General features: G+C 43.1%; 4 protein-coding genes across 4 annotated transcripts in view; 2 read left to right on the forward strand and 2 right to left on the reverse strand.

Moving 5' to 3' along the window:
* Nucleotides 1–36,218: 36,218 nt before the first annotated feature.
* LOC133422660 (globoside alpha-1,3-N-acetylgalactosaminyltransferase 1-like) lies at nt 36,219–61,841 on the forward strand. Its single transcript, XM_061712681.1, has 12 exons — nt 36,219–36,278; nt 39,808–40,573; nt 42,681–42,713; nt 43,388–43,432; nt 43,516–43,560; nt 44,478–44,534; nt 44,673–44,705; nt 45,539–45,673; nt 45,746–45,878; nt 48,259–48,454; nt 50,243–50,462; nt 61,603–61,841. The coding sequence occupies exons 2-12, from the start codon at nt 40,518–40,520 to the stop codon at nt 61,739–61,741; spliced, it is 1,092 nt and encodes a 363-aa protein (XP_061568665.1). The 5' UTR covers nt 36,219–36,278; nt 39,808–40,517; the 3' UTR covers nt 61,742–61,841.
* Nucleotides 61,842–69,286: 7,445 nt separating this feature from the next.
* LOC133422634 (uncharacterized) lies at nt 69,287–94,506 on the reverse strand. The gene is made up of 5 exons (XM_061712660.1): nt 94,382–94,506; nt 83,269–83,862; nt 83,070–83,180; nt 69,745–70,668; nt 69,287–69,593 (listed from the first exon to the last, which is right to left on the reverse strand). The coding sequence occupies exons 1-5, from the start codon at nt 94,393–94,395 to the stop codon at nt 69,410–69,412; spliced, it is 1,827 nt and encodes a 608-aa protein (XP_061568644.1). The 5' UTR covers nt 94,396–94,506; the 3' UTR covers nt 69,287–69,409.
* Nucleotides 94,507–102,951: 8,445 nt separating this feature from the next.
* On the reverse strand, nt 102,952–113,093 carry LOC133422636 (uncharacterized). Its single transcript, XM_061712661.1, has 5 exons — nt 112,984–113,093; nt 106,741–107,334; nt 106,533–106,652; nt 104,251–105,219; nt 102,952–103,828 (listed from the first exon to the last, which is right to left on the reverse strand). The coding sequence occupies exons 1-5, from the start codon at nt 112,995–112,997 to the stop codon at nt 103,759–103,761; spliced, it is 1,767 nt and encodes a 588-aa protein (XP_061568645.1). The 5' UTR covers nt 112,998–113,093; the 3' UTR covers nt 102,952–103,758.
* Nucleotides 113,094–129,001: 15,908 nt separating this feature from the next.
* The window catches only part of cacng2a (calcium channel, voltage-dependent, gamma subunit 2a), a 92,020-nt gene continuing 76,842 nt past the window's right edge, over nt 129,002–144,179 (forward strand). The window contains exon 1 of the mRNA XM_061712688.1: nt 129,002–130,541. Within this exon, the coding sequence (XP_061568672.1) occupies nt 130,316–130,541 (226 nt within the window). The 5' untranslated portion in view covers nt 129,002–130,315. The remainder of the gene's footprint in view (nt 130,542–144,179) is intronic.

The following is a 144,179-nucleotide window of genomic DNA, read 5'->3' on the forward strand; positions in this document are numbered from 1 at the left end:
GTTTTGGTCACACTAAATCAGTCGTATACAAGTATTGTTCGGCATATATATGCTGCTATAGTGTAATTTACATTTTTCATGTGGTATATGCGAACTACAAACTTGTTTACCTACTTTGTAACTGGAACGCTGATAACTCGGCTGTGACGTCATTCCCAGTTCCGAGTTCTGAGGTAAATGGAACGCAGCATCGCCCCCGGGTCTCGCACTCAGCAGGCACGCCGATTTTTCCCAGTGGCCAGCCGCGGTACTGCAACAACAAATCCCATGGGGCCCAGAAAGCTTTTTTCCCATAGACCGCAATAGTAAAAGAGAAGCCTCTAAAACTGTTCACAAGAACCTCCAGCTGTAATCACCGGTAATTACTAATCTTTGTATTCTATATTTTTAAGTCATGGACTTTATATCTGTCAAAAATGTTTTATAACGGCCAGAAAAGTCAAAGAAAAGTCTCTTTCTGGGCGTGACGTCACGGCTGACGTCACAGCCGTGTCCGTGCATTCCACGGATTATATTAATATATATTATGTAATTATATTATATTAATACATTAATAATATATGTAATACTATACATGTAATAATATACATTAATTAATATATTATATTAATATATATTATATTAATATCCGCGTCATTGCCCCGGGGCATGATGGGAGGCCCCAGAGCATCATGGGAGGTGACTCAACTGCGCATGCTCTATGGGCCGCATAACGCGGAAGTAAACCCGGAAGTCAGAGATTTTTTCGGCGTATGCGCTGGCTGAGCAGAATGCATTGAAATGAATGGGCGGCCAAGGCTAGTTCCGGCTGATGGCGGAGGGAACAGATGCACGGTAAACTGCTCCGAGTAGCGAAGCCCTAAAAAGCGGAAAACTCATTCAAAAAAAATCTCTGTTCAAAGTAAACATTACCGAAGACAAATTACAGCCACTCACCGTCCTGTAAGTAATCCCATATTCCTAACAACACGCAAGAATATGGCTAAAAAGAATACTAACACTAATGCACGTGCACGTGCACTCCTACAACACGACTACTGCGGACCAGAGAACATGGAGACAAACGCCAAAGGCACTAAAAACTCTTTGACATCACCTTCTAAACCACCAGCTTCACAGAAAAAACAAAGAGGAGTCGAAAACACGACTACAGAAGGCAAGGCTGGAGATGACTCAAATGCTGCGATTCTAGCAGCAATTGGGACACTTCAAAGCATGATGGAGGACTTAAAAAAAGAACAAAAAGAAAACACACTCACCATGGCCAGCATTGCTAAAGCGGTCGAGTTTAACTCAGCTGAAATCAAAGAATGCAAGGGAAAAACCAAAGAGCTGGGAATGGAAAAGAGACTGCTCAAGGAGAAAAACACAGAGCTGGAAAAGAGAGCTGCAGAGTTGGAAAGGTATAAAAGGAGATGGAATCTAAGAGTAAATGGGCTGAAGGAACAAAAAGAAGAAAACACGCGTCAGGTGATGGTGGATATCGTCGGAAAAATCGCCCCACATTGGAAGGAGAAAATGGATTTCATAATAGACTCTGTGCATCGTCTAGGGCCAAACAACGCAGACCGTCCTCGCCAGATCATCATGCAGTTCACTGGAAGGCACTTCAGGGATGAACTCTGGCGTACCACCAAACATCACACCGTCTGCAAGGAGCTCAACATCCGCTTTGCAGAAGATCTCACCAAAGAAGACAGAGAGGCACGTAAAGCTGTATGGCCAAAAATTGAGCAAGCAAGGCAGGCAGGTCTTAAGACGATGTTCCGAGGCCCCCATGCCTTCATCAATGGACAGAGAGTCACACCATAATCCAGTAACAGGTGGGATTTCTAATCCTACAAACAAGTGAGTTTGGATAAGCACTTAACATGCTCAGGGTTTTGCTACTATTCAGGTTCAGGTTAACTTGCGTCTACTCTTGTTAAATCCGTTCAGTTCCGTTAATTCATCTCAGTTCTTATTTGTATGTTGTTTGTTATATGTTTTTGTTAAAAAATTACATTTCTCTGATGTCTGTTAATGCAAGGGGTCTAAGAGACATAACCAAAAGGAAAAGCTCTTTTTTGTTTTGTAAAGGGAAAAATTTTAATTTTATTTTTCTACAAGAGACTCATTCCAAGGTTGAAGATATCACTTTCTGGTCGAAACAATGGGGAGATGAAATGTATTTCAGCCATGGCACTTCAAGATCAGCAGGGGTCGCCATTCTACTGAAAAACTTTAAGGGTCAGATTATCTCTCATGTGGCAGATGTTAATGGTCATTGGCTGATACTTATGGTAACGATTGATGATTTCAAATTCATCTTGGTAAACATTTATGGCTACAACGGGATCACTGAAAATAAAAACCTATTAGAACAAATAGGCTTACGATTAGATAATATTAAATCAACATATTCAACTGAGAACATCATTATAGGTGGTGATTTGAATTTAGTCCATGATGAATTCCTTGATAAATGTCCGACTAGATTTTCTTCAAGTCATCCAAACAGTACTTTCACTAACTTCTGTAATGGCCATGGATTAACTGATGCTTGGAGACATTTAAATCCAGGAATACTTAAAGGAGCTGTATGTAAGAGCAATAATAAAACGAATCATAAAATGACCCCGATATGTCAACAGACATTTAAAAATCATGTTCATTTCAAATACTTATGTCACTGACAACAGCACTCAAGCCAGGATATTCCAGTTTAAAAAGAGGAGTTGCAGCCCTCAACTGATGTTTATGTTGTCATTTTTTGTTTTGGCCTGAAGCTCCATCCTCCACCTATCTCCCAATCACCAAGTCAGTATTGTTTCGGCATCGGGGTTGCCAGCTCGGCTCTAATTATCGCAGCCATGGCAGCCTACGTTCCTGCTGCATTCTGCAGCCTACCTGGCAACCTCTGGTCGGGGGGAGGAGGGGGAGGGTACACGCTGATCAACAATATTTTTAAAGTGACTGCAGTACCAGTTTTGGCCATTTCTTACAGACGGCTCCTTTAAATTATCATGGTTTAACTCCAATTATAAATCCAGAATTGACAATTGGTTAATTGCAAACAACCTCCTAAATTATAATCTCAGCTCTGATATCTCTGCCGCTCCACTCACTGATCACAGTGTTATCCTTTTATATGTAAAGCCTAACAACAGGAGAACCTGTTCCAACAAATATTGGAAGTTTAACTCTAGTCTAATTAAGAATGATGTTTACTGTCAAAATATTAAATCACTAATTACAGAAATTATAAATTCAGAAGAACTAACAACACCTGTCAGAAAATGGGAATTTCTGAAATATAAAATACGCCAATTTACCATCTTATTCAGTAAAAAAAGTAAAAAAGATTTTGAGAAAAAGGAACTAAACATTATCAAACAATTAAATGTTTACTGCAATAAACTTAACCCTACGGAAGAGGATAAACAGAAAATACTAAATCTTCAACCTGAATTGGATGAAATGTATATTCAAAGAGCACAGGGAGCCTTTATTAGATCTAGAGCTAAATGGATAGAGGAGGGGGAAAAAAACTCTGCATACTTTTGCGGCCTTGAAAAAAGAAGACAAAAGAAAAATAACATTAATACCTTATTAGTAAATGATATAGAAATCACAGAACCAAATTCAATCTCCTTAGAAATACTCAAATTCTATAAACAGCTTTACAGTTCTAAATTCTCTGAGGAAGACTGCCATACATTTTTAAAGGATATAGAAGAATATATTCCCAAAGTTGGGGATAATTTCAAACAAACATGTGATAATCAAATAACAATGGCTGAACTGGATGGAGTGATTGGCCGCCTCTCTCTTAATAAGGCACCTGGCTCGGACGGCCTCACAGGAGACTTTTATAGACATTTCTGGGAAGACATAAAAAAATTACTTCATCAAGCTTTTGTGGAAATATTTGAAACTTGTATAATTCCACCCACAATGAGACACAGGCTTATTATTTCAATTCCTAAACCTGGGGCCTGTACTACGAAGCAAGTTCAACATACCCAGGATATCTTTTCCTTATCCAGATTCACTAACCCGGACAATTGCAATCACGCTAAGCGGTCACACGACGGTGGTTATCAACTCGGTATATCAACCCAGGTTTCTCCAATCTGGATATGAGCGCGTGCACATAAAAGGGTGGTGTTTTCAGCACATGACCAATCGCAAGCATGGAGAAGTCTGCTATCAGAGCCGCTTATTTCAGTAGCGAAGAGCAAACAATAATTTTACGGAAATATGATGAGTATAGGCATATAATACAGGCAAAAAGCAACACAGTTGCAGCTGCAAAATGCAGGAAAGACAGCTGGCAAAAGATCGCTGACTGTATAAATGCGTAAGTTCATAGGGATATAAACATCACTGCCCCATCATTAGGGCATAAGTAGATCTGACTATAATTACAGTTGTCTATTCTGTTAAATGCATGTGTTGCTTAGATGTATTCGTATGGCGTGTATGACAATTGTAGCCTCATTCCTTCAGCTGCAACCCCAGCGGAGTGAAACGCACATGGGAGCAAATAAAAAATAAATATAAAAACATAATTCAAAGCGGTAAGTAGGCTCACTTTCATATCTTAGAAATACAACAAGTTCTGGCCACATACGGGTCGAGCAGCTGACACAAATATGCCATGCCCTCCGCCGAGAATCTGGATCGTTCATACAGGTACTCATCAGGGAAAGCAAAGGGGTTTTGGCGGTCCCTGAATACGCGTTCTCTTCGGAGGGATCCTCTCACGATCCGCGCACCGAGCTCCACTGGATTCTCTTCGAAAGGGCATGCCATTTTCCAAGAGAGCTGATTGGTCAGTGGGCGGTGCTTTTATACCCGGCGATCTGTATCTCGAACATAACCTGCTCCGGAGCAGGTTAGCTGTTCAGCATAAGTTACCATGGCGATGTACCCTGGTAAGAAGTGAACCACCGTCGTAGTCCTGAAAACCCAGGGTTAAACCGGAAGTTACCTCGCTAACCCCAAATCCCGCTTCGTAGTACAGGCCCCTGGCAAGGACCCCAGATTAATAGAAAACAGAAGACCTATTACTCTTAGAAATTCTGATTATAAACTACTCACCTATATTTTCTCCACCCGTCTTCAAACAGAAATTTCACATCTCATTGCAGAAACACAATCTGTTTTTTTAAAAGGGAGATCAATCCACAATAACATAAGGTTGGTAATGGACATTATTGAATATAGAAATCAAATTGAAAATGATGGTTTTCTTTTGTTTTTAGACTTCTATAAAGCATTTGATTCAGTAGAGCACCCATTTATCTTCCAGGTTCTTGAACATTTAGGTTTTGGAATCAAATTTAGGAATTTAGTTGGTGGATTGTATCAGAATATCAACAGTTGCGTCGTACTCCCTCATGGCACCACCCCCAGCTTTAATGTTAGTGTAGGGATTCCACAGGGTTGCCCCATTTCACCATATTTATTCATATTGGTCACAGAAATGTTAGCAATTTACATTCAAAATTGTAATGAAATTAAACACCTACATGTCTTAGGAACCGACATTGTTATCAGCCAACTGGCGGATGACACAACAATTTTTGTACAAGACAGACATCAAATTCCAATAACCATTGACAAAATAAAAAATTTCTCTAAAGCCTCAGGGTTAACCTTAAACTTAAATAAATGTGAACTTTTTGCAATTCACGATACAACACTTAAAGACATTTGTAATATCCCTATCAAATCAGAAATCAAATACTTAGGAGTGTACCTTACTAAAGACCAAAAACAAAGTCAATACTTGAATGTAGAACAAAAAATAAAAACGACTAAAGCCATACTGAACTCATGGCTCCAAAGAGACCTCTCAATACTCGGCCGGTGTCGGTGCTTTTTTTTCCCACCTGCTTTTTTTTCCCGGCTCCCCGTACGTGATGACGTTCCGTCTTGTGATTGGCTTATGACCGTACGTGATGACGTTCCGTCTTGTGAAAACTGATGATTATTAAATGTAATAAAGCAAATCGATAATTTAAAATGTCTATTAAGATCAAAATATTTAACTGCTTACTGCTATGCAGCAAGCAAAACATTGTTTACCCTATACTGTATATAGTAGGCTATTATTGTTCTCAGCTCACTGATGAATCTCCTAATGAAGAGAGGAAATAGTGAAAATAGTCCCTAATAAATATTTTAACTCTAATACTTTTTTTAGCCTATGTCAGTAAGATCACTGATAATTCCTTGTATATGTTTCTTCTCCCTTTTACCTCCACTATGATCTGCTGCTTCTGACTAAAATACCATCGCGGGGAAAAAAATGCACACTTCCGGGGAAAATATTGCAGCCCGATACAATCTGGTACCCACACCGGATTTATCTAACCAAGATGGAGTGTTTATCAAGATGTATTTACCCAGCCTAGTGCTATCCCAAATAAACTGATCAAATCTATTAACCAAATCAATCTAAATTTTATTTGGAGAAACAAGCCACACTATATGAAAAAAAGTGATATGATTAAGGAAATCAAAGATGGTGGCCTGAAAGTTATTGATTTTGATTGCCTTAATGGAACTTTAAAAATTAATTGGCTGAAATTTTGGATCAAACATAGCAACTCATTTTGGTACTGTATCCCAAATGCCCTATTCAAGAAGATTGGAGGTTTGAATTGTCTTCTTACGACTGATTTCAATGTTAATAAATTACCAGTATCATTATCAGAGTTCCACAAACAAATCCTATTATATTGGAAAATGTTATATGTGCATAATTTTTCACCCCACACCACTATGATTTTGAATAATAGATATATATTATACCGGAATAAATCATTATTTTATCAAGATTGGTATGAGAGGAATATATGGTCTATAGTTGATTTAATGGATGCCAATGGTAATCTCTTGGATTATGAACAATTTTGCACTAAACATAAATTCAACCCCTCAAAATTAGATTTCACTAAATTACAAAAAGCACTTCCCCATGGATTTGTTTTTCTAACAAAAAACATATTGGCACACCAACCTATAATGCCACAACTGGCCCCATTGTCACTACAGGGGATCTCAGTCCTGGACAAGAAATGCAACAATAAATTCATTAGAAACTGCCTAAGTGGAACTTTGTTCCCCAACAAACAAAACAAAAATGATATACTACATAAATTTGATAAAAAATCAATTGATAAATTAAGCACAATGTACCTAACATTTCCTATACCCCCCAAAACGAAAGAAACGCACTTTAAAATTATGAACAACATTTATCCTTCTAAAGAATTACTTAGATTACGCTTTAATATCGTGACAATATGTGCACATTTTGTGAAAATGAAATTGAAACTACGGACCATATTTTCTTCTCTTGTGATTGTTGGGCGTCGCCCATGTGAACTCTGAACTTATAAAATGTATGAACATTTTGTGTTTATGAAGTCCAGTAAGGCCAGACTCGGCCCTCCTTCCTGAAGTCAGTTTTATGACCCCCTGCTGCTAACTTCTGGTTATCTCGGCCTGGCCCGAGATAGTAAGTTTATGACCCCTAGAGGGGGGGGTCAAAACAGATCAAAGCAAGCAAGGAAAGTTTCTGCAAGGGAACAGACTTCCTTGGGGATTTACGACACCTGGGCCGGACGCAGCGGAGCCCAAAAAGCCAGGCCTCCATGAACTACAATCCCCCAGCGTGCCTTGCGTGGGGGGGGGGGGCGGCGCCTACAAGCGGCGCGCATCCAATCACAAACGAGGCACAGATGACGTCACCGCAGGGCGCGTAGGATCAAAACTCTGCAGCTGCTCCCTTTTCCCTCTCTCTCCACTTCATCTCATCGGCACTGGATCTTTGGCTCCAGGCCAAGATCCCATCTTTCTCCCCCCCGGGCTGGGGGGAGGCAGGAGGCCCGCATCGGACCGGGCCCGCGGGGTCCGGCCGTTGAAGCGGCGGCCTCCGGGAGGCTCCGGCCTTTCACTAAACTCTCTCTTCCGATCACCCTCTCATCCTGAGCAGCTAGACCTTTGGCTGCGTGCCAAAGATCCCATCTCCTCCTCCCCCCCCTGGGAGGGGGGAGAGAAGATCCAGCGGATCGTTGCTCCACGGCCGGCCCATGCTCTGCATGCCCTCGCTCCAGCTTGGCCTGGAGATCCGCTGCGGTCACGGAGCGAGGCAGCGCCCCGGCCCTCCTGCTCCTCTTAACCTTTTCTCTGCTTGAGTTCCCTTAGCCCGGAAGCCAGATTCTTCAAGATCCGTGAGCCCGCGCCTTGGTGAAAGACGGCGACGGCCCTGATTCCAGTGGACTGTCCTCGCACGCCTGGAGGCGCGTCAAGCGGCTCCGTGATCGGAGAGACCCTTCCCGGCTGTGAGACGCAGAAAGACTGCATCTCTTTTCAAAGGAGGAACGTGGAGAGCAAGCTGAGCGGCTGCCCGCCCCGGGGAACCCCTGCAGGATCGTCCTGCCCGTGGGGTCTCCACAGGACTGAGCCGAGCCGAGCCGCATGGTGGAGCCGAGAGAAACGAGGCCGCATCGGACTGGAACCTCGACAGAACCCGCAGCTTCCCGATCCCGACCGGAAGGCGTGAGGTTTTGAGTCTGAGTGTATTAGTTTAACTGGGAGTGTTTCAGAGCTAAATCTGTGTTCAGAGCTGAGATTACATCAGCATCATTATCATGACTGTTGTCATTAATTTGTAGTCACCACTTTCTGCTAGTCATTCATGTTTTAAAGCGCCGTTTCGTCAGTTGATCACGGTTTAAACAGCGGGATCACCATCCGTTCTAAGTGCACGTGGCGTGGTTACAGTCCCGCCCTCTTTAAATAGGCAGCCTTCTTTCACCCACGTTGTTGAACCGTACATGTTCGTTGATATCATGTTTAATATTACATTTGATTCTTTTCTTTTCATTCCATGCATTTAACTTTCATTTTTATTGATTGTTGTTTTTCTAGTTAATTAATTGTTTTATAATAAGTAGTGTGCCGTCAGGATTTATTGGGTATCTATTCACATCTTCTTTGATACCCGTATGTAAATAAATTCTGATTGATTTTTAACGAGTGGTTGTTGTTATTTCATGCAAGATTTGGTCACAAACTGATTGCTTAAGCAGAGCCTAGTGTTCGGATATCACTCCTTCAATTGTTATTCTGTAAGATATAGTAAGATTTGCTGTTCTGCAGGATAATTCAAATCATATGAGACTGATTTTCTGCTGTTTAGTTATCACAATTCCTCCGGAGTAAGGCCCGGCGGTGGTGCCCCGACGAGAATTATTATCATTTTGATAATTCAATTTGATAAATAGTCAACTTTATTAATTATTAATAATTATTAATAATATTCATTAATAGCCTTCGATAACTGGACAGCCAAGCTACCCGAGTTGCACAACATGATGCAATACAAACATTCTGGAATAATATTCACAGATTTATTAAACGGAAAATTGCATCGTTCCCATCCTCTATTTCTAAAGATAACGTAACTTTTGGTATGATCTTGAAAAACAAAAATGATGAACTCTGTTGCAATGTAATCCTCTGCTTGGCCAAATTTTTTATCCACAAGAATAGGATACTAAAATCATCCCCAAAATTTTGTGTATTTATGAACGAATTTGAAATGTATTTGAAATCTCTAAAACGTATAACAACAATTAAGGCACGAAATTTATATGATCTCTTAAAGAATTTTCCCTACTGAATTGAATAAAATCAGTCTGAATTCCCCCTTATAAAAGCTGCTTTTTTCCTTACTAGTTTTATTACTTTACTAATTGAATTACTTATTTATATAAGTTCCTTTTATTTCATTATGTCTGTTTATTATTTATTTTATTCAGTCTGTTGCACTTTATGTTAAAGCATTTTAAAATATGTCACATTAGGGTCAGTTTTATGTTCCCTTGTTACTCTTTCTGGATTTCTGTTTTAATTCGTCATGCTCAATTCACTCAGCTGTTTTAGTCTTTTCTATTAATAACGTCATGTCATTATATGTACTACATTTGTTTAATTGTTGTTTATTATTACTGTTGTAATTGGACATGTACATTACTACCTGCCTTGGGAACACCTGAATGTGTTTTCACTAATTGTAACATCTGACCTTTCAATAAAGTTTCTAAAAATAAATAAATAAATAAATAAATAAATAAATAAAAGAAAAAAAAAATGAATGGGCGGCCATTTTTGATGTCCCATCCAGTTTTATAATAGATCCATGCTGCCAATGCAGAGCGACGTCGTCACACGGCGGCCATCTTGCCACAGGAGAGCTCGCTCACTCATAACATTGTGTTTAATGGTGCATGTACTGCTTAAAGGGGACCTATTATGAAAAACACGTTTTTTCTTGTTTTAACATATATAAAGTGGTCTCCCCTCACCCTGCCAGCACAGGGGAGACAAAATACCATGAAATTCTGCATGGTCTCTGACCCCCGCTTTACAGAGTCCCCCAGTGTCCCGTGACCTTTTTTTGAGCCATTCTGAATCTGCGCCTATGGTGACGTCACCATAGGCGCTCATTTCCAGAGGTTCAGCCTCCGCTGCTGAAACCACGCCCACAACCAGCTCTCTCCGCTGCTGGAGCGGTCCTTCCTTCAGCCAGTCGGACGCGGCGCCGCGGCGGAGCGGATCCGGGTTAAATCATCCAGGTTCCCGGGTGGTTTGGGAGCTGGGTCCTCGGGAGTCCGTCCCAGGTCGGACCAGCTTCACCCTCCGAGATTATCAGGCAAATCTGTCGGTTTGATCTCCGGTAACGGGCGATGCGCTCCGAAGCCGATCTGTGCGCCCGCCGTGGGGTTGCGGCGCCCGTCGCGCAGCATCCGCCGGGCAGATCCGGCTGAAATTCCGCTGGTCGGTCCCCGGGAGTCCCTGCTACCAGTCCAGGCGAGTTCCTGCGGTCCCGGCCGGTCGGAACCGGTCAGATTTCCCGGTTAAAGCCGCGGTGATGCGCGCTGCTCCAGCAGCGCTGCTCCTGGGCGCCCGGCGTGGCTCCGGGACCAGCGTTCAGCATCCGCCGAGCAGATCCGGCTGAAATAGTGCATAAATGTTATTTATATAAAACTCATATTTTATTTTTTTAACAATAAAGTTGCCATTTGTATTCTCCTCCCCTGCTACACGTCATTCAGGGAGCCAATCAGCACAGAGCCTCATTATCATACCCCCCCCTTCCCTAAAAATGAGGCGCAGAAAAAGGGGTTAGAAGCGGTAAAACTAGTGACTGGGCCCACAGGCTGGATTTCTGATTTATGTAGAAAAAACAAGCTTTAGATTGTTTTTAAGACATTCAAGGCCTGTTTAAAATATACATTAAATGCCATAATAGGTCTCCTTTAAACAACCTTAACTTGCTCAATTCTCAACAGATTTTCAAACAGTTTGGTTTGTTATGAACGTCAGAGATGTAGTTATGACACTGCATACTTGTGAATAATTATAAACATTGAAAAACGTACTTTTGTATGAAAATAACAACAGATAGCTATGACATGGTATTTATATTACATGAATATTTCTATAGTATTCTTAGTAATATTTATATTTACATTATAACATATATACATATATTATTACCTTATAACATGTATATATATTATTACATTATGAAGTATTTATATTATGATATTATAACATGTATATATATATATATATATATATATATGTATATGTATATATATATATATATATATATATATATATATATATATATATATATATATATATATATATATATAATATATATATATATATGTTATATAAATACCATGTCATAGCTATCTGTTTCTTGTTATTTTCATACAAAAGTACGTTTTTCAATGTTTATAATTATTCACAAGTATGCAGTGTCATAACTACATCTCTGACGTTCATAACAAACCAAACTGTTTGAAAATCTGTTGAGAATTTAGCAAATTAAGGTTGTTTAAGCAGTACATGCACCATTAAACACAATGTTATGAGTGAGCGAGCTCTCCTGTGGCCAGATGGCCGCCGGTGAACGACGCTGGAGACTCCGCCTCGAGTCATCTAGCCTTTATATATGTCTATGGTTCTGACAAATGAATGTCGCTACCAAGAGGTGAGTTTGTGTTGGACTCTATTACCCCTTTTACACCAAGCTGGTTCCAGGGCTGCTGCTAGTGCTGGTGTTGCAGCCGGTTCGCGGTTGGTTCTAAGTAAGAACCTGTTGAGAACCGTTTGCTTTTACACAAGCTGATGCTGGCCAGCAGCTGGCCAGAGAGCCACGTCATCACGTTACTGTATACGTCTGTGTACGTCACCATTTCCCGGTACAACTAGTGCCAAATTCAGTCACCACAACAAAGATGGAGGACTTCGCTATGCTGCAAGTGTTGCTGCTGGCTTCTCAAGCCTTTCTTGGACAGCAAAAGTTTGTGATCCCGCAAGTTGATCTTGCTCGTCGAGAATGCTACGAACAGCGATTACGCTTGAGACGGGTAAGTGTCTAACATGTGTTACTTTTATAAACGCTGAACGTGAGATGCCTTTGTTGTTCTGAACGTTAGTGAAGAGCTCGTCCTCACAGCGCGTGTGTCTAAATTCAACAAACAGTCAAATGTTCTGGGGTAGAAAAAAGAAAACATTATAGGACACTTCTGTTTAGTTTATTTGGGACTTTGGAAGCAGTAATTATAGATATGAAGATACTTTGCTCTCTGTAATGGTGTCATGTAGTCGCTCGGCTGTGCCGTGTTTTCATTGTCTGCATTTAGTACACGTGGTTATTTGTTAAAAGCTGATAAGAAACCTGCTAACGTATACATGGCAGGTAAATAGTAATTTCTCTGCCATGAATTACTTTCTTCAGGGAGTAAAATCTAACGTTACCTGTGGAAACCTTTTTTCTAATCCCATACTCTTGTCTCAGAAAGCAGTTTTTTACATTGTAATTGCTATCATATATGTATATATATATATATATATATATATATATATATATATATATATATATATATATATGTGTGTATACCGTATAGATACATACACAGTATATTTATACTATGTACTGTATAAACATACTGTGTATTTTTATTTTGTATTTGTTTCTCAGTTGTATTGCATTTAAAAGCCAATACTAATCAGTCATTATATTCAGGGCTGCACATAATTATTTTGGTCTGGTGCTCAGAGGAGCCCCTGGATATGTGACTTGGGCCTCCAAAAACGCGGTGACCCGTCTCGCCGGATCGATAAAAGAGGGATGCAGGAATAAGTTATAGGCAAAACGATATTTATTCACTTATAAAGATGAATTAACAAATTATGGTGCGTGTTAGTCTGTAGAGTCAGTATAAAAGCATATTTTGCCGGTTCTGGAGTGGTAGAAGATGCTGTGATGTTTAAGATTAAGATTCCCAGAATATTCTAATTTTTTGAGATAGGATATTTGATATGTCTTAAGCTGTAAACCATGATCAGCAATATTATAATAAAAGGCTTGCAATATTTCAGTTGATTTGTAATGAATCCAGAATGTATGACATTTTTGTTTTTTTTAATTGCATTAGAGAAAATCACAACATTCTAATTTTCTGAGACAGTCCTGCACTTCATCTTCCTCTGACCAGCATTTCTTTCAGACCCAGCTGTTCTGTCAGTCAGTGCAGGCAAGCCCGGTTTTCCCGTCTCACAGCATTTTCTACCTAGAGAGATATAGTAAAAAAAAAAAAAAAAGCCAAGTATACTATGATGTAGTTTGGATACCAAAAATAAAGACATGTCAAATAATCTTGTTACCTTCCATAAGATCGCAGCTGACTGGGGACACGATCTCCAGGTCTAGCAACACAAACTGATCCCGCAGGTCTGACTTCTCCAGCTTCAGTTACAGCACCCGAGCTTTATGCCCCGTATTGTTCAAACACTGGCAAGGCTCGACATTTGCTTTCAAATAAACAAAACGATCATGTTTGTATGACATGACACACCCGACTTTATCTCTGTGCAGATATTGATAAACCTCAGAAACTTTCAGATTGTCCATTGCGGATTGCAGGAAGTAGGAGCAGATCCTGCTGTCAGTTCTGCTGCTGTCATCACGTTCTCCTCCCAGTTCTGCACTGAATTCTGTGGGGAGAGTAACGCCATCTCCAGTCAGAGTAGTAGAACCGTGTTCCCATGACAAAGACATAGTTGTCGACATTAAAAACTCACGAGCAGCGAGTCTTTGCTTTAGGTTTGTGTCCACGCCGCTGTGTTTACACCGGTAAACGCTGCGCAAACCCCTCCCGCCGGAAATTACATGCATTAATGCAGTGATTCTTAACCATAGGGCCGCGAGCGCCATCTAGTGGGCCGCCAAAAAAAAATCAGTTTTGTACGTGTGGGCCGCGAGGGCCGCGGGACTGCATAGCAACTCCCAACCAAATGAGGAGAAGAAGACACTCAGCTAGCTGTACGTGTAATAGTAAGAGAAATGGTGTGTCTTTACAGAGAAAATCCTTCATTTTGCACAGAGTAGGTTTAGATCCGCCAGGATTAGGGATCGATTAATTGGGTCTGCGCCCAGAGCGAGCGAGCGCGGCGTGCTCATTTATCCCGGCGCGTGCCCGCGGCCGGGGAGGTCGGCTGAGGCTGCCGCTCGGGCGGTGGGCTCCGTCGTTACTGGTGAAAGATGGTAGATGTAGATGCGTGGGCTGTCGTGTCTGCTGGACTGGACTGTTCGGGTTTTCGAAAAAGCATCAGAAAGTAACTGCTGCAGCGCGACCAGAGAGCTGCGGTGCGGGCTGTGCCCGTCGCAGCTGATCAGGCTCGGATGAACCCGACACACTGAGTCCTGACAACTTATTAATGTAAATAACTTAAAGTAAAATCAAACTAAGTTTTGTCCTCGCTGTATTTTTAAATATGCAACCCGGAATGGACAAATTCATCCTGTTCAGTCTTCCCACTGGGACAAAACCAGTGTCTCATACGTTCAGAGACCGTGGCGTTCAAAGTGCGAAAGTGAAACGCCACTGAAACAAAACACAAAGTTTTTCATCAAACATATCCACTCAAGTCTGAACTGAAGTCACAGAAAAATAAGCTGAGCATCTTAAAACACCCATGTTTGGGTCCAGATACAGCTGTGAAGCAGCTTTCTCCACAGTGAACATAATTTAAACTAAATATCGTTTCAGGCTCATCAATGAGCACCTCCACATGCATATGAGAACCTGAACCTGAACCTTAAATTGTTAAGATGTGTTTATATTAATTTAGTATAAAAATGTGTTGAGACAATTAACAAAGAAAAGGGGACATTCAAACTGCTGGTAGAGAAATAAAATAAGATAGCATTTGAAAAATAAAATAAAATCTACTTTATTTTTAAGAGAAAAAAATATGTTTAATTCAAGTTAAACATGTTAATTGGCAAATATGTACTTTTTTAATATAACAGTCAGATGCAGATGTTGATACAACTATGAGGCTACTTGAATATATATACACACACACACACACACACATATATATATATATATATATATATATATATATATATATATATATATATATATATATATATATATATATATATATATATTATGATGTTCTGGACCTTCGCTTGAGTAAATTTTCTCTAAATGGACCTCTTAAAGTTGAATACCCCTGCTATACAGTGTTTATATTTAATGGGCCCTGGGCCACTCTGTACTGAAAAAATTGGGCCCCAAGGTCAGAAAGGTTAAGAACCCCTGCATTAATGCAGAGGAATGGCAGCGCCCGTGTTTTGGCGCGTAAACTTGTCTATATAAGACAGATGATTTGATGCAAAGTTTTAGAGTCGGTACTTGGACCATGCCGGCTCTCCTGTGTATGGGTGCTGATTGTAATTCTTGCAATAAAGACCTGCACAGTATTTGGACGGAACACCAACTGAAACTTTGACTCCAGTGTTTTTTCTTCAAGTCCATGGATGAAGGAAAAACATAGACCATGTGGGGTAGGAAAAACTTTGATTTATTGTGGAGGTCCCGAAAAGGATTTTCACTACACGTGGAGAAGACTGATGATTTTCCATTTGCAGATATTCTGATGTGATTGCTGCAGTTTGATTACTCATGCTACTTTTAAATCATGCATACATACTCATATCTGCATACATCATTCACGTATCTTCATATCTACATGTTATGTACATGTCAGATGTACACCACATTAATCTATATGCAACCCATATAGTGTAGTAATCTGATATTTTTAGATATTTGTTTTTAATTTTATATGGATCCCCATTAGCTGATGTAGTTTGCATCAACTACTCTTCCTGGGGTCTGATCAACAAAACAATAAAAATAATATGATAAAAATACAGTTCAGAAATACACTAACAAACATCACAAAAAGATTTATATAGACAACATACAGCTATAAAAGTAACATTTAACAAATCAGCAAATTTAGCAAACATCACAAAAAGATTTACATAGACAACATACAGTCTATAAAAGAACCAGCTTTTTTTAAATCTTTCTTCAAAGTCAAAGCATCTCAAAACATATAGGGCTTCATCGGAAGCTCTGATTACATTTACCATTAAGTTTACCGTTAGCATAGCAACTTAAAACGTACTGTATGCCAAAAACGAGTTTTTATTAATTTGGTCCCATTTCAGAATGTGACATGGTAGTCACTGAAATTGAATGCTTAAGTGTCTGCTCAGTTGCTTTTGACTCAATATTAAAATGCAGTGTTAAATATAGGAAATTGTTCAACAGAATGAGGGCAGTACAACACAGAGTTCACTTATCTAGTGTGAATCAGCTGAACGAAATACAGATGTCATGGTTTCATTTTAGAATTATTGCAGGTCCAAAGGTAATTTAAATCCAGCACGAATAGTACATATGGTGATAAAAAACACATGAAAAACGCACTACTGTGTGACTCTTTTCTAATATTCTGACACTGATGTCTTGTTGTGAGTTTGAGTGAGCAGGAAACTGAAATCCAGCAGGCAAATAAAGAACTTTTTTATTTAAATGATGGAACAATGGAACATAAACTGGTGAAAAATCAAATTTAAGATAAACACATTTTTCAGTTGAAACTGAAAACAAAACTCTCAGAGTAAAAGCTGCCCCACACTGATCACAGTTATTCAGTGTGAATATGCTGATGACGCCTTAGACTGCTTTGTTGGGTAAAACCTGCCCCACACTGACCACATCTGTACGGCTTAAATCCAGTGTGAATACGCTGATGACTCCTTAGATTACATTGTTTGGTAAAAGCTGCCCCACACTGATCACATCTGTAAGGCTTCTCTCCAGTGTGAATACACTGATGACTCCTTAGACTACCTTGTTGGGTAAAAGCTGCCTCACACTGATCACATCTGTAAGGCTTCTCTCCAGTGTGAATACGCTGATGACGCCTTAGACTACCTTGTTGGGTAAAAGCTGCCCCACACTGACCACATCTGTACGGCTTAAATCCAGTGTGAATACGCTGATGACTCCTTAGATTACATTGTTTGGTAAAATGTGCCCCACACATTTCACACCTGTAAGGCTTCTCTCCAGTGTGAATACGCTGATGACTCCTTAGACTACCTTGTTGGGTAAAAGCTGCCTCACACTGATCACATCTGTAAGGCTTCTCTCCAGTGTGAATACGCTGATGACTCCTTAGAGCACCTTGTTGGATAAAAGCAGCCCCACACTGATCACATCTGTACGGCTTAAATCCAGTGTGAATACGCTGATGACTCATCAGATTACATTGTTTGGTAAAAGGTGCCCCACAGTGATCACATCTGTAAGGCTTATCTCCAGTATGAATATGCTGATGACGCCTTAGACTACATTGATAGGTAAAAGCTGCCCCACACTGATAACATCTGTAAGGCTTCTCTCCAGTGTGAATACACTGATGACTCCTTAGACTACCTTGTATGGTAAAAGCTGCCCCACACTGATCACATCTGTAAGGCTTTTCTCCGGTGTGAATACGCTGATGACTCCTTAAAGCACCTTGTTGGGTAAAAGTTGCCCCACACTGATCACATCTGAAAGGCTTCTCCCCAGTGTGAATAAGCTGATGACGCCTTAGATTACCTTGTTCGGTAAAAGCTGCTCCACACTGATTACATCTGTAAGGCTTTTCTCCAGTGTGAATACGCTGATGACTCCTTAGACGCCCTGACATGGTAAAAGCTGCCCCACATTGATCACATCTGTAAGGCTTATCCCCAGTGTGAATACGCTGATGACTCCTTAGATGGCCTGACATGGTAAAAGCTGCCCCACACTGATCACATCTGTAAGGCTTATCCCCAGTGTGAATACGCTGATGATGCCTTAGATCACCTCGTTGGGTAAAAGCTGCCCCACACTGATCACATTTGTACGGCTTTTCTCCAGTATGGATACGCTGATGACGCCTTAGATGATCTTGTTGGGTAAAAGCTGCCCCACACTGATCACATTTGTATGGCTTCTCTTCAGTGTGGATACGCTGATGACGCCTTAGATGATCTTGGCGGGTAAAAGCTGCCCCACACTGATCACATTTGTATGGCTTCTCTTCAGTATGAATCCTCTTTCGGACCTTCGGACCTGGTGGAGTTGTGAGGAATTTATCCCTCCTATTTTTTCTCTCTTTGGCTTTATGTTTCTGTAAGGAAAGAGAAAAATACTTAGATCCTGTTGGCTGACCTGGCAAATCTTTTTTCAGTTCAAGTCAAGTGCTGTCTGTCATTTTCGCAGTGAAAAAAGTGAAGAGGTTTATGTCGGAGTGCTATGTTAAAGGTATTGTGACATGAAAAACACATTTTTCTTGATTTTTTGTGTTTAGTTGGGTGTCTTGACATCAATTACACCCAAAAAAACTGAACTTTTAACATTCAGGGTATTGTGTGCTTTCTGGGAATTTCCGCATAATTATACAAAAACGGCGCATCTGGTTTGGTGGAGGGGCCGTTACGTAACGGCCCGCTAAATCACCGCCCCCTCCACCCAGCTCCCTGCCCATCAGCGCTGAGCCGCGGGCTGGAGGGAGAGAGACGGCCACCGCCTCTCTCCTCTCCACCCGCGCTCTCCTTTTTTTTCGCCTACGACCTCAGATCAGACGAGACAACCCACTGATTTAAGCATATTACTAAGCGGAGGAAAATAAACTAACAAGGCAGTAGCGGCGAGCGAAGAGGGAGGAGCTCAGCGCCGAATCCCCGTCCGAGCGGCAGGCTTGGGAAATGTGGCGTACTGAAGACCGCTTGCGGTCGGGTGCCTGACCCAGGTGCCTGATCGAGGCTCAGCCCGTGGACGGTGTGCAAGACAAAATCACATACCATTGAACCACTGTCTGCTGTGTGCGGGGAGTTTGGGGGAGAGGAGGAGTGGAGGATGGGGGGGGGGTGTTGGGAGGAGGAGCGGGGCAATGATTGACAGGAAAGGGGGAAAAGGAAGCGTTTTTCACTGCGCACTGCACACCGTCATAAAAAAAGCCAGGCATGGAGTACTGGAGTGAAGCTTTTCTTGTTACACCCTTTTAGACACATTTGAGGGATATTGGCCAAGACTTTTAATAGTGTTAAAAGCATGTTAAAAATTATGTCACAATACCTTTAAGCATGTTCTGTTATCAATGGCTCTTGACAGCCAGAAACATTCACATAAAACATCTCAATATGTGAAAACAAAAGTGTGAAGGGCTAAAGCTACCCACCCTCAGAACAAAATCATAAATTGTTTATAGAAATTCCTTGAGATGACTGATGGTGTGTTTAATGCATTCAGTACGAACTCAAAATGTCATCGGTCAGCACTTCTTCTGCCATGACCTAGTGTGTGCGGTACACAGTGTAGACAGCGAGCTAAACGCACTCCAATAAAGACCCTGACGCAATAAGGATAATTTAGGTATCTATAGTTGAAGTACTTTAGTGAAACTGCAACAGAAACAGCAACACAGAAACAATAAATGTCAGCCAAAGTAGTTACATTAGATAGATTAAAATCAATTGTAGTATGACCATCTTTTTCGGTCAGGCGGGGGAGAGATTTGTCCGTCAAGACTCCTCTCCCTGACCCTGCCCCTGCCCCTTCTCAACCTTTCCCTGACCCTGCACCTAACCTGGAGCTTGCTGATTGGGCCGGAGCTTCGGGAGCTGCGTGCTGGCCTGCGTTCCCCACCCCCGGTCATCCCGTTGCTGCTTCCACCTGCCTGCTGTGTGCTGTTGACATCCCCGACCTCCAGTCTGGCCCTCGGGAGGAGGGTCCCCCCTTATGAGCCTGGTCCTTCTCAAGGTTTCTTCCCTCCTAAAGGGGACTTTTTCCTTGCCACTGTTTGGCTTAAGGCTTTTCTCCCACTATTGGAGTTTTTACCTGCCATTGTTTATGTACATAATAGTTGCTCGGGGGTTATGTTCTGGGTCTCTGGAAAGCGTCTAGAGACAACTTTTGTTGTATTAGACGCTATATAAATAGAATTGAATTGAATTTACAAAATTACCTTAATATGGACATTCTGACCATGCCATACCTATTTGACATGTGCTACCTCATCATAAACCATGTAGTGACAATCGAACAAACATACTAATCAAAATGGTCAGTGTACTGTATAGAAAAACATTTCACTTTACTGTAAATAGTTTAACTGTAAATAAATGTAAATACACTGTAAATACTATAAATAATGTAAATAGTGCATCTTACACATTTCTAATTTACTTAAAGGTATAGTCTGCAATCGTATTCAAAAACATTTATTGTTATACTGGGTGAAATGTTCCTTCCATCCTGAGAGTAGCCAGTGAATAATGTGTTCAGAAAAAGGAAAGAAAAAAATCCAACCTCTCTGAAAGCTTTAATCTTGTAAAAATTCTAACCAATCTGTTTTTTGCGGTCTGAATGAAACGGATTGGTCCAGGACCAGAGGCTTGGCAGGGGGGAAAGAACCAATCAGATGCCTTCATTTTAAGTCCTGCCCACGCCCCCCCGTCTTATGCGCGCTCTCGTCTCGTCTCTCTGCCTCCAGCCTGCCTCTGCTTCCTGCAGCCTCCAGCCCCCTGTGTCCGCTTCCCACGGGTCTTCCTTGGCTAAGACTGTCCCAGTGTAACCCCCCCCGGCTCCTCCAGACCGACTGGCAACCGCGGCCTGACATCGGAGGGCCGCCGCCGCTCCCGGCTTCAGCGCCGGCTCACGGTCGGGTGGTCACGTCGAATGTAACGGCTCGCCCTGTTAAATAGGATAAAAAAAAGGAAGCCAAAGTGCGATTCTGCGCCACAGGTTGTCTGCTACTGGGGGGTCCGTGGCAGACACTCCTGTTCACTCCTATTTTTCTCTCTTTTACTCCTGTTTTATTCCCATTTATTCCTTTTCACTCCTGTTGCCTCCTGTTTACTTCTGTTTAACTTTGTTTCCTCCTGTTTTACTCCTGTTTAGTCGTTTTTACTCCTTTTTTTACTCCTATTTTACTCTGTTTTATTCCCGTTCCCTCCCGTTCCCTCCTGTTTACTCGGCGTGCGTCACGAGGCTGATTTTGGGAAAACTCCTGTGGTCATAAATCCGTTCCTGTCCGGTTTCAGGTCGTCATCCGTCGGTCATCGTCCGTCGGTTCGTCTGCCACAGACCCCCCAGTATGGGGGTCCGTGGCAGACCCCCAGTAGCGGAGCACTGGTGGCGGGGGCGCGGAGCTGCCCTGCAGGCTCTGTTGCCATGGCTACGCCGTAGCCTACGGCGTAGGGTACGCGGCGACTCGCACCATTCTGCGTTGGTGTAACGCGGAACCATAAATCAGCCTGCAGTGTGTTCTGTTCTGAACTTCTCTATTGTGGTCATTTTGCTGCGACGTAGGGTCCCTCCGGGTCCCTCCGGGTCCCTCCGCCTCTCATTGTTGTGTCTAAAAATGATGCGCAGTGCCCACCCCATCAGAAACGGTACAGATATTCTGTGATATTTTTTTATATTTATAAAAAAATAAAACTATAAAAAAGGATCCCCATAACTTTGATTGGATGGGCAGGATGCACGTTTGGGTGGGCACAGCTCACCCCTGCCCCCCCCTAAAATCGGCCTCGCTTACAGGTGAATGAGACATGGGGTAGTTTTGTTGAAAATGTGCTGTCCAGGGGGCACGGTGGCGCAGCTGGTAGTGCAGCCGTCTCACAGCAAGCCTCACAGCTGACTCCATCACCGGAGAAACACTTTCTGGAGTCCTAAAGCACCTGCAGCCGACTCAATATTAAACTCTGAAAGACGCCTAAACATTCAATAAAAACTTCATTCATTCAACTTCATTCATTCATTTCTGAGTCACATCAGTTCGTACCAACCAACCTTTCAGTTACATCTTAGTTTTATTTTAAAAGACAACTTTACAGAACCGGTTCTTTGCTGCAAAATGTATTTTAATGTTTTTCTGTCCAGACACAGTTATGGAATGTTTTAGGATCTGGCTTTTATCTCGAGTAGTAGTAGTTGGGAGAAATCTCAATTAGGTTCTAGGAGTGGTCGGCTGTACCAAAATGAATCACACACACACACCTCTTCTTTGCTATGAGATATGAATACATGTATTAGCAAAAAGCAAGCATTTACATAGAAGACATCCATAAAACTACCCGTTTGCTAGGATGACGGGCCAAGTCACCCCCCGCAAAACAGCAGTACACACAAGATTACTCGTTTGCTAGGATAACTTGTCGGGTTACCCCCCGCAAAACAGCAGTACACACAAGATTACTCGTTTGCTAGGATAACTTGTCGGGTTACCCCCCCGCAAAACAGCAGTACACACAAGATTACTCGTTTGCTAGGATAACTTGTCGGGTTACCCCCCGCCAAACAGCAGTACTCGTTTGCTAGGATGACGGGCCAGGTCACCCCCCGCAAATGGCAGAGCAATTACTCGTTTGCTAGGATAACGGGCCAAGTCATCCCCCGCAAAAGCAGTACACACAAAATTACAAAATTGAGGGGAGACCTATTCGCCCCCCCGTCCGCAAGCTCTCAAACTAAGTTTCGGCTCCCACGGAAACCAAAATCCCGTGCGAACCAGGCTCTTTCTCACAAAAAACAGGCATTTGCTATGATAAACAGCAGGTGCGTGGCTGACTAAAAACTAAAGCTGTGTTTTGGGAATCTAGGGCATTTTCAGGACACAACATTTATTTTTTCTCACTTCATCTACCGAGAGAGCTCACTGTAGTGATCATCACGGCTGTTTACATCCCGCCTGATGCCTGCGTAAACACAGCGCTCTCTCTCCTGTTGAACATCATTAACGAACATCAGCGGGCCCACCCAGATGGTGTTCACATTATTGCAGGAGACTTTAACAAGTCCAATCTAAAGACTGTGCTGCCAAATTTTTACCAACATGTTAAATGCCCCACCAGGGGAGAGAACACTCTGGATCACATCTATACCAACATTAAACGTGCCTACACAACCACACCCCTCCCTCATCTCAGACAATCAGACGATCTTTCCCTCCTGCTGTCCCCAGCATACAGCCCCCTCAGACGCAGAGCCAGACCCACTACAAAGCCTCTACAAACACCTCCCTGGCCCAGGTAGTCGTCCCGTCCTGCCTGAAATCAGCTACCATAATCCCAGTGCCGAAAAAGTCTCCCGCCACCAGCCTGAACGATTACCACCCAGTTTTTTTTTACCTCCCTCACCCCGGTAATCACCAAGTGCCTCGAGAGACTAGTTCTTCACCATATTAAGAACCACCTCCCCCCAGACTTTGACCCATTCCAGTTCGCCTACCGGGCAAATAGATCCACTGAGGACGCCATCGCTATAGCTCTACACTCTGCTCTGACCCACCTGGAGCAACAGCAGAGCTACGTTCGGATGCTCTTCATGGACTACAGCTCTGCATTTAACACCATAATCCCAGACATTCTCATTACAAAACTGACCACCATCGGCCTGCCCCTTCTCACATGTGCCTGGATCAAAAACTTTTCCACCAACCTTTCCCCAGACTGTGAGACTCGGCCCCCACCTGTCCTCCACCCGCATGCTGAGCACCGGCTCTCCACGGGGCTGTGTGCTGAGCCCCCTCCTGTACAGCCTCTACACCAATGACTGCAGTCCGACCCACAACAACAACCTGATAGTGAAGTTCGCTGACGACACTATGATGGTCGGACTCATCTCAAAGGGGGACAAGGCAGCCTACAGAGAGGAGGTTCTCAAGTTGACAGCCTGGAGCTCAGAGAACAACCTCACTCTGAACACCGGAAATATGAAGGAGATCATTGTCAACTTCAGGAAACAGAACACCGACCCAGCCCCCCTCTACATTAACGGCCAGGGAGTGGAAGGGGTCCACTCCTTTCGGTTTCTTGGCCTCCTCATCTCCGACAGCATCTCCTGGTCTGAGAACATCACCACCATCACCAAAAAGGCTCAGCAGCGGCTGCACTTCCTGAGAGTCCTCAGGAGATACAAGTTGGACTCCAACCTGCTGCTGACCTTCTACCGCTCATCCATCCAGAGCCTGCTGACGTACTGTATTACAGTCTGGTTCGGCAGCTGCACTGCTGCGGACAGAAAAAGGCTCCAGAGGTGAAAGCAGCGCAGAAGATCATCGGCTGCCCTCTCCCCCCTGACAGACATTTACACCTCCAGTTGCCTCAGCAGAGCCACAAAAATCAAAAAAGACAGCTCCCACCCCGGCTCTGACCTGTTTGACCTGCTGCCTTCAGAAAGACGCTACAGAGTCATCAGGTCAAAAACTAACAGACTAAAAAACTGCTTTTTCCCTAAAGCCATAACCATCCTGAACAAAATGTGAATGCCTTAGTGTGCAATTACTGTTTTTACCGTGCAATACTTTTCCTGGACTATCTGTGCAATATTCCACCACATGTGTAACTATGTTTATTATCTGTAGATAGGATCTCAGGTCTTGATTTCACTATTCAAATGCACCTTAACCTTTTTTATATTTTATATTATTTATATTTCTTATATTTCTTATTGTTTGCACTGTCTTGCACTGGAGAGGTGATGCTGCTTTCAATCTCACTGTACCCAGGTATAATGACAATAATTACAATAGTATTCTATTTTATTCTAAAATATCAGCAAGTGTTCAATGGGAAGCAGGAAAAGCAGTAATGCGAGGTAAAATAATTTCCTTTTCTTCAAATAAGAAAAAAAAAGATAACTTAAAAACAAAGGAATTGGAATGCAAAATTAAAACGCTAGAGGAGGCCTTCCGGACCTCTGCAGATGAACATATCCTTAGTTAGTTAGTTAGTTAATATTTATTTATTTCGGTCAATCACAAACGTAAAAATCAACAAACAAGATAACACAGGTTTTTCCCTGGTCAACATTGTGATTATTTTGACCAAAAAGGTCTGGGCTTGAAGCATAAAGCTTATCTTGCCCACCTTTTAACAGAATAGAATATACAAAAAGAACAAATGAAGTATCATAAGTCTACACAAAATAATAATAGTAATAATAATTATTATTATTATTACTAATAATAATTGTCCTTAATAGAATAAGGAAAACTAAAATAGAATTAAATAAAATAATTGACGCAAAAACGCAGTTTCTAGTACAAAGGCTTCGCCTGGAAAACTTTGCACACGCTAACAGATCCGGGAACTATTTAGCCAATCAATTAAAAATAAACAAAGAAAAAACAACCATAACAAGGACCAATCAGGGGAAATTACACATGATCCCCGTTTAATAAATTCCGTTTTTAGAGACTTTTACTGTAAACTATATTCATCACAAATCGAACCATCTGACCAATCCATCGATCAGTTTCTTGGAGAAATTAATTTGCCGAAGTTACATCAGGAGCAGGTTACAAATTTAGATTTGCCGCTCTCAATAGGAGAACTCCATGAAGCTCTTCAGCATATGCCTAATAATAAAGCTCCAGGCCCAGATGGTTTTCCAGCTGAATTCTACAAGGAATTCTGGAGTATATTAGCACCAACATTTTATAAAATGATCCTAAATGTGAGGGAGAATAGAAGCTTATCCTTAAATATGAATTCTGCTAATATTAGTCTCTTATTAAAACCGAATAAGGATCCTTTGCTCCCACCGCCCAATATCATTGATAAATGTAGATCTTAAAATAATCAACAAAGCTCTTACCAAACGTCTGATAAGAATCACTCCTTCTATTATACATCCGGATCAAACAGGTAATGCCTTTATCAATATTAAACAAAGTTTCTGTAATAGCAATGATACTAAATGGATGAGTGAATTGTTGTAGATACTGTTTGATATCATTGAAATCTGTATACACACTTCTGCTATTAAAATGTATTATTGATAGTTTTCCCATTGTATTGATACTGTTTACATACTGCTCTTGTGTGAAATAGTTACATCATTAATGATGGGAGAGAAAAAGTTATTATCAGGATCAATATCTGTGTTAAAATCTATTGTGTTGTGCTCCTTGTATTCGAAAGTTTCCAGTTCCATTTGTTTCTGGTGAAGAGTTCTCTGTAGCATGTCCATATCATTGTTGTTCCTTGGTGTAGTCTGTGTGTTGTGCATGTTGGAAATATATTCATGTTACCGGTACCTTAATTCCGTTGGTATCAGTACTTGTCGAGTTCGTTAATATTCCTCACCACCAACACTTTTGCTTCCTCTGGAGTGCCGTTCAGTTTGATGAATATCTTGCAGCTTGTTACCCGGGTGTGTTGGATCATGTGTTGCTTCTTGAGTTGTCTTGCTTTTTTTGCGATGTCAGCTTTTTTTTGGTTAAGTGATCATTCATGAACACATCCGTTCCTTTCAGTTTGCGTCCTTGTTTCAAAAGTGCCATCTTATTTTTCCGGTTGACAAATCTCAGTGGATGACATGTCTCAATGTGCTCCGGGTCCATCTCTATCCCCTTGCTAAGGAGGTAGGATGCCACCTGTTGCTCCACTGAACACGTGTCTTGCTCACTGGACTCCCTGTTGTCCGTGGCCACCGCACGCTCATACAACGTGGCTTGATCTTGATGCCGGTGATGACCACATCATTCATGCGGGAGTATTGCTCCAGCTCGTCCACTTGCCGCTCCAATTCCCCGATGCGCCGGTCCTTCTCCGCATTCTGGAGGCGCAGTTGTTTTACCTCCTCCAGTAGCTCCAGAAGTTGTTTCTGCTGCACTAGGAAAGCAGTCATGTCCTCGGTTAAGGAATTGAAAGAAGTTTTTATTTCATCAAACTCCTCCGGTGTCGGGCTTTTTTTCGGTGGCATTCTGGTGTTCACACCGAGTCATCCAGCAGCCGGCTGCTCACCCAGCAGCAGGTGCCTCCATCAGTGCAGGAGCCTCGTGAATAATTAAATAATATAAACATAAATAATAATTTAAACATTGTAGAAGATTTTTTTTACCGTTTTGTTATAACAGAGTTACATGCATTTGACAATGGCTGGGGAAAAAAATTAACCTTTAGTGATTCTAGTGGAAAGACAATCTATTGTCTGTGTTATTTTCATCATTATTGCTTACCAAAAAAAGAACCTCAATCAAAACAAAAATGTAAGCTAAACAACAAATTGGAAATTTACCATGGGGTGTGGTACAACCAAGGGCTGTATTTCTGGTTATTAAGCCATTCAGGATCCCAGCCAGATGTTCTGTGTTTAGTGTTCTGTGTTTTTTTTTACTGGGTCACCAGTCAGACCGGGGTCACAAGTCGGACGGGGGTCGGCAGTCGGACCGGTAAATGCTGATTCATGGTTCCGCTTTACACCAACGCAGAGCCTACGGCGTGACCTACGGCATAGGCTCTGCGTCAATTTAACGCAGAACCATAATTCAGGCTTAAAGGTATAGTTTGCAATCCTATTAAAAAACATTTATTGTTATACTGGGTGAAATGGTCCTTCCATCCTGAGAGTAGCCAGTGAATAATGTGTTCAGAAAAAGGAAAGAAAAACATCCGACCTCTCTGACAGCTTTAATCCTGTAAAACCTCTGACCAATCCGTTTCATTCGGTCCGAAAGAACCAATCAGATCATCTGCATGCTTGCTCTGTAGTTTTTGGGGTTAGTTAATCGCGGTAGCTTAGCAAAAAAAGAAGAAGAAAAAAAAAAAAAGAAAATCTATTTTTACAGAGATGGACAATTTTTTAGCACATATGTTCAACATATGAAATAAATTGCAGTCGCATTTGAATGCAAAAGGTGTGTGTGTGTGTGTGTGTGTGTGTGTGTGTGTGTGTGTGTGTGTGTGTGTGTGTGTGTGTGTGTGTGTGTGTGTGTGTGTGTGTGTGTGTGTGTGTGTGTGTGTGTGTGTGTGTGTGTGTGTGTGTGTGTGTCGGGGCTCGAAAATTCTGTTAGGTACAAAAGACCTGGCAAAAAAGTTTGGGAACCACTGCAGCACCACAAGGACACAGCCTGAAAACTGGGCTGTCTTAAGTGTTGCATCCTTTGTTCAGGGCTTGTGGAATAACTCAGTGAACCCAGCATGGATATTTTGTACATTTTGAACTTGCATTTATTGAGGTGAAGTTTATTTGGTTTTATCTGGTTTGAAGCCAATTTAAGGTGTTTTGATGTTTATTTAAAATGATATGTTCATTGTTACTACTACTGATGAGCCTAAATTATTATTATTGTTCATTCCTTGACCGTTAAAAGTATTGTGTTGCATTCAATACATGAACACAAGTATAGTGGCTGATAATGACCCCAATTGATCAATCAACCGGCAGGCTAAGCATGGGAGATACTAAAACTGTCCGACGCGCACATTAATATAATAATCCACTGTCCAAACAATAAGCTCAAGTTTAAAAAGGGTTTACTATTTCAGTGCATCAATTATCACAATACAATCAAATACTTGTAATAAATATGTGCAAAATAGCTTGAACAATGAGCAATCAATTAGTGTGAGTTGATATCATAATAAATAATGCGTAGTGCGTAGTGCGGTCAACAAAGTATGCTCTCTCACCCCAGCTCACCCCACCTCCATAAGCCAGCCAGCCTGCAGACGGGAGCGGAAGAGAAGCCTTATTTGTATACGCCCAAAGACCACCCACAGAGACACTCCTACGACAAGGAGCCACTGAGGTGCCTTCATTCATTAAACCCATCACCCAATCCAGTGCTCAATACCAATTCATTCGGCTCCTACAATAAGAATAAAGTTATTAATCTCAAAATGGAAATGTTTATTCAGAGGTTCTCTCATACATGAATAAGAATACTTTTGAATTTGAATCTCATTCACTAATGCCCTGCCTACAGTCTACATGTTGAGAGCATTCTTAGGACTGGTCATGTTATCAACATGTCAGGAGGCAGCACCAGACACATGGTGGTGATGCTGCTATGAGGTGTTGGACGGTGAGGATGAGTAAGGACAGTATCCACACTAAAAAAATGTGACTACACCACTGGCTGCAACGATTCCTCCAGTAACTTGATTACAAAAAAAGATCGAGAAATTTTCTCTGCCTCGAATTCAGCCTTGTTTAATTCAAGGATAAATTTAAACATCTGTTCCGTCAATCCATGCTACCCGTCAATAACTGCTACTTTGTGGTTCTGCGCTCAGTTGATTTTAAAAGTTTGATTGCCACGTTCATAATTTCTTGCATCCCTTCGGTCCACGCTGCTGTTAACGGTGACATCCTCAAAGGGAGCATTATTTGATAGGATGTTACTGGACTATCAAATTATGCTCCCCCTGAAATATTGATTTAAAATGGATAATGTGGGAGGTTGAGTATTTGATCCTTCAAAATACACTACCCATGACATGAATTGCAATACACTTTGTGAACATTACACGATGAAGAGAGAAAAAAAAAACAATTCTATCGCTTTATTTGATATTCATTCACTCATTCGCCTTTATTTAAGAAGTAGGTCATTAGGAACACATTCTTATTTACAATGATGGCCTGGCAAGCGAAAAGGACCACTTGGGGAAAAGGGAAGTGGGCTGGGGAGTAAAACACAGTGAAATTGTAGCTCTACAAAAGGTAGAAAATCATTAGGTAGCATTTTTTGATAGGGTAGCAAAAATCGATAGATCAGCCTGGTTAAATAAAGGCGAATGACTGAATGAATATCAAATAAAGCAATAGAATTGTTTCTTTTTTCTCTTTATCGTATCGGTTTATGCGGCGGTAGCATTTTTCGACAAAGCAGCAGAAATGGACAGAACACCTCCAGACTGCTGCGCCCGTGAGCGCCGTCTCATTCATCATTATATATATTATAAACTCAGACGTAGACAAGTTTAAAAGTCTCTTGGGAAGGTCGCGTGTTTGTTTTTTCTGCTGCTCAGTTCAAAGCTACTGACAATTAAATAAAGTGTTTGGATGATCAGCAGCAACAGAAAGACTGAGGAGCGGGAACGTGGACCTGAACACTGACCTGCAGACCAGCGGAGGAAGAGTCCGCTTTGGTCCTGCTGCTGGACTCCTGGTCCTGGTTCTGACCCCGGTCCTGGATCTGATCCTGGTCCTGGTTCTGACCCCGGTCCTGGATCTGGTCCTGGTCCTGATCCTGATCATGGATCTGATCCTGGATCTGGATCTGGTCCTGGTCCTGGATCTGGTCCTGGTTCTGATCCCGGTCCTGGTTCTGATCCCGGTCCATCTCCTCCAAACACGAGTGTTGCCTGGTGGGAAAATATTAAAGTGCAAACTTCAAGTATTCAAAACAACAACTTAGAAATGTGTCAACAATTTTATTTTTTTCTTTAATAAATAAACAAGACGGTGACTCAAAACAGAGGTAGGAATAAAAATCCTGAAAGTCTCTCTCTTTTTTTTTCTCTGTTAAGTATTAAACTATAAACAGTCCATGTTGCTCCTTTACGGCAACTTATAATACTGATGTAGTCCAGTTAAAATATAAGCCATGGTTTAAATAGAATTAAAATCATTAAATACAGGTTTGTTTAAAAAGTGTTTAAAAGCCTTTAAAAAGGTATGGTGTGTTTTTGTTAACAAAACATTTTTGTAATTTCATTCTTATGTCATAGAAGTTTGTTTGTTTTGTTTTTGTTTTTGTTTTTAAAAAAAAAAGAAGAAATGGTTATGTAGCGTCCTCTCGTTGCATAGGTAAATGAGAGGAGCTTCTGAGTTCTTTTACTTAACTCTGAATAACTTAATATTAATTATTCTGGATTTCCTTTAAATTAATAAAAGCTCTGACTGTTTTAAAACCACACTATCATGAACTTACTGTTGAAATGCAGTTTTTACCCTAAATCAAACGTATTAGACCCTTTTTAAAGTTCAGTTTTACTGTAGTAATTACCTATTTGTACCCAAATGGAACCTCTATATCTAAATATAGAGGTTCTAAATCACAACAGTCAGTATTTATAAAAAAAATAATGAATCAATCATGTATTGATTACTGCAATGATTAGTTCACATGTTGAGTAAAAAATTTAAATAGTAAAATGTAAACAATAGTAAATGTGCTGTAAAACCCAATGAGAAATACCTCTATTCTTTCAGGAATAATAATTAATACTCAAAAGTTTTGTTGTTTCCCAATACCAAAACAGAGAGATAGCTAATTTTATTGAGATATCTTAAAAGCTGTCCCTGATTTATTTTGTCAACAAACAGTGGTTTGGTGGAACTAAATCAGGCTTGAAGCTGTATTAGCAAAATATATTATTTTGTACCAACCGTAAGTTATTTCTATGTTACAACGCTTGCAGTAATCTTGTATTTACATTAATAGGCTATTATTAAAACTTTGACAATGATAAATAAATACCCTATTAAAATGTGTCTGCAGAACAAAGCTCTGTAGTAGGAAATTGAAGTTAGGCCATGGCAGTTACAGCCTGGTGTGGTGAGTCTTAGCGTTGTAATGCAATGACTCTTGTCACCAAGCAGTCTTACTCAAATAAACATATTCTATTCTCTCTGCTGTCCTGCAATATGACATCTACAAGCATGGAAGATGAGGGACATACACATAGCAGTAGGGTTGCCACCCGTCCTGTAAAATACGGAATTGTCCTTTATTTGAGAAAAAAATGTTGCGTCCCGTATTGAACTAATACGGGACGCGATTTGTCCCGTATTTTCATTAACGCCCCAAACACACGTCTGTCACACAAACATCAATACTAAATTTAACAATAATGAACAAAATAAAAACACAGAAAACATTAAGGCCAGCAAAATCTTTGATTGTGTAAATGAACTTTTACACCATATTCTAGTTGAATTATTGAAATAAATTGAACTTTTACACCATATTCTAGTTGAATTATTGAAATAAATGGAAATTTTACACCATGTTCTAGTTGAATTATTGAAATAAATGAACTTTTACACCATATTCTAGTTGAATTATTGAAATAAATTAACTTTTACACCATATTCTTCACCTGTAGCTATATTCTACATCTTGGCTGATGTGGACATACGTAGCATAGGAGGCTATTTCAGTTACTAGTACGGTTGTCTGTCTGTACAGTCATGCAAGTTCAATGCTATTAAAGCGCTTTAAACTTTAAATCAAAGCGTTTTGTTTTTTTCATATAAAATAAACAGATTTTTATGCAGTTTAGAAGTTTTGGGGCTTTTTTTTTGGCTCCTGCGCTGCTGAAATCGGGACGTCCCTTATTTCTATTTCTGGAAGGTGGCAACCCTACATAGCAGAGAGGCAGAAATGTCAGCGCCCAGAGTTATTTGTTTTATTACAATGTTATTAAGATATTGAAATAAATATGCCATGCCATATGCTATGTTTTTTTTTCTTCCAAATATCACACTGCTATAAGGCAGCCAGCAGTTCTACACGCAGCGTGTGTGCCCTTATTTTGCACTGAGCACCTGCCCCCCAAAATGTCTGTGCACACCACTGCTTACGGACCCCAACAAACACACTCAGGGACAGATTCTTTCCCAAAGCTGGGAACTTTCTGAACTCATAAGCTCCTCACACTGTGCAATATTCTTCATCCAATATGTGCAATATTCTTTACTCATTCCTGTGCATCATTATTCTCTCATTCACTCATTTTCATAGTGTATATATATATATATTTATGTTTCCTGTTTCTCATTTTGTTGTTTCCATAGTCTTTGCATGTGTGCACTTTTACGGAGCTGCTGCCTAATCTCATTGTACCAGTCTAATGATAATAAAGGCTTTCTATTTCTCTTCTATTTCTATTGTTGTAGAGAAGCATCAGTGCAGCTCTGACTGATGCAGCTCTATACTGGTCTCCCCTTTGTGTCCTCCAGGCCAAAACAACGGATGAACCACCTCAAAGTCCAACTGTGGAGTCAAACTTGAGTTTAGCATGATCTGCTCACGTGGAATGAACAGCAAACCAAACACTCAGTTTGATCAGCCTAGCGTTAGTGAGAGTTGTGCTCTTGAAAGATCGTTGAATAAACTCTCTACAAACACAATAAACACACTGGTTTGTGATGTCTAACGAAATAAAACAGATTCCTCTGAATTATTTACTTTAGTCTGTGCTCTCTGTTCTCCCGCAGGCTCCTCTCGCTCCTCCCGTCGTCCGTCCCGCTAATCCGTCCCCCTCCTTCTTTCCGCTACAGTGGACATGTCTCCTCCTCCTCCCATGGAGCTGCTGGCTGCGATACGTCAACGACGCCGCCATATTGGATGTGGCAAGACTGCGCTGTAAACTAATACAAGTAAATGGACTTATTTTCATAAAGAGCCTTTCTACAAAGAAATTTACGTTTTACGTCTCATTTATTCATTAACACATGCACTAATATACTTGGGAAACAGTTAGGCACCAAATATAATATATTTAATTTTCTCAGATGGCAAAAATAAGGACTTTATTGATCCCACATAGAGTAATTCATGTTGTATCAGCTATAGAGAACAAGGTAGTGCCGAAAAACAATATATATCCCTCTTCACAAAAATAAGAAAAATAGAGATACATATTTTCTCATCAACAAAACATATTTTTTAATTTTCAAGTAACAAAATAACATATTTTAACTATTTTTCAGATTTTTTCAATTATTTTATTGTCTGAAAAATGGTTCAAATATTATTTTATTGTCTGAAAAATGGTTCAATTATGTTATTTTGTTATTTGAAAAATTTTAAATTTGTTTTGTTGATCTATTTTTCTATATTTTTCTTATTTTTGTGAGGGGGGATATATATTGTTTTTCGGAACTACCTTGTTCTCTATAGCAGATATAACATTAATTACTTCTATGTGGGATCAATAAAGTTCTTATTTTTGCCATTTTTTAGACAGAAAATAAAATGTTTTGTTGATGAGAAAATATGTTTCTCTATTTTTCTTATGTCTATGCTTTGACCTGTCTGTGACGTCATTACAACAGTTTTTCGACTCGTACCCATAAACTTGAATTCGTGTTCACAGTGAAGACTCGTAGTCGTAGAAATTAGAGTTGTATTCACAAGACTGCACTCACAGCTTTTAGATTCATACTCACATAAAAACATCCTAACCCTAATAATTTATCAGACTCATGTGTGTGACAGCATAATTTTGGGTACAACTTTTTTATTTACATACAAATGTTTATCATTAAAGGAGCTTGAGGCTGTTTTTTTTTATTTGCAAAATGTGCTGCAATTCGGTCCCGATTTTCCCGCGCTGGGCTGCGGATGTGACGTCACATGACGCTGCATGCACGTTCTCCCCATTCTCCTGTGCCGGCTTCACTGTTGGCTGCAGTACCCCCAACGGCCATCGTGGTGAAGGGTGGCGATAGAGAGTCTCATTTCTTAAAAGGAGCCTCAAGCTCCTTTAAGAATACGAATAGTTATAACATGGGCACATCTTTTTGGAAGTTATCTAACTCCATAGATACAGAACTTATTTTTTCTTTCTGTGCGGCCCGGTACCAAATGACTGCTCCAAATGACTGCTCTAGTGACTGCTCTAGTGGACATATAAGTTACTGCATTAAAATGTATTTCTTTTCCCTCTAGTGGACACATAAAGTACTGCATTTAAATAAAGGCATTTAAATGCAGTAATTTATATGTCCACTAGAGGGCAAATAAATGCAGGAAGTGAATCACTGAATCCTGGATGGATGGATGGATGGATGGATGGATGGATGGATGGATGGATGGATGGATGGATGGATGGATGGATGGATAGATGAAGGAATGGATGGATGGATGGATGGATGGATGGATGGATGGATGGATGGATGGATGGATGGATGGATGGATGATGGATGGATGGACGGACGGACGAATGAAGGGATGGATGGATGAATGGATGGATGGATGATGGTTGGATGAATGAATGGATGGATGGATGGATGATGGATGGATGGACGGACGGACGAATGAAGGGATGGATGGATGGATGGATGGATGGATGGATGGATGGATGGATGGATGGATGGATGGATGAAGGGATGTATGGATGGATGGATGGATGACTGGATGGATGAAGGGATGGATGGATGAATGGATGGATGAAGGGATGAATGGATGAATGAATGGATGGATGGATGGATGATGGATGGATGGTTGGATGAATGGATGAAGGGATGGATGGATGGATTGTTGATGGATGGATGGATGAATGAATGAAGGGATGAATGGATGGATGGATGGATGGATGAAGGGATGGATGGATGGATGGATGAAGGGATGGATGGATGGATGGATGACTGGATAGATGAAGGAATGGATGGATGAAGGGATGGATGGATGGATGAAGGGATGGATGGATGGATGAATGGATGGATGAAGGGATGGAAGGATGGATGATGGATGGATGGTTGGATGAATGGATGAAGGGATGGATGGTTGATGGATGGATGGATGAATGGATGAAGGGATGGATGGATGGATGGATGAATGAATGAAGGGATGAATGGATGGATGGATGGATGGATGAAGGGATGGATGGATGGATGGATGAAGGGATGGATGAAGGGATGAATGGATGGATGGTTGGATGAATGGATGAAGGGATGGATGAATGGATGGATGGATCGATGGATGGATGAATGAAGGGATGAATGGATGGATGGATGGATGAAGGGATGGATGGATGGATGAAGGGATGGATGAAGGGATGAATGGATGGATGGTTGGATGAATGGATGAAGGGATGGATGAAGGGCTGAATGGATGACTCACGTGATGCCAGGAACATGTCAAGTATCTAAACACCTGAATATTCTGGAATCAGCAAATGTATCACTGACGTTGCTGCACAGGGGGGCGGGGCTTCACGATGACGTCACGTGAGTGGGCGGGGCTTCATAGTGACGTCCCATGAGTGGCCGGGGCTGATAACACCTGTGGACTGGAGTCACAGCCGTCATCAGGTGAGGAGCGGACAGGTGAGTGCAGGTTGGGGGTTAAAGTCCAAACATAAATGGCAAACCTCTGGCAGGTTTTGTTGTTGTTGTTGTGGAATTAGACTTTATGAAATCAAAGTGTTGTCAGTCTTCTGTTATTTCCTCCCGAGTTCCTGGTTCCTGGACAGAAAAGCAGAACCAGCAGGTTTTCCGGTTATCTGAGGGTCAGGCTGGTTATCTTATTTCAATGTAGCGGATCAAAACAAACATCGACTCGTTTAGGACGCACCCAGGATCCAGGATCCAGGATCCAGGATCATCCAGGATCATCCAGGATCCAGAATCATCCAGGATCCAGAATCATCCAGGATCAAGGATCCAGGATCATCCAGGATCCTGGATGATCCTGGATTCTGGACCTTCCTGGATTCAGGTCTTTCAGGACTTGGATCCAGGAGTCGGTCCTTGGTCGTTCACCTTGGTCAGAACCAGAACTATTCAGCTGCTACTTACAGAGATCGGACCTCTCCGGGTCCAGACAGGTCCAGACCGTCCAGACGGGTCAAGACCTTCCAGACGGGTCCAGACCGTCCAGACTGGCCCAGACGGATCCAGATGGGTCCAGTCGGATCCAGACTGTCCAGACAGGTCCAGACTGGTCCAGACCGTCAAGACGGGTCCAGACGGGCCCAGACGGGTCCAGACGGGTCCAGACGGTCCAGTCGGATACAGACCGTCCAGATGGATCCAGACTGTCCAGACTGTCCAGACGAGTCCAGACGAGTCCAGACGGGTCCAGGCGGGTCCAGACGGGTCCAGACGGATCAAGACGGGTCCAGACGGGTCCAGTCGGATCCAGACTGGTCCAGACGTTCCAGACGTTGTGGATCTAGACTTTATGAAATCAAATTGTTGTCAGTCTTCTGTTATTTTCTCCCGAGTTCCTGGTTCCTGGACAGAAAAGCACAACCAGATTTTCCGGTTATCTGAGGATCAGGCTGGTTATCTTATTTCAATGTAACGGATCAAAACAAACAGCCGAAGGGACAGATACAGAAAACATAGACAGACATAAATGGCTATCTGATGCCTGTATCATAGCGTTTCAAATCAAATCAAATCAAATCAAACTTTATTTATATAGCACTTTTCATACAAATAATGTAATACAAAGTGCTTAACAAAAAACAAATAAACATAGAACGTATTAATGCCCTGCCCCCCTCCCCGCGCACACCACAATTCACCCAAGTTCCACACACACAGACACACACGCAGACACACGGTGTAGATATGGCTAGGCACAGAGGATCCAGGTGAGGAAACAGGGAAACAGGGAGGTAACAGGGAGCCGTCCACGCCAGGAGGTCTCATAGCCCGCAGCTACAAGGGGGGGGGGGCCCGGACGGATAGAGGAGTCCACACCACAGCAAATTTTATAGCGAATGCTAATTTGCAACACTCGTCCCTAACAGGGCTCACATCACAATTAAAAGAAAGGAGTTAGAAAAGTACACATACTTGACATGCCCTTACAAACATTAAAAACATACACAATACAAACATTAAAAATTACACACGTAATAAGAGCTAGCTTTGCTTATCTAGGCCTATCTGCACACACATCTCTACTGCTATAATTATTTCAACATATAGCCTAACTATCCTACCTATATATGCTACTAATCCCTTATAAGAGGAACCTCATCTACACACCCACACACACCTACACTCACAAACACATCCACCCACCCCCATACACACACACCTACCCCCATGAACGGATTATAAAATAAGATAAGATGAATCTTTATTGCCTCCCTTAGGAGAAATTTGTCTTGGACACGAGAGGCACAGGCGACAATCACACGCCAATAAACATAGAAACATAACCCCGAAGTCTTTACCCACATATACAATCAAACCATACTATAGTTAACACACATCAATTCCCACTCCCGGTTCCGAAAAAACCTATTACACAATACCCCTGAGTAGAAGAAAAGATTATTGCACAGAGCCCGACTGAATTTATTGCTCAGATGTCAACATTGTTGCACAAATGACCTACGCAAGAGAACCTACACATTATTGCAGAGCCAGATTATCCAGGATCCAGGATCCTGGATCCTGGATCCTGGACCTTCCTGGATTCAGGTCTTTCAGGACTTGGATCCAGGAGTCGGTCCTTGGTTCGTTCACCTGGGTCAGAACCAGATCTATTCAGCTGCTACTTACAGAGATCGGACCTCTCCGAGTCCAGACGGGTCCAGACCGTCCAGACGGGTCCAGATGGGTCCGGACCTTCCAGACGGGTCCAGACCGTCCAGACGGGTCCAGACTGTCCAGACCGTCCAGACGGGTCCAGACGGGTCCAGACCATCCCGACGGGTCCAGACGGGTCCAGACTGTCCAGACCGTCCATACGGGTCCAGACCGGTCCAGACCGTCCTGACGGGTCCAGACCGTCCAGACCGTCCAGACCGTCCAGACCGGTCCAGACCGGTCCAGACGGTTCCAGATGGGGCCAGACGGGTCTAGACCGTCCAGACCGGTCCAGTTGTGTCCAGACCGGACGGTCTGGACACGTTCGGGTTGGTTGACAGCTTCATATGAAATCTCAAAAGTGGTGTCAGATAGGCCTTCTGACACCACTTATAGTGAACCGATTGGTGGTTGGGGTTCTTGGACGTATGAAATGTGTTCCCCCAGACATTTTCCCAGTTTATGTCCTCCTCCGCAACAGCCAAGTCTCTAGTCTAGACCAGTGTCTCCCAACCTGGGGTCCGGACCCCCCCTGGGGGGGCGCCAGAGATCTCTGGGGGGGCGCGAAACTTTGTCTGCTTTGAAATTATGCAGTTGTAAAAATTATATTACACATGTTAAATAAATAAAAAATCATAATAACACACCTAATGGAATACAGTAATCCAAGTCTGTATAAACCCACTTAGAAATATATTTTGATAATTTTAAAATACTAAGTTATTTATCAGGATAAAAACTTAAAAACGTATTATTATATCATTATTCAACATTTAATCATACTACTACTCCGACAGGTTGTCTCATATTAAAAGAGACATTTTTCAGAAATATTTTTATGTCCTTGCAATAATTTTTGGTGCGTATTTTATACATTGGTGACACAAAAGGAAGGTGAGAAAAACAAAGTACAGGGTAAACCAAAGAGAAATGTATAAACAAAAACATAATTAATGTTCATTTTTTAAACGTTTTTGGTATCATTTTTTGTAACAAATCACTTTACTCTTTTGCTGCTAGTACGTACGGGTCGGGGGGGCCGGCTTGTCTTAGACACAAGTAGGGGGGGCTCCATGGAAAAAAGGTTGGGAACCACTGGTATATAGACCATGCCTTGGCGAGGGGTAGCTTCTTCTGTGTGTGTGTGTTTGAAGTCGTGAATACACCACTGATACGAGACCTCTGGTGTTCGTTGTGAATAGCCAGTCTACCACAGGATGTGTCTGCAGCTTAGAGTTCGTGTTTTGCAGCGTTTTTACCTGCTGGGATATAAATAGTCTGAAGGTTGTGTTGTCGTTGGCTCTAGGTGTCAGTCATTAACCTGCCGAGGTAAGAGAACATTCCTGAGGCGGCCTGGAGACACGTGGACTAAAGAAACCTGGACCAGAGAGACCTGGACCAGGACTAAAGAGACCTGGACCAGGACTAAAGAGACCTGGACCAGAGAGACCTGGACCAGAGAGACCTGGACCAGGCCTAGAGACACCTGGACCAGAGAGACCTGGACCAGAGAGACCTGGACCAGAGAGACCTGGACCAGGCCTAGAGACACCTGGACCAGAGAGACCTGGACCAGGCCTAGAGACACCTGGACCAGAGAGACCCGGACCAGGCCTGGAGACACCAGGCCTAGAGACACCTGGACCAGAGAGACCTGGACCAGGCCTAGAGACACCTGGACCAGAGAGACCTGGACCAGGCCTAGAGACATCTGGACCAGGCCTGGAGAGACCTGGAACAGAGAGACCTGGACCACGCCTAGAGACACTTGGACCAGGCCTAAAGACACCTGGACCAGAGAAACCTGGACAGCTCCTAGAGAGACCTGGACCAGGCCTGGAGACACCTGGACCAGAGAGACCTGGACCACGCCTAGAGACACCTGGACCAGAGAGACCTGGACCAGAGAGACCTGGGCAGCTCCTAGAGACCTGGACCAGGCCTAGAGACACCTGGACCAGAGAGACCTGGACAGCTCCTAGAGAGACCTGGACCGTGTTGGACCTGGGCCCAGACATGTCTCTGCGGAAGGTGGTGCCTGCTGTGCTGCTGGTGGTGGTTCTCATGCTGGGGTGAGTTACTAACACCAGACCCCCCCTAGTAGACCTGAACCCAGGACTAGTAGAGCTGAAACCAGGACTAGTAGACCTGAAACCAGGACTAGTAGAGCTGAAACTGATTTACAAAAGCTAATGCTTGATGTCACGACAGAATTGAGTAAGTTAAAAATATGGTCCTTGAAAACAAATTATCATTAAACATGAGTAAGACAAAAACAATGTATTTTGGTAATCGGAGAAGTGATATGCAAATAAAAGTTGAATTGGATGGCAGTGATATTGAGACAGAAAACGAAATCAGATTTCTTGGAGTAATAATGGATGATCAAATTAGCTGGAAATCTCATATTAAGTATGTACAAAACAAAGTTTCAAAGAGCATTGCAGTACTTAACAGAGCAAAACAGGTTTTGGATTACAGGGCCCTTCATATTCTTTACTGGTCACTAGTTCTTCTATTTCACTTACTGTGCAGAAATTTGGGGCAATAACTATAAAACCAGGTTACATTCATTACTCATACTTCAAAAGAGAGCAATACGATACATTCATATGGGTGGATATCGAGATCACACTAACTCACTATTCTTACAGTCTAAAGTATTAAAACGTATGGATTTAGTGGCATTTCAATCTGCACAAGTAATGTTTAAAGCAAAAAATAATTTGCTACCGGATAACATTCAGAAATTATTTATTGGGAGGGAAGGGGGTTATAATTTAAGGGGAAACCTAAACTTCAAATCTTTATTTGTGCGTACAACAAAAATAAGTTTTTGTGTATCAGTTTGTGGAATCAAACTGTGGAATGATTTGAATTTGGAGTTAAAAGAATGTACAAACATAAAACAGTTTAAGAAGAAATATGAAGACATAGTTTATTTGAGGTATAAAAGTGAAGACTGTGTTTAAAGATCAGCAGCTGTGTGTGTTCTGCTATTTCGTCATGTTGTCTTTGTATGTTTGTATAGATATACGTATTATATTTATATCATAGTTATATTTATATCATAGTTACTGTATATTATATTTATGATAGAGCTTACATTTGGTATTAAACAGGTTATTTTTGTAAAAAATATGTATTTATACAAATTAGTGTATAGTATAAAACATAAATACAGGCATATAATTTATGTTTAGTTGTGGAAAGGGGGTGGGATTATTTATACTTCCTCTCACTCCTTTTCGAACATGTAACTGAAATATGTTTTTTGATGTGTTTTTTTTTTCTTTATGTGGTGGAATGCCCACCTGTATTTGTTTCTCTTATCTTTTTTTCTTGTGTTTTTTAAATACATGTTCGAAATAAATAAAAACAAACGAACGAATGAACGAAACCAGAAGTAGAGCTGAAACCAGGACTAGTAAAACTGAAACCAGGATTAGTAGAGCTGAAACCAGAGCTGAACCCAGGACTAGTAAAACTGAAACCAGGACTAGTAAAACTGAAACCAGGATTAGTAGAGCTGAAACCAGAGCTGAACCCAGGACTAGTAAAACTGAAACCAGGACTAGTAAAACTGAAACCAGGACTAGTAGACCTGACACCAGGACTAGTAGAGCTGAAACCAGGACTAGTAAAACTGAAACCAGGACTAGTAGGCCTAACACCATGACTAGTAGAGCTGAAACCAGGACTAGTAGACCTGACACCAGGACTAGTAGAGCTGAAACCAGGACTAGTAGAGCTGAAACCAGGACTAGTAGACCTGACACCAGGACTAGTAGAGCTGAAACCAGGACTAGTAAAACTGAAACCAGGACTAGTAAAACTGAAACCAGGACTAGTAAAACTGAAACCAGGACTAGCAGAGCTGAAACCAGGACTAGTAAAACTGAAACCAGGACTAGTAAAACTGAAACCAGGACTAGTAGAGCTGAAACCAGGACTAGTAGAGCTGAAACCAGGACTAGCAGAACTGACACCAGGACTGGTAGAGCCCTGAGTCCTGGTCTAGAATATCGTAGATCTGTTCCGGAGCAGAATTCTTGATCTAAAACATCCCAACATTTGTTATTGAAGCTCCCTGGTTCAGATCTGATTATTGCTGATTGATCTGATTATTGATGATTGATCATATTATTTATTGATCAGTGTTTCTGTTTGGACCTCCAGAATCCTGCACGTCTACCTGCGGCGGCCGTTCAGGTAAGATGTTACTCTCCCCCTGGTTGACCCCACTTCCTGGTCCTGGTTCCTCTGAGCTCCTTCGGACCTGAACAAATTCACATTCAGGTCTGAGTGTCAGCTGGACACGTTCAACCACAATGATCCGGTAGGTCGCAGTCCAGGACCTGCACCTGACAGGACTGGATTAGTCCTGTTTGGACTGGATTAGTTCTGTTTGGACTGGTGTCAGTCCTGTTTGGACTGGATTAGTCCTGTTGTGAACTGGTGTTGACCCTGTTTGGACTGGATTAGTCCTGTTTGGACTGGTATCAGTCCTCTTTGGACTGGTGTCAATCCTGTTTGGACTGGGGTTGGTCCTGTTTGGACTGGGGTTGGTGCTGTTTGAACTGGGTTAGTCTTGTTTGGACTGGTGTCAGTCCTGTTTGGACTGGATTAGTCCTGTTTGGACTGTTGTCAGTCCTGTTTGGACTGGATTAGTCCTGTTGTGAACTGGTTTTGACCCTGTTTGGACTGGATTAGTCTTGTTTGGACTGGATTAGTCGTGTTTGGACTGTTGTCAGTCCTGTTTGGACTGGATTAGTCTTGTTTGGACTGGATAAGTCCTGTTTGGACTGTTGTCAGTCCTGTTTGGACTGGTGTCAGTCCTGTTTGGCCTGTCCCTGACCGAGGTCCACTCGTGTGTTTGTCTGCAGGGTCTGCCTGGGCGGGGACGAGTCCCGGGACAGAACGGAGACCAGGTGAGTAACGCTGACACCTGAGCTGATCAGCTGACCTTTGACCCATAACTTGTTCACCTGAAACTCACCTGCTGTGTTTTCAGGGTCGCGGTGGACGTGAAGGAACCCCAGAACCAGACGGCGTCCAGGTGAGTCACACCTCCACTTCCTGGGAGGAACTGATCAGCTGACCTGGGATCAGACACAGTAAGCAAGCTAGCAGCTAGCTACTGAGACAGGGTTAGTTATCACAAGCAGTTAGTTTGGGCTATGATGAGCTATTATTGTCACCTTTATTCAAAAAACTAAACATACAGGGAATGCATTATACATCGAATAATGCATAGTTGTAAAATATAATGTAAGAAAACCCAGTAAATGAAATAATTTAAGCTATAACACTAGTGTACGTTATTACGGTGAAACAGACTAACCTCAGAACCTTTTCAAGAAAATTGAAAGTTAAATATTGCAAAATAAAACCGTAATAATTAGTATGATGAGGTTGTGCTGTCCTTTAGGGCCAATCGGGCCAAGTGCTTGTAAATTTGAACAACGTCTCTACGATAAAGTTCGGCCGAGCAATAAGCGTCCGAATTTTCGCCTTTTTTTTTTGCTTTTTGGCATTTAGCATTGCCATGGTAACACTTTTGACTGAGAAAAGTAATTGAGGTTTTCTCGGGCCCTGGTGTGCAGTGGGACTTTTGCGACTTTAGCTTGTTAGCAAAATGCTAGCAACATTGCCCTATGGGCCATTCTGGACGATTGCAATATGGTCATGCCACTACTTGGCATCCCATAATAAAGGTCCCAGTATGTTTTCCGGTCCTCCTTCACCTTCACCACTGGAGGGCGCCGACTACCTGAAAAACTAAAGAACCTCCAAGAGCTCATTCAGTTTTAAACATGAGGCCAGAATGGTACCGGTACCACACCCGGATGGGTTGTCATGGAAACATGAGACATGCATCCCTTAATGATCCTCGTGAACCAGAAAAACAGTTTAAAACAGATTAAAACTGAACCAAACTGACCCACTGAGATTCTGTTGTTTGTGTTTGTGTAGATCTGCTGCAGAGTTCTGCAAAGTCCCAGATGAGCTGCACCTGGAGGCTCCGGACGGGTGAGTTTCATCATCGTTATCAATCAATATTCAATATCATGATCGTTATCATTGGTAGTCAGGAGGCTCCTGGTTACTAAGGGTGGAGGAGGCTCTGACTCCTACCTGACGGAGGTGTTTCTGTGTTTGACGTTGCAGCCTGACGTACCAGCAGCCCGGCATCGTCCAGGGGTGAGTAGATGCAGATCTGGTCTGGTGTTCATTTTTGTTTATTTCGAACATGTATAAAAAACAAGAAAAAAGATAAGAAAACAAATCCAGGTAGGCATTCCACCATATAAAGAAAAAAAACAACAACATCAAAACACATATTTCATGTGTTTGAAAAGGAGTGGGAGGAAGTACAAACTTATTTAATCCCATCCCCTTTCCACAACTAAACATAAATTATATTTCTGTATTTATTTTTTATACTATACACTAATTTGTATAAATATATATCATTTTTACCAAAATAAACTGTTTAATACAAGATGTAAGCTCTATCATAAATATAATATAACTATGATATAAATATAATACGTATACGTAATAATAAGTAAATAAACATACAAAGACAACATGGCAAAATAGCAGAACACACACAGCTGGTGATCTTTAAACACAGTCTTCACTCTTATACCTCAAATAAACTATTTCTTTATATTTATTCTTAAATTGTTTTATGTTTGTACATTCTTTTAACTCCAAATTCAAACCATTCCACAGTTTAATTCCACAAATTGATACACAAAAACTTCTTTTTGTTGTACACACAAATAAAGATTTGAAGTTTAGGTTTCGTTTAGGAGTTTAGGAGTTAGTGTGATCTCGATATCCAGCCTTATGAATGTATCGTATTGTTATCGTAGTTATTGCCCCAAATTTTTGCACAGTAAGTGAAATATGGAAGAACTAGTGAACAGTAAAGAATGTGGAGGGCCTTGTAATCCATATTCTGCCCATATGGTGTTGTTGCTGAAGGTCTTTCCTGACCCCTGACCTCTGACCCCTGACCCCTGCAGCCGCACCGACGTCGTCACGGTGACGCCCTGGCTGGCGCCGCTGGTCTGGGAGAGAACCTTCAACCCGCTGCTGCTGGACGGCATCTACCGGCAAAGGAACATCAGCGTCGCCGTCACCGTGTTCGCCGTGGGGAGGTAGGTGACATCACAGTGACATCACAAACCCCGCCCCCCAGCCCCGCCCCTGACCCCGCCCCCCCTTCCCAGGTACACCAGGTTCCTCAAGGACTTCCTGGAGACGGCGGAGCAGCACTTCTTCGTTGGTTTCCATGTTCACGTTTACGTTTTCACCGACCGCCCGGACGATGTTCCCCGAGTCAAGATGGCCGCTGACCGGCAGGTGAGTAGGTGTTGCAGGTGGGGGCGTGGCCTGGAGAGCAGGTGGGGGCGTGGTGTGGAGAGCAGGTGGGGGCGTGGCGTGGAGAGCAGGTGGGGGCGTGGCCTGGGGAGCAGGTAGGGGCGTGGCCTGTGGGGCAGGTGGGGGCGTGGCCTGTGGGGCAGGTGGGGGCGTGGCCTGGGGAGCAGGTAGGGGCGTGGCCTGTAGAGCAGGTGGGGGCGTGGCCTGGGGAGCAGGTAGGGGCGTGGACTGTACATCAGGTGGGGGCGTGGCCTGTGGAGCGGTAGGTTCAGGTGGGGGCGTGGCCTGTGGAGCAGGTGGGGGCGTGGCCTGTGGAGCAGGTGGAGGCGTGGCCTATGTAGCAGGTGGGGGCGTGGCCTGTGGAGCAGGTGGGGACGTGGCCTATGTAGCAGGTGGGGGCGTGGCCTGTAGGGCAGGTGGGGGCATGGCCTGTAGGGCAGGTGGGGGCGTGGCCTGTGGAGCAGGTGGGGGCGTGGCCTGTGGAGCGGGTGGTGCAGGTGGGGGCATGGTCTGTAGGGCAGGTGGGGGCGTGGCCTGTGGAGCAGGTGGGGGCGTGGCCTGGGGAGCAGGTGGTGCAGGTGGGGGCGTGGCCTGTAGAGCAGGTGGGGGCGTGGCCTGGGGAGCAGGTGGTGCAGGTGGGGGCGTGGCCTGTAGGGCAGGTGGGGGCGTGGCCTGGGAGCAGGTGGTGCAGGTGGGGGCGTGGCCTGTGGAGCAGGTGGGGGCGTGGCCTGGGGAGCAGGTGGAGCAGGTGGGGGCGTGGCCTGTGGAGCAGGTGGTGCAGGTGGGGGCATGGCCTGTGGAGCGGGTGGGGGCGTGGCCTGTGGAGCAGGTGGTGCAGGTGGGGGCATGGCCTGTAGGGCAGGTGGGGGCGTGGCCTGTGGAGCGGGTGGGGGCGTGGCCTGTGGAGCGGGTGGTGCAGGTGGGGGCGTGGCCTGGGGAGCAGGTGGTGCAGGTGGGGGCATGGCCTGTAGGGCAGGTGGGGGCGTGGCCTGTGGAGCGGGTGGTGCAGGTGGGGGCGTGGCCTGGGGAGCAGGTGGGGGCGTGGCCTGTGGAGCAGGTGGGGGCGTGGCCTGTGGAGCAGGTATGGGCGTGGCCTGTGGAGCAGGTATGGGCGTGGCCTGTGGTGCAGGTGGGGGCATGGCCTGTAGGGCAGGTGGGGGCGTGGCCTGTGGAGCAGGTGGGGGCGTGGCCTGTGGAGTGGGTGGTGCAGGTGGGGGCGTGGCCTGGGGAGCAGGTGGTGCAGGTGGGGACGTGGCCTGTGGAGCAGGTGGGGGCGTGGCCTGTGGAGCAGGTAGGGGCATGGCCTGTAGAGCAGGTGGGGGCGTGGCCTGTGGAGCAGGTGGTGCAGGAGAGGGCGTGGACTGTACACATGCATGAGATGAAATGACAACTTAAATTGGTTTTGTCGGTTTCTTTAGCATCTTTTCAACTTTCTGTTTTCAGAGCTATCATTATTATTATTATCATTATTATTAGGACCCAAGCACTGACAGTGTGAAGGCCCTTTTGTATCTGTAGGATATGTTCTCGTTTTCCTTGTTTTTCTCGTTTTTCTTCTGATGAAATGACGGCCTTTTTGCCCCCTAAACGTGCCCCAAAAGTCACCAAATTTTGCAGGCTAAGCCAGGCCTGGGCGAAAGATGTGATATTTAATGGTTTAATGGTTAATGGGCCTGGCCTAATGGCTTAACAGGGCCCCCTAGAAAACTTTGTGCCTCAAGCCCCACAATACGGTTTGACATACATGCACGAAAATCGGTACACACCTGTATCATGTCGCAACTTGAGAAAAGTCTCTTGGCGCCATGGCCGAAACCGAACAGGAAGTCGGCCATTTTGAAATAATCGTGTAATTTTTTTACATAAAGAGTCGTGGGTGGTGTCATCGGACTCGGTTTTGAGTACTTGACCTTCATTGGCATGAATTAGCCCCGCCCCTTCTTCTGATTGGTCGATATGTAATAGTTCCTATTTTATCGCTGCTTGCAGCTTTAATTACTATTATTACTATTACAGTTATTATTATTATGATCATTATTATTATGATTATTATTATCATTATTATTTTATTAATAATAATAATAATAATAATAATAATAATAATAATAATAATTATTATTATTATTATTATTATTATTATTATTATTATTATTATTATTATTATTATTATTATTATTATTATTATTATTATTATTATTATTATTATGTGTAGCCTCATGATACTTCATTTCTTCTTTTTAAGATAGCCCAGACCTTTTCGGTCAAAATAATCACCATGTTGACCAAAGAAAAACCTGTAAATGTTTATTATCTTGCTTATTGATTTTCATGCTTATAATTGACGGTGGTTCCTTCTCCCCAGGTGACGGTGGTCCCGATCCCGGGATCGAACCGCTGGCAGCAGATCAGCGCCAGCAGGATGCAGCGGATCCAGACGCTGATCGAGGAGCAGCTGCTCCACAACGCGGACTACGTCTTCTGCCTGGACGTTGACTCCAGGTTCCAGGGCCGCTGGGGGGCCGAGTCCCTGGGGGGGCTGGTGGCCGCGGTGCATCCAGGTAGGTGGTAGGTAGTAGGTGGTAGGTAGTGGGCGGTAGGTAGTAGGTGGTAGGTGGTAGATGGTAGGTGGTAGGTAGTAGGTAGCAGGTGGTAGGTAGTAGGTGGTATGTAGTAGGTGGTAGGTGGTATGTAGTAGGTGGTAGGTAGTGGGCGGTAGGTAGTAGGTGGTAGGTGGTAGGTAGTAGGTGGTATGTAGTAGGTGGTAGGTGGTATGTAGTAGGTGGTAGGTAGTGGCCGGTAGGTAGTAGGTGGTAGATGGTAGGTGGTAGGCAGTAGGTAGTAGGTAGCAGGTGGTAGGTAGTAGGTGGTAGGTGGTAGGTAGTAGGTGGTAGGTAGTGGGCGGTAGGTAGTAGGTAGTAGGTGATAGGTAGTAGGTGGTAGGTAGTAGGTGGTAGGTGGTAGGTAGTAGGTGGTAGGTAGTAGGTGATAGGTGGTAGGTAGTAGGTGGTAGGTAGTAGGTGGTAGGTGGTAGGTAGTAGGTGGTAGGTAGTGGGCGGTAGGTAGTAGGTAGTAGGTGATAGGTGGTAGGTAGTAGGTGGTAGGTAGTAGGTGGTAGGTAGTAGGTGGTAGGTGGGAGGTAGTAGGTAGTAGGTAGTAGTTGGTAGGTGGTAGGTAGTAGGTGGTAGGTGGTAAGTAGTAGGTAGTAGGTGGTGGGTAGTAGGTAGTAGGTAGTAGGTGGTAAGTAGTAAGTAGTAGGTGGTAGGTAGTAGGTAGTAGGTAGTAGGTGGTAGGTGGTAGGTGGTAGGTAGTAGGTAGTAGGTGGTAAGTAGTAAGTAGTAGGTGGGAGGTAGTAGGTAGTAGGTGGTAGGTAGTAGGTGGTAGGTGGTAGGTGGTAGGCAGAAGGTGGTAGGTGGTAGGTAGTAGGTAGTAGGTGGCAAGTAGTAGGTAGTAGGTGGGAGGTAGTAGGTAGTAGTTGGTAGGTAGTAGGTGGTAGGTGGTAAGTAGTAGGTGGTGGGTAGTAGGTAGTAGGTAGTAGTTGGTAAGTAGTAAGTAGTAGGTGGGAGGTAGTAGGTGGTAGGTAGTAAGTAGTAGGTGGGAGGTAGTAGGTAGTAGGTGGTAGGTGGTAGGTAGTAGGTGGTAGGTAGTAAGTAGTAGGTGGGAGGTAGTAGGTAGTAGGTGGTAGGTAGTAGGTAGTAGGTGGTAGGTAGTAGGTGGGACGTAGTAGGTAGTAGGTGGTAAGTAGTAGGTGGGAGGTAGTAGGTAGTAGGTGGGAGGTAGTAGGTGGTAGGTAGTAGGTGGTAGGTAGTAAGTAGTAGGTAGTAAGTAGTAGGTGGGAGGTAGTAGGTAGTAGGTGGTAGGTGGTAGGTGGTAGGTGGTAGGTGGCAGGTAGTAGGTGGTAGGTAGTAGGTGGGAGGTAGTAGGTAGTAGGTGGTAAGTAGTAGGTGGGAGGTAGTAGGTGGTAGGTAGTAGGTGGTAGGTGGTAGGTAGTAGGTGGTAGGTGGTAGGTGGTGGGTAGTAGGCGGTAGGTGGTAGATAGTAGGTAGTAGGTGGTGGTAGGTGGTAGGTGGTAGGCAGTAGGTGGTGGGTAGTGGCCGGTAGGCGGTAGGTGGTAGGTAGTAGGTGGTAGGTAGTAGCCCCCACCGGGTCACCTGTCCCTGGACCCGGGGGTTAAACATCTGTCTATGTCAAACATCTGTCATTGTTAAACATCTGTCCACATATTAAACATCTGTCCACATGTTGCCGTGGCGATGATGGAAGCTCCGCCTTCCTAGTTTCTTCAGAAACGTTTCCGTTATGGCTGCTTCTCTGATTCCGGTATCTCTTACCGCCGGTTGTTCCTGCAGGTTACTACCGGGGCAAGCGCGGCGGGTTCCCCTACGAGCGGCGGCCGGCCTCCAGGGCCTTCGTGGCCCCCGGGGACGGGGACTTCTACTACGGGGGGGCCGTGTTCGGGGGGGCCCTGCAGGAGGTGCACCGGCTGGCCAGGACCTGCAGGGAGAACCTGGAGGCCGACGCGGCGGCGGGGGTGGAGGCGGCCTGGCAGGAGGAGAGCCACCTGAACAGGTAGGGGGGGGGGGGGGCACCTGGACAGGTAGGGAGAGGGGCACCTGAACAGTTAGGGGGGCCACCTGAACAGGTAGGGGGGGGGGGGGTCCTGCACAGGTAGGAGGGGGGGGGGGTCCTGGACAGGTGGGGGGGGCCTGAACAGGTAGGGGGGGGGTCCTGGACAGGTGGGGGGGGGGTCCTGAACAGGTGGGGGGAGGGGTAACCTGAACAGGTAGGGGGGGGTTCTGGACAGGTGGGGGGGGGGGGGTCCTGAACAGGTAGGGGGGGGGGCACCTGAACAGGTAGGGGGGGGTTCTGGACAGGTGGGGGGGGGGGGTCCTGAACAGGTGGGGGGGAGGGGTGACCTGAACAGGTAGGGGGGGGGGGTCCTGAACAGGTGGGGGGAGGGGTGACCTGAACAGGTAGGGGGAGGGCACCTGAACAGGTAGGGGGGGGGGGGTCCTGGACAGGTAGGGGGAGGGGCACCTGAACAGGTGCCCCTTAATTAAGGATAATTAATAGATCTGACTATTATGAACCAACAAATAATCTCTTTATTAAATATAATACTCTAAAATTCCATGATATAGTAGAGCAGAAAACAGTTTTATTTGCCTTTAAGGCAGCAGAAACTGCTTCCAAACTGCATTCAGGATTTTCCTTTTTTTCTTCTTCTTTTATTTCTTCTTTTTTCTCTCCCTTTTTTCCCTTTTTCCTATTTTTCCATTTTTTCCTTATTTTTTTCCTTCTTTTCTTTTTCTCTCCTTTTTTCTCTTTTCCCTTTTTTCTTCTTTTTTTCTCTTTTTTCTCTTTTTTACTTCTTTTTTCTTATTACAGAAAATAGCTTTAAGGATAATTAATAGATCTGACTATTTATGAACCAACACATAATCTCTTTATTAACTATAATACTCGTAGTAGAGCAGAAAACTGTTTTATTTGCCTACTTCCAAAAGTGGCCCCTGCCCTCTAGATTAAATTTTTCTTTAAGTCTAAGATATGAAAGAAAATTGCCATTTTCAAATAAATCATTTATTATTCTGATGTTTTTTCTTAACCACTGGGCCCAATAGATAGGCTGTCTTTCTATTTTTATTTTTGGATTGTGCCATATGGACGCATATTTTTGAGTAAACTGAGAAATCTTACATCTCTTATGCACCTCCTGCCAAACAGCTTTGGAATGTCCTAGAATAGGGTTATTCTCCTTATTTTTCCCGTTTTTAACTGTTTGTGCTAGAGCCTCTATAGGTTTAAAGGGGAAGGTGAGTTCCCGCTCAATCAGGACCCAGTCCAGATCCGGACCAGCTTCATCCCAGTGTCCTGTAAGCTTGGACATCTCAAAGGCGACATTGTAATATTTTATGTTTGGCAGTGATAAACCTCCTCTCTTTTTGAACTCAAACAATTTATCCAAACGAATTCTTGGCTTTTTTCCTTCCCAAAGAAATTGTTTTATCATTTTGTCATACCTAACTAATAGTTGTTTTGGAATGCATATGGGTATCATCCCAGTTAGGTAATTTATTTGTGGTGCAACAACCATTTTTATTGCATTTATTTTCCCCCATAGAGTCAAGTGTAATTTAGTCCAATTATCCACATTAGTTTTAATTTTGTTTAGTACTTTTTCCATATTAGTGGTCATAATTTCCCTTATATCTGTATCTAATTCTATGCCTAAATATTTCATCCCCTTTGGTAGCCATTTGAAATTAAAACCTGATAACTGATTATGTGAACATGTTTGAGACACTGGCATAGCTTCTGATTTTTGCCAATTGATACAGTAACCGGACACTTTAGAATATGCTTCAATAGTTTCTAGCAAAACCGACACAGAATTGTCTGGATCCCGACTCAGTACCAAAATATCATCAGCATAAAGAAATAATTTATGCTCCCTGCCACCTCCAATGGCACCCTTAATTCTCGGCTCTGCTCTGATCGACGTGGCCAAAGGTTCTAAAAAAATTGTGAACAATAATGGACTTAAACTGCACCCCTGTCTAGTAGACCTAGATATATCGAAAAACTGAGATATTATCCCATTAGTAAAAACTGCCGCTTTAGGGCTGGAATATAAGACTTTAATCCATCTGCAGAAACCATCACCAAACCCGAATTTTGAAAGAGTTGCAAATAAAAAAGCCCATTCCACCTTATCCACCTATCTTATTTGAGCATCAAGTGATATGGCTGAAACAGGGTGAGGGTTAGTTTGGTTCATCCAAATTAAATGCAACAGTCTCCTCATGTTATCAGATGAAGATCTGTGTTTTATAAATCCAACTTGGTCTTTGTGAATAATTTTAGGTAGAACCAAATCTAGTCTCCGTGCTAATGTCTTGGACAATATTTTACAATCAACATTTATTAGGCTTATAGGTCTATAATTGGCTGGGTCCGTTGAATCCTTATCTTTCTTTGGTATCAGTGATATAATAGCCTGGTTAAGACTTTCTGGGAGTGAACCATATTGAAACGCTTCATGTAAAACCTCCGTGAGAAATGGGCAAAGAATATCAATATATTTCTTATAATACTCCGCCGGGAAACCGTCTGTACCAGGTGACTTACCGGGTTTCATACCCTTAATTGTGGTTCTAACTTCAGCTTCCGTAATGGGAGCATCCAGACTATCCTTTTCCTCTGAAGACAATTGTGGCAGCTCTACCTTCTGGAAGAAAAGGTTCAAGTCTTCTTCACTAGCTGAACATGAAGTCGTATACAAATCTTCATAAAGGTTTTTGAAAACTTCATTAATGTTTTTGGCTGAAGTGATTAGTTTATCATCTTTTCTAATTGCTGTAATAGTGTTAGTTGAGTCCAGGCGTTTCAATTGTCTTGCCAATAATCGTCCAGTTTTTTCACCATTTTCATAAAAATTTGTTTTGAGCCTAAATAGCGAATACTCTGCTTTTTTATTGTATATTTCATGTAACTCAAATTTTAGTTTGCAGATGTTTCTGAAACATTCTTCATTATATTGTTCAGCAAGTTGCTTATCCAATTTACCTATTTCTTTTTCCAATTGTTGTACTTTTTCTTAGTTGTCCTTTTTCTTCCAGGAACCATAAGCCATACATTTCCCTCTAATGAACGCTTTGAGTGCATCCCAAACAGTAGCTAATCTTTCTGTTGATCCTCTATTAATATCTAAAAACACTCTAATATCCTCACCAAGTTTTGTAGCAAACTGTTCATCCTGCAATAAACTTACATTTAACCTCCACCTCCCAGTATTACCTTTAGTAGATTGTAAATTTATATGTAATTCGACCAGTGCATGGTCTGTTATTGCTTTAACCCCTATATTGCAGTCTATTACGAGGTCAACAAGTGAGCTGGCAACCAAGAAAAAATCTATTCGTGAATAGGATCTGTGAGTGTGAGAGTAGAATGTGTATTCCCGTTTTTTTGGATTTACGAGTCTCCAAATATCTGTCAAACCCAGCTCTTTCTGTAAAGTATCTAAAGCTGCTCCGTCTCTGGAGGATGTCCTTGTTCTGACATTACTGCGATCCAAGTGATCATCTAATGTTTGATTGAAATCTCCACCTAAAATAATCTGACCATCTGTATCAGCCAGTATTTTATTGACCTCATGAAAAAATTGTGTGTTTTCTCTGTTCGGCGCGTATAAGTTGCCAAGTACGACTTTAACTCCATTAATTAGTGCCTCCACCACTAGGATACGTCCATGAGAGTCCTTAAACTGATTTATTACAGTAAAATTCAGTTTTTTGTTGACCAGGATAACTACCCCACAGCTCTTACTTGATACTGAGTTATGAAAGACATGACCGACCCAATCCCGTTTCATTTTTAAAGCTTCATCTTGGTCCCTGAAATGCGTTTCTTGGATATATGCAATATCTGTGCCCTTAGATTTAAGATAAATTAGTATTTTTTTGCGTTTAATTGGTGTGCTACAGCCATTAATATTCCATGTAACTACATTTATATGCCCACTATTCATTATTCCCAGAGTACCCAGGGGTCAAGGGGGAGTGTGCTGCATTTGCCCTGCTATAAAAGGTAATCCACCAGAAATAATATCTATGACCCAATAGGAACACAACCTATATGGACTACCAGGCCAATTTTTTGCTGGAAATTCAATATGGCCACCTTAATATTGGCCACTTATCAAAACATAGCTTGGTGATAATTTTTGAACCAAATGGGCTAGAAATGCAAACTTGGTGTCTATTTAATTGTTTCAGAGCATGAGAAAACCATTAGAATAGAATAGAATCTGGACCTTTAATTTGCATATTTCCAACACGGACGTCCCTGAAAATGAGCTTTACTATGGATTTTTCTAGTGACAGCTAACTGTTATGGCAAATAATCTGCTTTTTAAGCAATGTCAACACATTTGGTCAGTTTGAGAATTCATTTCTATGTTGTCAATATGGCTGCAGTCATAAATAACGTATGGAATTACATTTTAGCTCAGATTCTTTCTAGAGTTGTGGGGATGATTGCAGAAAAACAATATGAGAAAACGTCTACAATGTATCTTAAAGATTACATTTTAATAAACTAAATATAAGACATATATACGCAGACGCCGCATCGAGTGTTCTTGCCCGCTGCTGCGATACGTCAACGTTGCCGCCATATTGGATGTTCAAGACTGCGCTGTAAACTAATACAAGTAAATGGACTTATTTTCATAAAGCGCCTTTCTACAAAGAAATTTATGTTTTACGTCTCATTTATTCATTCACACACGCACATAATATATTATTATATTATAATATATAATATAATAAAACAAATTTTCAAATAACAAAATAACATATTTGAACCACTTTTCAGACAATAAAATAACTGAAAAAAATTGAAAAATGGTTTTGTGACTTGAAAAATTTTAAATGTTTATGTAAAATATGCTTTGTTGATGAGAAAACGTGTTTTTCTATTTTTCTTTTTTTTGTGAGGTTGGATATATATTGTTTTTCGGCACTACCTTGTTCTCTATAGCTGATATAACATGAATTAATCCTATGTGGAATCAATAAAGTTCTTATATTTTCCATCTGAGAAAATTAAATATATTATATTTGGTGGTAACTGTTTCCCAAGTACATTAGTGCGTGTGTGAATGAATAAATGAGACGTAAAACGTACATTTCTTTGTAGAAAGGCGCTTTATGAAAATAAGTCCATTTACTTGTATTAGTTTACAGCGCAGTCTTGAACATCCAATATGGCGGCGACGTTGACGTATCGCAGCAGCTCCATGGGAGGATACGTATGTCTATGGGTCTGACCCCTCAGGTCCTGCCAGAACCTTCCCGGTGGTCCCGGCAGTGAGAGCAGACCCACTGGGTCGGAACTTCCCGACCTGCAGGAGACGTAACAGTCCGACTTCCGTCCTGCTTTAGCTCGACTTGTGTCTGGTCCGAACGAGGCCGGACCCGGGCTGGTGTCGGACCCGGTTCTGGTGTCGGACCCGGGCTGGTGTCGGACCCGGTGTCGGACCTGGTGTCGGACCCGGGCTGGTATGTAGTATACAGTATGCAGTATGTAATATGCAGTATGTAGTATATGGTATGTAGTATGCAGTATACGGTATGTAGTATGTAGTATATGGTATGTAGTATGCAGTATGTAGTGTACGGTATGTAGTATGCAGTATGTAATATGTGGTATGTAGTATGCAGTATGTAGTATGCAATATGTAATATGTGGTATGTAGTATGCAGTATGAAGTATGCAGTATGTAGTATACGGTATGTAAGATGCAGTACGTAGTATGTAGTATGTCGTATGAAGTATGCAATATGTAGTATACGGTATGTAGTATGCAGTATGTAGTATACGCTATGTAGTATGCAGTATGTAGTATGCAGTATGTAAGATGCAGTATGCAATATGTAGTATACGGTATGTAGTATGCAGTATGTAGTATGTAGTATGTCGTATGAAGTATGCAATATGTAGTATACGGTATGCAGTATGTAGTATGTAGTATGTCGTATGAAGTATGCAATATGTAGTATACGGTATGTAGTATGCAGTATGTAGTATACAGTATGTAGTATGCAGTATGAAGTATACGATATGTAGTCTACGGTATGTAGTATGCAGTATGTAGTATGTAGTATGCAGTATGCAGTATGCAGTATGTAGTATGCAGTATGTAGTATGCAGTATGTAGTATGCAATATGTAGTATGCAATATGTAGTATGCAATATGTAGTATACGGTTGTATGCAATATGTAGTATGTAGTATGCAATATGTAGTATACGGTATGTAGTATGCAGTATGTAGTATGCAATATGTAGTATGCAGTATGTAGTATGCAATATGTAGTATACGGTATGTAGTATGTAGTATGCAGTATGTAGTATGTAGTATGCTATATGTAGTATGTAGTATGCAGTATGTAGTATGCACTATGTAGTATGCAATATGTAGTATGCAGTATGTAGTATGCAGTATGTAGTATGCAATATGTAGTATGCAGTATGCAGTATGTAGTATGCAATATGTAGTATACGGTATGTAGTATGCAGTATGCAGTACGTAGTATGTCGTATGAAGTATGCAATATGTAGTATACGGTATGTAGTATGCAGTATGTAGTATGCAGTATGTAGTATGCAATATGTAGTATGTAGTATGCAGTATGTAGTATGCAGTATGTAGTATGCAATATGTAGTATGCAATATGTAGTATGCAATATGTAGTATGCAGTATGCAGTATGTAGTATGCAATATGTAGTATGCAGTATGCAGTATGTAGTATGCAATATGTAGTATGTAGTATGCAATATGTAGTATGCAGTATGCAGTATGTAGTATGCAATATGTAGTATGCAATATGTAGTATGCAGTATGTAGTATGCAATATGTAGTATGCAGTATGTAGTATGCAATATGTAGTATGCGGTATGTAGTATGCAGTATGTAGTATGCAGTATGTAGTATGCAGTATGTAAGATGCAGTATGAAGTATGCAATATGTAGTATACGGTATGTATGCAGTATGCAGTATGATAAGTGGCCAATATTAAGGTGGCCATATTGAATTTCCAGCAAAAAATGTACCAGGTAGTCCATATAGGTTGTGTTCCTACTGGGTCATAGGTATTATTTCTGGTGGATTACCTTTTATAGCAGGGCAAATGCAGCACACTAAGAAAACAGGGGACTTGCCCCCCGGGTAGAGTGTGTAAACCTTTGTCTCCCCTTAGACTTTTGCATGATACTGTCTCTCACTACTTCCACACATATTAATGCCTTACTCCTGCAGTCATAAAAAAATAAAAAAAGGAAAAAATAAAAGTGCCTCCAGAAACATTGTCCCAGAACAGGAACACACATAGTAAAAAATAATATTAACTCAAAAAACACCGCCCTTAAAACAAACATGACAGTGTAATAAGCCTTGGGCTCAAAAAGATTCTGGTCCGTGTAGGTCCTGTAGACGGTACCTGCTCCTCCCTCCCACCGTCCGGGAACAGCAGCGCCCCAGAGTCTCCGCCGAGCCTTCAAAGTAAAGTTCCACTCTCCTTCATATTCACGTCAAACAGTCAGTCTTTCCCCGTGCTTTGGATGTTATCCCGGACAAAGACCTCAGCTTTCTTTGGGTCGACAAAGCCCAGTCTTTTCCCCTTCCATGTAAACCTCAGAATTGCCGGGTGTGCCAGCGTGTGTTTCACCTGATGATCCCACAGGGCTTTCATTATTGGGGAGAACCGTCTCCGCAGATCGGAGCGCTCCTTGGTTATATCCTCGTAAATTGAGAGAGTGCAGTCCTCCCACCGTATCCCTCTCTCTTTTTTCGCGGCTGCCAAAACTTTCTGCCAGGCCGTGTATCACAGAAACCTCACCAGTATCACCCGCGGCGGTTGGTTGTCGCCCGACCTGGGTCCTCCACTTCTGTGGCTCCTCTCGATCTCATATTCCTCCCCCTGCAGCCCCAGTCCTTCGTTCAGTATTTTCTTTATGTAGTCATTCATTCTATTACCCATTTCCTTTCCTTCTTTCAGTCCGATCAGATCCGATTTTCATGGTCATCCACGCGGCTCCAAAGTTGATCCACCCTTTGTCTCAGCACTTTATTTTCATTAATCATGCCAGCGTTACTATCTTCCACATCAGAAATACGACTTTCCACCTCGTCAAGCCGTGTTTGCAAAGCACTCACTGTGGTTTTTAGTTCTGTCGTGTCTGATTTAATCATTGACACATCACTTGCCACCTTATTCAGAGTCGAGCTCATCCTCGAGATCTCCGCAAGGATATCCCCCATGTTGTTCCTCGGTGAAGCTTCACTGCAGGTGGGGCTAGCAGGGTTAGCTTGCATGGTAGCTGAAGTCAAGCGCGTTTGTAAACTTCGTTTTTTCTGGTTCATTTTGCGGTTCAGACCTGCGCAACTTCGTGTAACTTTGCCTTTACAGGAGTACCGACTATTTATGACATCAAATAAACTTCCACGGAGATATACATTAGTTTCATCCGTTGTCGGCGGAGAGCAGGAGCTTATCTAAAACGCAGCCATTTCCCAGGTCTTCCTCACGTGACTCCCACAACTTAGATTTTACAAATATGAGAACATGAGTTAAAGGGAAAATCTCCAACACTATTCTTTACAACATCAGAATGTCCTTTTTCTGCAATATCAAATAGCAAGCAAATTAGTGTTCACAGATATGTAATCCCTATGCAAGTTTGTTATTCACAGTATAACAAAGAAACAAAGAAACATGGCCAACTCTAAAACATCAACTATTGTTTGGCATCGAAAGTGGTTATATTGGAACTAATGCTTACTTCTTCACACACTCTGTTACAACAGATCACATGTTCCTTCCATACTGACAGGAGCAATCCCCTCATTGCTACTGGCTCCTGGCTCTGCTTCTGACACTAAATCACATTTTAAAAATGGTCTTAATTCTCAGCACAAATCTCCCCTTTTTACAAAGCCTTCTGATGAATCATCTCGCATCTCAGGGCACTTTGCATATAGAGCAGGTCTACACCATACTCTTCATTATATGAATTCTAATAATATTCACTCAATGAGCAATCCTACTTGCCCACTCTGGAGGTGTGGGCTCATGGCTGGTGCTGGATCTTGCAGCTGACTATGAGGGGCTACAAGACAAAGTTTCCTAGTTATGTGGCGTCGCATCATACTATTATTTAAATTATATAATGTTATGTTATTTGTGTTGACTTGATAATTAACTTCCATGGTGGTTTGCAGGCAAAGTTTAACATCTTGCCTTACCCGTTTCATCGTCCTCATTTGTCCGCGAGCTCGCTTTTGTGAAAAAGTTGCCAATTTTGGCACACTTTGCTGCATCTGATTCCAGAGCTTTTCTCTTTTTTAATCGTTGCTTCTCCGCGCCATCTTGCTCTTTCTACTCTCCATCTCTCCATTACCCCCCACCCCCCCAAAAAAAAAAACTGAACACCAGCCCTCGCGGCCCAAACATCGGACCGGTCCACCGGGAATTGTCCCGGTCCTCCCGATTAGCCACTCCGGGCCTGGGTGCAGCAGAGGCGCCGCCTGGAGGGGAGCCACTGAAATGCGGGGTGAAGTATGTGGGAGGGGTAATTTTAGCTGCCTGGCTGAGGGCCTGTTGGTTAAAAACCTGTGACAGAGTTCTGACCGGCAGGCCGATGACTTTAGAGCATAGTGATGCTGTGCTCTGCAGTCTGTTCTTGTTCTGCGTGCTGAGGGAGTGGAACCAGCAGGTCATGGAGAAGGTCATGATGCTTTCCAGGAAGGCATAATAGAAAGTCATCATGATGTGTGTGCTGACTCTTAAGGAGTTGAGTCTCCTGAGGAGGTACAGCCGTTGCTGACACTTCCTGAGAATCTCCTCTGTGTTGGCGGAGAATTTCAGGAGGTTGTCAAAGCTGGTGCCCAGGTATTTGTACTCTTCGACTACCTCCACTGGCTTCCCGTGGATGGTGGTGGTGACTGCAGCAGCCAGATCCCTCTGTCTACTGGAGAAGGTCACCACCATTTCTTTGGTCTTGCTGGTGTTTAGTTCCAGTTTGGAGCGGTCACACCACTCAACGAACTCCTGAAGAACGGGTCCGTGATGTTGTGAGGTGCCTGACAGCAGCGACAGGAGAACTGTGTCGTCAGCGTACTTTATCCGATGGCGGTTGGGCTGAGTGGCTCTGCAGTCATCGGTGTAGAGGATGAAGAGCAGGGGGGGAGAGCACACAGCCCTGGGGGGAGCCAGTGGAAGTGGAGCAGAGGTCAGAGAGAGAGTTGTTGACACGAACCCTCTGAGTCCTGTTGGTCAGAAAGTCCAGGATCCACAGGATTAACTGGTCATCCAGGTGAAAGTGGGAGGAAAGTTTAGTGGCCAGGATGTGGGGCTGCAGGGTGTTGAATGCTGATGAGAAGTCAGCAAACAGTAGTCTGTCAGATGAGTCAGGGAGCTCCAGGTGCAAAGGTGCAAAGATTTTTGCATCATCAACGCTTCTGCCTGCGCGATATGCAAACAGGAGTGGGTCCATTAGGGAGTCAGTTGCTCTGATGTGCTGTTTTATGATCTTCTCCATGGCCTTCATCACCAGGGAGGTGAGGGCCACAGGACGGAGATCATTCAGAGTCTTTGGCTTATTTTTTTGAGGGATAACAAATAACGGCTGTTAAGAAATTTGCTCCGATGTTTTCGGGGGATGAGAAGAGCAGCCGGCGATTTATGGTTAAATCGACACAGAGCCTACGGCGTACGGCACCGTACGTGGTATTCTCTGCGTTGGTGTAACACAGAACCATAAATCAGCCTTTATTCTGGCGAGATCTGAAGATACGATGCAACAACGAGCAAGCGAGTGATTATGTACATTCACTGTGTATGTGAATATTGTGAAAGTAAAATATATATTTCTCGCTAGAAATGTAATCAAAACGCATTTTTATGCAGAAATGAACTCAAAATATTGATTTTATTCACTAAAAATTAGAAATGTAGATATATATAGATTCATACACCCTACCCCTCATTATGTCCACTAGCCCTACATGCAAAGAGGAATTGGGACACCACTACCTTCACGGGAACGTGCATAATTTAAGGGTAGGGCTGAAAAGAAGGGGGGCGGGGGGGGATTGGGACTGGCCCAAAGACTATTCCCCTCCTCTACTTCCTGTGTGCAGGTACCTGTGGACTCACAAGCCCACCAAGGTTCTGTCCCCGGAGTATCTCTGGCAGGACTTCAAGCCCCGGAACCTCGAGATCCACATCGTCCGCTTCTCCGGAGTCATCAAGAATTACCAGGAGATCAGACCCAACTGAGACCCGGGAGGGGGGGGTCGGGGCTCCAACCTGCAACCTGGAGATCAGCAAACTTCCTTCAATAAAGTGTTTTGAATTAAACAGAGTTTAATTCTCTGTGGTCCCCGTTTATTGGCTTCGTTACCTAGTGGGGGCGGGGGGGTGGTGATCTCGTAGCCCTTGGGGTTGGGGGTCGGCTTGGGGGGTCTGGGGCGCGGGCCTCTGGTGGCCCCTGGGGGGCGGTGGGGGGGGCCGCGGGGCCCTGTCCCTAGCCGGTGGGGGCCTTGGGGGCCTATGGGGGGGGTTGGGTTGCCTCATGGCGGTGGGGGGGGTGGCTGGGGAGGGCTCGGGCGGGGGGCTGTGGCTTGGGCGTCTCCGGGCCTCCCGGGGGGGGCTGGGCCGTGGACGTGGGGGCCTCCATTGGCAGGACATCAAAACTTAATAATTTATGAATATTATATTATACAAAGATGTTTATTATTATTATTATTAGTATTATTATTATGTATAGTATATTATATTATTATTAGTATAGGTATCGTAGAATTAAACAGAGTTGAATTCAGAACCAGAATCTGAGCCAGAATCTGAATGCCGTGTTTCTGTTTGTTTGACTGAAGAATGTTTATAAAGTTTCCACTGAGGTCAGGTGTAAATCTGTCCACATGTGAAACATCTGTCCAGATGTCAAACATTTTTCCACTTATTATTTAAAATCTGTCCACATGTCAAACATCTGTCCATTTATTATTTAAAATCTGTCCACATGTGAAACATCTGTCCACATGTTAAAAATCTGTACACATGTCAAACATTTGTCCACTTATTATTTAAAATCTGCCCACATGCCAAACATCTGTCCAGATGTCAAACATTTTTCCACTTATTATTTAAAATCTGTCCACATGTCAAACATCTGTCCATTTATTATTTAAAATCTGTCCACATGTGAAACATCTGTCCACATGTTAAAAATCTGTACACATGTCAAACATTTGTCCACTTATTATTTAAAATCTGTCCACATGTGAAACATCTGTATACATGTTAAACATCTGTACACATGTTAAACATCTGTCCACAATGGAAAACTTAATAAAAGGCTTACAATATATCAGTTGGTGACTTTTTTTTTCTAAATTGCATTACAGAAAAAAAAGAACTTTATCACAATACCCCCCCCTCCATCTTTCCGCTACAGAATGTTGACCTATGTTAAAGCGACACTACGTAACTTTTCCACCTTAATATCATATTTCCAGAGTCATTGTGATGGTACATCAACTTCCAACAGGTTTAATGACACCTCTGTCATGGTCTGAGGGGTCTGTATCGCCTTCACTGGCACTATGTAACTCTGAGGAGCATGGTAGGAACCCTGCCACACTAAAAAACTACACATTTTACGGCTTTGACTGCTTTACGGCATACGTCACTTCCCCCTCCTTCCCGATTCGCAGTCGAGACGAAAATGGGTGGGGCGTGGAGCGCAGAGCTCAGCAGAAGCTGGTAACCCATTGCTGTGTTGTGGCTGCAGCAGCTCCACATAACAGACCAGGGAAAAGATCCTAATGGTTTAACTTTTCAACGGTTTCCTGCTCGGAGGCAGAACCACGCAGGCCAAGTATCTGATATAACAAAGTAAAAGAGTGAAAGAGTCGTCGGCTCGCTTTGGATCGCGGCTGTAACGACCAAACACACAGTAAAGCCTGAATTATGGTTCTGCGTTAAATCGACGCAGACCTACGGCGTAGGGTACGTGGCGACGCGCAACGTACGGTGCGTGTCGCCGCGTACCCTACGCCGTAGGCTCTGCGTCAATTTAACGCAGAACCATAAACAGCCTTAAACCACAAACACTCACACAGACGGGTCGGATCAAAACACGGGTTTTATTCCCCACTTCGCCAGCTAAACGCAGTTGCTGGCCAGCTCTCTGCGGTGCAATTAACCCCAATCTTCAGATAAAACTAGGAAAAAATATTAACTCTTATTTGTAGCTGCAGAAGAAAAAAATTATCTCACGAGGAAAACAAAAATATTGCTCACGCCTCGGAGCCTCTTCAGCATAATATAGCAGTCAAAAAAAAAGAAAAGTAAGAGGGATACAAAACATGTACTGTATGTTGTACTATTATACAAATTTATTGAAACACATGGCTCTTCAGTAGGGATTTCATATGGATCCAGACCGTTAATAATCATTATTTTCTCGATATACCGCTCCCTGGCTGGTATCCCGGTAAATTCCAGTTCCTTTCCAGCAGTTTAACATCTTTTTTTTTGCGTTCCGTCTGTTCACTTGGTGAAACAGAAAAGCATCCCGTCTCCTCTCATCAAAACAAATGCAGCGACGGGACAGGATCTTTCCGGCAGTACGCGCTGGTGCTCATGGGAAACGTAGTGTTCTTTCTGGTAAAGCACTACCGCTTTTGTCCAAAAGATGCCGCCAAACTCAGAAAAGCTGAAAGTTACGTTGTGCTGCTTTAAAACAGGAAATGGTGAAAGCATGGAAGAAGAAAAGAAAAGTAGAATTAAAGGTCCACTATGGATTTTCTGAGCAGTGGCTGACTGAGAGTAAGAGACGAGAGGAGAAGGAGAAAAAGAAGGCTGAAAAAATAAATGCGATGATAAAAGAAGATGAAGAAACGACTTCTTCACGGAGAAACCTTGATGTTGAGAACGGTAATAGGGGACGCCCTAATGACCAGTCGGACTCTGACTTAACTGATCAAAACAAACCTGAGACTTCAAAACGAATACGCGTGACTCCCGTAAGGATCGTAGGGATCCTGTTAAACTGAAAAAGGTCTCGAAACGTGCTTTTTCTGCACCATCTCGGGTTCAACCAACTCGGGACGTAGAAACAAAACATAAAGTTGAACCTCGCAAACAAAAGAAAGACCTGTATCCTGTGTCCGACCTTAAACAAATAAAACAAAAACCTGGATATGGTAAAACAGACTCAGGCTCCGGCTCAGACTCTGACTTGGACTCTGAATCTAACCCAGGATGTGCTGCGCCCCCCACCGACCTGATTTGTCCATTAATCCAGGTGACTAATCCGCATTACTGTCAAGGTGGTGATGACAACCCGACCATTATGGTTTTTCGAGCATGGTCCAAAGATGAAATGATGAAAGCTGCTGATGGTCTTGCAGACCCATTTCAGGATGCCAACCTGTTCCCAACTGACTTGGTAGAATTGATGAACAGCTTTCACCTGAATGGCTTAGAGGTGCTTCATGTGGTCAGTAAAAAACTTGGGCACAGACTTGGACGTATACAAGGTGATTTCACTGGACATGACGCAGCAAATCCTCCAGTGATTTTACCTGCTTACTCTCATGCCTTGACGAAGCAGTAACACGGTTAAACAATCGCATTATTACGATCTTCTGTAGGGGAGCAGACTACACCTGCATTGCGGCATGCAAACAAAGGGATCCAGAACATGCTGAAGACTACGTAGTTTGTTTAGAAGCGGTTTTCAGGCATAATTCTGGCATTCCTTATAACCCCGCAGACAATGGAGCTTACCAGCAACAATTGAAAAAAGCGTTCCTGGAGGGACTACTGCCCACAGTGCGACATTTTGTAATGAAGTACTGGGTTCCTCAGACCACGGGCTCTGTAGCAAAGGCCGTGGAATTTGCCTCCCACGCACAAAGGGCGGTGTCCGTGAAAAAAAAGTCAAGGGGGTGCGTATGCTGCAGAAGAAGACACAGAATACGTTGAATACTCTGGTGATTATCGGAGTGACGGACGGGGCAATCTACACGGAAGAGATCATTTCCACCGTAGACGAGGGGGGAGGAATGCAGGAGGGAATTGGGAAAAATCTGATCCAAATTGCTGGTATTGCGGGAAAACCTGGACATTTTTCCAGGGATTGCAAGACTAATCCTGCAAATAAAAGAAAACAGCCACAGCAAGATAAACGTCTGGATAATCCCAACTCAGCCCAACAGAAATGACTAGTATCTGAAACTCCGAAACAGGGTCCAGACGATGTGGTAGACATCTTTGCAGCCCTTAAACATGCCCGTCAAAATAATGAATTGCCATTCATAACCCTCAGTATTCAAGGGGAAAACTATTGCTGTCTTTGTGATTCTGGGGCTTGTAGAACTGTTTTACAAACTACTCCCCCAAAAGTAACCTTATCTTCGGATGAAGTATATGTGAAAACAGCAAGTGGACACATGGCAAAACATTGGTTGACAAATCCAGTTTCCGTGTGCCACAAGGACACCGGAAGAACAGCTTCCTGTCTTGTTCTGGTCGACCCTTCATGCCCAGTAAATTTGTTAGGCAGAGATTTAATATACCTCCTCGATATTTCCATCATTGTAACCAAGAGCGGAATGAGAGCAGAGATAACTCCAGCTGATTCTCAGGATGTCTTTGTCGCACAGGGAATGGGGCTACCACATTATTGGTGGGCCCTAGATCTGGGTAACCAAACAGTAGCAGATGAAATATTGCAAGTTACAAAAACTAAAGTCGAACAGGGGGAATTTATGCCTCGTGACGCCCTCCATGTAACTATGAGGTATGACACAACCCCTGGCCCAGATCCATCTTATGATATAAAGCTTCATAAACTACGAGATCAGGTCATTACGGTTTCCCATTTGTACATCTCTCCGGATGGAGACTCAGTATGTTCGGTAATATTGTCACAAGAACAGAAAAAACTCCTGTATCAGCCTCTCCCGCACATCTCAGTGTGCAGAGTAACATGCAGAGATTGGAAGGAAATGTCACATATTCTCCGCACAGCTAAATCAGACACATATGATCCAAAAACGGAAAGAGATGGCTGGCTTACAGGCAGCCGCACTCATTACCTGCGGCGTACCCTCATTTGGAGGGTTAAAGTGACACCTACAGCACAAATGGACGAATGACCGTGTGATAATCCTACAGACGCTTTTGTAAATTTGGAGAAGTACCCAGAATTAAGTGAAATCCCTTCAGAGTTGTGGTCAAAAGGCCCAACTGATGTTGGACTGATCAAAGGCTGCACCCCGGTACAGATTTAACCTCTGTCCGGAGTCAGACCAAACATCAGACAATATCCTATCAGCCCTGAAGCACGGAAAGGGATTGAACCTGTAATAGCTGATATGGTAAAATCTGGGATTGCCCGATCCCCCCCGATCTTCATTGTGAAGAAGCCACACTCTGATAATTGGAGAATAGTTCAAGACCTTCGAGCCTTAAATGAAGCCGTCTTACACGCAGCGCCGGATGTACCAAACCCACATACTATTTTAAATCAAATAACACCATGGAGAGAATGACATATAAATTTAGAATGAAGGAAAATGTCTCTTCGACTAAATGGGAGAAATGGACCCGATGGGACACAGTGGGGAATACTTGAAATCTGTCTTATTCATATCTCTCTCTCTTGGATCTATTGTAATTTAATAATAGACACATGTAGCCGCAACTGTTGTAATTGTTTTGTTTGTTTGTTTGTTCTTTTGAAATTTTTCAATAAAAATTAAAGTTTAAAAAAAAAAATCAAATAACGCCAGAGAAACGTTTTTTCTCTGTTGTTGATTTGAGTAATGCATTCTTTTCCGTTCCAGTGCATCCAGATTCACAGCACTGGTTCAGTTTTATGTTTAATGGCAAAAAGTACATGTACACCCGCTTACCACAAGGATTTTGCAACAGCCTGCATGAATACACTCTCGCGCTCATACAATCTATGTCAACATGTCAGATTCCGACGCACACACAAATGTTATTATACGTGGATGACATTTTAATCACAACTGACACAGAAGAAAATTGTAATCAGTACAAATGTTATTTTATTTTTTTAACAATAAAGTTGCCATTTGTGAACATTCAGTGTTGTGATTTCTTTACAGTTAACATGATTCATTTGTCTTGTAACATGAGAAATTAAATGATGAGGAATTGGAGTAAATAACTGTGGTGTACCTATTTAGAAGTAGTGACCCATTCCCCTCTTCAGGGAACTAAAGGCTGATTTATGGTTCCGCGTTACACCAACGCAGAACCTACGGCGTAGGGTACGCGTTGATTTAACGCAGAACCGTAATTCAGGCTTTAAGATCCCAGGGAGCCGTTTACACCGTGTCATAACTGCATGCGAGCGTCCGACTATCGCGTCGAGCTGCGTGACATCGGACGCTCTCTGTCCACACTGAAACCATTAAACTCGCGGCCAGTTAGGACAGTCCAATAGAAAATAAAGCAATGGAATTGATTTTGTCGCTGACGCTCGCTCGCATCGCATGGGACACGCTGTAATAGTGTACGGAGCCGGTTCTTCTGCCCGGAGAGGCTTTGTGCCCTCCCCTGCTACAAGTCAGTCAGGCAGCCAATCAGCACAGAGCCTCATTATCATAGCCTCCCCGCCCCTCAGAATCCCTCATAGATAAGGTTAGAAGCAGTAAAAATAAAGACATGGCCCAGAGGCTGAATTTCTGATTTATTCAGAAAAAACAATCAAAAGCTTGTTTTTAAGACATTCAAAGCCTGTTTAAGATATACATTAAATGCCATAATAAGTCACCTTTAAATAAAGGCAAATGACTGAATGAATATCAAATAAAGCAATATCAATAGAATTGGTTTTTTTTTCTTCTCTTTATCGCATAATGTTCACAAAGTGTAATGCAATTCATGTCATGGGTAGTGTATTTTGAAGGATCAAATACTCAACATCCCATATTATCAATTTTACATCGTGCAAGAAATGATGAGGGTGGCAATCAAACTTTGAAAATCGACTGTGCGCATGCGCAGAACCACAAAGTAGCATTCAGTATATATATATATATATATATATATATATATATATATATATATACAATGGTATATACTATATATATATATATATATATATATATATATATATAGTAGCGTAGATATATATAAAGGCTAGATGACTCAAGGCGGAGTCTCCAGCGTCGTTCACCGGCGGCCATCTTACTACAGGACACTCTTTGGCGCGCTATCATGTTGCTGTTGGAGGGTGAGTGGTCTGTTCAGACAAAAATACTCATAACTTGCTGAAATCTTGATGGATTTACAAACAGTTTGGTTTATTATAAACGCCATTAACGTGGGTATGATTCGAGATGCTTGGACATGTTGAAATTGTATCCTTTCTTTTCGAAAAACGACTTAATATACACACATGTAATAATGTAATAATATACATCTATACATATATATATATACATGTTATAATGTAATAATATAAATACATGTTATAATGTCATTATATATATATACATATATATATATATATATATATATATATATACATGTTATGTCATAATATAAATACATGTTATAATGTAATAATACATATATATATATATATATATATATATATATATATATATATATATATATATATATATATATATATATATATATATATATACATACATGTTATAAGGTAATAAGATAAGGTAAAAATATATATAACTATAAATGTTATAATATACATATAAATATTACTAAGAATACCAAATATTTATTTAATATAAATACCATGTCATACCTATCTGTTTCTTGTTATTTTCATATAAAAGTACGTTTGTCAATGTTTATAATTATTCACAACTATGCAGTGTCATAACTACATCTCTGACGTTCATAACAAATCAACCTGGTTGAAAATTGAGCAAGTTATGGTTGTTTAAGCAGTACATGCACCATTAAACATATAAAACATATAATTACGAAATATAAACAGTATATCCATCCATCCATCCATCGTCCGCCCCGGGTCGCGGGGGCAGCAGTCTCAAAAGAGATGCCCAGACTTCCTTCCTTCCTTCCTCCAGCTCTTCCTAGGGGAGTCCAAGGCGTTCTGTATACATTGGAATGAAAAATAATATGCTCATTATACCACAGTTAACAACCAATCAGATTGCAGGATTTCACCTTTCTGTTTTATAATGGTAGTTTTACCAACACTTTTTACCAACACTGTGTGTTGTCGGTAATGTCCGACACATTACCGTTTGACCTTCTGTTTTTTCTCCACCGCCTGAGTCTGACGTCCCCCCTCCGTCTCTCTCTGGTCCTCCGGCTCAGCATCCCGATAAAACAGCGTCTCCAGGACCGCCTCCTTCTTTCCCGACGTCAGCAGCCCTTCAAGCAGGGAGTCGTGGATCTTCTTCCACGAGCTCATCTCTGAGCTCCAGAGAGCGGCTCGGGCCCTGATGAACTGCGACACCTTGGTCTTGTTGCCTTTGGCCAGGCTGATGCTGTCCTTGCAGATGGAGAAAATGTCCACCCCGATGAAGAAGACATTGGACACGAGGCCGAATCTGGCCATCTTGGAGGCAGCCAGAGACCGGGGGACTTTAAGTAGAGCTTTACCACTCTTCAACGCCTTGAAAGCCGAGCAATTGCGTGTGAAGGAACAGATTTTTTTGCCAACGCTACCAACCGTAAGGAGCCCCTTTCCCACGTCAGACGGACCAAACTCAGTCGCCTCCATTTTGGAGATGGTTTGTCTGGTCACCTCCTCCAGAGAGTCCTGGAGTTTCGTCACATCCTCCATGAAGCTTTGGAGGACTTCCCCGGCTTTCTTCTGCTGCGTGCAGTTGACTCTCTTTTTGGTGCGGGTCGTGACGAGGCTGTTGACCCCGCTGGTGATCCCCAAGCCTAAGCTGGACATGGTCAGAGCGAGAGACACTCCCATCGTGACAGGGATCAGCGCCACACCGACGATGGACAGCACGCCCCCGATTATGCCCACCGAGCTGCCCGCCACGCTGGAGATCTTCGCTCCTTTACTCATCCGGTCCAACTGAACCGCGTTTCCCTCCAGCTCGGTCAGCGACCGCAGCATCCTGGGCTGGCGCTCGCTGAACTCCTTCATGAAACCGTGATACGAGTCCTCCTGGAACAAGAACACCATCAAGTGTGTGTCCATCCTGGGAAAGTAACATTTAAAAACAGGGAAACACGGAGTTGTAAGTGAAATGTATATATGAACATCAGTGTTCGTAAGATTAAAGTTCACACTTCTACTGGGGGGGCTGTCCATACGTCTCAGCCGCGTTGGTGTTAATAGTTTTACAGGTGGAGGCGACCGTCATTGTTTACCTCCTCACCTGTTTTTCATTTTGCGGTTCCATGCACATCTAAATCAAGCTATTGGCAAAGATCTAGCTTTCGATTAAAATTTAATTGTTTTTTTGTTTTTTGTTTTTTCTTCTTCTTCTTCTTCTTCTTCTTTGTTAGAAAAGTCATGTTCTTTTTTTTTTTTTAATTCAATCACAATTTAAATGACAAAATCCAGCACTACATAATCAGACTGTGACCATGGGGAGTCCATGGCCACCTCACTTGATTGCTGCTGATTGAGTCCACCTGCATCAGGGAGGAGTTCAGGTGGATTAAACCAAATTTAATGTTTCTTTTTGGGTGTTATGGCAAATAAATGTTGTTTAAAAATGACATTACAAAAAAATAGATTGGGAATGATTTTGTTAAGAGGGGAGGACCCTGACTAAAGGCACACATGTTTTGTTAAGTTTTAAAAACTGTAATGGTTTATGCCGGGTGGGTGGAGTCTTGGAGAAGGCTTGGGTTTAAAAGTGGGTGAAACCCTCAGTTCACACTCTTTTTGCCCTGCTGTTGCTGTGAGGAGCTGTTTGCCTGTTTTAAAGGCATGTTGGGACCGCCCCAAGTAAATTGCCACCTGTGTGCCTGAGAAATAAATCACCCTGAACTTTGCCCTGTTGTGTCTGCCTGCCATCCCTTACTCATGTTGAGAGTCTCTGGTCTAGTGCTGAGGTGTTACACTACCTTCGCCTAAGCCTGTGTGACATTTGGTGGCAGTGGTGGGATGGCAGGCCGCAGAGGGTCCAAAGGAGGGGCAAATAGAAGAAGGGATGGTTTACGTTCTAAGGTTACAGAGGGGCCAGATGAAGCTGGTTGGGCCACTGTGGGCTCTGAAGGCTCAGGGGAGGAGGACCTCACCGATATTGAGGAAAATGCAGCCAAACCTAAGGCTAAGAAGGCTATGGCAAAATTGCGCCATCTACAGCCAGATGAAGCCAAGGCTGGGAGGTCTACTGAAGCAGGCTCCTCAATGATGCAGGTCCAGGCCAAACCCGAGGAAGGGACAGAGCTGGCCTCCCTTCTCAAGGATTTCCTGCTCAGCCAGAGACATAGAGAGGACGTTCTTGTTAATGAGCTCAGAGAGCTGAAGACTGCTGTGATGTTGCCGCCTCCCAACATTGCCGTCTCTGGCCACAGCTCCGTCGCTGGTGGAAGTCCACGTATGCAGCTGCCTACACCAGCTCCTCGACGTAACCGTCCCACCCCAAGTTCTATTCCCAATATTCAACTGTTAGGTTCCTAAATCATCACATAAATTAATAACTTAGGAAAAGACACCAGAGACTGTGGAATGATTTTCAAGGCGCTTCTGCAGAAGCTTGGAGAGAAGTCCTGAGGAGCCCAAAGGCAACACGGCCCTCCTCTTTAGAGCTCGTCAGACCTTCTCCCGACTTGCTGCTCCTGCAGGACGCTTTTATTCAGCAAGGATGACAGGAAAAACCATATTTGGTAAACAATGAACAATTAGAAGAAACAGATGGTCAAACAGATCAGATGATGGTTGAAAATTCACACCTATGACTTTTCAGTTAATAAGTAACTTATCTGTGGTGTGCAGAGCAACAGACATCCTTTTAAGAAATGGTCAAGGGGTTTTTGTTGTCATGAGATGGTCAACTAACCCTTAAAGACAATGAGACGGCTGTCAGTCGACCCCCCCCTTACAAAAACTCAGGAAGGGCTTCGCTGTCATCTGTTAACATGTGATAACCAACAGTCAGCTTAAAGTCTTGAAACAACATGAAGGGTCAATAAATGAGCCCCTTCTGGACAAACATGAACTCTGTGAGGTTTTGCACAGATGTGTCTAAAGACACTGGTCAGCTGTTAACAAAGCAGACAACCCCCACTAAATACCTTCAGGGAATGGCCTGTCCTGTGACTTCTGTTCCTATTCTGATAGTTTTTTATTTTCATAATGACAATCTTAATTCAAAAGAGTTGATTAACCTCACATTTCCCTCCTCTTGTCATTTTGAAACTTCACAGCACCCAAAATAAAACACTCCAGTGTCATCATAAACATACAGGTAATGAAAACACAGAGAAGTACAAAGACAGTAATAGTCGGAATCGGAATCGTATTCTCAGTCATTATGTCAGCATGACTCAGTAATGAAAAAGTCTCTTCCATTCCTCTCGGACTCCTCTCCTAGTTTGTTGTCGCAAGTCAGTTTGGCTAGTCATCTTCTTCAGGCCGTGGCTGGCGAGATAGGCATCAGGTGATTTCTTCAGCGGGCAAAGGTTTGAGTACCGCCCGACTTCTCTGCACTACTCAAGCCTGGATCATTTCTCCGCTAGCTTTCACTGCAACTGGTGAACGCAGTAGATCGTTCAGGAGCCTTTTACTGTTGCCGGTGCTGTCGGTGTCCTGATTTGGACAGCAAAAGGGCCCGTCCTGACGGGTGATGACGTTTCACCACACGACCCAGGATCTGGTCACCCATTTCCAGCAGTTCCTGCTTAGGAGAGGGAGAGAGGAAGAAAACAGCAGCCCAACAAGAAGACGATTCTCATGTACAGTTCGACTAATGGCCGTCATTCAGGCCATGGCTTTCTTGAGCCTTAACTTAACATGCCATTAGTTCACTCCAAGTATGAAATCCATATGAACAATTTCAAATGGATAGGTCCCTTCATGTTGTATCTGCAACATGTCGGAAAGCTCCTACTAAAAATTTTTAAAGGGTATTTAGTATTTAATCCTCATGATGTATCATATGTACCCTTACTCCCTCCTGTTGAGCCATAGAAACTCCCTATGGCTCAACTTAGCCACCAAGGGGAACAGATTCCTTGGAAGCACCAGTTTGCTTCGCTCCAGACAAAGGCCTTCTGAAGTTACAGTAGCTAGTTGCAGTAGCACCTTCATTTAGCCAAATGCTTTTCTCTCTTTTCAAGAGCATTGTTTCTAATGTCAATAGGGGTGGGGGTTTCGTTGTCAACAGACCCCCTCCTTGTTGACCTTTCCCTGGAAGGGTCAGGCTGCCAGAGTCAGGCTCCCCAGATAAGTGGCCCTCCCACTTCTTGACCTTCGCACCCTGGCAAGTCGGCAGGTCTGACCCCCTAGGGACAAGAGGTCTCTATGTCCTTCAGATCCTCCCTCCCATCACCAGATTAGATGGGGCAAAAACCTGTTAAATTCTGTCTCCTATCTGAGCCAAGGACCACAAAACTCTTCTTTCAAAACTTTCTTACTTCAACCCAAGTGGGTTATGGTCTTATTAAAGTAACACCACATAAAAACTGTCAGTGCAGCAACTCTCCTGCAATGTAAACAGTAGTCTTCAGTGAACTTATATATATATATATAAACAATAAGTCATAATCACAAAACGTCGGACTGAAAGGAATCATTCTATCAAATAATGTCTTCTCAACTGTTGTTGAGCTATATTTTCCCCAAATCAAAAAGAAATACCAGAAAATTGTAATAAAATTGTCAGAAAATTGTCTCCAGATAAATCATGAGTACTTATAAAAGTCTTCAGGAGATTCTTAACCTTCTGTTTGCATGCTGCAATGCAAATGCATGCTCTTCTATGAAGACTCATAGAAGTCTTAAGAAAATTGTGGGATAAATTCCCATGCGTAAACTACACATAGACAAAAAACCACTAACATTAAACACTCACTTCAGATCATCTGCATGTGGGTTTGTGTATCAGTGCATATGTGTAAATTATTTCTCCTCAAACTACACTAACCATACTCAATTGGTGCATTTCAGATGAACTCCCAAACTAAATGGTAGAAACACTGATCCCAAATGTACACATTTTCAGTGTGAATAAGCTAGTATACACCCAGAAGTATGCACTTAGAAGTTTTTCTCTTCTAAAAAGATTGTACAACGGGTTTTTTTTCTCCTCCATACAACCCTTTCTGTGTAAAATATCACTGACATGCAAATGACAGTAGGCACATGAACAGCCTCACTCCACTGTATCCAAAACACAGCAGCGCTAATTTCATTGTACGAAATCCAACCCTGATGACGCTGTCAATCATCAGTAGTGACCTCACAACAGACAGAGTAAGGATAAATGATTGATTTGTTTTACATTCATGTCACAAACAACCCAATCATTTCATCTCATGCTCGCAAATCGCAGGAATCCCATTTCCATACAATCCAAGTCAAATACAGTGTTACAAAAGTAATCTGCAAATTAAATGGTGAATTAAACCAATTTGAAAATTCTATGATTCTATGCCTTCATTCAGGCTTAGAATGATAGAAATACTATATTTCCATGTCTATGTTTTTTCCAAGAGGAGAGCTGAAAACCCCCCTTCTTCCCAACAAACACAAAAAGTTTTCCCTCAGACACAGAGCCTTTCAGCCGCTCGTAAAGCGGAGAATCCTCTCACGCACACACAGACACACAGCTGCAGCCGTTTGTATCATTTTAGCAAAACCTTCGACAGAGAAGCTCATACGAATTTAAACTTTTTACCTCTTAACATATTATCTTATAATATCCAAATATATTCTAACATGTTTCTTTATCCAATTTCCCATTTTAACGCACAACTATAAGGTCAATAGAATCATATTTCTCTTTCTCTTAAAATGACAGAAACTTTCAGCTGTTCACAAGGTCTAATGAATACACACACACAGACAGTGTCTCTCACATACACACACACACACACAGAGACACACAGAGAGCTGCAGCTTGACACACACACACACACACACAGAGTCACACCCTGCTGCAGCCCGCAGCAGCCCCCCACTTCTCTCAAAATCCATCCTCTCCTCACAGGTTTGCTATTTTCTTGTTTTTTCTTCTAGTCTTAAATTAGTCCATTTACTTCTTTTTAAGTTCCGTATATTTCACAAGATTTTGTCTCAATCTTTCTTTACCTAAAGTTTTTAGGGACGTCTCCCCATCAATTAAGCATCTTTTAGAGATTCTTTAAGCATAAATTTCAGCTTAACCACGCCTCTGCTATTTTTAGTCAGTTATTTTTCTTTCCTAAGTTTCTCTCAGAACGTCCTCTCTATCCTTTTTTAACAGTTTGGTTTTAGCCTGATCTTTTAGTGAACAATTTAAATTTTGCCTCTCAATTTTGGAAGCCCCACATTGAACAGACAGTTTCCTGTCATAAACATCAGACAAACATTAGACAAACATAAAACACAATCATTAAAAATCATTCCAATAGAAACCCCTTCTCGTTATTCTGTACTTTTAAAGTCCCTGACATTCAAAAGCCGGTCCCCGACCGAGTTAGATGTTGGTCTTACGCACTGCTCTTAGGCTAGTATTTTTACAGGCCCCTATGCCTTCATAAAAATCGGGTCCCCGACCCGCCGCCAAACACCGTTTTCGCTAACCCTCGTGGTTAGTATACACAGAAATTTCACTCGTATTTTACACAAAAATACTTCAATACCCCAGGTATTTAAGTAAGAGGAGGTCTCACCAGTCTCTTAGTGCTTTCCTCTGGCTCGGGAATCTCATCGTCTGGACTCTGGAACAGCGCAAGATCAACCTGGCCCCGTCCCTGAAGTCGGGAACAGCTGTCGACAGATTTAGATGGCCTCCTTTGATCGTACGCCGTTCCAATCGTCAGAACTTGAGATCCCGGGTTTCTCGGCACCAAATGTTAGGTTCCTAAATCATCACATAAATTAATAACTTAGGAAAAGACACCAGAGTCTATGGAATGATTTTCAAGGCGCTTCTGCAGAAGCTTGGAGAGAAGTCCTGAGGAGCCCAAAGGCAACACGGCCCTCCTCTTTAGAGCTCGTCAGACCTTCTCCCGACTTGCTGCTCCTGCAGGACGCTTTTATTCAGCAAGGATGACAGGAAAACTCATATTTGGTAAACAATGAACAATTAGAAGAAACAGATGGTCAAACAGATCAGATGATGGTTGAAAATTCACACCTATGACTTTTCAGTTAATAAGTAACTTATCTGTGGTGTGCAGAGCAACAGACATCCTTTTAAGAAATGGTCAAGGGGTTTTTGTTTTCATGGGATGGTCAACTATCCCTTAAAGACAATGAGACGGCTGTCAGTCGAACCCCCCCCTTACAAAAACTCAGGAAGGGCTTCGCTGTCATCTGTTAACATGTGATAACCAACAGTCAGCTTAAAGTCTTGAAACAACATGAAGGGTCAATAAATGAGTCCCTTCTGGACAAACATGAACTCTGTGAGGTTTTGCACAGATGTGTCTAAAGACACTGGTCAGCTGTTAACAAAGCAGACAACCCCCACTAAATACCTTCAGGGAATGGCCTGTCCTGTGACTTCTGTTCCTATTCTGATAGTTATTTTCATAATGACAATCTTAATTCAAAAGAGTTGATTAACCTCACACAACCCATTGATTCTTATGAACCTGTGGCTCATGCCGACCTAGTCTACCGTGGAGGCCCAAAGATGCTCCCTTTTGAACAGGGGGAGGACATTGAGAACTTCTTAGTCCGCTTTGAGCACATGGCTCGTACTTGGGGCTGGCCTCCTTCTGAGTGGGCATGCAGATTGGTACCATTGCTCACTGGAAAGGCTCTTGATGCCTATTCAGCAATGGATGAGCAGGATTCAAACAGTTACCCTGACCTTAAAACTGCACCTCTAGCTAAATTTGACATTTCCCCTGAAACATATAGACTCCAGTTCAGGTCCACACATGTACCCTCTGGTGAATCTCCCAGGGAGACATATGACAGGTTAAAAGGTCTTTATAGGAGGTGGATAGCACCGGAGCAACGATCCAAAGAAGAAATCGCTGAGGTGATCGTTCTTGAACAGCTGCTTCGCATGCTTCCGGTAGAGATGACGACCTGGATCAAAGAACATGAGCCAAAGGATGGGCTGACAGCAGCTAAATTGGCTGGCCAGTACTTGAATGCCCGCAAGGGTACGAGACCACCCCGGAAACTGAATCCAAGAGAATCGGTCCAGTGGACAAACGATGGAACTGATCATCCACCATTCAGAGGAACTGATCACAGGCAGAGTGGCCAGGGTCTGTCCAGACAGGCAAAAGGACATTCTGAGCGAGGTTATCCCTCTAATGACCTTATTTGTTTTCACTGTCAGCAGCCAGGTCATCGGGCCTCAGTCTGTCCCCTGAAAGGGCCCAAGCTGTCCAGTCTCTGCCATATACCTCATTCCCAAGCCCATGTTGCAGACATGTCAACTACACCAGAGCTGGGTGTGGACTCTGAACCAGTCTTTACAGATGCAACTGCCAATGGTGATCATGTCATGGCTTTGCTCGACACAGCAAATTGCTTATCAAACGTGACTTTGTGCCTCTTGGCAGTCTTGACTATAGTAATGTCACAACTATTCAGTGTGTTCATGGTGATGACAAACCATATCCAGTGGCTGATATGACTGTCACTGTTGATGGTCAGTGTAGCAGAGTGAGTGCCACGGGGGCCCGACCGACAGGATGGAGAGACACGGAGTTTCGTGCAGAACCCTTTTTATTTCAGTTTCACCCAGGACACAGTGCACAAGCACCTCACGCCAGCCGCAACTCCTCCGGACCCCTTGCTGCTGTCCAGCTCTGCCTTATAAAGGCAGGCAGGGTGGAGAGCGGCAGCCACTCAGGCGGATGGGACACAGGTGCGTGTGCGCAAGAGTAGAAGCCAACATCGCCAGGAGAAGGTCAGAGGAGCTCCACTCTGTGAGGATGTCCCTATCTTGAAAACCGCTAAAGAATGGCAAGTACCAGTGAATATTGGGGAGCTTCAAAGAGCTGACCCTTCTCTCTTTCCTTTGTTTGCCAGGGTAGCTGATGCGAAAGCTACATGTCACCCTGACCATAGTGAGAGATATGTACTGAAGAATGAAGTGCTGTATGTGGTGGGTGAACCAGAGAATCGCTTGGTGGTACCTGTCAGTTGCCGGCCACTTGTGTTGCATCTTTCCCAATCCATCCCATGGGCAGGTCATTTAGGCCGAGATAAAACATTTGCCCGAATCAAAACTAGATTCTTCTGGCCCTTAATGCTTAAAGATGTCATTAAGCATTGTCAAACCTGTCCTGAGTGTCAAAAGACTTCCTCCAGGCGACCCAAGAACGTCCCTCTTTAGCCTCTGCCGGTCATCCACACTCCCTTTCAGCGGGTTGCCATGGACATTGTTGGGCCACCTGAGAAAAGTAGTGCTGGGCATGAATATATCCTTGTCATTTGTGATTATGCCACCCGCTTCCCAGAGGCTTTTCCGCTCAGAAGTATCAAGACACCTCAAATAATCAAAGCCCTTGTCCAGCTGTTTTCTCGAGTGGGTATCCCGGATGAGATCTTAACTGATCAGGGTACCAATTTCAACTCACAGCTCATGAAGCAGCTACATAAACAGCTTGGTATCACTGGTATCCGTACAACCCCATATCATCCACAGACCGACGGGTTGGTTGAGCGCTTTAACCAAACACTGAAGGCAATGCTCCGAAAGTTTGTGGATGACACAGGTAGAGATTGGGACAAGTGGCTCCCTTTTGTTCTTTTTGCTTACAGAGAGGTACCACAGGCCTCAACAGGGTTTTCTCCATTTGAACTCCTGTATGGTTTCTCTGTTCAAGGACCGTTGGACCTTTTAAAAAGGTCATGGGAGTCCAAAAAGGCCTCCTCACAAAGTGTCCTTTCATATGTGCTACAGATGCGAGACTGTTTTGGGCGGTACAGGGCTGAGGCAAGAGACAATTTAGCAAAATGCCAACTAAAGCAAAAGACCTGGTATGATCAGAATGCCCAGAACAGAGTGTTACAACCAGGTCAAAAAGTGCTACTGCTGCTCCCTACAACAAGCAACAAACTTCTAGCCCAGTGGCAAGGGCCATATCCCATCATTCGCCAAACTGGTCCGGTGACTTATGAAGTCTCTCATCCAGATAAAGGAAAGGCCTCCCAAGTGTACCATGTCAACCTTCTTAAAGAGTGGAAGGAGAGAAGCATGTTGGAAGAAGCTAAGTCAGGAAAATCTCTCACCACAGGCAGCTTGGGAGGGGATGTGATGCTGGCACAGGAAGTAAGTTCAGAGGATGAGATGGAGAACACAGATCTCTCCATGCTTACCACCATTCAGCAGGCTGACCTCAGTCACTTGCCTGAGAGGCAGGCCCTTGAACTCTCACGTTTGTTTCAAGAGTACCCAGTGTTGTTTAGTGGGAAACCAGGGAAAACTCATTTAACTGAACATGTCATCCGCTTGAAGGATCCCAACCCCATCCGTCAGTGACCATACAGGGTGCCCGAGAGGCTGCTAGGCCCTCTTAATAATGAAATTCAAAATATGCTGGATCTCGGCGTGATTGAGCCATCAAACAGTGAATGGTGCAGTCCTATTGTACTTGTTCCAAAAAAGGACACCACACTCAGAACTTGTAATGATCAGAGGAAGTTGAATGCAGTGTCTAAATTTGATGCTTATCCTATGCCACGGATTGATGACCTACTCGAGCGGCTAGGCAGAGCTGTGTACGTGACCACGATGGACCTCTGTAAAGGATACTGGCAAGTACCACTGGAAAAGGCATCCAGAGAATACACTGCTTTCCGCACCCCCACCGGCCTCTATCAGTATACATTAATGCCCTTTGGACTTCATGGGGCACCTGCAACTTTCCAGCGTCTAATGGATAGAGTTCTGCAAGGATGCGAGCAGTTTAGTGCTGCCTATCTTGACGATGTGGTTGTCTTTAGCATCTCATGGGGTGACCATCTATCCCACTTGAGACAAGTCATGAACAGGATTCATTCTGCAGGTCTCACTCTTAACACACAGAAATGTGTCTGGGCAAAGAGGGAAGTTCGCTATCTTGTATATCACCTTGGAAATGGAGAAATTCGGCCACAAGTCGACAAGGTTGAGGCCATCCGAGATAGTCCAAGACCTCAGACTAAGAAACAGGTCAGATCTTTCTTAGGACTTAGGACTTAGGACTGTCGGATGGTACAGAAGATTCATACCCCACTTTTCCACCATCGCAACTCCATTGGTAAATCTGACTTTAAAAGCAGCTTCCAATTCAGTGAAAAGGACAACAGAGTGTGAGGCAGCATTCCTCCAGCTAAAAAATTATCTCTGTTCCTCTCCTGTTTTACGAAGCCCTGACTTCACACAACGCTTTCTTGTGCAAGTTGATGCTTCTGGTGTTGGCCTTGGCAGCGTATTGGCACAAGGAAAGGAGGGTGAGGAACAGCCCGTCTTATACTTGAGCCGCAAGCTACACCCAAGAGAGACCAGGTATTCAGCTATCGAAAAGGGATGCCTGGCCATTAAGTGGACGTTGGATAGCCTCCGCTATTATCTTTTGGGGAGGACTTTTGATCTGGAGACGGACCATAGGGCGTTGAGCTGGATCAACTTTATGAGGGACAAAAACGCAAGAGTCACAAGGTGGTATCTGGCCCTACAACCCTACAGCTTCAACATTCGACACAAGGCCGGAAAGGCGAACGTACTAGCTGATTACTTGTCCCGTCTTCCAGAGCTGGCTGCTGCTGGAGATGGGGAAGATAAATGTGACCATGGGGAGTCCATGGCCAACTCACTTGATTGCTGCTGATTGAGTCCACCTGCATCAGGGAGGAGTTCAGGTGGATTAAACCAAATTTAATGTTTCTTTTTGGGTGTTATGGCAAATAAATGTTGTTTAAAAATTACATTACAAAAAAATAGATTGGGAATGATTTTGTTAAGAGGGGAGGACCCTGACTAAAGGCACACATGTTTTGTTAAGTTTTAAAAACTGTAATGGTTTATGCCGGGTGGGTGGAGTCTTGGAGAAGGCTTGGGTTTAAAAGTGGGTGAAACCCTCAGTTCACACTCTTTTGCCCTGCTGTTGCTGTGAGGAGCTGTTTGCCTGTTTTAAAGGCATGTTGGGACCGCCCCAAGTAAATTGCCACCTGTGTGCCTGAGAAATAAATCACCCTGAACTTTGCCCTGTTGTGTCTGCCTGCCATCCCTTACTCATGTTGAGAGTCTCTGGTCTAGTGCTGAGGTGTTACACTACCTTCGCCTAAGCCTAGGTGTGACACAGACAAATATTTTGTTCAACATGTCACTAAAGGAGCTTGAGGCCGGATTGAGGCAGGATTTATGAAAGAAATTTGTATACGTTTTAAGTTTTCTAGTAATAATGTCAGATGAAGCGTTCCAAACCCAAAAGAATGAGCCCTCTAATGTATCTCTCCGTTGCCTTGAACAGGCTGTGTGCTGCAAAATGTGCTGCAATTCGGGCCCAAATTTCCCGCGCTGGGCTGCGGATGTGAAGTCACATGACGCTGCATGCGCGTTCTCCCCGTTCTACCGTGCCGGCTTCGCTGTTGGCTGCAGTACCCCCGACGGCCGTCGTGGTGAAGGGTGGCGCTAGAGAGTGTAATTTCTTAAAAGGAGCCTCATGCTCCTTTAAACCTTCATATACACATTAGGCTTGTTTAGTTTTTATATGTTTTAAGGAATTTTTTGAAATTAAATTTTTTGAAAAAATTTAAAACAGTGCAGTGCTATTTGAAAATGTCTGTGGATTAAATTATTTGCTAAAAGAATTAAAGTATTAAATAACATATCCCTCTTTTTTTCCTGCAACAAAACCCCTATTTTGATAGTGTGGAAGTTTAAGATTTGTGCTTGCGTGTCTTTCTCTGAGGTCCAGGTTTGAAAACATCTCCAAAACGTTCTGATATAATGACAATAAAAAAAAATACCTGTTCAATAGTTTCAATATCTGGGTCACAGAATTTACAATTATTACAATCTATATTAAGTCTTTGTCTAAGAAAACTATTGCAAGGGTAGATCAATTCAAATCTTAAAATGAGTTTCTTTAGCTTTTGGAGCGACCGGGAGAGAGAGGTACTTGGTTCTGATCATTAGAAAAGCCATGTATAGTGTACAAAACAAGTCAGGGAAGTTTTGATGATTTGACTGATTTGACTGATTTGGAGATTTTATGAATCGTTATCGGATCATTCAAAGGAAAATCGATTCAAACCAATGAATTGATTTTTTTTAACCCAGCCCTAAGCACCGACATCGTCAGGGAAGAGGAATGTAAAAGGCCAGGTAAGAATAATGTTTCACCTTTGACTCCTCAGGTGTGAACAAAAACCCCGGTGAGCTGATTATAGCACCTCAGATTCGTCACATTCTTCCTCACGTGTCAGTTGCCCCCCCCATTATGTGATTATCCCAACATTCCTGATGTTTGGGGTGAATCTCACCTGATGCAATCCAGTTGATTGATGTGATCAAGCATCTGCTGTATGTTCCTCTCAGTCAAACCCTCCACCGTCACCTCCTGGACCGTCTTCAGGCTGAAGTCACTGAAGCAGCTGAGACAGATGTCGTTACTTTTATCTTCACACAATATTCTTTATTAGAAGAATTTTCTCTGTAAAATGCATGTTGTTTGTTGTTTACCTCTTCTCCATCTTCTCACAGATGTTCCTGCTGATCTGGACGTATCGGTCCAGCTGGTAGGCCATGACGTCGGCGTTCTGAAGTCTGGGGAGGAAGAAGAAGCTTGCGTCTCTCTTGAACTCCAGGAGCAGAGGACAGATGCGTCGCGCAGCGGCGATGACGGCCTGAACGTGATCCAGGCTGATTTCTTCAGGGAGGTTCAAGACGTCGTTCTCCGTGAACACGTGCAGAGAGGTGACGGCCAGCTTCTCCACCGCGTCCAGGAAGCAGTTCAGCTTCTCCAGACCTCCCAGGACATCCTTCAACACTGCGGCCAGCTCCTTCTGCAGCTCCTCACTCTTGCTGTCTGCAGTGAACTGAGTTAGCTTGTTTCCCATGTACTCAACGAAGGCCTTACCTTTCTCCTCCGACTTTGTGAAATGGCTCAGGTCCAAGCTGATTTTATCAGCTCTGTCTTTGATGTCCATCATCATGTGCAACTCCGTCTCCCTCCTGCGCATCCATTCAGAGAACCTCCCACAGAACTCCCTCACCGTGTGGACGTAGGTGAGCGTATATGAGGTGTAACGACACAAGGCCTCCTGCAGCTCTTTGCTGTAAAACAAACAGCTTCTAATTAGGATGAACAGGACAGACGCGTCTCTCTCTGCATCGTTGGTCAAGTAACAGACTCATAACCAGTTTCGTCCCCAAAGTCATCACCTTCCTGAACACGCATCTGACCACCATCACACTGAAATCTTTTTAAAGGAGCTTGAGGCTCCTTTTAAGAAATGACACTCTCTAGCGCCACCCTTCACCACGACGGCCGTTGGGGGTACTGCAGCCAACAGTGAAGCCGGCAGGGGAGAACGGGGAGAACGTGCATGCAGCGTCATGTGACGTCACATCCGCAGCCCAGCGCGGGAAATTCGGGACCGAATTGCAGCACATTTTGCAGCACACAGCCTGTTCAAGGCAACGGAGAGATACACTAGAGGGATAATTCTTTTGGGTTTGGAACGCTTCATCTGACATTATTAGTAGAAAACTTAAAACGTATAGGAATTCTTTTCATAAATTCTGCCTCAATCCGGCCTCAAGCTCCTTTAACTTTAAAATCTTGCTGCTGACATTCAGAGCTCTGCATGGTCAGGCCCCCTCCTACATCAGAGGCTGAGATCAGATAAGATAGGATAAGATAGTCCTTTATTGATCCCCAGAGGGGAAATTCGGGTGCTACAGCAGCTCTAAGTCGGACCACATGAACTAAATAAACGAATTGACTAAATAAACGATTAAGATAAATTATAAGTATGTGTGGCAGGGTGGAGGAGCAGCAGCCACTCAGGTTGATTGGGGACAGGTGTGTCCCATCAACCTTTCCACCCTGCCTGCCTTCAAAAGGCAGCTTACAACAGAGCTGCAGGGGCTGTTGGAGAGGCTGCTGAAGCCGAAGCACGTGTGACCTGGGTGTGGTGAATAAAAGTGGCTGTGCACTGAAACTCCGTGTCCTCTCTATCCTGTCGGTCGGGCCCCATAGCACTCGCCCTGCTACAGTATGAAAAATAAAAAAATAAAAAATACAGTAAAAAGAAACTGAAACTGAACAAGAGTACTGTAAATGGAACTAGAAAATTTCCTCGCAGAAATTTCGAGAGTGCCACAGGGGGCTGCTATGTACATTTGTGTACATCACTGCATTTTTAAGCAATAAAGGTGAAGGACTCAAAACTAAGTCAGATGACTCCACCCACGACTCTTTATGTCAAACCATTGAAAAGTTATGGCACAAATTAAGAACTATCAAATATCGACCAATCAGAGGAAGGGGCAGGGCTAATTCACACAAATTATGGTCAAGGACTCAAATCCATGTCCGATGACACCACTCACGAGTCTTTATGTCAAACCATTCAAAAGTTATTCCAGAAAATAGGAAATATCACATATCGACCAATCAGAAGAAGGGGCGGGGCTAATTTGCACCAATTAAGGTGAATGAGTCAAAACCGAGTCCGATGACACCACCCACGTCTCTGTATGTCATACCATTCAAAAGTCATGCCAGAAAATAGGGACCATCAAATATCGACCAATCAGAAGAAGGGGTATGTGAAGACTTGAGTGAATGCGTCATGTGACCAGTTGTGTTGCTGAAGCAATGAGTCAGCAGCTCACTTCTGGTTGCCACGGCAATAAGAATCTCCCTGGTTTTGCTGTCAGAAAAGTCCAGATTTTGGCTTCTGACAAGATCTCAAATCACTCCGATTTGTGATAAAACCGTTGCTCTTAGCCAAAAACCGAAAACATCGTGAGAGACACAGAAGCCGGCAGATTTTGACAATCTTAGTTTTATTCAGATATTCCTTAAAATGAGTGAGTAAGTTCAGTGCGAAGACAGAGTGAGATTCTTTTGAAAGAAAACGTTTGATTACATTGCAGTCAATGGGGACTGAGACGGGTATTGCCTCCACTCTAGGCCCCAGCATTTAAACTTTGTGCATACCCCGCCTGTCAAATTTTATGAATCCTAATACCTATGTCTACATTCTGACAAAAAATTATTTGTCTCCTTTTTACGGTTTGGCCGTGATCTCAAGTTACAAATAAAAATTCAAATAAAAAAAACGGCCCGACAAACCATCTCCGATCATGCTGTTTTCTTTACCGAGATCAAAGGAAAAGCAGAGCAGTGATCTCCTCTCCATCCTGTGTTGCTGTCTTGTTTATTTATCTTTACTCCACCAACTCGAAATATTGAATCACTTTTCTAAGCGAACGACGCAAACGCAGTTCAAACAGCCCCTTTATCTGCCCCTTTAATCTGATTGGTTTACGAGTAAGTTTTCCCCCATGGGGTGTGCTCTCTTGATTGGCTGAAACAAGAGAAGATATCTGATTGGTTACTGATCCTTCCGTGTTAAAAAAAAAACATATTTGTGGTTCGAGTCACGTCAGGGGAGTCTCAAAACTCACACGCAAATCCAGCGCAGCTCACAGACAAAAAAACGTAAATCCTTATCAGAAAAATAAATTCTGTTGTAATTGAGAATTCTTTAAATTCGAATTATCTACATTTTTGAGAACATATGGGAGTTCGATAATAAAGCTAAAAAAGCTGAAGAAGAAAATATAATTTCAGAAATAACTTCAATATCACAAAAAGCACCTGATAATTTATCAGAAAATTATTTACAACAATTGATGATTCTACAAAATAAACTGGATGATATTTACAAATTGAAAGCTGATGGGGCCTTTGTTAGAAGTAGGAGAAGATGGATAGAGGAGGGAAAGCAGAACACTGCATATTCTTTTCGGCTTGAAAAACTTAATGCTAAACATAACACGATACAAAAACTAAATATCAATTGAGTCATTACAGATGACCCTCAGAAAATAGCAAATTACTCTTTTATACCAAATGATATGAATCGAAATATGACAAGGAATCTGCAGGTAGTTTTTTAAGATCTCTTACAGAAACTAAATCAATTGACCTTGATCTAAAAGATGTATGTGACAAACCCATATAACTACAGGAAATTATCCCAGCTATAGAACACCTTCAACTTAATAAATCTCCAGGTACTGATGGTATCACCTCAGAGTTCTAAAGCTTTATCTAAACAGCTTGCACCCTTCCTCCTTGGTGTCTTCTCAGAATGTATCAACAATGAATCTCTTCCTCCCACCCTAACCCAAGGCCTAATAACTTTAATCCCAAAACCAAAAAAAGATGTACTTCTTATTGACAATTGGCGGACCAATCTGCTTACTAAATAATGATTACAAAATATTTGCATTGACATTTGCCAAAAGAATAAAAACGAATAATGAGAATAATGGCTAAATATTACACCAGAATCACAATGAAGAGGATGGCTGGGCTGCTTGAACTCTCTGTTGATGGTCGACTTCCGGTGCAGCGCATGGAGTAGGAGCGCACATTTCGAGCTCCTGCTGAAAACTTTTTATCCAACATTTCAAACCCTTATCTATCCGTTTTAACGTCGACTGACTAACTGCAACCACTTTTGGCACTACTACTACTGCAGGAAAAATGTCAAAATCGGGGAGACAACCAAAAAAAGACTCGTCAGCCGAAGGTTCTGCGACTAGTAGTAGCAGCATGGCCGGCATTTCGGAGCTGCTCGAGGAGCACAGGGCGTCTTTGGCCGCCGACTTCAGGTCATCGTTTGCCAGTTTGGACTCTAAGCTGGACAAGATTCAAGTTGAAGTTTCAGGTCATGGTCGGCGCATAACTGATCTGGAGTCTAACGCGGAGGATGTCAGCACACGTTTGCAGCAGCTCGAGGCTACATGCTCCGTGTTGCAGGTGGACAACAAGGAGCTGAGATCTAAACTCTCGGATTTAGAGGGACGCAGCAGAAGACAGAACATCCGCATTGTTGGCTTACCGGAGTCCGCTGAGGGTGCGCGCCCCACCGCCTTTTTCTCCCAGCTCCTCGTGGATGTCCTGGGCGACCAGGTCCTCCCTTCGCCCCCGGAGCTGGACAGAGCCCACCGCAGCCTCGCTCCCAAACCTGGCCCTCGGGACAGACCTCGTCCCGTTATTATCCGCTTCCACCGGTTCCAGATGAAGGACTTGGTTATGAGAGAGGCGCGCAAACGAGGCGAGTTGGAATACCACGGTCATAAGCTCCGATTCTACGAGGACTACAGCGCGGATGTCCTGAAGCAGCGGGCTGTTTACAAGGACGTTATGGCTGAACTTTATAAAAGGGGTCTCCGGCCATCCTTACTCTTTCCAGCGAAGCTGCGCATCACGCTCCCGAGCGGCGAGAAGAGGTGGTTAACGTCCGTCACGGAAGCTACAAAGTTCATCCATGGGCTGGAGGAGAGCGCGCCCGCCCCGCCGTGAATACTCATCGGGGCCCGTGAGGTTAGACCTGCTGACGTGATCAATCTTATATTTGTGAGTAAATGACTGGACAATTACTTGGTTTGTCTCCTTTTGGCTTTGGACTGATCTACGTTTTTTTTTTTTTTCTTTTTTTTTCTGCCCGTCTGTTGATGCTGCTGGCTGAATCAATTTTCATTTTATTTTCATGTTTTATTTTGAAAATCGCGAGCTAGGACAAAATTGAACTTCTTAACAGCCTGAGGTGCTTTTATTTTTTATGCATCTTGTACAGCCTAGTTTGTTGAGGCTATTTAAGTTTAAGGGGCAGTAAGCAATATTGTGGTAGAGAAGTCATGTTAACCTGTGATTGACAGTCATTGCTCAGACAGTAGTTTGTGGTGCATTTAAGGTTAGTCGTCCAATTTTTATTATCCTTTTGTTATAGGGTGAACTGTTAAGACTGTAGGGAGTTTAGATAGGAAGTCATTTTGTTGGGATGTATATGATAAGTTCAGAGGGTGTTGTGCTGAATTTGCTATTCAACGCATTATGTGGGTCTGGGGTTTGGGATGGGATGGGACTGTCTAACGGGGGGATAGCTGACAAATTGATGTGTGTTTTATCTTTTTTTTTTTGTTTTACCCCCCCCCCCCCCTTTTTTTTTTTTTTTTTTTTCCCCTTTTTTCTCTCCTTTTCCCCTTTTTTTCTTTCTTGGAGCTACTCACTTTATTCTCTCTGCGAGTAATTTAGATGAAGGGACATCTCAATTTTATTAGCTGGAACGTTAAGGGGTTAAACCACCCAGTGAAAAGAAACAAAGTCCTCATGCATCTGAAGCAGCTCAGGGCTGGGGTAGCCTTTCTCCAGGAAACTCACTTGCATGACTCCGATCACTGCCGATTAAGTAAACGCTGGGCAGGACAGTTTTTTCACTCAAATTTCAAGGGTAAGGCCAGTGGCTATCCTCATTGGAGGTGACATTCCTTTTGAGCCCTCCAACATTATAGCAGACAAATTCGGTCGTTATATTATCGTTTCAGGTAAACTTCACAATAAGTCGGTGATTTTGGCTAATGTCTATGCGCCTAATGTTGATGATGTACAGTTTTTCAACAGGTTTTTCTCTCAACTTCCTGATTTACATTCTCATTCACTAATTCTCGGAGGGGATTTTAACTGTTACCTGGATCCGGTGTTAGATCGCTCGTCCCCTAAACCTACCACTCTTAGTAAGTCTGCCAGTTATGTCAAGTCATTCCTCGCCGATTTTAGCCTCTCGGACCCCTTGCGGTTCTTATACCCCACAGGAAGAGAATACTCTTTTTTCTCCCATGTTCCCCGCACATATACTCGTATTGACTATTTCTTCTTAGACAATAACTTAATCTCGAATCTCAAATCATGTAGCTATGAAGCTATCATTATTTCCGATCACGCTCCCTTGGTTCTTGTACTGGCTTTTCCTGAGGCCGAGTATACAAGGAGACACTGGAGATTAGATCCGCTGTTGCTTATGGACGAGAGCTTTCACACACACATTTCTACACATATTAAAACATTTTTAAACATTAACAAAACACCAGATGTGTCCAATAAAACGGTTTGGGAGGCAATGAAAGCCTATTTAAGAGGAGAAATCATATCATTTGCAGCATATAGAAAGAGGTGTTCAAGGCAGAAACAGACTGACATAGCTAACCGGATTTTAAATATAGATAGACAGTATTCAAATTCACCCTCTCCTGAATTGTACAAGGAACGCTTGAGACTTCCGACGGAATTTAATCTTCTTACTTCTCACTTAGTCGAAAGACAGTTACTTAGGACTAAAAGCTACTTTTATGAACATGGTGAAAAAACAGGCAAACTCCTGGCCAATCAACTGCGTGGGTTGAGAGCGAAGCAACTTATTGCTGGTGTACGGACAGATAAGGGAGGTGTAACTTCCGACCAGAAACTGATCAACGACAAGTTTAGAACCTTTTACTCCAATTTATACACTTCGGATTGCACAACAGATTTAAATGTCATGGAAAACTTTTTTAATAGCCTTGATTTACCATCTCTTTCTCAAGATCAGAAGAATAATCTCGATGCCCCCATTACTCAGGATGAAATTTCAGCTGCAATTTCTTCTATGCAGTCGGGTAAATCACCCGGACCTGATGGGCTTCCTTCAGATTTTTTCAAAAAATTTTCTGTTGAATTGTCCCCTTTTCTATGCTTGGTGCTCTCTGACACCTTTGACTCAGGTGCTCTTCCTCCTTCGTTTAACCAAGCTTGCATTTCACTGCTGCTGAAAAAAGGTAAAGACCCACTAGAATGTGCCTCGTATAGGCCAATATCACTACTTAACACAGATTTAAAGATCCTGGCCAAGGTCTTGGCCCACAGATTGGAAGATATTCTTCCTTCTGTGATATCCCCTGATCAAACCGGATTTATGAAAGGACGCCACTCATTCTACAATATCCGTCGACTATTCAACATTTTATATTCCACAAATCATACAGACCCAGAGTGCCTCGCCTCTATGGATGCCGAGAAGGCGTTTGATAGAGTTGAGTGGAATTACTTATTCACGACACTTGGAAAATTTGGTTTCGGTCCGGCCTTCTCTTCCTGGATTAAAATACTGTACTCGTGTCCTTCTGCTTCTGTTTTAACCAATAGCCACTCCTCAGAATTTTTTAATTTACATCGTGGAACCCGACAGGGGTGCCCACTAAGCCCTCTCCTTTTCGTGCTTGCTATTGAGCCTCTTGCGATCGCCTTGCGTGGCAACAGGAAGATACGAGGGATATGGAGAGCAGGAGTCGAGCACAAGGTCTCGTTGTATGCGGACGACTTACTTTTGTTTGTCTCAAAGTCTGCCTCCTCTCTACAAGAGGCCCTCTCTGTGTTGGAGATTTTTAGTCAGTTTTCAGGATATAAACTCAATTTAAATAAAAGCGAACTATTCCCTATTAATAAGAGAGCCCTCAAACTTAATTTTGCAGATTTCCCATTGAAGGTGGTGAAAGATCACTTCAACTATCTTGGGATATGTGTAACTAGAGACCTTAAAGATTTATTTAAATCAAATTTTCTCACTCTATTAAATCAGGCGGAAAACACTTTATCTAAATGGTCTCCTTTGTCTTTGTCTATGATTGGAAGGATAAATTCAATTAAAATGACGTTGCTTCCAAAGTTTTTGTATCTATTTCAGTGTCTCCCGATTCTCGTCCCAAAATCTTTTTTTACGGCCCTTGACTCTTTATTAACGTCCTATATTTGGAATGGTAAACGCCCACGGTTACGGAAGGCGTTTCTCCAGAGACCTAAGCAGGTGGGGGGAATGGCTCTGCCTAATTTCCAATATTATTACTGGGCAGCGAATATTCAATGCTTGATGTACTGGATGCATTTCCATCTTGAACCCTCTCGCCCTGCTTGGGTGTCAATGGAGATGTGCGCAAGTAGCCCCGTTTCCTTGCCTGCTCTTTTGGGCGCTGCACTTCCACTTGCTTCAAGTATCCCGAAGGGTAATCCAGTGGTTAGACAATCCTTGCTAATTTGGGCCCAATTTAGGAGAAGTTTTGGATTGCAGTCATTCTCAATTCGAAGTCCAATTGCGGCCAACCATTTATTTGTTCCTTCTATGGTTGATAGCACATTTAAAATCTGGCACAAGAAAGGTTTGAGATGCTTCGAAGACCTTTATTCTGGTAATCATTTTACTTGTTTTTCTCAACTGACAGAAGACTTTGGTATTGCCAAAACCCATTTTTTTAGATTTTTACAAGTTAGGAATTACATACAGGGTGTTACACCTCAGTTCCCTCTGAAGCCTCAAGTCAATCCTCTTGATATTTTTCTCTCTGTCAACCCCACAGCTAAAGGTACCATATCTAACCTATACAACCGTATTTCCAAACTACACTGCTCCTCAATGGCGGTTATAAAAACGACTTGGGAACAAGACCTGAATTACACTTTTACTGATGATATATGGGACTCAGTACTTGATCGGATTCACTCTTCGTCCTTATGTTCCCGACACGCACTTTTGCAATTCAAAGTAGTGCATCGCACCCATATATCAAAAACTAAACTGGCTCGAATGTATCCTGAAGTTGATCCCACTTGTGACAAATGTAAAAATGAACCTGCTTCACTTTATCATATGTATTGGTCGTGTCCCTCTTTAGGTAACTTTTGGACCTCAGTTTTCCAAATAATGTCTGAGACCATTTGTCACCAAATTGAGCCAAATCCTCTGACTGCCATTTTTGGAATTGCTCCAGACTTGGATTTGCCCAAAGCTAAACTCAGGGTTCTGGCTTTTGCTTCCTTATTGGCTCGACGAGGTATCACACTTCAATGGAAGGAGTCTACACCTCCTTCTATCTCACACTGGCTCAAAGAAATAATGCTGTGCATGAATCTGGAGAAGATTAGATATACTATCCGAGGTTCAGAGAATAAATTTTACAGATTGTGGCGCCCCTTCTTGGCATTTTTTGAGAAACCCACAACGGTAGTCTTGGAGTAGCTTCGACCCCCCCCCCCCCCCCCCCTCTCCTTTCCCCCCCTCTCCTTTTTTTTTTTTTTTTTTTATTACCCCCTTTTTTTTATGCACTTGTTTATTTAAATATACTTAATTATTTATTTATTTTCTAACTCATTCAATTGTCTGTAACTTCGTTATGCTTGATTCTTATATTGTAATGCTGTGTTTATTTCTTATGGTCAGCTGGTGTTGTTTGTCCATGTTTGGGCAACGAGGTGTGTTGTGGTCTGGGTGGGGACAGATAAAGGGGAAAAAAAGAAAAAATCTTCCTGTAAAGTTAATGTTTTATTCTTGACTTTTCGTTAATAAAAAGACCTTTGAAAGAAAGAACTCTCTGTTGATGAATCAGAGGAGTTCCTCTCCAGACTAGTTGTAAACAAGACCATTTACGCCAAGGTTGACCGACTCGCTGGCATCATCAACTTTCAGAGGCCCAAAGACTCCAACGACCTGCTCAACGACTGGTCGCACAAACTCAACTCGCTCATGTCTCTGGTCAACCAAACCACACATCTGATCGCCAAGGAGGAGATGATCCACAACTTTCAGTAACATGACGACAGAATGCCTGATTTTATATTTTGAATAATATTTTCTTCTGTTTTTTGTGATGGCTTCAGTTTTTTTGAACATATGTTATATTGGAACAATATAACTGTAGTCGTGTTGCAATGTCATCTGAAAAAAATATCTGGCCCTTAGTGTTTTTTTTTTTTTTTTTTATTACTGTCCTGTAAGTCTTTGACAATAAACTCATGAACACCTCAAAAAAAAAAAGTTGTAGATCAGAGATGGTCAACATGGAGGAAAAAATGATCTTGGCTGTGAGTCTGTGTTAGGAGCTGTGTAATACGAGACTGCAGGCCTATCGTGACATCAATTAAAAGGGACAAAAGTGGAGAGAAATCTCCCAGAATTTGGACATACCAGGTGCATTTAAAAGTGGTACGAGCCTGTATTCCCCCAAATTCTGTCTTGCCATGAGGATTTCATGGACCCAGACCCTCCTTGCTGCTGCTGCTCGTCTTCCCCTCCTCAGAAGAACCAAAGCCAGGGCTTTTCTTTGAATCAGGGACAGATACATGTTTCAAACCGAGCTGTAGGCTGCTGTACGTCCAAACTAGTAGGAAAACGGCGCCAGACCGGAAAAACCTTTTTCGGTCGCCTAGCAACTTGCAACAAATATGTGTGTGATGCGTGTATGCGCGCCCTGCTCTGCGCCCACCCGGCTGTGTGCCCGGCACAGACCGCGTTCTATATATATATTTCAGCTGTCTGGCCCAACTACTTCATTTAAATATCTGAAATAAAAATAACCCCCTGTAGAGCGTCGTCACTTTAATCTCTGCAGCAGTTATAGCAGCCAAAGTAAAACCTTTTTTACAATACTTACGACCAATATTTAAATACAACTTGATAAATGAAGAACTTTGAGCACTTATTTAAATGCTGATATGAATTGAATAATTTAAAGAAGCCCAGAAACATGTTTTTAGCTGGGGAACTCCAGAAATGTGCGTCTGTACATTTAAGGAACAACTGTTGGAGGAAACACCACCAATTTTGCCTCTGTCTAAACATTTCTAAAAGTGAAAAGCAGCCTGGATTACAGATGTTTATTTAGTTAAGTTCCTCTGTGAGATATTTACGTGATAAACAGTCCCATGTTGTTGTTTTTCCGTCTCTCAGAACAGACAATACAACTTTACCTTGCTACAGACATCTCTCTCCTCTCCACAAGTCTTCACAAGCAACGAGGTCGGTGATCTGCTTCATTAGGAGATTCACGGAAACGAAACAACATAACCATAACTCAGGGAGAAAGGCTGTAACTTGGGCTCTGGCGGGCCATTACCAGGGGGGGGTCGGCGGGGGTGTGTCCGTGGGGTGGGCAGTGCCCCCCCCCCCACGGACACACTCTGCCCACCCAAGGAAAACTGGATGTACAGTAGTGTTGACAGCAGACTGGGCACGCATGTGATATCCCAAAGCGTGTGGTGTTATATAAAGCAGGGATTTTCAATTCTGGTCCTTGGGCCTCCATGTCCTGCATGTTTTAGATGTTGCCTTGCATCAACAAACCTGATTCTAATTAATGGTCCTCATTAGTTTGTCATCGAGGTCTGTACAACTGTTGATGACACAGCTCCTTGTATCATGGTGTGCTGAAAGCAAGGTAACATCTAAAACAAGCAAGGCAGGGGGGCCTGAGGACTGGAATTGAAAACCCCTGATATAAAGGACTGCGAGTCACCTTACTTTTCTTTGGTCCACTTTATTAACACGTTATAACAATTTAACACTCGGATGACGGACTGCTATATCGCGCACTGGCGTTACGTTCTAAAGGGTCGGCCTCTACGCAATCACACTTGGTTCCTACGCTCTGCGTATCGTCATTACAACACATCACCCTTTCTTTGAGTCTTTTAAGACGTATGCACAGAATATATGCTATTGAAACACATAAGTATGAATTACTGTTGACAGACCAACTCAAAACATCTGCACGATTAATTTACCAACATAGATATTTTCAGGTGTATTTTCTTTTTCTTTTTTTTTCATCAACTCAGTAGTGAGAAACAATTTCAGTATTCTTTTTCTATTAAACAGAACAGTCTCTCTGACTCACTCCTCATTATAACAGTCATTTCACACCAAACAATCTTTTAATAAAACAGTCTTTTAACCTGGATTCATTCTGAACTAAGGCAATGACATCATGTAGTTTTGTTATAATTACTGTACATAGTCTTTATATCTATCTGGTGGCCTCACAAGTCTGCCACTGGAAGTAACACGCGCTGGAGTTGGTGGTATGGTGACTGGGGGTGCGGCAGGAGGTGGATCAACCTCTGGAGCAGGTGAGTGCAGCTGTCCATCACACTCAATGCTTCCCTCTCTACTCGTCACAGAAATTTCCGGATCAGATGGGAGCGGCCGTATGTGACGATGGTTCCTGAGCAGCATGTCGCTGCCTGTCTGCACCAAATATGACCTTGGAGAGTCACATTTTTTTAGCACTGTAGCTGTCTTAGTCCATCCACGTTCATTGTCCAGCTTAACGGCTACACCTTTTCCAGGTTCAAGTTCCTGCAGGGGTCTGACATTATGCCTGTTCTCATAGGCATGCTTGTAGCTCTGTTTAGCCTTCTTGTCAATCTGCCTCACTCGTTGGAGGTCTGGCCATGCAGGTTGCAGTTTATGGCGCTTTTGCACTAGTACCTCATCTGCTCGGCTCGGCGCGGCGCGGCTCGTCGCGGCTCCACCCGTTTTGTCCCCGTTTGTTTTTCCACAACCAGGTGAGAAGTGGGGGGGTTGGGGTGAAGCTGCTGTGACGTACTCGATTGCGCAACTGCTTTGTTCGTGTCGGCGCTGATGAGAAATCAGCTGGAGCCGCGAGCGGCTGAGAGTAAAACAGCTCGTCTACATCCCTTTTTTAATTCTCTCGTCAGCCCCCAGGTTTATGAACATCTGCACCTCAGAGTTGGATCACCAAACAGACGTTTTGCGCTTTATAATAAAATCGCCACGAGTCGCTCTCGCGCTGACTCCCGCTTCCTGATTCAAACATCTGACGGCCACCCGACCAATCAGTGGCGCGGAGGGTGGTGACGTTAGAAATAGTCCCGGCTCAGCCCGGTTAGAACCTCGCCAGAATGGTTACAGAAAAAGTATCTGCTTGGAGCGGCTCTACCCGCCTCTGCCCCTAGTGCAAAAGCGCAAAACGGGGCCGTGGCGGGTAGAAGCGAGCTGAGGTGATACTAGTGGAAAAGCGCCATTAGATTCCAAGGTGGGAACTGTGGAGCGGATCTGCCTTCCAAGCATGAGTTGAGATGGACTCACACCTGTGGTCTGCAGCGGGGTCTATAACTCATTAGGGCTAAGAAAGGATCAGTCTGTTTCAGTATTCTTTTGGCTGTCTGTACAGCCCTCTCAGCTTCTCCATTAGCCTGAGCATAGTGAGGACTAGTTGTTATGTGTCTAAAATCATACTCCTGAGAAAACTGTGCAAAAGCTCTGCCTGAGAATTGGGGGCCATTATCTGTGATTAATTCATTTGGGCTTCCCGATCTGGCGAATATGTTTTTCAGTTTAGCTCTAGTGGTTTTTCACTGGACATGTATTTGAGATAGGTTATTTCTATGTATCTTGAAAAGTAGTCAACAATAGTATTGTTTATTCATCTCACATATATCAGCTGCAACTCTTTCCCATGGACGGCTGGGAAGTGGAGTATTGATCAAGTGTTCTCTCATTTGTGTAGGCCAAGACTCTTGACACTGTTTACATGTGCTGACTATTTTCTGAATTTCTTTACTTATCCCAGGCCACCACACACTACACCTAGCACGTTCTCTGCATTTTACGATGCCTTGGTGCCCATCATGTATGCGCTGCAGTATCTCTGGCCTCATTGTGTGTGGCACTACTATTCTATCGTTGTACAATATCAGACCATTAGATGTGATGGGGTCATGTCTGGAAGAGTAGTTGGCCTTTACCTTGTCTGGCCCCTTAACAGCATACTGGGGCCAACCTGTAATCACATAATGCTGGACCGCTTGAAGTTCAGCATCTTGCAGGGTCTGCTGCTTGATCAGGTGAGACGGGCCACCCTTTCTGGACCGCTTCCTCGTAGGCCAGGATTTCACTTGTCAGCTCTGCAACTTCTTCTGTCTCGGCTGCCTGAGGATGTCTGGAAAGGGTATCAGCTATAACTAGTTCTTTAATCTGCCGAAGTTACATCAGGAGCAGGTTACGAATTTATATTCGCCGGCCTGGGATAGGTGGGTTGCGATGCCCGGGCCTGACGGGGCTTGCCGCGCAGGCTGGGGTGCCTTCTGGCGGTGCTGGACCCCCCTGGAGTTTGGTCCTCGACGCCGGCGGGAAGGCTTTGGGATCAACGAACTCAAACCAGTGATCTCAGAAAGGGTGAGATGTAAGATTGGATTGAAGGATCAAAGTTACATTAGTGTTGGAAAAAGTCCTGCAGGCATAGTGACGTAGAATTGTAAAATTGGGTTGATACACCGTACGAATTGGCACAGATTACTGTTGTAATACTGTATTTCACCCGGTCTTTGTACATTTTGACCGTATAGAAACGTAATTCTTGCTATTGTATGAATGAGATGTGTATGATTGGATTGACTGTTCAGGAGCGTGATATCAATCTTTTTTTTTATTTTACCTGTCGTAAAATCACGTACTGACAATTGACGGTTTCAACAGGTTAGGTTTTCGTCCCGTAAAATGAGCTGTATTTAGATACAGTAGAAGGGCGTGTTCATGAACCTACTGTCAAATTGTGTGTCAGTGACATTTTACACAGAATCATGGGTACCTCTTACTCGAACTGATGCTATACATATGGAGGAGAAACAAACCTATTGTGGTCATGTGAGTACAGTGTGGAAGGAGAAATATGGTTTTCCTGGTAATCTTGTCACAACGGAAGTACTGACCCTGCAGTTGGCTTTAAAACAAGAAATTGTGAAAGCATGGAAGAAGAAAAGAAAAGTAGAATTAAAGGTTCACTATGGATTTTCTGAGCAGTGGCTGACTGAGAGTAAGAGACGAGAGGAGGAAACCGTGATGTTGAGAACGGTAATAGGGGACGCCCTAATGACCAGTCGGACTCTGACTTAACTGATCAAAACAAACCTGAGACTGCTAAAACGAATACGCGTGACTCCCGTAAGGATCGTAGGGATCCTGTTAAACTGAAAAAGGTCTCGAAACATGCTTTTTCTGCACCATCTCGGGTTCAACCAACCCGGGATGTAAAAACAAAACATAAAGTTGAACCTCGCAAACAAAAGAAAGACCTGTATCCTGTGTCCGACCTTAAACAAATAAAACAAAAACCTGGATATGGTAAAACGGACTCAGGCTCCAGCTCAGACTCTGACTCGGACTCTGAATCTGAACCAGGATGTGCCGCGCCCCCATAAACCTGAATTGTCCATTAATCCAGGTGCTAATCCGCGTTACGGTCAAGGTGGTGATGATAACCCGACCATTATGGTTTTTCAAGCGTGGTCCAAAGATGAAATGATGAAAGCTGCTGATGGTCTTGCAGACCCATTTCAGGATGACAACCAGTTCCCAACTGACTTGGTAGAATTGATGAACAGCTTTCACCTGAATGGCTTAGAGGTGCTTCATGTGGTCAGTAAAAAACTTGGGCACAGACTTGGACGTATACAAGGTGATTTCACTGGACATGACGCAGCAAATCCTCCAGTGATTTTACCTGCTTACTCTCATGCCTTGACCGAAGCAGTAACACGGTTAAACAATCGCATTATTACGATCTTCTGTAGGGGAGCAGACTACACCTGCATTGCGGCATGCAAACAAAGGGATCCAGAACATGCTGAAGACTACGTAGTTTGTTTAGAAGCGGTTTTCAGGCATAATTCTGGCATTCCTTATGACCATGGAGCTTACCAGCAACAATTGAAAAAAGCGTTCCTGGAGGGACTACTGCCCACAGTGCGACATTTTGTAATGAAGTACTGGGTTCCTCAGACCACGGGCTCTGTAGCAAAGGCCGTGGAATTTGCCTCCCACGCACAAAGGGCGGTGTCCGTGAAAAAAAAGTCAAAGGGGTGCGTATGCTGCAGAAGAAGACACAGAATACGTTGAATACTCTGGTGATTATCGGAGTGACGGACGGGGCAATCTACGCGGAAGAGATCATTTCCATCGTAGACGAGGGGGGAGGAATGCAGCAGGGAATTTGGAAAACAGATGAAAATCTGATCCAAATTGGGAAGTTAGACGAAAATCTGATCCAAATTGCTGGCATTGCGGGAAACCTGGACATTTTTCTAGGGATTGCAAGACTAATCCTGAAAATAAAAGAAAACAGCCACAGCAAGAGAAACGTCCTGATAATCCCAACTCAGCCCATCAGAAATGACTAGTATCTGAACCACCGAATCAGGGTCCAAACGATATGATAGACATCTTTGCAGCCCTTAAACATGCCCGTCAAAATAATGAATTGCCATTCATAACCCTCAGTATTTCAAGGGGAAAACTATCGCTGTCTTTGTGATTCTGGGGTGTGTAGAACTGTTTTACAAACTACTCCCCCAAAAGTAACCTTATCTTCGGATGAAGTATATGTGAAAACAGCAAGTGGATACGTGGTAAAACATCGGTTGACAAATCCAGTTTTCGTGTGCCACAAGGACACCGGAAGAACAGCTTCCTGTCTTGTTCTGGTCGACCCTTCATGCCCAGTAAATTTGTTAGGCAGAGATTTAATGTACCTCCTCGATATTTCCATCATTGTAACCAAGAGCGTAATGAGAGCAGAGATAACTCCAGCTGATTCTCAGGATGTCTTTCTCGCACAGGGAATGGGGCTACCACATTATTGGTGGGCCCTAGATCTGGGTTACCAAACAGTAGCAGATGAAATATTGCAAGTTACAAAAACTAAAGTCGAACAGGGGGAATTTATGCCTCGTGATGCCCTCCATGTAACTATGAGGTATAACACAACCCCTGGCCCCGATCCATCTTATGATATAAAGCTTCATAAACTACGAGATCAGGTCATTACGGTTTCCCATTTGTACATCTCTCCGGATGGAGACTCAGTCTGTTCGGTAATATTGTCAGAAGAACCGAAAAAACTCCTGTATCAGCCTTTCCCGCGCATCTCAGTGTGCAGAGTAACATGCAGAGATTGGAAGGGAATGTCACATATTCTGGACACAGCTGAATCAGACACCTATGATCCAAAAACGGAAAGAGATGGCTGGCTTACAGGCAGCCGCACTCATTACCTGCGGCGTACCCTCATTTGGAGGGTTAAAGTGACACCTAGAGCACATATGGACGAATGACCGCGTGATAATCCTACACACGCTTTTGTAAATTTGGAGCAGTACCCAGAATTAAGTGAAATCCCTTCAGAGTTGTGGTCAAAAGGACCGACTGATGTTGGACTGATCAAAGGCTGCAACCCGGTACAGATTCAACCTCTGTCCGGAGTCAGACCAAACATCAGACAATATCCTATCAGCCCTGAAGCACGGAAAGGGATTGAACCTGTAATAGCTGATATGGTAAAATCTGGGAGCGCCCGAGAAGCTCCTGAAGCAACATGTAACACCCCGATCTTCATCGTGAAGAAGCCACACTCTGATAATTGGAGAATGGTTCAAGACCTTCGAGCCGTAAATTAAGCCGTCTTACACGCAGATGGCAAAAAGTACACATACACCCGCTTACCCCAAGGATTTTGCAACAGCCCGCATGAATACACTCTCGCGCTCAGACAATCTATGTCAACATGTCAGATTCCGACGCACACACAAATGTTATTATACGTGGATGACATCTTAATCACAGCTGACACAGAAGAAAATTGTAATGTGTACAAATGTTATTTCATTTTTTTAACAATAAAGTTGCCATTTGTGAACATTCAGTGTTGTGATTTCTTTACAGTTAACATGATTCATTTGTCTTGTAACATAAGAATTTAAATGATGAGGAATCGGAGTAAAGAACTGGTGTACCTGTTTAGAAGTAGTGACCCGTTCCCCTTTTCAGGGAACTAAAGGCTGATTTATGGTTCCGCGTTACACCAACGCAGAACCTACGGCGTAGAGAACGCGTTGATTTAACGCAGAACCGTAATTCAGGCTTTAAGATCCCAGGGAGCCGTTTACACCGTGTCATAACTGCATGTGAGCGTCCGAGCTGCGTGACATCGGACGCTCTCTGTCCACACTGAAACCGTTAAACTCGCGGCCAGTAAGGACAGTCCAATAGAAAATAAAGCAATGGAATTGATTTTGTCGCTGACGCTCGCTCGCATCGCATGGGACACGCTGTAATTGTGTACGGAGCTGGTTCTTCTGCCCGGAGAGGCTTTGTGCCCTCCCCTGCTACACGTCAGTCAGGCAGCCAATCAGCGCAGAGCCTCATTATCATAGCCTCCCCGCCCCTCAGAATCCCTCATAGATAAGGTTAGAAGCAGTAAAAATAAAGACATGGCCCAGAGGCTGAATTTCTGATTTATGTAGAAAAAACTATCAAAAGCTTGTTTTTAAGACATTCAAAGCCTGTTTAAGATATACATTAAATGCCATAATAGGTCACCTTTAAATAAAGGGGAATGACTGAATGAATATCAAATAAAGCCATAGAATTGTTTTTTGTCTTCTCTTTATTGTATAATGTTCACAAAGTGTAATGCAATTCATGTCATGGGTAGTGTATTTTGAAGGATCAAATACTCAACATCCCATATTATCAATTTTACATCGTGCAAGAAATGATGGGGGTGGCAATCAAACTTTGAAAATCGACTGTGCGCATGCGCAGAACCACAAAGTAGCATTTCTCGGCAGGTAGCAGGGATCATAGATATATATAAAGGCTAGATGACTCAAGGCGGAGTCTCCAGAGTCTCACCGGCGGCCATCTTACCACACGACACTCTTTGGCGCACTATCGTTGTTGTTGTTGGAGGGTGAGTGGTCTGTACAGACAAAAATACTCATAACTTGCTGAAATCTTGACGGATTGACAAACGGTTAAGTTTATTATAAACGCCATTAACGTGGGTATGATTCGAGATGCTTGGACATGTTGAAATTGTATCTTTTGTTTTTCGAAAAACGACTTAATATATATACACACATATATATGTATATATATATATGTGTATATATATATATATATATATATATATGTGTATGTATATATATATATATATATATATATATATATATATATATATATATATATATATATGTTATAATGTAAATATAAATATTACTAAGAATACTAAATATTGATTTAATATAAATACCATGTCATAGCTATCTGTTTCTTGTTATTTTCATATAAAAGTACGTTTGTCAATGTTTATAATTATTCACAAGTATGCAGTGTCATAACTACATCTCTGACGTTCATAACAAATCAACCTGGTTGAAAATTGAGCAAGTTAAGGTTGTTTAAGCAGTACATGCACCATTAAACACAATGTTATCCGCAACGTGGGCGGAGCCTGTACTTGCTCCTGATGTCCCAGGGACATCCAGAAACGGACCGAGCCCTGATTGGTCGGAGCTGTTAATTCTTGGTTAATTCTTGGATGGATGCAGGAACGTGATTGGCTGTCACAACCAAGAATAACCAAGAATAACCTAGACTTACAAGTGGCTAGAAGCACCATACGGGCGCGTGCTCGTATTTGTGATGGAAATAACTTCGAAGGAAAAAAATGCACTCTCAAAATGGCAGGGAAAAATGCACGGCCAAACGAAAATATGAAGATAAACACAGGACGTTTTTAACAGAGTGGGAGAGTTTAATATATATAATATAAATCAAATATTAATATGTAAGCAATACATCAAGACAGACCATGGTATACAATCACACAGCTAAGGGTGTCTCCGACCCGACGTCAAGTAATGTATTGCTTTTATAAAACGGTTACCAATAATGTAAATATGAAAGAGGAATACACAATCTATTTTATGTAGTTTTTAATTAATCAGAAATACATATGATCCAGTAAAAATATCCCCACTGTGGAAAAAAAGAGTCCCATTTCTCCAGCTCCACAAGTCGTCTTTTGCTCGTCTTTTTTTCTGGAGACAGGCACTCGTCAATCCATTCATCCATTGTTAGCCCTCCCCGGGGATCAAAGTTTACCGTGAACATGCCAAATGAATTGTTAACGAAAATGAAAAAATAAACTTTAACACCAGCTACTTTTTGCTACCTGCTGTAACCGTCCAAAAATATGTTACAGTTAGTTGTCATGGATATGTTTTGCATGCTTTCCTGACGCGGAATGATATGCTGTGATAAAGTTTAGAATAGAAGCTGTGGTATATAAATTAAGACAAGATTGCCCTTTATATCTCTCCTTCAATGGGGAAATTCACTTTGTGCAGCAGCAGTACACTCAATACACACATGCAGGGAAAGGGTAAAAAAAGTGCAAAAAACATATAATTACGAAATATAAACAGTATATCCATCCATCCATCGTCCGCCGCTTATCCGTTCCCGGGTCGCGGGGGCAGCAGTCTTAACAGAGATGCCCAGACTTCCTTCCTTCCTTCCTTCCTCCAGCTCTTCCAAGGGGAGTCCGAGGCGTTCTGTATACATTGGAATGAAAAATAATATGCTCATTAAACCACAGTTAACAACCAATCAGATTGCAGGATTTCACCTTTCTGTTTTATCATGGTATTTTTATGTATCAGAGAGAGCAGGGAGTGAGGGATGGGGCAGTTGATGTGTGCATATGTACGATGTGGCTCTTTGGAGTAACATAGTAACCAATTGTGGCTCTTAGCCTCTGGCTGGTTGGCCACCCCTGCTTTAAGTGTTCATTGTTCAGAAAACGTCAGCTGAAATTTAAAGCTCCTGATTTTAAAAGCTGAATTTAAAAAATGTTGAAATTTAAAGGAGTGAAGGGTCAACTTTTAGTTGTGGTTCATCAACGCAATATCTGATTTAATCGTGTCAGGAAGAGGCACATCGCTGTCTGAAAGGTTTTTACTGTCCGACACATTACCTTTTGACCTTCTGTTTTTTCTCCACCGCCTGAGTCTGACGTCCCCCCTCCGTCTCTCTCTGGTCCTCCGGCTCAGCATCCCGATAAAACAGTGTCTTCAGGACCGCCTTCTTCTTCCGCAACGTCAGCAGCCCTTCATGCAGGGAGTCGTGGATCTTCTTCCACGAGCTCATCTCTGAGCTCCAGAGAGCGGCTCGGGCCCTGATGAACTGCGACACCTTGGTCTTGCTGCCTTTGGCCAGGCTAATGCTGTCCATGCAGATGAAGAAGATATCCACCCCGATGAAGAAGACGTTGGACACGAGGCCGAATCTGGCCATCTTGGAGGCAGCCAGAGACCGCGGGACCTTACGTAGAGCTTTACCCTCCTGAGCCAGAACTTTACCAGCACCGGAGATCAGATCTTCACTCTTCAACACCTTGACAGCCGAGCAATTGCGTGTGAAGGAATGGATCTTTTTGCAACCGCTACCAACCGTAAAAGGCGCCATTCCCACGTTAGAGGGATCAATCTCAGTCGCCTCCATTTTGGAGATGGCTTGTCTGGTCACCTCCTCCAGAGAGCCCTGGAGTTTCGTCACATCCTCCATGAAGCTTTTGAGGACTTCCCCGGCTTTCTTCTGCTGCGTGCGGTTGACTCCCACTTCGGTGGTGGTCGTGACGAGGCTGTTGACCCCGCTGGTGACCCCCAAGCCGAGGCCGGTCATGGTCAGAGCGAGAGACACTCCCATCGTGACAGGGATCAGCGCCACACCGACGATGGACAGCACGCCCCCGACTATGCTCACCGAGCTGCCCGCCACACTGGAGATCTTCGCTCCTTTACTCATCCGGTCCAACTGAACCGCGTTTCCCTCCAGCTCGGTCAGCAACCGCAGCATCCTGGGCTCGCGCTCGCTGAACTCCTTCATGAAACCACGATACGAGTCCTTCTGGAACAAGAACACCATCCGGAAGTGTGTGTCCATCCTGGGAAAGTAACATTTAAAAGCAGGGAAACACAGAGGTGTAAGTGAAATGTATGAACATCAGTGTTGGTAAGATTAAAGGGTACATCATCATGGGAGTTAAACTTCTAGTGGGGGGGCTGTCCATACGTCTCAGCCGCGTTGGTGTTAATGGTTTTACAGCTGGAGGCGACCGCCATTGTTTACCTTTCTCACCCGTTTTTCATTTTACAGTTCCATGCACATCTAAATCAAGCTATTGGCAAAGATAAGATCTAGCTTTCGATTAAAATGTAATTGTTTTTTTTTTTTCTTATTTTTCTTCTTCTTTATTAGAAAAGCCATGTTCTTTTTTTCTTTTAATTCAATCACAATTTAAATGACAAAATCCAGCATTACATAGTCCGACAAATATTTTGTTCAACATGTCACTAACATGGCTGAGCATATATAACATATAAACAACAGCAACAAAATCACCCAGAGATTAAGCTGATAAACAATAATTAAAAAAAAAAGTCAGAGAATTAATCTGGAATTAAAGTAATTAAACCTTCATATACACATATGGCTTATTTAGTTTTTATATGTTTTAAGGATTTTTTGAAATTACATTTTTTGAAAAAATTTAAAACAGCGCAGTGCTATTTGAAAATGTCTGTGGATGAAATGATTTTCTAAAAGAATTAAAGTATTATATAACATATCCCTCTTTTGTTTCCTGCAACAAAACGACTATTTTAATAGTGTGGAAGTTTAAGGTTTGTGCTTGAGTGTCTTTCTCTGGGGTCCAGGTTTGAAAACATCCCCAAAATGACAATCAAAAAAACATGTTCAATAGTTTCAATATATGGGTCACAGAATTTACAATTATTACAATCTATATTAAGTCTTTGTCTAAGAAAACCATTGCAAGGGTAGATATCAATTCAAATCTTAAAATGAGTTTCTTTAGCTTTTGGAGCGACCGGGAGAGGGAGGTACTTGGTTCTGATCATTAGAAAAGCCATGTATAGTGTACAAAACAAGTCAGGGAAGTTTTGATGATTTGACTGATTTGGAGATTTTATGAATCGTTATCGGATCATTCAAAGGAAAATTGATTCAAACCAATGAATCGATTTTTTTAACCCAGCCCTAAGCACCGACATCGTCAGGGAAGAGGAATGTAAAAGGCAAGGTAGGAATAATGTTTCACCTTTGACTCCTCAGGTGTGAACAAAAACCCCGGTGAGCTGATTATAGCACCTCAGATTCATCCCATTCTTCCTCAGGTGTCAGTGACCCTCCCCCTTTTGTTATTCATGACCCCCTGATGTTTGGGGTGAATCTCACCTGATGTCATCCAGCTGATTGATGTGATCAAGCATCTGCCGTATGTTCCTCTCAGTCAGACCCCGTCTGAGCTCCACCGCCACCTCCTGGACCGTCTTCAGGCTGAAGTCACTGAAGCAGCTGAGACAGACGTTGTTACTTTTCTCTTCACACAATATTCTTTATTAGAGGAATTATCTCTGTAAAATGCATGATGTTTGTTGTTTACCTCTTCTTCTTCTCCATCTCCTCACAGATCTTCCTGCTGGTCTGGATGTATTGTTCCAACTGGTAGGCCATGACATCGGCGTTCGGAAGTCTTGGGAGGAAGAAGACGCTTGCGTCTCTCTTGAACTCCAGGAGCAGCGGACAGATGCGTCGCGCGGCGTCGATGACGGCCCTAACGTGAGCCAGGCTGATTTCTTCAGGGAGTTTCAACATGTCGTTCTCCGTGAACACGTGCATAGAGGTGACGGCCAGCTTCTCCATCGCGTCCAGGAAGCAGTCCAGCTTCTCCAGACCTTCCAGGACATCCTTCAACACTGCGGCCAGCTCCTTCTGCAGCTCCTCGCGCTTGCTGTCTCCAGTGAACTTGTTTCCCATGTACTCCATGAAGGCCTTTCCTTTGTCCTCCGACTTTGTGAAATGGCTCAGGTCCAAGCTGATTTTATCAGCTCTTTTTTGGATGTCCTTCATCTTTTTCAACTCATCAGTCTCCCTCCTGGGCATCCATTCAGAGAACCTCCCACAGAACTCCCTCACCGTGTGGACGTAGGTGAGCGTATCTGAGGTGTAACGACACAAGGCCTTCTGCAGCTCTTTGCTGTAAAACAAACAGCTTCTAATTAGGATGAACAGGATAGACGTGCCTCTCTCTGCATCGTTGGTCATAACCAGTTTCGTCCCCAAAGTCATCACCATCCTGAACATGCATCTGTCCACCATCACACGGAAATCTTTTTAACTTTAAAATCTTGCTGCTGACATTCAGAGCTCTGCATGGTCAGGCCCCCTCCTACATCAAAGGCTGAGATCAGATAAGATAAGATAGTCCTTTATTGATCCCCAGAGGGGAAATATGGGTGCTACAGCAGCAAGAGGTGTGCGAACCGTGCGACCACACGGGGCCTCGCGCCCCAAGGGCCTCGCGCCCCAAGGGCCTCGCGCTATGGGCCGTTTTTTTTGTTTTTTTTCCTTCTTTCCCTTATAAATATCAACAGTCACATTCCATTACAGACCTAAATGTGTACTAGTCTGTGCATATCAATAAATATATGGGCGATGATGTGCTTGCTGATTGATGTCACTGCGCAGCTGCGCGTGTCTGTTGTTCCATACAACTGTGTCATACCAAGCGCAGACACAAGGTGCTCTGATCAAGACGGGTGGAGTGTAGAACAAACTGTCACACAATGTCGAGAGAACGAGATTGATTCAGGAAATGTCCAGGAAATGTAGGAAAAAAGAAAAAAACTAAAGAAAATGGAAGGAGAATGCTGACCCCCGGACGTGTTACATGGGGTTGTCCCACTGATTCAGCTCAAATTCCGACGGACCGCAACAGAGAGCTGGCTGCTACCTGACAAGGACCTGACAGCGGCCAGGTGGAGCGTGCACGCGCATGTCGTCGGGAGATTAATTTACCGAAATTTCTGGAGCAAATTCGGGGTCGGTCGACTGATAACTGATACATTTTTTTTTATTTATTAACATACAGTACAAACAGCGACAAAAGACGACATCAGTTACTGTGGCAGGGTGGAGGAGCTGCAGCCACTCAGGCTGATTAGGGCACAGGTGGGCCCAATCAGCCTCTCCACCCTGTCAGCTTTCATAAGGCAGAGCTGGACAGCAGCAAAGGGGCCGATGGAGCTGCTGCCTGAGAAGCTGCTGATGTGCTTCTGCACGTGTGTGTGTTGGTGAAACTGGTGAAATAAAGGGTCTGCACGAAACTCTGTGTCTCTCCATCCTTCGGGCGGGCCCCCGTAGCATCCACCCTGCTACATCTGGCGCCCAACGTGGGGCCCGAAGAATGGACGAGAGAGGCACGGAGCGGGCCCTGGACGCGCTCGCCCGGGCCATGGCGGGCATGGCGGCCGCCTTCCGGGACCAGGGTGAGCGGCAGCTGGCCGCCATAAAAGCCCTGGTGGCCGCGGGGCGACCCACCCCTGCACCCCGTCTGAGGGCCGCCGCAGCAACGCGGGAGGAGCTGGCGGCGCCGCAGCTGAGAGGCCGGGAGGCAGAAGCTGCGGGCCGCCAAGCGACGGCTCCCGAGGCGGGGGGACCCGCGGAGCGACCCATCCCTGCACCCCGTCTGAGGTTTGCCGCGGCAGCGCTGGCGGCGCTGCAGCTGACCGGCCGTGAGGCAGTCGCTGTGGGCCGCCAGGCGACGGCTCCTGGGACGGAGTCGGCGACGGAGACGGAGGGGGAGTTGGCTGGGGAGGCGGCTGCGGAGGCGCAGCCGCCAGCGACGGCGGGTCCCGCGGAGACGTGTCTCTCCATCCTTCGGGCGGGCCCCCGTAGCATCCACGCTGCTACAGTTACAATTATATGTATCTAGGTGTGTGTGTGTGTGTTCGTGTGTGTTTGTGTGTGTGTGTGCGTGTAAATAATATGTTGAAAGTAGATAAATAAAGAATATTAATTCGACAATAAATAAGTAAACAAATAAATAATTATAAAATTGAGTGGTGTAGCATGATATAATATAAATATAGCATAATAATATAGTAATATCCTAATATAACATAATCATTTCTATAATATTTTATAACATATAACAAAATGATATCACCATACTATTATATATAACAATATAATAATACTATAGTTTAACATCCCATGAGATTTCATAACTTAATATAATGATACACTATGAAACAATATATCATGAAAATGCCAAGAATAATTATTAGAATTAGAATTTGTAATTTATATATTACAATGGGGGGTGAGGTCAGACCGGGGCGTCAGGGAAGTGAGCAGCTCAGATGATTGATCATCGGTGGGTAAAACCCCCCACCAGCAGCATCACCGCTGCATCTTCCGACTAGCAAGACTCTATCTGCACCGAGACTGTCCTGATCGGCCGCCGCTGTTCTGACACACATGTTTCTAACAGTGCAGCAGCAATGTGGATCATAAATGTGAGGATAACAGCTGCTGTTTCAGACCTCCACGTCTGGTCACTTGTGGTCAGCTGGTGTCTGACCAGGACCAGCGCCACTCGCAGCCAGAGCGAGAAACTGCAGGTCGCGTTCAGAACAGCAAGTATATTCGCCCCCTTCATTTGACGCGTCGACAGGCTCGTTCTCCTGAAAGACACCTCTAGTTCAAATACATAAATATCTCTGCTGTTTCTCATCATCAGTTGCTGCATCGGCAGGACTAAAGGCTGAATTATGGTTCTGCGTCAAAACGACGCCGTGCCTACGGCGTGTGGTTTTTGTACACGCAGAGGACACGCCGTCACATGCGCCGTCAGTGACGTGCACCTCCCGAAAATTGTAACTACGCGTCGAGGAGACGCAGACCACACGCAGACCGAGAGGGCTGTGATTGGTTCGTTTGAAAGCGAAGCATTTCCGGTTTCCGGTTTGAATCAGTAGTGAACTTCCAGGGCTTTTTTCTTCGTTTATATGTGATTTTTTTTGTTTTTGTTTTTTGCACAATAGTTGTCCTTATTTCTTTGATTTACTGTGACCGGAAAAAGTCGGATAAACCATTCAGAAAAAGATCGCTAACTAGTGGCCGCGGGGGGTACTGCACCGCGACCAAATGAAGAGACGGAGAACTCTGAACGATTCGTGACGGTGTCACGGGTGCGCCGTGTGCTCTGCGTGTGTGTGACGCAGAACCATACCCGCACCTTAAGAGCTCTCCAGTCTCCCGACAGCTCTTGTTGAACGGTCCGACAAACCATCTCCGATCATGCTGTTTTCTTTACCGAGATCAAAAGAAAATCCGAGCAGTGATCTCCTCTACATCCCATGTTGCTGTCTTGTTTATAACAAGTGTGTTTGTAACAGCCTGAATCTGATTGGTTTACGAGTAAATTGTCCCCCACGGGGTGGGCTCTCATGATAGGCTGAAACAAAAGAAGATATCTGATTGGTTGCAGATCCTTCCGTGTTAAAAAAAACGTATTTGTGGATCGAGTCCATGGATCTATTATTACTGGATGGAAGACCAAAAATGGCCGCCCATTCATTTCAATGTAAGTTGCTCGCCTTGCGCATAAGCCGAAAAAAGTTCCGGACTTCCGGGTTTACTTCCGCGTTAAGGGGTCCATAGAGCATGCACAGTTGAGTCACCTCCCATGATGCTCTGGGCCTCCCATCAGGCCCCGGGGCAATGACGCGAGTATTAATATAATATGTATTAATATAATATATTAATATATTATATATATATATTATATATATATATAGTATATTATTACATGTATAGCATCACATATATGATTAATGTATTAATATAATATAATTACATAATATATATTAATATAAAACATCCGTGGAGTGCACGGACACGGCTGTGACGTCATCCGTGACGTCACGCCCAGAAAGAGACTTTTCTTTGACTTTTCTGGCCGTTATAAAACATTTTTGACGGATATAAAGTCCATGAATTAAAAATATAGAATACAAAGATTAGTAATTGCCGGTGATTACAGCTGGAGGTGTCCTGTGAACAGTTTTAGAGGCTTCTCTTTTAATATTGCGGTCTATGGGAAAAAAGCTTTCTGGGCCCCATGGGATTTTTTGTTGCAGTACTGGCCACTGGGAAAAATCGGCGTGCCTGCTGAGTGCGAGATTGGGGGGCTGATCGAGTCACGTCAAGGGAGTCTCAAAAGTCACACGCAAATCCAGCGCAGCTCACAGACAAAAAAAATGTAATCCTTATCAGAAAAAAAATTCTGTTGTAATTGAGAATTCTTTAAATTCGAATTATCTACATTTTTGAAATGGGAGTTCGATAACAAAGTTAAAAAAGAAGAAGAAAGATGAAGAAAATATAATTGCAGAAATAACTTCAATATCACAAAAATCACCTTATAATTTATCAGAAAACAATTGATGATTCTATAAAATAAACTGGATGATATTTACAAATTGAAAGCTGATGGGGCCTTTGTTAGAAGTAGGAGAAGATGGATATATATATATATATATATATATATATATATATATATATATATATATATATATATACCTGTAGAGCGTCGTCACTTTAATCTCTGCAGCAGTTATAGCAGACGTCACCAAAGTAAAACGTTTTTTACAATACTTTCAACCAATATTTAAATACAACTTGATAAATGAAGAACTTTGAGCACTTATTTAAATGCTGATATGAATTGAATAATTTAAAGAAGCACAGAAACATGTTTTTAGCTGGGAAACTCCAGAAACGGGCGTCTGTACCTTTAAGGAACAGCTGATAGAAACACCACCAATGTAGCCTCTGTCTAGACATTTCTAAAAGTGAAAAGCAGCCTGGATTACAGATGTTTATTTAGTTAAGTAACTCTGTGAGATATTTACGTGATAAAGTAAGGTGTTGTGCCAAAAAGTGATTGATTGAAGGCCAAATACAGTTAATGAAAAGTTGTTTCTGCCTAAATATGACTTCATTTCATTCTTGAGCTTCATAATTTGAAAATCTGACGTTTTAGCGCTATCGTTCGACGGGCTGCTGTGCGCGCTCCCGCGGCCAGAAATCAGATTCTGGCAGCCAGGCAATCACTTTTTGGCACGACATCTGGAAAGGAAAGAGAAAGAGAAAGGAAAGTTTGTTTTGTTTTTTTCTGTTGGTGCATGATGCGGGGAGAAATATGAAAAGCTAAAATAACAAGTAAAAAGTTATTTAACTACTTTATGGCTCGAAGATGTCTTTAATAAACCCGTTACCACCGTCACAATGTTCTTTTTTGAAAGCAGCTTCAAGCAGATTACAAAAATTGTTACCACATGAAGATGTCTCACTCTCACATAGGCTACTCCCTTGATATATATATATATATATATATATATATATATATATATATATATATATATATATATATATATATATATATATATATATAGAGCGTCGTCACTTTAATCTCGGCAGCAGCAGACGTCACCAAAGTAAAACGTTTTTTACAATACTTTTGACCAATATTTAAATACAACTTGATAAATGAAGAACTTTGAGCACTTATTTAAATGCTGATATGAATTGAATAATTTAAAGAAACACAGAAACATGTTTTTAGCTGGGAAACTCCAGAAACGTGCGTCTGTACCTTTAAGGAACAGCTGATGGAGGAAACACCACCAATGTTGCCTCTGTCTAAACATTTCTAAAAGTGAAAAGCAGCCTGGATTACTGATGTTTATTTTGTTAAGTCACTCTGTGAGATATTTACGTGATAAACAGTCCCATGTTGTTGTTTTTCCGTCTCTCAGAACAGACAATAAAACTTTACCTTGCTACAGACATCTCTCTCCTCTCCACAAGTCTTCACGAGCAACGAGGTCGGTGATCTGCTTCGTTAGGAGCTTCACAGAAATGAAACAAAGTAACTGTAACTCGGGAAGAAAGGCTGTAATTTGGGGCTCTGGTATGTTTGCTTTCGTTTTGACGGGAAACCGCACCCGCTTTAACGCCTTCCCCCGTGTCTTGCCAAAAAGTGATTGCCTGCCAGAATCTGATTTCTCCCCTGAAAATGGGTCTTTTTTCCTGTCACAAATTGACTGAAGGCCAAATACAGTTAATGAAAGGTTTTTTCTATCTAAATATGATTTGATCTCATTCTTGAGCTTCATAATATAAACACTAGAGCTCACAGGATTGCTTTAACTCTTTTAAAAGACCATTACAACACAAAATAGGCATTTTCACCTGCCAAAAATTATTTGAAGGCCAAATACAGTTAATGAAAAGTTGTTTCTGCCTAAATATGACTTCATTTCATTCTTGAGCTTCATAATCTGAAAATCTGACGTTTTAGCGCTATCGCTCAACGGGCTGCTGTGCGCGCTCCCGCGGCCAGAAATCAGATTCTGGCAGCCAGGCAATTACTTTTTGGCACAACATCTGGAAAGGAAAGAGAAAGAGAAAGGAAAATTTGTTGTGTTTTTTTTTCTGTTGGTGCATGATGCGGGGAGAAGTATGAAAAGATAAAATAACAAGTAAAAAGTTATTTATACTTTGCCGCGTGAAGTGGTCTTTAATAAACCCGTTACCACCGTTACTATGTTAAATAACTTTACTAGCGCCAAATCGTCACCAGGCAAAACAAATATTGTTTCAACAATGTGTACTGTATGATAGTTTGTTTGTTTTTTGGTAAAAAAAAAAAGACCTTTTTAAACCTATAAACAGCATTAGTAGCAGCTTATAGACAGTAGGTTGAAAATAACTGAACTAATGAGTACAATAAAAAAATCATAAGTGAATAAATAAGCTTTGAATGTTGAGCTGAGGCTGAATCCGGGCTTTTGCAGCGCCCCCTGGTGGAGCAACAAGAAAAGCTGCAGTTGTTTGCACAATCTTAATGTTTGAGGAGGTTTTTCAATGACGTCTGAAAAAAATATTGAATAAGTGTTTTATAACCATATTCATCGCAGTCGGTGCATCTTTTCGATTTGTTGACATTTATAATGATAAAATGTTGACATATTCTCAATATCCATGACTTGTTATCTACTGAGTGGTTGAGAAGTGTAGATGAAGACATTTTGTTTTTTTTTTGTTCTTTTTGGGGGGTATTTTGTCTTTTTTTCCTCTCTCTTTCTGTAGCAGGACATCCCCTGATATTCCCTATTGTTTGCACTTATATCATCACAATGCTGTACGAGGAAACTAGGACATACAAACTGCACTGGGGCAAATATGCTCTGCTTTAATAGGCCTACTATTTTGTGTATATGTGACATCATGTGAATAAAAACAAGACAGAAGTATCATGAACAGTTAAATTAGCTAAGTTAAATAGTTACATTGGCTAAGAAGGGGTAGTGGGTTCTGACTTCAGGGGGTTCCAGTTGAAACGTCCTACCTGGAACTCAGAAATTCAGTCTTCCCGGTACGAATGAAATGCAGCAGACATTTAACCTAGTTATGACTCAGCTGAAGGGGAGCTTAAACTGGTAACACATTGATTTATTTAGCTATCCAAGTTATTAATAATATAACCTCCTAGAGGGTCATTGCTTTAATCTTTGTAGCAGTTGTAATACTTGACCAGCAGATGTCGCCAAAGTACACATGCTGTTACTGTGAGTGAGGCTTATATTTAAATGAAAGTGATACATGTGTCACTTTACCTCGTCATGAAGCATCATGAAGTTAATTTCAGTTCAGTCTGAAAGATATATATATATTTTTTTTTTTAAAGATTTTTTTGGGTCCTTTATTGAGAATGCAGACTGGAAAGGGGTAGAGAGAGAGAACGGGGAAGACACGCAGCAAAGGTGCGCGGGCTGGATTCGAACCCGTGACCGCTGCAGGAGGAGGACTGTAGCCTCAGTATATGAGCTGCCGCTTAACCCCCTGAAAGATATTTTAAAGTAATATTACATTACATTTGTTTTATTCTTTATGTTATAACCATTGTAGAGAAGCCATAATGCCAAGAAAACCGGAAAGACAACCTGGGGCTAGGCATCCTTTGAGGAGATGGAGAAGGCAGCTGCTGAGGTCAAGGCAGGAAAGAAGTCCTTAAGGGACTTCAAGGATAAGCATATAGACAACTAGCTGACCAGTTTCATGGCCTCATCCACTCAAGTGCCGCCAATTGGCAGTTGAATATGCAAATAAAAACAATATCCCTGTCCCTGACATTTGGACAACGAACCGATGTGTAGGTTGGCTACGGTATACAAAAGATCACATGATTGTGTAGGTTAACGAACTGATATTGTCACAAAGCTTAATCTTATAATAATTTATTATCTACTGTTTTAGGTGAATCTTGGTTTTCTGGCTTCCTAGCACGTCGCCATCTCCCTGTCCAAACTCCGGAGGCGACATCCTTGGATAGAGCTATAGCCTTTAACATCCTTGGATAGAGCTAGAGCCATTAAAAGAACGACAGTGGGGGAGTTCTTTGATAATCTGGCTGTCATAGGCGGCGGGTGACTGAAATATTTGGTGAAGCTATGTATAGGGAGGAATCCTCGCGAAAATTTTGAGGTTTTTTTTCACCCAAAACAGATGCGTAACAATGATTTGAGTATAATTTGACCAATATAATAGCAGGATTACCGGCAGTGCAGTCTCCTCCTCCTCCCGGGTCATCGCTGCTCATATGGCCGGTTGCACCATCAGGTGAGCCGGTGTTAGACACTGGGGGGGTTGCTGACGCGGTGGCTGCAGGTGCAGTCGCTCTCCTCCGACTCACTGTCACATTGGCAGCAGCTTCGGCAATGTTTTGTGTTTGTTTCTCTTTTGGTTTAAAAAATGAACGTATATCCATCTTGGTCTTGATTTGAAGCTTTGTGTTGTGTTTTGAAAGGAGCGCTGCTGGCTGTGCATTTGTAATTGGCGGACAAAAATGCGGATGTTTACAAACAACATTTACGGTTCTGATCACCTGAGCGGTCCGCAGACCAGGGGGGTGTGACTGGCTATTTTTCTTTTTTTTTAACCAAAGCCTTGCTGAATTATCACCGCATTAAGGAGCTGAAGCAACAACACACATTCAATATTGCAGCTTTTTATTAATGTTGCGCACATATTATATCATTTTTGCAAAATACTTGGCATTGTATTTGGGGAGGCTTAGCCTTCCCTAGCCTTCATTACCCGCCGCCCATGCTGGCTGTAGTGATTGACAGGTGACAGAAATAATTCTTTAGTTGATAATGTTTTATGGAAGATTTACCTGTAGAATTTGTTTTTGAGTCTGATATGTTTCTACCTTTGCCTCTCCTTTAACAGGCATAGAGGGGTAGCAAGTTCTGACTTCAGGGGGTTCCAGTTGAAACGTCCTACGTGAAACTCAGAAATTCTTCCCGGTAAGAATGAAACTCAGCAGACATTTAACCTAGTTATGACTCAGCTGAAGGGGAGCTTAAACTGGTAACACATTGATTTATTTAGCTATCCAAGTTAATAATAAAATAACCTCCTGTAGAGGGTCACTGCTTTAATCTTTGTAGCAGTTGTAATACTTGACCAGCAGATTCAACTCAACTCAACTTTATTCATAAAGCCCTTTAAAAACAACACGGCTGAACTCAAAGACGGAAACAGAAACAAAAATAACATAGTTAATAGTTAGTCAGTGTAGCACTGCGAGTTGCTACGGGGGTCACTAAGACAGCAGATACCGGGATTTCGTTTAGAAATATCTTTATTTCTTTTTCGTTTGTTTCTTTCGAGTATTGTGCTTCTGCACCGTCCGCAGAGCTGCACCTCTGCTCCGCTCTGCGTCCGTCCTCTCCCGTCTCCAGGGCCCGCACACCTACTGAAATACACAGAGAATGATTAGATTCACCTGTGCACCGTCAGCTGTTCCAGCCGCGTCACCTGTGCGCCACTCCCCCGCACTCCCTCTCTCCCCTGCAGACCACGCCCCAATCCTGCACCCTGCCACAGTCAGTTAAAACAATGAAACCATAAAATCCAAGATATCAAACTGAGTTAATAGCCAAAGACAAACAATGTGTTTTACTGTAAGAGACGATTAAAAAGCGAGTCAAGTGACTCGTTTCATGATTTTAGAGCAGATACTGAAAAGGTTTTTCAGAGGTTCCTCTTTGTCTTAACAACGGCTAACAGTAATTTATCTGTGGACCTGAGAGAGTGTGAAGAAGTGTACAGTAGGAGCAGTCTGACGGCTGTTTAGAAGCGAGAAAATGGAGACATTTAAAACAAAATAAATTAAGTTAAAGGGGACCTATTATGGCATCTAATACCTATTTTAAACAGGCTTTGAATGTGTTAAAAACAAGCTTTTGATTTTTTTTGCTAAATAAATTAGAAATTCTATCATTATCAATTCATTCTTTACCCTCCCATTCTCTAACCTCATTATCTATGCAGGATTCTGAGTGGGCGGGGCTATGATAATGAGGCTCTGTGCTGATTGGCTGCCTTAATGACGCAATATACCGCTACGAAAAAATGGCGGAAGCTCCGGCCGGCGGAGTTAGTTGTGGGCGTGGTTTCACGCATTGGAGGCCAACCGATGCAAATTACATTTTGGTTACGTAACAAAAGGGAGCAGAATCTGAACGGCTTGTAGAAGTCACATGACACTGGGTGGATCATCCGGGCGGCTGTACAGACACTGCGGAATTTGGTTGCTTTCCTCCTTATCTGAGTTGGCAGGTTGAGGGGAGAACACTTTATATATGTTAAAGCAAGAAAAAAGTGTTTTTCATAATAGGTCCCCTTTAAGAAGCAATGCAAAACAAAAGAACCAGTGAAATGACACTCGGATTGGAGCAATGTGTTCTTGGTTTCCTGCATCAAGTGGAGGCAGAACAGATGGATTCTGAAGGCATGAATTAATATAACTATGGGATAATTTATAGTTGCCTACATGCATGTGGCCCCAGGGGCGTAGCAACCTTCTCAACAGTGGGGGGGATTTGGTAGCTTTGCTTGTATGTATGTATGCTTGCTGAAGTCATGGGGGAACTTAAAAAGCCCTCAGCGCCCGCAGCGGCCCCGGCAGGAATTGAACCCAGGACCTTCTAGCTCTGAGCTGGCTCCACTACCAGCACCCCCACCTACCTTGGTATTAACCATTAATATATATGCAGACAAAGGGGTAAAGAAACAAGAGAAAATTGAAAAGTGATGAAGCAGCCCATAACAACAAAGTTCCTTAACTTAAGGTTTTTAGTTAGTCCTTGTTTGATTTTTTCACTTCACCTTGTTTCAGACATTTTTCTTCTCTCCACGTCAATTCTTCACAAGTGCTCAGGTCTGAGCCTTGCTTGCATAAATTCAATCTGCTGTGTTACACATCTCACTAAGGTGCAATAACTTAACCATAAATCGCACAAAAGAGACATCTCTTGAGGTAAATCATGCTTGCTTTTGTTATTGGTGGCAAATTCAGTAGTGTCTTGAGATTTAGACGATAGATTAGATCAGCTACTTGAACATTTACAACCACTCTAACTTTATAAACCAATCACAGTAAAGTCTCCCGCCCACTTCAACCCTTCAGCTAATCCAATACAGAGTAAGCACTGAGAAATAACCAGTACTATTTGGGGTCGGGTGTCAATTTATGAAAGTATAAAAAATAAACATGCAGTTAAAGCCGAGTTTTGAGCAGGGGACGTCTTCTGCAGAAAAAGCCACAAACTGACTCGTGTCGACCTCATTTCTGTCAGAAGCTGAGTGCGATCACAGGGTAACCTGCTGGTCAGCTGGCAAACACTTGTGCATAAAATAAATTAAATGTTCCAGCTTCAGATTTTCACAACGGGAAATTGGCTCCATGTGTAAATTAAAAGTGTGTGCTTTAATTAAACTAGAAGCCGTAGTCACCCATTGTTCATACGTCTATACGTTCCACTGTAAATTCATGCGAAACCATTAAAATTTTCATTTCATTTTCAACATGAAACACAGCTCATCTTCAGTCTTCTTTACTTGAACTTAGACCTGTTCTATTAAAGAAGAGGTTTTTAAATGGTTAATTACGGTGGCCGAGGGCCGCCTTTGCGGAAAATTAAAGAAACGCTGCAAATATAAAGAAACGCCGCTGCAAATAAAAAAGCCACAACGGAAGGGAATTACCGGGGACTATTTTTGCTGATGCGCCGGTGTTTTTTACGTGAGAGGAGAAGAAGACGACGAAGAGGTGGGTGAAAAGGAAGAAATAAGAAGAGCGAGGAATAAGAAGAAAAACGAACGAGAAAATAAGTGAAAAGGTTAGTGTTCAACGTCGCTACGTGTAATTTTTAATGTGCAACACCGGTGCGTCGGCAAAAATAGTCCCCGCTAATTCACTTCCGTTGTGGCTTTTTTATTTGCATCGTTTTTTATTTTATTTGCAGCGTTTCTTTTATTTGCAGCTGCGTTTCTTTTTGTTTGCAGCGTTTATTTTATTTGCAAAGAGTTTCTTTTATTTGCAGCGGCGTTTGTTTCTGTTTGCAGCATTACTTTTATTTTCAGCAATGGCGGGGCTCGGCCACCGTAGTTATTGGTTAGTTAAAACTCAGTATCGTTTTTTTTTTCCTTTTTCATGAACTATTGAAACTGAGAAAAATAAGAGGTGACACTGGGGAGGCTGCAACTTTCATTTAGGACATGAACAAGTATCTTCATGAGAAGTACTGCAGAAGTCCGGCCTGTAACTGTGTTGCCTAACTTGCTTACGCAGTGAGAGGAAATGGGCCTCGGCCCGGGAGACCTCAGGGCCCGGGGGTGCTCTCTCACAAAGCAAATCCCTTTAATCAGGTTCAATTACCAAACAGAGAAGAAAAACACAAGTGTAGCCATCTCTAAGACGGCCTCCTGTTTCCCCTGATTTTGCTCCAGGGCATCATTTACCAACCCCCCCCCTTCCCCGCCGGAGCCAAAGCTCAAGGGCACTGCTAACAAGGCCTCCATTACGGCTGGATTTGCATCCTGCCGAGTTCACGTCAGATCGGCGGAAAGAGTCCACGTGGGACCGGAGCTGCTGCAGTTCTGGGACCTGATTTGCCTCCTCGCCTGTCAGGGATAATTGTTTAATGAAAGTTAACAGCGCCCAAAATATGAGTGGAGAGGAAGCGTTAAAGAGGTCTTTTGTCAGAGCACAGGGAGGAGTGAGGAAACCTGCTGGAGATGGTTTGGCTTAGTGACGTTAACGATAGTCTTTTAGTCAAGACCGCCTAAACCGAGACCCAGACACTACCAAGACTAGGGGTGGGTATTGGGAAGGACCTCACGATACGATACGCATCACGATACTTGAGCCACGATACGATACACATTGCGATATCCCGATTATGCGATATCCCGATTATTATATTCTACATAGTTCACCGAAAAATTAAAAAATGCATTACACATCTTAAAATCCAAGTTGTATATATGTACATCAGATGATAGTGATGGATCTTAAAATCCGAGTTGCACGTTCATCAGATTATAGTGACAATTCATGGGACAAACTGAGTCAAAACAATGTTTTATTATAACTATACAAGCTAAAGTTACAACATATTTGTATATGTTTTTCATATTATTTACATCATATGAAATTAACATTACATTTAGTATGAGGTTGCTTTAATTATGTGGCAAATGATAATAAACACAAGAAAGATGGGTACTAAAACCAAGGACAGGCACAGTGATCAGTCAGTATAGATATAAGGCAATTGTATTATATAAAAAATAAATTATAAAATGAAATAAAACGTGAAATAAAACCTGAGCTCAGTGCAGGGCCCTCCCAGGGTTGGTAGAGAGTGGCAATGCCCAGGACTGTCACTTAGGTAGGAGCACTGGGTGATATAATGGGAAAAAAATCGGGGATAAAAAATATATTAAAAAAAAATAAAATAAAAAATAAAAAAAATTCGATATTCAAATTTTGAATATCGATATTGAATCAGCTGGAAAAGTATTGCGATATATTGCCATATCGATATTTTTGCCCACCCCTAACCAAGACCAGAGAGTATCAAGACCAAGACTAGTTCAGATCAAGACCGAGACCAAAAACAAACCTACCGGTAGTTATTTCCTGATCCTGCGTGATTGTAGAACATCATCCTGGTTTCCATATGAGCTTGTATTCAACTGCAGCACAATAACACAGAGAAGTGGATGATGATGTTGAACTCACTAGAAATGTTTTCATCCATCAGCTGAGATCAGATATGTGTGGCGACTGCACTACCGCTATTTCTACACTATTGGAGGATTGACTCCAGTGCTTTTAAGGATTGACACGACTACTAACTAGTCCCAAAGTCCTCTAGAATAACCAGCTCCAACACCCCCCTCCACCTCAGAAAAGTCTAATGAATAATAATGTTACTGATTTAAATTGGACTTAATTTGGAGATGAAACGTGAATTTTAAATATTAAAGATTGAAATGACATTATTTACCATTATAGTAATCAGATTACACCGTATATAAGCCCGAGACCCGAGACCGAGACGAGACCAAGACCACACTAGGAGGGCGAGGTGGTGACCAACAGCTGCATCAGTGTGTAATAATTCTGACTAAAGTAGAAACATGACACCAGAACCCTTTGTTTTGATGCCTCATCAAATTTACCCGATGTGCCAAAGAAATTAGACATTTTAACTTCAGAGTTATATACCATTTTTGTGTTTGTAAACAATGATGACATCAACTGTATGTGCGCCGTTTTGGCAAGTATTAATGAGTTGGTCAAAGACATTAGCAAGCAGCCAGATAAATATACCTATTTAACTGAGAAACCGAGCATGTACACCAGAGAGAAACGACATAAACACAGATGACACAAAACCAGGACTATTATAGTCCAACGATGCCTCGCCTGCAAAAATAAAACATGAAGGAATAGCGATACGTAGCCTACAACCGTACATGCAACAACCAGACTTGTTGACCCTGGGTACAGTTTGTTAAATACCTGATAACCAGTTGTTACCTCATCTTTCAGTCAGAACAGCTGGAGAACGACACCACTTCTGTTGCCAAGATGCGCGCGCAACATTACACGGCGTAGGCTGAGCGAGCCCCCTAGTGGCCGGTCCGGGAACTGCAGCCTAAACTAAACTTACATCCTGGTTGCATCAAATCAGAATGTTCACTTCATTGATGGACTGATGTGGGGTGGACAAGATACAAGATACAGACCGACCAGTCTGTTTTTCTTAGTTTCTTAGTTTATTTTTATATTCGATACATTTCTAGATAGATAGATAGATGGATAGATGGATGGATGGATGGATGGATGGATGGATGGATGGATGGATGGATGGATGGATGGATGGATGGATGGATCTATCAGCTACACATCTTTAATCCTCTGTTTTACTCCTTAGTAAACTAGTATTATGTTTAACATACAGCACAAGAAATTACAGTCCTCTCTGGTCCACGGTGCAAAACACAAGTAATAAAATAGAAGAAAAAAGAATAATAAAACTATTAAAAAAACAGTCCACAGTAATTAAAAAGACAAAAACTAAACTTGAATATTTACAATATTTATATGAGATAATAGATTTTAAATAGTAAAGTATCTAAATAGTGAAGTAAAACATTATCTTATACAACTGGACTTCTATCATTTATTGTTTGATTTCCACTTGTTCCCCTTGTTTTGTCCCTAAAACAGTTCCAGTTCCCATTTAAGTGTCACACGTGCCTCAACGTGCGGCGGCTGTAGGAAACGCTGAACTGGTCCACCTGTCCGAAGCTCTTCACCAGAGCTCGTCTGATCTCTGACATGCAGCCCGAGGCCTGAGAAAAACACGATGGGGACTTCTGTCACGGGGAGACCTGCACAGACGCTCTCTCTGGCGCTGACGGCTGCACGAGCAGCTGGACGACCCGTTTCATCCCCATCATCAGGGGAGATCAGGGTCTCAACCCACAAACCAAGCTGAGCCGAGCAGTGTGCTCATAAAACCCCCTGTGAGAACATCGGACATCACAGTAGTGAGGGTTCAAAAGCTGTTTCGGTTGTTATTTCGGTTAAAACAGTCCTGACAGATTTGAAAAAAATATTTATTTGCCTCTTCTTAGCCACTTTTTACCTCGGTTTTTCTTACGTTTACAGGTTACTTCTCAGTTCAGAACCCAGAAAGCTCATCCATGTGGGCTCCATCTGGATTAAAAGTGCAACACTTGGGTAATGAGTGGGTTTGGGATTGAAATGGGCAAATGGTGTAGGTCCTTTAAGGATTTCAGTGTTATGGGGCCAAGATGGGACGCTTGTGCAAGTGGCAAAGAGACAAACCATGTGGCTCCCATCGAATCAGTAACATATGACCCAATTTAAAAGGTTTAGGTGGGCAGAGGAGCCAAAAATTGTACTCAAGTAAAAGTACTGTTACTTCAGAATAATATGACTCAAGTACAATAAAAAGTAGTCATCCAAATAATTACTTGAGTAAAAGTAAAAAAATTCTTGGTGAAAAAACTACTCAAGTACTGAGTAACTGTTGAGTAACATCTGATTTATTTTTTTAACACAACCATTCAAACAGACAAAAGTACAAAATAATCATCTTCAGGGAAATTAAATCAATAAAATAATAAAATTAATTGAAATTACAGTAATAAAAAAAAAATAGCTTAAATAAAAATAATCTTAAAGTAAATTCAAGTACTTTAATACATAATAAAATAAATTAAATAATAACAGAATAAAAAAATTTAATAAAGCACAAGTAACACAAAATTTCAAGCCTTTGTACTTTTCTTTTTTTACCAGGCTCTGCAGGCAGAACTAGAACAAGCCCATGACCTCATAGAAACTTTGTGTGTGTGTGTGTGTGTGTGTGTGTGTGTGTGTGTGTGTGTGTGTGTGTGTGTGTGTGTGTGTGTGTGTGTGTGTGTGTGTGTGTGTGTGTGTGTGTGTGTGTGTGTGTGTGACAAAACATGCAAAAACAAACATTTTTCCCAAAGAATCACCCAGTGATGTCATGAGATTGACGCGTACGCGGATAAAAGGGATCAAAGAAAGTAACAGCTCAATGTAGCCTGATGTAGCGGAGTAAGAGGAACAGTTTCTTCTTCACAAATCTACTCAAGTAAAAGTAAAAAGTATATTGATTCAAAACTACTCCTAAAAGTACAAAATTTCCCAAAACTTACTCAAGTAAATGTAACGGAGTAACTGTAACTCGTTACTACCCAGCTCTGAGGTTTATCACCTAAAATCCAGGTAGATCCCACTAAGAGTTGACATGTGCCAACACAGGAAGGACCACCGAGGATCCTGTGGATAAAGTCCCCTTTCCCGGACCCCGCCTATGGCAGGGTCTTCAGCTCTTCAGCTTCCCCCCCAGGACCGGAAACAAAGACCCCCGGCCCAACGGGATCCACGTAGACCTGCTGGCTGGGAAACATTAAAAAAGCTCCAACTCTAACCAAGACTGAGACGTTATGGGGTGTACTGCATATTTGCCTTTTTGGTGCAGTTTTCCAGGTTTTAGTCATTCATTTGTACTAGTTGTTTAATTATTCACATTAGTTGCCATTAATTATTTTTTAGGGTTAGTTAATTAGCTATAAGAGGATTAAAAACATTTTTTAAAGACTTTATTTGTAGATTTTTCATTTTACAAAATTGAAATGCATCCCATACAAACACATTAGTAGAGAACAAATAAAATACAATAAAATAAAGCAATGCATATATATATATCCTGGATAGTACAAGTCATAAAAATAAATACAACTCTGCCAGACAAGTTGATATATTACTTCAGTGTTCTTTCTTTATATTTCTGTATATAAATAACAAACGCTTCATTATGGTCTTTTTAACAGCCGATGAAAGGATACCAGCTCACTCAAAAATGGATGTAGTGGGGGGGTATTTTCCTGCTGATTAGGGAGATGACCTCAGAAGTATTTTTCCAGACACTCTTCGGTGATTTGCAATTCTGGCGGCATCTCAAACATGCAGAGCTAACTTTGAATGATGTGAGCGGTGCAAAACTTTGCTTCAAACACAGGAGATGTGAATCCGCTCTCGGGATAGTTTCCAATACCTGTCAGAGTTCAAAATCTAGGTCCTTTTCCCGGGATAGTTTTTTTTTATCTGTCCATGATGGTGGCTGAACAACTCGGATCTTGATGTACAGTAGTGTTTGGAAACGTCGCCTTTTGTGTGCCGAGGCAAGGCTGGTTTGTCGTCCATTATTCTCTCATGACAAGATCGTGGGGGTTTAAAGTGTTTGCTAGTGGAGCTTCTAATTTGACGACATTGTTGTTGTTGTTTTGCATTGTTTGAAATGACATTTTTCAAAGACCTTTGAAGAAGACCAGGCCCTGTTTATGCAAAAATTGAAATTGAGAATCAGTTTGGATCAAACAAAAGGAGAAAATAAGGAAAGATGATGTTTCTGGGGTGAATGTTTTAGCACCTGAGGATGCAAACCCACAGGAATTGAAGGGCTCATGAATGAATAAGGAAAGATTGCTAATTGGCTATTCAACTCCATCTTGGTCACTACACCACATGGAAACCCAGTAAGGTATCTTATTTATGTCTGCAGCCCAGTAGTAATACATGAAACGTGGCAAGCCCAGCCCCCTGCTGATTTAGGTCCCTCCGGAAACATTTGTTTTGTTAGGATTTTATGAAATTGTTTAAAGGTTTTATGAAAGTGTTTGAAGGGTTTTCTATATTCTACCCTGGTGGTTGCTCTCAGGGCAGGACCACCTCCTGTTTTTCATGACTAGACTGTTAAGACTGTTTACGGTAGCTGAGTTCTGTCTTCTCTAAGTGAAGACAGTGAAAAGAAACAGATGTTTTAAAACTGATGTGTCCCATCCTGTTTTTCTTAAAGTGTTAGTTATCTTAGATCTTTTCTGGGTTGACACCTCAACAAGGAAGCAATCAACAGAGAAATAAGGCTGAAGGTGTGACATGTTTCCCCACAGCTGGCTCCACAGACGGGGTTCAACATCCACACTTATGGCGTACAAAACACCTCCTTTTTCAGTATAAATACGACTGGATCGATGAACCACAGGTTTCTCTCCGACCTCTGTGGTTTGAGAAAAGTGTACTTCTGGATGGAAAATATTGTGCATGATATATTAAAGCTTGTATTAACATTTGATTCTGTTCACTGGTTTTCTTATGGTGCACCAGACAAACGAACACGCAGATCTTTCAGTCTCATTATTGGAACAGTTTCACACCCTGCAAAAGAAGAAATCAAGTGATCCCTCTCTCCAAACACCAACTTATGGTAAAAATAAAGAAAAAGGGAATCATTTGAAAAATAAAAACCCTGCAAAAAAGCAGGGAAGGATTGTCATCTTATATCTTACAAACAGTGGCATAGGTTTAAGATGAACAAATTTGCATTTTGTTTTAATAATGAAATAAGCCTACAAACGTATCATTCTTTGTTCTGCATACTTGATTTTTTTAGTGCAATCTGTTTCCTAGATTCTACTGAGTAGACTGTTTGTAGTTAAGTCAGACTAACTTGGTTTACTTAAATTGGTAACACTTACAATTCAAGATCATTATACTTGCTACTTTAAGTTTTTTAAGTAACCTCACAAAGTTAAGTAAATACAATTAGGTTTAAAGTTAAATTAAAATGTGAATAAAACTTGATTTATGATTATTAGTAGGTACTTACCTTTTTAACTGCAATGGGTTTCCTAGATGCTTTTAAGTAAGCTCAACTTGTCAGATCCTGGAGTGTAACTGTATTCACTCTTCCAGCCAAAGAAATGGGAAATCTAGACCAGCATGTTGTTCTATAAAGATCTTTATAGGTGTCATTTTAACTCCTAAATACATAAATTGTTCGGCTTGTTTGAAAGGGAAAGAGCTAAAGTCTATTACTGTTGCCAAACAATTAATAGGGAAGAGGAGGCTCTTAGAAAACTTAAACTTCCAGTAAGTCCATGAGAACTGGTAGTGTTTGATCCAGATACTGAAAGGTCAAAAAGAGACACCTTATGCATTTCGTCATATCTTGATACACTGAAAAAAATAAACCTAAGCGCATGTAATTATAACATATTTAAGATATTAACAATTAAAAATGAAGTTTTTTGCTTTACATGAATACATCTAGTTTTTAACTTAATCTGCATTTGTTCAAAAAACAAGACATTGTGCATTTTTTTTCCTTAACAAGCAGTATTTCTGTAATCCCAGGCAATCTTTTCATTTACACACAAACAACAAGCAATGATCTTGTTGTATTTACTTTTCCTTTAACAATTTTAGTCTATTGGGCAGATTGACTTTTATTTGAAACAACTTGTGGATGTCTTGTGGCAACTGATGTTGATTTGCTTTGTGCATGATTTGTAAAGTTTTGAAGTCGACCAGATCCTTGAATTTGAGTGTTCTCAGTTTGATGAAGAGTGGGTTTGTTGATTCTCTAAAGGCCGCTTTATTTACAATTCTTATTGCTCTTTTTTGAAGTTTGAATATTGTATCCGTGTTTGTTTTATATGTGTTCCCCCACACTTCCACACAGTAGCTCATATATGGAAGTATGAAGGAGCAGTACAAGGTGTATAGTGATGATTGATTAAGAAGGTGTTTGACTTTGTATAATATTGCAATCCTATTTGTATCAGTGTACTCCACTGACTCCATCATCCTTTAACTCAGTAGCTTTAAGTTCTAGTTGCACCAGCAGGGTTCAACCAGCAGGGGGCGACAGCCGCCGCCGCGGCGCGTCGGAGCTGCAGATCTGTCCTTTACGCGACACCACCTCGCCTTCATCTGCGTGCTCATACTAATCACACAGAAGATCAAAATAGCTAAAATAGCCTATTTATGAATGTATAATGCTTATATTAGACACCGAATCACCCGGAAATCATTAAAATCAGTCTCTCTGCTTCAGACGGAGCCGTCCATCCCCGCCGCGTAATAATTGTCATTCACGGAGAATCGTGTAATCAGAGCAGGGCTGTGCGCATTGGAAGCCACAGCATGTATAAAATCGCAGTTTTCAGAAATCAACATCGAGAAAACACGATGTAATTAGCGGGATTACTTCGGGAGACATGCAGGTGGAGGAGAGACTGCTGCAACAATTGGATCCACCATTTAATAAAATGGTGTAACACGCAGAGATGAGCAGAGTTCACCATGGCCCCACTCCCACACACCCCTTCCACCACGCAGAGTCGGAATCTAATAAGAAAATAAAACAAAGATCTTTAATATCTTTCCATGCAACGTGCCATCACCGCAGCACTGAGCGCGCTGTGTGTGTGTGCACACACACACACACACACACACACACACACACACACGCATGCATGCACGCACACACCTCGGGCCTTTATAGCGCGCATGCAGAAGAAAACTATTCTGCAGAAATAGAGAAAACAGCTCCTTTCCACTGACACCAGTCTGCATCCGTATGAAGGCAGAGAAGTGGATGTGTGACACCGACATCGTGACAGAACCAGCGCCGTCTGCGATCAGCGCGACGCGCTCTCCTGATTGTGAAAAAAGGCTGATTTATGGTTCTGCGTTACACCGACGCAGAACCTACGGCGTAGGGTACGCGGCGACGCACACCGTATGGTGTGCGTCGCCGCGTACCCTACGCCGTAGGCTCTGCGTCGATATAACGCGGAACCATAAATTAGGCTTATTATAGAATTTTTTTTTTCCTTCCCGCAAAGCGGACAAACCTCCATCCGAGAGAGAGAGAGAGAGAGAGAGAGAGAGAGAGAGAGAGAGAGAGAGAGAGAGAGAGAGAGAGAGAGAGAGAGAGAAGAGAGAGAGAGAGAGACCGGAGCAGAGGAAGAGGAGGAGGAAGGGGGGAAACAGGGGGCATTGCAACGTTCATCTGGTTTCATTTTTCTTCTTATTACATGGCGCAAGGGCTACTACTACGCGAGCGGGACCGTCCTGGGTGTGATACTGCCACGGCGGATTTGGATACTCGGGCGGCTTCAGCAGCATCAGCAGCATCAGCAGCAGCAGCCTCAGCATCAGCACCACCATCCTCCTCCTCCAGCCACGGAAGAAGCAGAAGGAGAAGCATCATCCCCGGCCGCGGCGGCGCCCACACCGGTCCCCCGTCCTCCTCCTGCCGGCTCCATGTCGAGTGATGGTCGGCCTGCCCGGCTGCTGGATGCTGCTGCCCGCGCTCTCCGGATCCACCCCGTCTCCTCGGACCGCACACCCCCACTTTCGGCGGAAACCCTCCCAGAGCTATAGGGCTACATATGGAAACTGGGGATCAAAATTTTAGGAAAAAGGAAAAGCTATAAGCCGTTCATTTCTGTTTTTATTTCCCTTCTTTTAGCGGTCTCTCTCCGTCTCTCCGCTGAGTTATTTATCTCGCCGGGTTGATTTTGTTTGCGTTGAGAAGCCAAGCCTCAAGATTTTTTCATCTTATATTAGGATCTTCTAAAAAACACCCAGGGAGTAGCTTTTAATCCCTCAGCAGGACTTGAACGGTCCATTTGTTTACTCTCTTTCTGTTAACATGATAGATTTGCCTTGTGTGCTTCATTTTCTGCCCTTGTTTATATCTATCTATTTGCTTACACCTTATGAAATCTTCTAGAATACCAATAATAATAACACTACTAGCCTAATAATACTAGTCTTTAGAGGATATAGCTCTACATATTCTAAGTAAGGAGACACTGAACTGTTGGACTGTAACCTGCCATTATCTCTTCACGTGAATCAGCTCCGACCTCCAACGAACAGGTTGTTTTTGGAGAAGCGTCCTCCAGCTCCATCCTCTACCGGCTCCCGGTTTTTTGCTCACATTTTTCCACATTTTTCTGGCTGCAAGTGTCTGCGGTGTGAGCGACATCTGCAGCCGCAGGCCTGCGGAGCCGCTGCACATCCTCCGCATCCTCATCTTCCCTCCCCGTCTTCTTTCTTTTTGGCATTCTGTCCGAGAGTCGGAGCAGTGAAGTGGGGGCCGCACTTCTGCCGGCTCCCCCTCGCCTCCAAAAACACCTCCTTCACTTCTTTTTTCTCTTGTCGTGGTCCTCACCCAAACGCAACCATAAGGTTCCTGGCGCATCCTCCTCCTCCTCCTTCTTCCCTCTCCTTCCGTTCGAGTATAGCCCGGTTTTTCGGTTTGGTTTGGTCCCGCAAATTTTCAAATATTTACTTCCTGTACATCAAGAGGAAAGGGGGTCCCCCTTTCATGGAATGCGGAAACATGGGTCTGTTCGACCGCGGAGTCCAGATGCTGCTGACCACGGTGGGCGCCTTCGCGGCCTTCAGCCTCATGACCATCGCGGTCGGCACGGACTACTGGCTGTACTCCCGCGGAGTGTGCCGCTCCAAGTCCATGAGCGAGAACGAGACCAGCAAGAAGAACGAGGAGGTGATGACCCACTCGGGCCTGTGGAGGACGTGCTGCCTGGAAGGTAAGTGGACGCTGCGTGCGCAAAAACGCTGCGCAAAAGTTTCCCAACGTGGTTCCAGCGGTCCGGTCTGGACGCGCGTCCAGGTGTGCAGAAAGAGAGATGCTCACCTGGAACCCAACATGGGGTTATCAGGGGCATTTCTGCTTTTAACCACTCAAGGTATACCAAAAATATGCTGTTTCATGGCTTTAATAAAACAATGCAAGGAAAGTTTGTGTTGTTGTTATCAGATTAAGGCTCAGCATGTTTCAAATCTGCAGTAAAAACAGAAATACAACTAAGGCAAGTGTCTCAGATCAACTTGAAGGGTCTATGTATGAGAAACATCTAGGTGTATGTTTTTGGGTGCTCCCAAAGTTGAGTCCAGTCCTCACAAAATTCACAGGAAACAACATCATTATTTCCTGCTGCCCTTTACCTGCTGGTTCTAATCCGAGTGGTTTCTGAAACTCATGAAGTAGCAAAGTTCTCCCGACTTTTGTCTATTCTTCGTTTGTTTTTTCTTTTCGTATGTAAGGCTTTAAGGAGAACTTGTCTTTGAAATGACACACGATAGACGTAGAGGTTTACGAGGCCTTTCTGCTTCAGTTCGGACTAATAAGAGTTGATTTGGAGCATTTATCTCCAGGATGAAGTCGTCTTCTAGCTGCTTAAACATCTTTCACATCAATGTGGGGCCGTTTATTTAGCAAGATGTTGGAATGTAGATATTGAAATTCTCAGAGGTGCTTGTTCATAATAAAAATATGCTGTTTCATGGCTTTATTATTATAATAATGCAAGAAAAGGTAAAGTTTTTGTTGTTGTTGTCAGATTAAGGCTCAGCATGTTTCAAATCTGCAGTAAAAACAGAAATACAACTAAGGCAAGTGTCTCAGATCAACTTGAAGTCTATTCATGAGAAACATCTAGGTGTATGTTTTTGGGTCCTCCCAAAGTTGAGTCCAGTCCTCACAAAATTCACAGGAAACAACATCATTATTTCCTGCTGTCCTTTACCTGCTGGTTCTAATCAGAGTGGTTTCTGAATCTCATAAAATATCAAACTTCTTCTCCTGACTTTTGTTAGTTCTGTGTTGCCTTTTCTTTTTGTATTTAAGGCTTTAAGGAGAACTTGTCTTTGAAATGACACACGATGGTAGACGTAGAAGTTTACAAGGCCTTTCTGCTTCAGTCCAGACTAATAAGACTTGATTTGGGGCGTTTATTATGAAGTCGTCTTCTAGCTGCTTAAACATCTTTCACATCAATGTGGGGCCGTTTATTTTGAAAGATGTTGGAATGTAGATATTGAAATCTTCAGAGGTGCTTATTCATAATAAAAATATGCTGTTTCATGGCTTTATTATTATAATAACAATGCAAGGAAAGGTAAAGTTTTTGTTGTTGTTGTCAGATTAAGGCTCAGCATGTTTCAAATCTGCAGTAAAAACAGAAATACAACTAAGGCAAGTGTCTCAGATCAACTTGAAGATGAGAAACATCTAGGTGTATGTTTTTGGGTGCTCCCAAAGTTGAGTCCAGTCCTCCAAAATTCCCTGCTGCCCTTTATCTGCTGGTTCTAATCCGAGAGCTTTCTGAAGCTCATAAAAACTTCTTCTCCCGACTTTTGTTAGTTCCTCGTTGCTTTTTCTTTTTGTATTTAAGGCTTTAAGGAGAACTTGTCTTTGAAATGACACACGATGGTAGACATAGAGGATTACGAGGCCTTTCCGCTTCAGTCCAGACTAATAAAACTTGATTTGGGGCATTTATCTCCAGGATGAAGTCGTCTTCTAGCTGCTTAAACATCTTTCACATCAATGTGGGGCCGTTTATTTTGCAAGATCTTGGAATGTAGATATTTAAATTCTAAGAGGGGCTTGTATAATAAAAATATGCTGTTTCATGGCTTTATTATTATAATAATGCAAGAAAAGGTAAAGTTTTTGTTGTTGTCAGATTAAGGTTCAGCATGTTTCAAATCTGCAGTAAAAACCGAAATACAACTAAGGCAAGTGTCTCAGATCAACTTGAAGGGTCTATTCATGAGAAACATAGGTGTATGTTTTTGGGTGCTCCCAAAGTTGAGTCCAGTCTTCACAAAATTCACAGGAAACAACATCATTATTCCCTTCTGCCCGTTACCTGCAGGTTCTAATCCGAGTGGTTTCTGAAGCTCATAGAAAACTTATTCTCCCGACTTTTGTCTGTTCTTTGTTGCTTTTTCTTTTTGTATTTAAGGCTTTAAGGAGACCTTGTCTTTGAAATGACACACGATAGTAGACGTAGAGGTTTACGAGGCCTTTCTGCTTCAGTCCAGACTAATAAGACTTGATTTGGGGCGTTTATCTCCAGGATGAAGTCGTCTTCTAGCTGCTTAAACATCTTTCACATCAATGTAGGGCCGTTTATTTTGCAAGATGTTGGAATATAGATATTGAAATTCTCAGAAGTGCTTGTTCATACTAAAAATATGCTGTTTCATGGCTTTAATAGATAATAACAAGGCAAGAAAAGGTACATTTTTGTTGTTGTTGTTGTCAGATCGCATGTTTCAAATCTGCAGTACAAACAGAAATACAACTAAAGTACTGCCGGCAAGTCACTCAGATCAACTTGAAGGGTCTATTCACGAGAAACATTTAGGTGTATGTTTTTGGGTGCTCCCCAAGTTGAGTCCAGTCCTCACAAAATGTGCCCTTGCTGCCCTTTACCTGCTGGTTCCAATCCGAGTGGTTTCTGAAGCTCATAAAGTATAAAACTTGTTCTCCCAACTTTTGTCTGTTCTTTGTTTCTTTTTCTTTTTGTATTTAAGGCTTTAAGGAGACCTTGTCTTTCAAATGACACATGATGGTAGACATAGAGGTTTACGAGGCCTTTCCGCTTCAGTCCAGACTAATAAGACTTGATTTGGGGCGTTGATTATGAAGTTGTCTTCTAGCTGCTTAAACATCTTTCACATCAATGTGGGGCCGTTTATTTTGCAAGATGTTGGTATATAGATATCGTGTTGCTTGTGCAGGTTGTCGTACGGGGAGGAAGCTCGTCTTAAATCCAGCAGTCTGACATGTCTGCTAAGAACTGCTGCCTGATTACGGGACCTGCAGGCGATCTGTAAGGGAATGTGACAGCGGGCCAGCGTCTCAGACGGCGTCTGAAGGTCCAGAAATGAAATCATGGCAGAGGTGGAGTCTGGTCTGTCAGCAGGCCTGACCCGCCTGACAACCCCGATGATGGCATCCTCTCACGGGGGCGCTGACCTGCCCGCGCTCCGTGGTTTCTGAGATGCCAGGCAGCCAGTCGTCCTGAGCGCAGGTCTCCGGCTGACCTCCGGTGCTTGTCCTGTCAGACGGAGGCAGCTTGCTTCCTGTCACGGCCCCGTGGACGCTCGGGCCGCTGACGCGGGAGGACGAGCTGCAGCTCTGCCAGCTCCTGCAACGCTGCGGTGCTCCTTCTCTTTACCCTGGTGCTGTGTTTGGGTCAAGAGAGGGGGGAGGGAGGAAAGAAGGAATGAAGGGAGGGAGAAAAGATGGAAGGAAGGAAAGAAGGAAGTGAGGAAGAAAGAAGGAAAGAAGGAAGGAAGTAGGAAAGGGAGTAAGGAAGGGAGAAAAGATGGAAAGAAGGAAAGAAGGAAGTAAGGAAGAATGGAAGGAAGAAAGAAAGAAGGAAAGAAGGAAGGAAGGAAGTAGGAAAGGGAGTAAGGAAGGGAGAAAAGATGGAAGGAAGGAAAGAAGGAAGGAAGGAAGGAAGGAAGGAAGAAAGAAAGAAGGAAAGAAGGAAGGAAGGAAGTAGGAAAGGGAGTAAGGAAGGGAGAAAAGATGGAAGGAAGGAAAGAAGGAAGGAAGGAAGGAAGAAAGAAGGAAAGAGGGAAGGAAGTAGGAATGGAGTAAGGAAGGGAGAAAAGATGGAAGGAAGGAAAGAAGGAAGTAAGGAAGAAAGAAAGGAGAAAAGAAGGAAAGAAGGAAGGAAGTAGGAAATGGAGCAAGGAAGTTAGAAAAGATGGAAGGAAGTAGGAAAGAGAGTAAGGAAGGGAGAAAAGATGGAAGGAAGGAAAGAAGGAAGTAAGGAAGAAAGAAAGGAGAAAAGAAGGAAAGAAGGAAGGAAGTAGGAATGTAGTAAGGAAGGGAGGAAAGAAGGGAGAAAAGATGGAAGGAAGGACGTAGGAAATGGAGTAAGGAAGTTAGAAAAGATGGAAGGGAGGAAAGAAGGAAGTAAAGAAGAAAGGTTTTTGGTTTTGGTTTAGTAAAGAAGAAAGGAGAAAAGAAGGAAAGAAGGAAGGAAGTAGGGAAGGGAGTAAGGAAGGGAGAAAAGATGGAAAGAAGGAAGGAAGGAAGAAAGGAGAAAGGAGAAAAGAAGGAAGGAAGTATGAAAGAGAGTAAGGAAGGGAGAAAAGATGGAAGGGAGGAAAGATGGAAGTAAAGAAGAAAGGAGAAAAGAAGGAAAGAAGGAAGGAGAGAGCAGGAGGAAAGAAGGAAAGAAGGAAGGAGAGAGCAGGAGGAAAGAAGGATAGAAGAATTGGGTCATTTTGACCCAGAGACAACACAAGGGTTAAAAAAGTGCTTTAAATAGAAGTTTGAATGCGGCCACCGGTACCAGATGCAGTCGGGTCACAGCCAGGCTGGTTTTGTAAATAATCTGTAAAAACTGAATTTAAAATAAAACTTCTCTGCACAATAATAGTGGAGCCGATCTCCCAGCAGGCTGTGGAGACCATAAAAGAGCTAAAATAGCTCATAAGAGTCCAAATTGGACCGCTTTTTGATCCAAACAGCAGCTTTGACAGCTATGAAAATAAAAGGCCCCTCTCTCAGTAATCCCTGTCAATCATGTGCTCAGACCCTTCGGGGGGGTGTGATGGTGTGTTTCTCTGCTGACGTGCAGCCCGCTGCTGGTTTTGGGTACGAGGAGGTTAGTTAGCAGCCGACAGGTGTGAAGATCACAAAAGTTAAAAAACCTCTGGTGGATTTTCATAGTTTCAGTGCTGATTACCTCTTTTTTTATAGATTCTGTCTCTCCCTGCTTGTCAACCGCTGCTATGATACGAGATGTTTCCCTTCATCCTTTCTTGCAGGAGTCAGATCGTTCTGAACCGCGGCTCTCGTGCAGAAAGCTGTGACCTCCTGATTGGATTGTGCTACAAAGCCAGCTGGTTTCTACTGTATAAAGGTCAAAGACGATTTACAGAGAACGCGGTGACGCCGTTTGCTGTCTGACGGCCATGCTTTTACTTGTTTGAGCAAAAACAACGTTCTGTCTTGCACTTGCAGGGAAGTCAGTGCTACTGCCCGTCGTTGTCTAACAAGGAAACGGTATTTCTACGACACGCCCAAGATCACACTCGCTGCACGAGCCCCCTTCTCCTGCTGCAAGCTGCACACTTGCTAAAGTTTGAACTGATATAAGAGTCAATCTCAGCAGGAACTTCAGGCCTTGTGGTACTTTTTCAACATACCCATCTTTTAAAATGATGCCCCTTAAGAAACTTGATAGTTGTTCCATAACTTGTTGCAACCGTGGTAATAAAAGCCCCTTAACCTTAACTAACCTTAAACACTAATCAGCAGAGGTGTCAAGTAACGAAGTACAAATACTTTGATACCTTACTTAAGTAGAAATTTTGGTTATCTATACTTCACTGGAGTAATTATTAAGTATATAAACGACTTTTTACTTTTACTCCTTACATTTTCGGCCTTTAAAAAAAACTATCCAGTAAATTGCTCCATCCGGATAGAGTGAATTTGGTTGTGGTTGTTTCAGATGTTCTTGTCCAGTTTTGTTCTTACATCCGTTCCCTCAGATTCCTGCAACTAAACTTGGATGTACATTCCAATAAAGGTTAGGATAAATGATAACATGCCTTTGAAGTTTTACAATACTTATAGGCAACTAGTCATCATATCTCCTGCTCTCTGAAACACATGTTAATGCTCAATAGTACACATATATGGTTCTTTAATATATTTGCATTATACTAAGATGCATTCATTTTCAATGGCTTTTGTCCTTGATGGCTTTTTTCCCTCTTACATTACTTTTACTTTTATACTTTAAGTAGTTTTGAAACCAGTACTTTTATACTTTTACTTCAGTAAAAAACTTGAGTTGATACTTTAACTTCTACAGGAGTATTTTTAAACTCTAGTATCTATACTTCTACCTGAGTAATGAATGTGAATACTGAAGACACCTCTGCTAATCAGTGTTTATGGTGTATTTCCTGCTCATGTGTCGGGTAACAGGACGGGGGACAAACAATCGAGTGTAGGACCACGACTTTGCTCGGTGTCTATCCCCTATGGATAATCGATAGTCCTCTCTGTAGTGAGCAGGAAGCTGATGAATGAATTCATCTGTTTACGTCATCGCTGTGAGCTCCTCGTGCAGAGTTATTCACCGATTCCCAAAATGACTCTGTGATTGTGACTCTTTGCAAAAAGCACAGCACATTTCTGAGGTTATACTTTTGGTAAATGGTGAATTTAGTGAATAAAGCATCCAAACTCGGTGGCTTCGGTGTGTCTGCATGTGAGTGAGGAGGTGCAGAGAGGAAAAGGAGGGAGTTCTGGAGCTAAAATTCGAGCCTGGCTGTGACACCTGCGAGGGAAGCGCTTCATCAGCGGTCCAGATCTCACAGCTTCTGCGCCTCGGCTGTACCTGAGAAGCTGCTCAGGTGCCGACGGCAGCGTGCCGCGGTGTCAGATGCGAGCGTGTCCCTGTGCTGATCGAATTCTGCAGTTATTACAGCGGTACACAAAGGATTAATCACAGCTGGGGCGTGATGGTGGCGCTGGCCGGCCTTCGTCCCCGCCAGGCTGGGATTTAATTTGCTAACAAAACCGGACGGAGTCAAGATGACATCAACGCACTTCACACATTCTGCACGGGGTGTGTGTGTGTGTATGTGTGTGTGTTGCTTTTGTATCAGCACAATGAAGCTTTGAATCGAGGATCAAAATGGCAGGAAACAAACCTAGATTTGTCATTTGTGATTCATGAACCACCCTCCGCCCAGAGGAGGCATGGCGCTGGAAAAATGGGGGCGCCGCATTTACTCGCTGGGGTCAGAGTCATTTAAATTCTAATTCAAATGACTTCCTGCTCAGGAAATTGGGTCTTAAAAAGCGAGTACATTTAATTATAGGTGGTTTGAACATTTTAAAGCAGAGATTGAAAAAGAAGAAGAAGAAGAAGAAGAAGAAGAAGAAGAAGAAGAAGAGGTGCCGAGCGGATGCAGCTGGAACAAGTCGGCGATAAGCGCACCGCTAGCTGCGAACCCCGTCACAGAAAGTCATCAGGTTGAACATTTCAGATGTTAATTCAGTTTGCAGCTTCGGCTCTATTAATTCGAGGTTCAAGGATAGCGGGCGTTCACCCCCCTCGCCCAGTCCTTCCCAAATCAAGCTTCACTTGTGATCAAGGCAGCGACTGAGGTTTTTGTTGCTACCGCGGCGCCGGCGGCCCACTGATCCCGCGCTCGGCGTGGACGGAGGTGGACGACACTTGGGATAACCAGCTCCTGAAGTGGGAGAGGTGGCAGATTTAGGCCACGTTAACACATAGCCAGGTATTTACAAAAACGGATATTTCCCCCTCTACGTTTTGAAAAATACCATCATTTACACGAACCTGCATAAATACGCTGTTAAGGTGCTATGAGCAGCCAAACCTGCAGGGGGCAGTGTAACGAGAAGATAAAGTCATGCTAGCCAATCAGAATCCTGGAAAAAACTTCAACAAATGACACGAGTAACTTCCAATTACTTCCAAGATGGAACGAGACTCTTTCGTTTGGAGTGACAGAGAAGAGGAGTTACTTTTAAGTGTGACTTTAGAATATAAAACAGGTAAAATACAAGAAAATATTGACAGTGGCCAAACAAATTGTAAACACAGGTCGCACCCATGACGCTGGTGACGTTTCTGACGTATAATGTGACGTTCTGAAGCTTAAATGTCCGTTTCTCTCCGTTTACAAGCAAACGTGAAAACTGAGTTTTTGCAAATCTCCACTTTGGCCGGAGTTTTCAAAAATTATCGTTTTTGGCGAGTTTGAGCTTCGTTTTCATGTAAACAAATGGCCAAAACGCATGAAAACACCACCGTTTTTGCAACGTGTAAACAGGGCCTGAGCTCGACCCAGAGTGCTTTAGTTCACACAGCGGAACCAAATCAGATTTTTTGTAAATTCTAAATTATATTTTGACATCAACCAGACTCGAGGAAGTTGATTTATCCATTAGCTATAGCCTTAGCTACTATAACAACCAGCGGAGACACACGGGTCAGTTGTGATCACTTGCACAATATAATATAAACTGTGAGTCAGTAGAATTAGATTCTTCTTCTAAAAGCCTCTAATATATTCATTTTAATAGCGTAAAAGGGAAATTGAGCTCAAATCAGTTGTCAAACCTGTTCCACCACTTTTGCAATAAGATTTTCAAAATAAGATATTTTCAGTCTCATTTTGGCACTTGGATGATTAACGTCCAGATTCCAGCTGGAAGTGGTTGTAGGGGCTGGTTAAAGGTCAGAGGGGGCAGGCGGGCGTGAATCAGTCACAGAGAAACTCTCCGCGGGATTGCTCGTCCCGAGACTCCTGGGATCCGATTGGCTCCAAGAATATCCGATGATTTTTATTGGAGCTCATAAAGAGTCCATTTTAACTGGAGCAATGTCATAACCACCCACCACATCATTGCTCAATTACCCATTATGTCCCCTTACAAGCCGGAATGATTTGTAATAATAGCTCAATTATTCATATTTTGATGCAAACAATCTGTTTCAATCTTTGCGAGTTGGACAGTTTGTCTCTCCCTCTCCCCCATCTTTAGGTCTAAGCCTATCCACTGGACTAAATGTGTGGTTTTAGAGGATTCGTGTTGCAACCTTGGGCTCTTTAGAGACAGAAACCTTTACTACGAGCTCCTGTCGCCTGAATTTGGTCACATTTTTGAATGGCTTCCCTAAAAAAGTTTAGGTTTTAGGTTAAATGGGTTCTGCATGCTTTATCTGGGAGGCGGCACCCTCAGTCTGGATTGGGGTCGGTCCTCAGCTGCTCGGCCAGAGAGTCTGGAAGCTGCACTGAAAGTTCAGCGGGCGCGTTTCCACGAGCGCAGCTGTGGCTGCAGACAAGTGGGTGCAGAGAGAGAGAGATTAAGCCTATAAACATGTGTGTTGCTGATAAATCGCCCCCCGGAGGCCGTCGCTCCTCCGTCCTATCTGAGATGCCTATAAAAGCCCCCCCCTCCGCGCCCCTGCCCCCCACCTCCCCTGCACCAGGTGTAGCTTTCCTAAGATGAGGCATTCATCTTCATTACAGCCTCGCCCCGAGGCTCCGTGGCGGAGGAGGACGCCACGACGGAGCAGGGCCACCGCAGCGTCTGATGTCTTATCCTTTATCGGTATAAAACGTCCACAAAGGCCAATCGGGCTTGTAATGTCCGCGGCGCGTAAAACTTTGCAATGCAAAGTCTCGCAAAGCGCGTGCTTTTGCAGTAATTTAGAGCTGCACATAACAGGTTTTGTCGTGATTGATTACCTGCCAGCTTATATTACGCCGCGAGCGTGTCAATCATGCAGCCGTTTATTTTTAGGAGCCCTCAACATCAAGCTGCAGCTCAGGTGGACGCTGCTGCCTCTTTGTTCCCTTCTGGCATCTCTTTCAGGTGTTATTTTGGTTCAAAGATGTTTCAGCGATTCACAACACGGAAAACGTTGCGAGAGATGAAGAACGCTCGCCCGTTTGATGTTTAGAAAACACTTATCCACTCAAATCTGTGTTTTCTTGTTTGGAAACAAAATGGTTGCGACTTCGATTACAATCCGTGTATCATCTCTCGCGATTTCATGTACGTGGGGAGCACGTGGGAGTAACGATGCGCTGCAGCTTCATGCATCAGAAAACATACGTGTGCATGTTTGCAAATAGCAAAAGAGCAGGATTATAGGTGCAATCAGATGAGGCTCGCCCGGCTGCAGCTCGCCCGGCCAGGCTGACGTCCCGGGCCTAAAGTGAAACCGATCTGCTGTACGTGCATCTGCATCTGCACGAGGAGAAGCTGAGGGCAGCGTGGCTGCAGAAACAAATCCAGGGCCACTTGTTGGAGCCAGAACGCGAGCCTGGTCTCCCGTGTCGGTATTACTCCTCCGGGCCGCCTCCTCCTTCATCTGATAACAGCCGGTGTGAAGGGACTGATCTCTATTACGCCGCAGTGTCACTCTGCCCTGCAGGCGGCGATGGATGGGATTCATTTTGCCCACCAGCGCTCCGCCGAGACCGCACGCAGCCGCTGCAGGTTTATTTGCCCTCTCTATTGGCCGCCGAGGCCGGATAACGGAGCGGCCCTCGCAGAGTTAAGCAGAGGTCAGGGATGCTGTAAAATCAGTGCAGGACGTGTTGCAGGAGAATTCTCACAGCTACATTCTCGTATCAGTGTAGAGTTCATTGATCACATTTGAGAGCAGCCTGCGGTCTGTTATATAGCTTATTGCACACGAGCACTATGCTCTGGTATATCTACGGTAACTGTAAAGGACTGTATTCATCACAAGGTTTATATCTCCGTACTGCTTCTTGGACTACTCGTGGAACATTTGTGGTCTTAAAACTTTGAATTATGGGTCCGTATGGGCTCAGAAAAGGACTTGAGCTACTAAAGAGTTACTGCATTCAAACAAAATTGAAGGAATACTGAGAACAGTTGGATAAACCTGGAAGCAGCTCTGGTCCCATCTCTGGCGCCGATCTGTTAGTGAGAAACAACGCTCAATGAAGAACCCCTGTGATCATTAGAGACGAGTTTGACAGCTGCTGAATTTTGATTGTTTAACACTGTAGATATGGTGGTTATGGTGTAAATTCATGCATTTAAACAAAAAAAACATGTTTTTGGTGCCTAAACAGTAAAAATAATAAGACAAGATGAGACAAAAGTAATTTAAAAAAAGGTTGTTTTCCCACTAAATGTACTTTGCCAGTTGAAAGTTCAGTGTTGGACAGTGTCTTTGTTTCCCGTCTTTGTGAACCTGCTGATGGTGGCGATGAGAGAGAGGAGGAGAGGGAAACTCAAAGTCACTGAGTCAAGATCCGACCCAACAGTGTTTCAGGGCCGCGCTGAAATATCCGACTCAAGGCAGCGACTTCTCTTGACCTTGTAGGTCACATGTTTGGTTTCCCGTAAAACTACCTCAGACCTCCAGCCTAACCCTGCGTTCACACTGAAAGCGTCACGGGCGTCATAGGCAGCCGGCTGCCATTCATTGTCTATGAAAACGCGCGTTGAGAAGTGGCGGGACCGGCGGGACCGGCGGGGGCCGCGGGGGCGCGTCAATTTGAAGTTGAAAAATCGGAACTTTATGCAAATGAGCAGCGGCGACGCCGAGGCGTCGTCCAATCACAGACCGGGATTCCCGAAGCGAGAAGCCTCAATGCAGATTGTACTTTCATGTTCACACAAACGTACACTCATTCACATGCGTACATGAGCAGAGCTGTGCACTAACAAATCTATTTTCTCAGGAGTTATTATATTTCATCCAGAAAACTGACATTTTTGATGATTTGACTGCCGTTTTTACCTGAACTGATCACGTGAAACACGTATCTGATGGATGAGGAGCGGGATGGTCCGAACTATTTTATTTGCTACATTGATCCAACGAAAAATAATTAAAAACCGTGCTTATTAATCACAAAACACAGGTTAAACATCATGACCAAATCCGCTCCGACCCGATGTGTCAGTGATCAGCGCAGACAGACTGCAGCTTCGCCGGAATTATGGTTCTGCGTTAAATCGATGGCGTAGCCGACGGCGTAGGGTCGCGGTACGGTATGCGTCGCCGCGAACCCTACGCCGTCGGTTCTGCGTTGGTGTGACGCGGAACCATAAATCAGCCTAGGCAGATTTATGGTTCACCGGGAGCAAGGGCTCTGGCGGTTGATGTTGATCCGCGGACCAAACTTGTTAAGGAGCATCAAACTCACTCTTATCTACGCGGAAATAACGCTAAAATATAAAGAAGGCGTCCCAAAGTGTGATCTATGGTGAAATAGGAAACTGAAGATGTGTAAGCTATATGTGTAGACTATTTACACTGTTCCCTCCAGTTCTGCAGTGCAGCTTTAGCCCCTCCCACTGCAGCTTTAGCCCCGCCCACTGCAGCTTTAGCCACGCCCACTGCAGCTTTAGCCACGCCCACTGCAGCTTTAGCCCCGCCCACTGCAGGCGTCGACAGTACATGCCGCTTTCAGTGTGAACGCACCAAACAGCGAGATGCTGGCGTCAGGAGATTTTTGACGTTTTCACTGTGAACGCAGGGTTAGGACCCATCGTGGCATCCCCACCTCTATAATGTCGGATGCCATGATGTCCATTAGCAAGATCTACATACTTCTTCCTAAAAGTACAAAAATATTCCTTCAAATAAAATTGATATCTAACAGAATAGAAAATCTTCAGAGCTTCTGGAGCGGTCTCTTACATCACAGTCGTAGATTACTGCACACTTTTTTTTTGCAATTTTGAACTAATCGCAGATCCATTGGTGTCCCTCTCTGCTGTGCTTCATCACCCCCTATCTCCACCCTCACGAGCTACTGTAGTTGCCCCTCCCATGCAAAGTAACCATGGCAACTCAAGAAATGACACCGAGAGTCCTCCCGGCTCCTGCTGGCACGTTGGATTCCTGCAGACCCTTTTAAAAACACTCGATTATAACTCTCTTAACTGTTACAGCGCTAAATTGCTCGGTGGACATGATTATGATTCCCCTTTGTGTATGAGTTGTCACGTCTGTATGGATTTGTGAAGTAGCGCCCTGCTCTCCTGACGGAGGATCTGAGATTAGATGGACAGCAGAAGCGTGTGAAGGAACAGTAATTGGTTTAGTGTATGATTAATGCTTCTGTTGGCTTTGATGGATGGGAGACGGGGGGACGGGGGGGCGTTAACTCTGGCGGCCCCGTCCCATCAGTGCAGTCTCCCAATTTGCATGGAGGTCCCCCCGTCGGAGATTAGACACCCAAAACTAAAACTAAAAGCTTAAACGATGGGACGTGCGTCAAAGAAAAGCGTCATAGATGCAATATAATAATAATAATTGCCCTTTCCAAACTTTGACACCTCCTCATCATTGCAGGCAGCAGAGGAGGGCTGTGTGTGTGTGTGTGTGTGTGTGTGTGTGTGTGTGTGTGTGTGTGTGTGTGTGTGTGTGTGTGTGTGTGTGTGTGTGTGTGTGTGTGCTTGCATGGCTTCAGCCTTGATTTACTCGTGTTATTTTTAGCTGCAGTCGGTCCTGTTGGGTGGGGTCTATCTTTATCCTTCATGACCAGAGAACAAATCGATACGAAACATACCCTGGGCCAATATTTGTGTAAGCATACAACACAACTCAGCAGAGCATGACGGGGGAACGCTGACTGCTGCTGGACTTGTGCATTTTACTTGTACTCGCTGCTGTCGCAACACGTTTCCACTTCAAACCAAACAAAGTGCAGCTCAGGTGCACGACTGCATGTGTGGGAACAGAGGTGTCAAGTAACGAAGTACAAATACTTTGTTACCTTACTTAAGTAGAAATTTTGGTTATTTATACTTCACTGGAGTAATTATTTTTCCAGATGACTTTAACTTTTACTCCTTACAT

The sequence above is a fragment of the Cololabis saira genome, chromosome 21 (genome assembly GCF_033807715.1).
Source record: "Cololabis saira isolate AMF1-May2022 chromosome 21, fColSai1.1, whole genome shotgun sequence".
Taxonomy (NCBI): Eukaryota; Metazoa; Chordata; class Actinopteri; order Beloniformes; family Belonidae; genus Cololabis; species Cololabis saira.

Bases quoted from the DNA above. Each gene is read 5' to 3' on its own strand.
- LOC133422636 (XM_061712661.1), bottom strand. The intron at 106,653-106,740 runs GTAAACAACAAA...CGTCTGTCTCAG, and splicing joins GAGATGGAGAAGAAGAAGAG to CTGCTTCAGTGACTTCAGCC. The intron at 105,220-106,532 runs GTGAGATTCACC...TTACTTTCCCAG, and splicing joins AATCAGCTGGATGACATCAG to GATGGACACACACTTCCGGA.
- LOC133422634 (XM_061712660.1), bottom strand. The intron at 83,181-83,268 runs GTAAACAACAAA...CATCTGTCTCAG, and splicing joins TGTGAGAAGATGGAGAAGAG to CTGCTTCAGTGACTTCAGCC. The intron at 70,669-83,069 runs GTGAGATTCACC...TTACTTTCCCAG, and splicing joins AATCAACTGGATTGCATCAG to GATGGACACACACTTGATGG.
- LOC133422660 (XM_061712681.1), top strand. From the start codon at position 40,518: ATGTCTCTGCGGAAGGTGGTGCCTGCTGTGCTGCTGGTGGTGGTTCTC. The intron at 45,879-48,258 runs GTGAGTAGGTGT...CCTTCTCCCCAG, and splicing joins AGATGGCCGCTGACCGGCAG to GTGACGGTGGTCCCGATCCC. The intron at 50,463-61,602 runs GTAGGGGGGGGG...TCCTGTGTGCAG, and splicing joins GAGGAGAGCCACCTGAACAG to GTACCTGTGGACTCACAAGC.